Genomic DNA, 144,179 nt, shown 5'->3' with positions numbered 1-144,179 from the left:
TTAAAGAAGAGCATTTATTTCTTAGTTGTCTGAAAGCAGACCAGTCAGTGGTAGAGCCTGTTTTCCTTGCCTTGGTCCAAGTCAGGTTACGCTCATGAATAAGATCTGCCAGCTCTGGGGAGAACCAGGGGTTTTCTCGGCCTTTCACCCTGTACCTCTTTAATGGAGCATGCTTATTTACAATTTGCATGAAACTGTTCCTAAAAAATGTCCAAGCCAACTCTACATCAGGGATAAGTCCTATTTTCATCCAATCAATATTGGAAAAATCGTGAGGAAAGGCTTGTTCATTAAAGTATTTAAGATTCCTCTTATAAATAATACGAGGTTTAGATTTAGGCACCTTCGTGTTTCTAATAGCAGCTACAACACAATGGTCACTTAAGTCATTGCAGAAGACACCCAGAGATGAAAATTTATGAGGAACATTTGTCAAAATTAAATCAATCAAGGTGGCCTTCTCAGGGCTTTTATGGTTTGGCCGGGTGGGTAAATTGACCAACTGGGTAAGATTAATAGAATCACAAAAAGATTTTAAATCATCAGATACTGATTTAAGCCAGTCCCAGTTCAGATCACCAGCTAGAACAAGTTCACTATAATTAAGTCTGGATAAAAGATTCTTTAAAGATAGTAATGTGTCCTTGGAGGTAGATGGAAGCCTGTAGCATCCAACAATAGTTATGCAAAGGCCTTTAACAATTTCCACATTCAATGCCAAAAATTCCAATTGTTTGCAAATGGACTCAGACAGAACTATTGAGGCTTCAAATCTTGATTTAACATAAATAGCAACACCTCCACCTTTCTTAGGCCTGTCGGACCGATAAACATTGTATCCATTTATGTTAATATCTTTATCGGTAATAGCTTGGTAAGCCAAGTTTCAGAAATTACAACAATATCTGCATCTGTTGACCATGTCCATCTTAGATAACAAGCTGCGCACATTAAGATGAACTATTTTAAGACCAGACAAGGATTTAAAATCAGATGGTGTCTGGATACCCTGCAACTCCGGACCAGGGTTAGGCTGCACATTACCACATAACAGTAATAATAAGACAATCAACAATCTCTGCCTTGTAACATTACAAAATGATTCAGACATTGGATATGTTGAAACCATGCAAGATCTATCACGGGATGTGATGTAATTATACAAAGCTAGAAGGCTTTGAAGTTGAGGTAAGTCTCTGGGTAGGTCAGATGATAAGTTTATGTCCTGTGCCAAATGGATTGGTGGTTGCATAGGTTGTAAGGCAGCGATGGCACAGGTGCATCCATGAGCGACGTCCCACAGGTTGAACACATTATTAGATGTACTCACCCAGGAGCAGCCATTGCCCCCCCAAGTCCCAAACAATAATAAACTGAATAAAGTCACAAGAAATGCCATTTTCCAAAACTCTTAGCACTTATCAGTGTAGAATGAAAAGATATCAGCAAGTTGCTCAAGCTCAAGCTCCAGAGTAGTGGAAAAGGCTTCAGCAGACAGCACGGGCCCCAGAACATTGAAGAAGGCTTCAGCAACCAGTACAGGCCTCAGTGTAGCATGGAAGATGTCAGCAAACTGCAGGTGTCAGAAGGGTGAAGAAATCCTCAGTATGATACCACAGGCTTCAGCATAGGGTGGATGGTTTCAGTACACAACACAGCCAAAATAGCCTGTATAGCTGAATAGGTGCTGAGTTTCCAAGCTAGAAGCAAACCATACTGCAGTTGGAGATGGGTCTCTGTGTTGCTGACTTTCTGTATATCCTGTTCCGGTGACGTTGTCACAGTTCTAGGCTGAGGATGAGCCACTCTGCAGCTGAATCCCTGGGTCTCCAGTTAGCTCCAACAAGAGGACAGGCTTCAGAGCACATGGAGCAGTTCAGAATCCTCAGTGCAGCTCACAACATGTAACAGGAAATACTGTCCTTCTACATAAGAATCAAAAATGATCAACAAGGTTCTGGCCAGCTCCTGCAGAACCAGAAACCAAATCAGCCGGAGAGATACTGCTAGTACCCAGCTGCGGAGGCTACTGAATGAAAAACACAGACCACTCCGTCCACCCGTGTGAGCATGTCAACCGCTAACTCATTTATCAGCCTGAGAAGCTGATGGTGGTCGCCTAGAAGCATCCCCTGGCTGGCTTAAGCCTGGTAAATTTGTGTGTGTGTGTGTGTGTGTGTGTGTGTGGGGGGGGGGGGGGGGGGGGGCGGCGTGTACTGTCTATGTTCTTTGGGTTCATGGTGGTCAGATCCTTCTGTCATGGTATGGGGGGTCTGAACCCAAAATGAGAGCGCACAGAGAGGCTGGAGGCAGATCTCGCTTGTGTGAACCTTTTGCTCCAGTCTCCGAGGAGGTCGACACTGCCTCACCAGTTTCCAAGGGGGTCAACGCAGCCTCACCTGTCCTGGAGGAGCTCAGAGCGGAGTCCTCACCTGTCCTGGAGGAGGTCAGAGCGGAATCCTCACCTGTCCTGGAGGAGCTCAGAGCGGAGTCCTCACCTGTCCTGGAGGAGCTCAGAGCGGAGTCCTCACCTGTTGTTTTTGGACTTGTTAGCTTGACATGCGTTGGAGCCGCCCCCTGACCATTTGGGACACCTTCAGTTCTGTTTTTTGACACAGCCTGCCTTTCCTTCCCAGGAATTCCTCCAGATAGAGGGCTTGGACCCCACCATCCTCCAGACAGAGGACGTGGACCCCCGAACTGCTCCGCTCACCCCAGCCGCTTACCAGGCATCTGGCCCCCCACTCCCCAAACAGGACCCGGCTTTATTCCTCTCTGCTGCCGTCGCTCTCCACCAATTGCTCTCAGCGTCGGCATTCAGTGCGCATTCACCAATACAAACATCTCTGATTGCTGCCACCTTACCTCGCAAGGTGTCGGGAGACTTCCCTGCCTCAAGCTGGAACTGCAAGAATAGCAGGATGTCCTGAGCTGTAGTCAAGTAAGGGTCCACCTTGCAAGCTCCACATCAAGCAGTGAAAACCCCTCAGTATTATGAATAGGCAGCCATGGGGGATGGTGCTCAGGCTTCCTGCACAATCCTTACCACAGGTTCTGATGAGCCTAAGTCTCCCCTCTCAGTGACTAGGCCACCAATTTGAGTCCTGCAGGGAAGGGGTGAAACAGGGTTCCACCGGCAGGTCCCTCCAAAATGGGAGCTCCCATCGTGTTCCATCCAAGAGAAGTGGAATCGGCGAGAACCATAGCATGTGGGGCCAATGGGGAGCCACCAAAAGCAGCCTTCCTCCTTCCACCTGGATCCTTTGAGGAAGAGGTGGGAGAAGGGTGAAAGGGGGAAAAGGTGTAGAGGAGATCCTGGGGCCACTGGTGCACCAGGGTATCAAATCCCAGAGGTGGATCATTGTTCCTGAGGGAAAAGAAGATTCAACAATGTGTCAACATTGGGTTTTGACCCCCCCCTTTCCTGCTGTCTGCCCCTCTGCTGCGGGTGTGCATCTCTCCACTTGCTACATCCGCGCTGCTGGAGATCAGTTCAGATGCAGAGCAGCTGTGGGAGCTGCACACCTGCAGCTCTTCCTCCAGTGGCAATAAAGAGCAGCTCTGCACTGCACTCAGTGTCAGAGCCTACTGACTGTCTGCCTATCCAGCCACTGCATTGTTCCGACCACGGTGCGAGCCCCCCGTACCGTGACATCAACTACCTGAGGATGAAGTCAACTATCTCCCAAATGAGGACCCCTTCTCAACATGATGTCTGCTGCTCTGTTCAATGGCCCCTACACCACTGAGTGAGCAAAAGAGGGGACGAGCCCACTGCCACAGTTTGGCTGCCGGCTTGTAAAGAACAGGGGAACCTAGGCCCCCCTGTCTGTTGATGTAAGCGCACAGTACTGTCTGTCCTGACGATGACCTAGTGACCTCTCAACCTCAGCAGGAACTGCCGAAGTGCAAGGAAGACAGCTCTCATCTCCTGAACATTTATGTGCTGGGTTACCCAGAGCCCATTGACCCCACAGCCTTCGTGGACAGCATCCCAGCCTACTGGGGATTCATTGGTATAGACTAGCTGGTGATAGACTACGGCTCCTAGAGTGCTCCCCCTTGCTATATTGGCTGGGTCTCTCCACCAGTGAAGGACCCTGTAAAGTTCCAGAGAAACCACCACTGGGGTGGTGTGAGACCTCTGTGGGCAAAGGCCCAAGCTCAATAGCCACCTTTGGACAGGCCGCATATACAGGAGAGCAAGAGGGACTACCTATATCAACGGTAGCCATCTGACCCATAAGGTGGAGACAGAGACCCTTGTTGACCAGGAGTGTAGCCGGAAATGGTTGAGACAAGCTAAGAAGGTCTGCTGCCTTTCTGAAGTCAGCACAATGGTCCCCCTCCTGCTGTCAGGTCAGTTTCGCTCTCATGAGCCTAGACTGGAGAAGCTGTCAAATGATGATGACGTCAAACATTTTTTGATTATCTGTGAATATCTTGCCAACTTTACTGAACCGTGGCCCCAAGGAGCCGTGGTGGGCATCCTTTATTTTCATTTCTGAAAGGTGGCAACCTTACTTGTGACAGTGTTTCAACTGGGCTGCAACAACATGGATACACAGAGTCAGACTCATATATGGGACACTCATCACTTTTACACTCATGACACAGTTCTGAAACACATTTCAATTGTTCAAAGCAATACAACTTAAGTTCTTGGACAATTTTGTTTCACTGACGGAGACACTGACATGGACACATGACATTACAAAACCAATCAGAGACCCAGGCACAGTGCAATGGAGACTTGACAGGCAGGCATTGGAGTGTACAAGTATAATTTTATTTACAACACACAAAAGAACTACAATAGGAAGTGACATAAACTCTGACCCAAAACAGGAAGTGCTTTACTAAGCTCAGGTAGCAACAGACCCCCTCAAATGGTGTGGAGGAACACTATACCGCAAAATTTGGCTTTTTGGAACAAACTCCCTTTGAGTCAAAAACACTTCAATTTTAGTGTACATACGTGACCATCACATAGACTCCAGAGCGGAGTAAAAATAGCTTTTTTTCCAGTTGATCTTGAACCCCTTTTTCTGAGTTAAAATTTTACTCCTCAGGTATTAAAGTTCTAATCTGATATAGAGTATATGCAACACTAAAACTGAATTGATTTAAATATTAATTCATTACCAGTGTTAGGAACACTTTCATTGTTTAATTCAACCCTTTTTAAGAGTTAACAATTTTATGTTATTCATATATTTTATATAAAAATGACTGTGCAATGTACTGTTTACAACACATTTATTCAAAAATAGTATTGTTTACATATAAACCACCCTCAAGGTCTTAATAGTGCAGCTTAAGTTGTATAAAACAGTCTAACATCCACACTGCATTAGATTTAGTCGTCACAATAAAAACATAACAGCACTGTCTGTTTAGTGCAATGTTGTGCAACATGTGGCAAACTGTTGAATTTACTCCTCTTGAAATGCATAAAAACAAGGGAAAGGAACATCACATAGATCCCATTCAGATAAGTCAGATAATAAAATTTTCTGATAAAAACATAAAATTACAAATCACGTCCATATGCAAAGAACCCAAGAATGGTAAACATACCTACGTTATCTTCTGTAATCTGTGCAAACGTACTACATATAGGTTATTTAGCTAATGGAAAAGGAACCCCATCAGTTTCAAGTACTGTTAAGTCCCATATTAAAGGTTTCAGTAGTTAATCAATACCATATTTCTTAATATTTTTTGCATCAAACAATGATACCAAATGGATGTTCTTCAGGGCAGAATTCAGAGGACGGTTTCTGAGAATGAAGTAAAGGTAGCCAACTTTATGTATATCTTTTTTTGATCCAAGAGGATTTGCACATTTAAATTCATTGTAACATAATTGTATTTGGAGAGAAAATCTATGAACTGAAAACATAATGACTTTTAAAGTAGCTTCAGTCACAGAAGTTCTCTTTCCATTTCTGAACTTGAATGTTTTTAGAATGTGAACAGATGAATTTATCATTGACAGGAACTTGTCCCAGTTGTATTGTTTCATCTGGTATCATACCATATAACACCAAGGTGCAGTTCAACTTGATACACAACATCACACTTGTCCTTGAAATACTTCTTCCATTTAGTGTCAGAGTTCTTCTGTGTCACAGTTGGCAATGGGTTTATGAGGGACACATATGCTATCAGTTAAAGCATGTGTCTTAAGAGGTCTAAATCCAGAAGAACTGCAAACAAACTGTCTGACTGCATTTTAGTCTTAAAGTTTTTGCTGGCTACATTCCTTGAATTAGTTTTAGGTGCCTGAACAAGGCAAAACTGTACCAAAACATGAAGGGCAGAGGAAACAGCATTTTGGCTGAATAAAATAGTTACTGCTTGTTCAACAGCTAGCTCTGAGCTCGTTGAATCTTGGAGTTTCTTCAGTTCTACCCATGTCAATATCATACACAGTTGTCTGTAAAAATGCGTACAGGCTGGACACAGAATCATACTTCACACTGAACACAAAATGAGACGTAAATAGTTCATCAAAAGCCCCCAAGGACATACATGACTGACATGGTACAAGCTTTTTATCTAAGACAACATGAAGGTGGAAACCTCTGCTTTTGAAGTCCCTGTCAACAAGATACAGCTGAGAGCCTCTTTTGGTGGTCATCAGATGATCCTCAAGGCTTTGACATGACTGAAGCACAATGAAAACATCCCTTATAAACAATTTGCTTAAAAAGATGTTAAGTTCACTGCAGTATTTTGAATGAAATACGAAGTGTTATTCACAAACCTTCTGAAATCTCACCAGATGATCTGTTGCCTCTTCAATGCTGATTTTCTTGGGCCATTTTCTTCCAGTTGGTTGTGGTGTGAGAAGATGCAGCAGAACAAGAGATGACATCACTGTCCCACTCTGGAAATAGAGTAAATAACACTAATTATTTTTAAATTGCCCATTTTGTGAATCTGTAGATTCTGTTATTCCTTGCATTTGTTTAAGATAATCTTTTAAAATAAGAAATTAAAAGTGTGCTACTTAAAACAAATGTTTGTTAGACTAGAACATCATTGATGTTAAATATTCAATAAACTTATGTAAATAGGTTTCAGTTATTTAACAATACAGTTTGTTCTTCTGGGACGTAATTAATTAAATCCTTCAGCATCCTGAAGATTTTATTTGATGATGTACCCGATTCATCAGTGGTGTCAGATGTCATTTTAGAAGTGAGGAGAGAAGTGAGAAGTGAGAAGTAAGTTCTTGGTTTCATGGATAACTTTGTCTTTAAAACTGGTGTTTGATTTTTAAAGGAACCTTGATGCGACCTCTTCTCCAAACAGTCACAAGTCTTGCAAAATGTCATTAAAAAGGAAAGGAGAGATACTTCTACCACCTAATGTCAGCCTACTATTTTAATACAACTTTAAAAATTCATTTTAATATCTACTAGTCCTTTAGTGTCCACAAAGTGAGGAAACATTTGTAGTACATCAGCTGAGTGCTGTGGATCATGCAGAATTTGCTGACGGTACTGGAAGGTTTCTTGCAGCTTCTGGAAGACCTATTCACAGTCTGTTGTGTGGTGAAGAAGAGAGAACTTCCATATAGTCATCTCCCATTTGTTGGTCACCTGTGGTAACTACGGTGATTCTTGAGGATGTGGGACCTCCTTTAAGCACTACTTTAGGGATTGAGAGGCTGTTCTAAACTGAAGTTGCAAAGCCTGTGTTGCTCTGACTGCTGTAAAAGTGTTCTGAGGGAAAGAAAAAAAAAAAACACTGTGTTGGAAACAATGTTACGCAATTTATGATTCTTTAAATGCCTATACACAAAAACTAGAATCAGCAGCTGTCATTTTCCAGATGGACTGCAGTGCAAACTTGCATATCCCTTGTTTGATTATAGGTCCTTCAAAGCTGGAAATTGTGACACAATCCCCAGGGCATGGACCTCCTTTGCACCAAATTCAAAACAAGCTCATTTTGCTTAGTGTACGAACTTCAACAAAAACGCTATACAAGCTGTACCTAATGAAAACTTTATAACAGTTAAGTTAAAGGGGAAAAAAAAAAAAAAAACAGGCGCAATCTTACCTCATTACGAAGTTCAGTGTCAGCTTGCTGTGCAGGGTCATGGAGGTTAAACATGAACTCCAGGAGGGTGAATCAATTAGACTCCAGAACACCCACTGAATGAACTCCAAAATATTACTGACTATTACTCAGCACAAGCTGGAGTTGGAGTTAAAGAATAAACTGTACAAATTTAACACTTTCCCTCTTTTTTGTTTAACTACCAGATTTTTCACTCCAGAAATTTCCTGTATAGAACTACAAAACTATAGTATAACAAAACTAGGATACAAAACTGAACTAACCCATACATGGTGCTACCAAGTCAGGAAAATTAAACAGAAACAGTAATTAACTCAGGACTACTGAGGAATCGGAGTACTAGGACTGAATAGACTCGGAAAGCGAGCGGGAAACATAGCTGAACATGGACAGAGAAAGGGGAGACGGAGACGTGAGGTGGGCAGAGGTGGCTTGTGGCAGGGCTGTAGCCAGTGTCATTGGAAAGGTGCTGCAGTAGATGGAGGAAAGCCAGGAATCTTGACAGTGCAGCAGCAGTGAGGAGGGAATCCGGTGATTCAAGCTTAACAGATGAGGCAGGGTTGACCAGGGTAGCAGATGGGAGTCCAGTATGAAGTATCATTACGATCCAGCAACAAGTAGCGGCAGTGTCTGGCTCTTTATGGGATGGTAGTGTGGTGATCACTCCCACCTGCTCGTGCACCAGCTCCACTGATTGCAATTGGCAGCATCTGTCCATACACCACATGCTATGCACACACCCACCTAGGAGAGAGGGAGAGAGAAGGAGGGAAGGGAGGAGAATCTGCCACTTCCAGGTGTCAGATGGAGGGCGTGACACATGGTACATGTACAAGACACAATGTATGTGCGTGCATGCACGCACGCACATACAACTCACACTACAAACGCATACTACAAACTCACAGGCCCAGAACAGCGCTTGAATATCGTGAAAAGTGATGACCTTTCACAAACCCTCTCACAGGGCATGAGCAAGAACCAGAAAGAAAGAGTAAGAGCATGAAATCAAAGAGGAACAAAACTACATTATTTTTCCAAATGATTTTAAATTCTACTCTCATTTGCTTAAAGTAGCTCAAAAAAACATCCAGAAACATTTATATGTTTCTTTCCTGAACTTCTGACAACCAGCTGTACACTAACTAAATCATAGATTCTGGGCGTACCTCTTTTTGATGTCCTGCTCTTCCCTTAGAGAGCCCCACTAACATTGCTTTAAGTGGGATAGAAACTGCACAACTCATCCAGCTCAACAGAGTCACAGTCATTATTTTAATATATTTATCCAAACAGAGTGAGATTTGTTGCTGAGTAACAGAGGATTGTAACCCTGGGACTTTTGTTCATTGGGCGTCCATTTTAACCTGTTTCAAAACAGCTTGTTTTATTAGGCCATCTGCATTCAATAAGACCAGCTGGAAAAACGCAGCAGCAGAATGTAGTCTTCATAACAGTGAGCCTACTGAGCCTCTCAGTTGGCTCATACCACAGCATACTGACACAGTCCTTGTCTTCTCTATTTTTGTTTTTTTACACAATCACATTTTTTTCAGTTGTTGTACCTATATCTTGACAACAGTCAGTATTTACTGTAATTCATGTTTTAAAAGACAAAGCACTCAGTGCTTCCTCCCAGACAAAATAGCATTATTCAGCTCTGGTGCAGGCTCTGACCCAACTTTAGATACTCTAGAAGTGTTCTAGCCAGCCCTCACTGCAGTCAGCTGTCATGGTACGCCCTGCTTTTATGCACTGTCCTCTATACTATTTTAACATGTAGCAGGTGTAACACAAGCCACAAAATGTTACTGAAAGAGCACATTATGTATCCTGGTATGCAAACTTTAAAAAAGTTCACTTTTCATTCAATATAATCTTGTTTGATTGACTCAAATGTGTCACAGAAACAACCCTTTGACGCATGAAAGTTAATTTTTGATGATTTCAGATAACACAAATTTATACAATGAAATGTTTAATTAAAACATCATATGAACTATCAAAAAAGGTCTACTATTGCATGTTAAATGTAAGAACTCAACTCCAGGTCCAGTCTAAGGCCTCCTCCCTACTGTCAGTGCTATCCTGCTGCTCTGTTTTACGTGACAACACCTGAATGAGGGCAGACGATAAAGAGCCAACACCCACAGCTGGAATTAAACATCTCATCTTTCACAGAAAACAAGCATGTGGTTTGTTTTAGATATTGCTCTAGAAGGCAGAAGGCAGATCAGAGCATAGTCTGTCTGCACAGCTGTGCCTATACATTTACAGTCATCATATGTTTAATTGATATCTCATCACCCCAGATAATTTTCAGTGATTAGTATGCTAGTAAATCAGTAACACATATAGTTCTTGTTCTCCTGAAAGTCTTCATAAAGACTGTAACTGTGAAAAAGACCACAAAGTCCTGCTTACTGTAGATCACTTGTACTTTTTAAAATAAAAATTCAGTCCTCCGACCCTTATCGGAAAGGTTCATAAACAGACAATGTGCGGATTTTTGGTCCTTTCTCAGGTCTACTAAAACCAGTTTCTTGTCACAACCTGTCATCTAGATCAAATGTAGGTTGAGGAGACAGTAAACAGTGGACAAATATTTTCAGGCCATTATCCACAAAGAGTAGTGTTTACAAACACATCTGCAGATTATTGATTTGAGGAGTACTCCATTTAAGAGCAAACTATGAGAAACTGAAGCAACAGTTGGATTGTGCCAATAATGAATCATGTTAACACCTCAACCCAATTACTATTTGTTTTTACTATATCTAAGCAACTTTTCCATAAAGTCATTGGTGTCTACAAAAATATATGGGTACCACTTTCTAATTCTAATTCACCCTTTATAAAGCATTTGTAATTAGTGATTTTTTTGTGGTTAATAAATCATTTACTAATGTTTCAGTTGGAAGTCACTCATAATGAAAAGTTTGGGGATGCCAGGTTGTTAAAATACGTTTGGCTGGTAGTGACCTCTTTCATGCAATTTTCTTATGAGGCACCTTTTATACAAGGTGCCTAAGCTGTTATTAATGGCTTTATTAATTGCCACTTAATCATTTGCTAATGCTTTATACAGTAACTAATTAGAAAGTGGGATCCCATTAAGCAGTCAATAATGAATATTTAGAAGAGCATTATTACCAATCTGCCAAATGGACTTGTTTGACAAGCTAGTAAACCACTACTGGTAATTAATAGCTTCCAAATGATCTAAAAAGGATTAGATTTAGAATCAGGAATTCAACCATTTTATGAAGCCACCAGTTACAACTTTTACTTCTTTTATTTTTTTAAGTTTACTCATTAAATTAAATTATTGGGTGCCTCAAGTGCTACAAACCTTTGTAATTAGAATATGAATGTGCTTGTAAAACACTCCTCTGTCACTGGGAACTGTCAGAATAATATGAGATAATGTTTTATATATGTAAATACACCTGTAAGTGCAGCTGTTCCAGGAAGTTGACAAGCTCAGATCACAACTGATCTCAGTTGTGATCTGAGGATAAGAGAGTAGCAAATCAGCATTGCATATTTCATGGAATGATACCCAAAATATTAAGACCTGAAATATTAGAAAACTAGCTGGTTTAAACATTCCTAAACCTTGTGTCTACCTACATTTTAGGTGTAGAAATTTCTACAGCAGTTCCTCTCATGGATAGAAACACAACATCAGGAAGGTAGGAAGGTAGCACACACGTAAAACATAAAAGTCAATTGTTTCCTTGATAACAATGCATCAAGTAGAGAAATATATCAGCCTCTTCTGAACCACAAGTCAATTCCACATTTAGGCCAGAATGACAGCAGAGCATCCAGTCATACAAAATGCAATATATTCCACAAACACAGATGTGCAACAAAAATATAATTCCTGCACTTCTTTTGTTACTTGTACTGAAGAACTGACTTTGGTCTTGACCTGGTCTTTAAATGAGCAGCTGTTAGTACACAAATGTAATGAGCAAGTCCTGTAGAGGTTCTACAGTTTGCTCACTGGGTTCCACAGGATCAGAAGCAGCAGAGTATAACAGAGTGCAGGGCAAGGCCAAGTGGGGGAAGTGCTGGGAGAAGGCAGAGGCAAGTGATCCTTCCACACTGTAAGCCTTCAGGGCAGAGAGCCCATTGAGCACTGCTACATCTAGAAAGGTCATGTGAAAGGATGAGGAGAAGTCAAAGGAGTGGGCCTCGAGATCTGCTACAACCCCTGCTGGGGGAGAGACAATAATTTCCTGATTGGGGTAGGAAGCCTCTGGTGCTGTGCTGTGTATCCTGAGAGTCTGTAGACCCAGCAGAGCCAAAAACTGACTATTTACTGGTTTTACTCCACAAAAAGATAACCATAAATGACCAACCATGCTGCTGTTCAGCAGCTCTTCTAGGACCCAGAGTTCCTTTACCCAGACAGTGAGTTGTCCAGGTTCTCTGAGCTGAGCAGGGGACAGGGAGGAGCGTAGAACCGTGTGGCATCTGCACATCGAGTTGGCCAGAGCCTCGTCACAGTCCCGGACCAGTGTAGAGCAGCTACAATTACGAAGGTTGCCACTATCGAACAACAATGTGGTATTAACTGGCAGAGAGGTGACATATGTTGGGACAGAGCTTGTCACCTGACTGGAGGGGGTCTGGAAGAACAGCAAGCACAGTGACCATGGCAGCAAGGCAGAGGAGATGGTGTTCAGAGACATCTCCATAGAAATTAAAGAGACTACATCTTCACCAAGTGGAGTGAGCTGAATGTAGATGGTGGATGGACTAACCTGTAAACACAAAAATTACAGAAGTAAAGTTAGTGAATATGTGAATACAAGAGTTACTGGCATATAGACAGACAGCTGTGCGAACAGAGAATTTACCCTGCAAAAACTCAAAATCTTACCAAGTCTGTTTGTCTTATTTTTAGTCAAAACGTCTCATCCCACTTGATTTAAGATAAATTCACTTAACAAGTGACATTTCAGCAAGATGGAGGGACTTGTTTTAAGACAACACATTTTAAATATCTTGTTAAGTCAAACAATCTTGAAATTATCTTGTTTTGAGTTGTATTTTACAAGAAAACTCAAAATAAGTTTAACCCTTGTGTCATCCTGCGGGTCAAATTAACCTGTTTTAAAGTTTGAAAATGTGTGTGTGTATGTGTGCGTGTGTGTGTGTGTGTGTGGGGGGGGGGTGTGTACTGTCAAAATTTTGGGGGATTTTTTTAAAAATAAAAACATTTCAAGGGAAACTTTTAAGGAATTATTGGAATTTTCTTCCTTAAGGTTTTGCAAATTTTCACAAATTTGGGGAATTTTTTTGCTGATTTTTTAGGTTTTTTTCAGACAAGGAAACAATATTTTTTGGTGCCCATAAATGAAGACAACAGGAGGGTTAATACATTTCAAATTAGGATGTTACATGAAAGTGAAAATCTATTTTTGAGTGAAAAACTGCTCTTTTTTTATAGCATACCTGGCTTATTTTAATACACCCAAGCATGACAATCCTGGTAAAATATAGCTTAAAATACATTTTCCCAGCTAATTTTGAGATCTCAATATTCTAAATAACATATCTTATTTCAAGAAATCTTACCAAGCCATTTTTCACTTGTTCTATTGGCAGATTTTTTCACTTATTTCAAAGTAAAAGTTCCTTGAAATAAGTTTTTTTTCTTGTTTTGAGAGGGGCCTTTTTTCCAGTGTACATTTTGAGACAAATTCTAAGTAAAGACCACAGAAGAGCAGCATCAGAAAGCTCACCCCTTATGACTCACTCCAGCACATATATACTCAAAGGAACTCTCTTATTTACTCAGCGCCCTTTGATCGCTGCTTTACATCTGCATTTTCACAATATGTAGCAGCCAACTTTAGACCAACAGCCATCGCAATCCAGCTTTTTTTTTCAGCCCAACCCAAGCTCTCATTCTCTCTCTCACATGCATAATCCATCCATCCATTATCTATACACCGCTTAATCCTCACTAGGGTCGCGGGGGGTGCTGGAGCCTATCCCAGCTGACTCGGGCGAAGGCAGGGGACACCCTAGACAGGTCGCCAGTCTGTCGCAGGGCTACATATATAGACAAACAAGCACTCTCACATTCACACCTACGGGCAATTTAGAATAATCAATTAACCTCAGCATATTTTTGGACTGTGGGAGGAAGCCGGAGTACCCGGAGAAAACCCACGCATGCACAGGGAGAACATGCAAACTCCATGCAGAAAGATCCCGGGAAAGCCGGGACGCGAACCAGGGACCTTCTTGCTGCAAGGCGAAAGTGCTAACCACTACGCCACTGTGCAGCCCTTTACATGCATAATTGAGCCATTTATGTCTTGCTTTCCAATGTCACAGGGGAGAGGTCTTTCTAGGCCCCAGGCTACTGTGAATGCTGTAGGACTGCTAATAAAAGTTCCTGTGCCTGTCACACTCTCCACCTCTGATGCCAGGTAGTGGCAGAGTCTCTCCATTCCCCCTCCCTTTCTCTCTCCCTAGGTAGGCGTGAGCATGGTGCAGTTGAAAGTGTTGGCTGCAACACACTTAATGATAGAAACTACACTTTATGATTAAAATTGCACTCGTTAATTTAGGGGCACCACCTCAGCTCAGTTTACTGAGAAAATGATCATTTTAGACTACATCTCAAAGAAACTTTCATTGAAATAAAGTTGTTCAGTTTGCTATTCTAATTCATTGACCTCCAGTTCCCTAAACAAAGAAATGCACGGTATAACCAATGATAATTACATACAAACATTTATTAACGAATACTGTGAACAAACAATAAACAACAACAGAAAGTGAATAAATGAATGAATATAAAGAAACTAATTACCTGCAATTGTCACTGGAAGCAGTTGGTAGAAAGTTAATGAATTTAGAATCACTTTCAAATTGGAAAACCAATTGTAATTTGAAAATTAATCTGTTTAGCAGAAGGAAAATGATACTTGCGTAGCCTTTGTAGGATGGAGAGGGAGGCCACTGCACAATGTGAAGCTGTGATGAGCTGCTGGATGAGTTGGTTCAGGACCGCAGAGACAAAGAGGAACTTTGGCAAGTTTGCATTGCAAAAGTGTGCCGAAGTAAAAACACTATGAGTCGAAGCTCATACTTGTACAGACAGTATTGGTGCTGTTGTATTATTGAAGTTGACTTAAGTCCAAGTTTAAGTAAAATATAGAAAACAAAGCCCTAGTTTAAAGTCAAGTTATTTGTTTCTTTAAGCCATCACTAAAGAACATAGTTTTAAGCCTTTGTTTTAGTTTGCTGTTGTAGTTGTTTTAAGTTTTCATGAAAAAGCCCGTTTCCAACATTAATTTTTTTCTGTAGCCCAATCCTCTCTTCCCTTTGTTCTTATGTTATCAAGCCAGTTGCATTCCAGTGACTTTCCTCTATATAGAAAGTTTTGGAGCCAAATTCAAACCAGCATCTAACCAATCATGGATGTGTTCTTCCCAAGGGGTGGTGTTGAGCTTCACTGTCCAGGAGAGGCCAGAGGCCAAATACCTTCAGAACTTAATTTGAATTCATTTCCTAAATGTACAAATCCAATGGTTAAATATCTATGATGATCACAGATCTAAAATACCACTGAATAGTGGATTAGACAGGCACCAAATATAATATGTTTATCTCATATGGTTCCTGAGATAATAATAAAAGGTGTACACATAAGAATAAACTGACAAATTGTAGACCTTAGGCTACATGACAGTAAATTTATAACATAGCTAAAAATACAAGCATATACATTCAATAATAAGAAAAACTTGACCTAAGAAGTATATATACTTAGAGTAAAAGTCTCTCTCTGCCTTTATGGATGTGGTCTTAGACAGAGAGAAGGGGGTTGTTGGTGTCTTGTGTGATACTTCAGATTTGATGTGTTCTTCCATACTGGCCCTGATCAACCTGGTATCAGAGACTGAGTCCAGATCATCACTCCGTTGATGCTGCATTTCCTAAATGTTCTGATTTAAGCTGTTCAATTCATTCCTGCGTAGCAAGTTCTGTGTGTTAGGTAGGGTGATCAGAAGGTCACCATGAAGAATGCAAATCCTCTTCTCCAGAGGTGTGGTTTTCCTCACAGTTGTCACTTTATGACCCTTATCAGATTGTGGTGGAGGTAGGAGGCACCCTGTTGTCTCCAAGAGAACCGTGGGTAGTCCTTTATTAGTAAACATCCGATCAGCAGATGTTTCATTTGGATATGAATTTTGGGTTAGCTGTCTTCTGAAATGGTGTCTTAACAAATTTATAGCTTTGGGAAAGGGTCTCTGGATTCTCTGTGTGTTGTTCTGGAATGTTCTGCTCCTCAATCCGCTGCAGTGGTGTGTGGAATGCGGGCAGGTGCTGCCAATGCACAATCACTTGAGTTGGCGCATGAGCAGGTGGGAGTGATCAACACTACTATTCTCTATTCTCATCTTCCATAAAAGCCAGACGCGGATCACAACCTAAAGCCGGACTGTCAAACAGCCTCAAGTAGTCCTGATCCTTGTGCTTTCTAGCTCCCTCATGTTGATAAATTATGCTGACAATTGTCTCTTGCATTTTAGTCCTGGACCTCCCGTCTGCTCTCAAAACAGCGAGGTATGAAGAACTGATGGAGATGATTCTGATGGACACTCGGTTGAACCGCGACTTTCCAGATGCTGTGAAGCTAGCCGGCTGCACACTACACTGAGCAGACAGGACATCCGAGGCTAGCAAAAAACGGGTGGAGTTCCGTGGCTATGGGTTTAGAACACTTGTGGTAGGAACTCAATCCGTCACAGAGAGATTCTGCACACCTGATTTGGAATATATTCTGGCTCGATGCAGGCCCTTGCACGCCGGGGGGTTCTCTGTTGTGTTTGTGGTGGGACGGCATGCCGCCGCATGCTAACGCTTGGCTACAGCTGGAGCTGCTGCATTCTGCTATAAGGAAGCAACAGAACTCTCACCCAGAAAGAGCCTTCGTTTTTGCTGGTGATTTCAATCAGGCTAATCTGAGGTCAGTCCTCCCCAGGTTCCGCCGGAGTGTTGGGAGCCCCGCTGGCGGGGGTGGGATGTGGGCTCGTGTTTACACTAATGTAGACAATGCATACAAGGTAGGTCAATCAGGCCATATCTCCCTGCAAACCACTCATGAGCACAGTCAAACCAACCAGCAGAGAAATCTGAATCTGACCTAAGGCACCTGTGTCCCAACTGCGGGGCTGCTTCGTGGGTGCTGGCTGTGGTGTCTTTGCTGGTGGAGGCCCCACCACTAACACCACAACCCTTTACTACAACCATACCACAGGCCTAGAACAATACACCTCGTCAGTCCAAGCCTACATAGCCCTTTGTACGAACAATGTTACAACAGTTGGGAAACACACAGATTTGCTTAACTATGAATATATCCATGTCAGGTAGCTGCTAAAACTCCATGGTAATCTACCAGGTTTAAAGACAGCCACCCTCATGATATTGAACACTCTGACTTTAAGCTCAACATACCTCACTAACCTACAAATCTGGCTTGATGTTACAGAAAACAAACTAGCAAAGAACATGAGGGGTGACTATACAGTGGTGGAAAAAAGTTTTCAGACACCCTTAAAATCTCACACAATCTCAAATATTATCTTGAAATATCTGTGGAAAAATCTTTTTTGCGTTTTAGAAGGTGTGGCTGCATTAGACAGACACAAAGACAATGATTTTTTTGTTTATTGTTTACAAGAAAAACTAACAAAACTAAATTCTTGACAGTTTTAATATGTCAGTTCTCAACATTGTCGGTATCAAAATCAACAAATAACAGAGAATGTTTTCAAAACTGAACAAAAAACAAACCATCACATCATCAAATTAATATTTAGTCGTCCTTCCATTACCATGCAGTAGAGCTCTAATCCTGGCTGGCATGTTCCCCACGAGCCTTTCACACTGTTGAGGGGTAATCTGGTCCCATTTTTCTTGAATTACTGCTTTTAATTCTTCGGCTTACGATTTGAAACAGGCCTTTTGATAATCCACCACTGATTTTCAATGGGGCTCATGTCCGGGGATGGAGCTGGCCACTCTAAGACCTGGATACTGTGCTCTTGCAGCCAAGTTCTACTGGCCCTCGATGTGTGGCAAGGGGCATTATCTTGTTGAAACATCCAGTTTTGACCTCGACAGAACAATGCATGTGCAGAAGGGAGCATGTGGGTTTCAAGAATGGCACAATACTTGGCAGAGTTCAATGTGCCATCACAGAGAGTGAGATGACCAACACCAGCAGCACTCATGCATCCCCAAACCATGATACTGCCTCCACCATGCTTGAAAGTAGGTACCGTACATGTTGGAGATAATGCTTCTCCAGGCCTTGTGTGTACCCTCACATTAGCAGGTGGACGATATAGCTGGAAATAGGACTAATCTGACCGCAAAATCTTCTTCCAATTCGTAGCTGTCCACTTCTTGTGTGCTTGGGCCCAACAGCACTGGGCTAACCTCTGTCTCTAAATGATCAGGGGCTTCTTGACAGCCTTGTAGGACCTTAAGTCATGATCTAAAAATCGGTACAGTGTGAGTGCAACCCTGGACACCAGTTTGGTTTGACCACTGCTGCTGAAGCTCCTGTGATGTTGTTTGGCGGTTTTCCCTGCACATGCGGAGCAGGATGCAGTCATTTCTTGCTGAGAAAACCCTTGGACACCCAGATCTTAGTTTGTCTTCCAAGCTGTTGGTTCGTCTGTATTTCTGCAGAGTGTATACAACTGCTGAAGGACTGCATCTACACTTCCTGGCTATCTTGCGGCAGCTGTACCCTTCCTGGCTTATAATCTGTATCTTGAGGAGTGTTTCCTGTGTTAGGTTCCTTGTTTTAGCCATTTTTGTCTCTGAAGAACTTTCAAATGTGCTGGCTTTATAAAGACACGAAGCACGGCAACAAAAATGGAGTTTTTTTAATAAAAAGCACAACCTTCATTAGTAGATCACTGGTACCAAAATGTCCCAATACTCAAAATTTCTCATGTATTTTTTATGGAACCAATCAATTTTACGTTTTTAATGGCTTTTTTAGGATTTGTTTAGTTTTATGGCTGTGATTGTACTTAAAGAAATTGCACTTGAAGACCAAAGAGTGATACTTAATGCATTATTTCACAAATGCATGGGGTGTCTGTAAATTTTATTCCACCACTGTACATACATACTGCAGCAGAGAAGACAATCACATGCAGGTGGAACACATTAGGGCAGGGCAAGTAATCACCACAGGCTGGAAAGCAAAGACCAGGAGGTGTAAAGACACCTGAGACAGAGGGTGAGTACAAACACATAACAGGAAATGCCAAAATAAAACAAGAACTAAATTAACTGACAACAGGAGCTGGATGTGACTAAATCATGTGGAAATGCATTTAAATGCTTATTTAATTGAATAATATGAGGTCACAGGCCACAGTTTTCTCACTTACATCTCAAGCTTGCAAGGTGCAAAATGTCACATGGTAAAAAAAAACAAAAAAAAAAACGATCTTTTGTATTTTACTTCATTTCAGTGGTTGATTTGTCTTTTATTTTTGGCCTCATGAAAGCTTCAGTAAAGTTCTAGAACAGGCAGATACAGACATACAGTGTGAAATAAGATTATTTTAACAACTTTAAAGGTATTCAAGTGGAAACAAAATGAGAAAAAATTATTGTTAAGAGGTTAAACCGCCACACCCCCATCTCCACCCAGTTAGCTGCCTTCCCTCTCCCTCTTTGCCTCACATGGGTGTGAGTGAAGTGTGTCTGAGTGGATGTGTGGCTGTTGATTGGATAATCATGTCTAGACGCTCGTCCCTGGACCCACAGTCTGGCACTTAAGCCCGAACCTCTACTGTCTACAGAACCCCTGAACGCTCTCCCTACCTCTGCCTGCCAGCTAAGTAGAGTACGCCTTATTCTCTCGTTAATGGTAGCATTAGCTAAACCCTGTATCTCGCGCTCAATTTGTATCAAGTTTGTGTAGTTTGTCTAGGGATGCCTCCGGCATGAGTATTTCTGGGTCATCATCTAGTATTGCCCCATTTATTATATCATCCCTCCTGTTAACTCCAGAGGTTGCTATAATTCTCAGTGTTGCATTTGATTCCTTAGTCCTAGTCTCAGCCCGCTATCCACTCAGCCCTTTACTAATGAAGATCTCTTCTCTCACTCATTGTTCCCCATACTCTATTTCCTGCACATTTGTTCTGTGCTTATTCTTTGTGAAATATACTTATTTTTTACTTAAATCTGGTCTGCTGTGGTTCCTGTCTGTGCTTGAGTCTCTGATTCCTTGTAACATAAATTCAACCACAATTTGCCATTCAAGTCACATTTCATCATGATTATGCTACTATAAATAAATGTGACTTGAGTGTAGTTGGTTTACAGCAGCAACTGCCCTCTGTACACACAGCATGCCCTCTCCATTCTCTAAAATCTTACCTCATTGCTATTACCTGCTGTTACCACTGTCTGGCTGTCCCACACATTAGGTCAGTCATTTTCCTTCTATTTCCATCTGTCTGCCCTTGCTCTCTTTACCACTGCTTTTTCCCCTTCTCCTTTACTCTGTCTTTTGCTTCCCTTTCCTACATCTCCTTCTCTGTAATAGCTGCAACAAGCTGCAGCTGCAGGACCGGATGCTGGGAGGGAGGGTTAAACAAAGCTGAAAATCGACCAATAAAAACACATTCCACAGTCCTTAAATAACGATGTTACTGATTTTTTTTAATGCATTTGTCTGTTTTTTAAGTGAAACATTTTTGTACCGTAATATCACCGAAATGTATCATGCTTATGTGAATTGAATAAAAGTGGTTATTCATTTTATTTAGTGTCACACTGTCAAAACCTTTCTGACTCTGATCTTATGTGTTTATGGAAGCCAACGACTGTGTGCAGCCAAGTGAGTGAGACGAGAGACAGAAGTTGAGAGAGGAAGTGACACAGAGTTAAATGGGGTGAAAGTGTTGGTTTGTGTGTGGGAAAGAATGCAAGGACGCCTCTGCTAAACAGTTTCAGCTTTTTAAAAGAGAGATTCAATGCATTCTTCTGACATCATGCTCCACTGCAGGCACCCACCCTAATCCTAAATCCCCACTCCCCCCCTCACCCACCACCACCCCACCCCACCCCTTTCTCAGCTACAGTTTATCTCTTCCTCCTGTCATTCATCTCTTTTTAATGTCTCCCGCCTTGCTCCCACTCTTCAGCAACTGCACTTCCACACACGACTGCCCAGACAACAGTGAAGGATTTCACTCCAAATAACTGAATGTTAATTGAAAACAATTTCTTCCTCTGTCCCAAGGGTTATAAAATGTAAATATTATAACAATATTATTTACCCTTAAATGTCTTACATTGTACTTGCAACCAAGTGGGCTACATCATATATATTTATAAAATATGTACTGATGCAATTATGAAGAAGTACACAGCAGGCAATATAGTTCTGTCATACAGAAATTCTTTGGTTGAGTGTAAAAACTTAACTGCCACAGATCTTGCTAAGTATAACGTTTGAGTTGAAAACCCACCTTTTTAAGCTATTTTGAGTACACATCAATCAGCCACAACACTAAAACTGACTGCCTAATATTGTGTAGGTTCCCCTTGTGCTACCAAAACAGCTCTGGTTCTGGACCTCAAAAGGTGTCCAGCAGAATCGGGCCCATTACTGCTACGACAGCAGATGAGAATGAGATTCTGGGGAATTTGGAGACAAAGTCATGCCTTAAATTCTTTTGCTTGTTGGTCAAACCATTCCTGAACTGTGTTTGTAGTGTGGGTGCATGTGTTATCCTGCTGAAGGAGGTCACTGCTATCAGAGCTTATCATTGACATCGAGGGGTGTATGTGATCTGCAACACTATTATGTTCGATACTATGTGTCAGCATAACATCGACATGAATGTGGGACTCCAAATTTTCCAGCAGAACATTGTCCAGAGCATCACACTGCTTCCAATGGCTTTCTTTTTTCCTGTAGACCATCCAGCTGCCATGTTCTCCCAGGTAAATAGCACACACAATCACACAATTCTTGTAGATCACGTGGTCAACACAATCTACAAGAAAACAAAATTAATCAGCCAGACCCCCTACCTCCATTGCTCTGTGGTTCAGTTCTGATGTCATGTGTTCTGTCACTGTTAAGCAGGGGTCAGCATGGACACAGACTGGTTTCCAGCAACGCAGCCCACATACAACAAGCTGAAACGCATTGTGTCTTCTGACACAGTCATCTGACTTCTTTCTCTAATAGCAGCATTAAGATTGCAGTAGTTCTTCTGTGGGATTGAACAACACAGGCCAACCTTTTCTCCTTATGTGCATCAGGGAGCTTTGGGATCCCTTTACTCTGTCAGTGCTTCAACGCTTATTCTTCGTTGAACCACTTTTGAAAGTTACTAATCACTGCATATTGGGAGCACCCCAAAAGACCTGGTGAGATCTTCTCACCCACTGTTCTATCCATCACGTTTGGTCCTTGTCAAAGTCTCATTTTTCCTGCTTGCAAAACATAAACTTCAAAAGCTGAATGCACTTACTGATTAATATACACCAACCCTTAACAGATGACATCGTAATGAAAAGATCAAAGTTAATCACTTCTTTTGGTTGTGGTTTTAATGTTGTGGCTGGTCAGTATTTATTTTCCCCTTAAAGATTTTTAGCTCCTTGAAAAATTTGCAAGTAAAATCTGTTAGGACCTGCTAAATACTATAAGTGCATGACCTTGCCAGCTTCCTCAAGTCACAATAGTGGACTTCTCTCCACTATTTCATCTCCTCTTCCTATCTCTCTCACTCAGTCTCTCTCTCCTTCTTCATCCTTCTCAGCGGACATTTAGCCATTCCCTAAGCTGCAAACTTGGCTGCTTTTTAAGTCTCATTTCAAACCGCATCTCTCTCCCTCTGGTGCTTAGTCTATTTGCCAATTCAACCGTTTATTGTGGGGAACTGTTAATAGTCATTGTAGATATAAAAAATAGTGGGAAGATTAGATTACAATATTCCTTCATGAACTGTCTGATATTCAGTGTCCTAATTTGCTCAGACTTGTGTATGGTCTGGAACATATTAGTGATCTAAATGTTTAAGTTTGGTTAAATGTTTTCTGAAGGTGCTTATGAATGTTAGTGACCATACAAAAACAGTAGTTTAAGAGAAAGAAGAAGATACTGGCATCTGATGTCAAACCAGAAACCTTCAGGTCTGAAATATATTTGTCTAACCTGTGGGTTACCTATCACCCAAATTGCCCATCTATTATTTCTACCAGCCCACCCTAATATACAATAGCAGGATAGAATTGGTCCTGGGAGAGTTGGGGTTCTACTGATTGGTGCAAAACTAAGCTACATGCGTCACTAGACTAGCTCTGTAGTTAATGCACAAACATTAAAGAGAATTTCTCAACTAACTCTTATTAAAAAAAAAAAAAACAACAACAATTGAGTGTATTTCTTTCAAGCTAATATCTTTTTTTCAGCCACTTTGAAGCAGCAGGAACAAGTTACACTTGGCATTATCATTCATTTGGAGCTGAGCAGTGAGAATGAATTAGAACAGTAAAATTGTAGCAGAGACAACTAAATAATGAACTAAAACTCATCAGAAAGCTGCATGAATCTTGCAGGAGCTTCATACTGATAATTCTTTTCATTCATTAACAAGAGCAATCCCTTTGTTCATTGTCAAAATGTTTTCGTATACATAAACAGTAAAAAGGTGGGCACTGTTGTCCTAGGCAAATGCTACTCAAACAGGAAGAAATGGTGCATTTGTAGGGGGCTGTTTTACGTGGCAGATTGATCAACATCTTGTGCTCTAATGACTATTGCCAGCAGCAGGACTATGTAAGGCATGTATCAATAACCCTCTCTCAGGCTTTAACTTAAAATGTATACAAATCGTTTTTATTTAATCATTTTTATTTACAGAGGCAGCTGTTGAAGACACCCCACACACATATTTTCCTGGTATTAGAAATGCAAGCAATTTATTTTTATTCATTCTTGAGCAGTCCAAAGACAGTAGTGCGATATAAAACAAAATACCAGGTTCTTATAAATGGCTCTAGACCACTCTTTTGGGTTGGATAGAATGAGAGCAAAACATGATTTTCCCAAACTCTTTCTCTCAGGTCTGATCAGTATTTCAATAAAGAACAGGATTTTTGAAAGCCTGCATCTTTCTAGGTCAAAACACAGCAAGTGTCATGGTCTCACAGATACTGTAATATAGTTTAGATTTGATTAGGATAATATTCTTAAATCATATTAGGTACCAGCATAAAACATACAGTATATAACAGCTGTTATATACCCCAAGGCAAAATCATTTAAATGTTAAAATAATACTAAATTGTGTTATTTCTCAATAAATGCATTGCTTCTACGTAAACAGAGAAATTTCCTATGACCAATCAAAAACATATTCTTTTAAAAGACTATTTGGAAAATACAGACCTGAAATTAGAAAACCAATGCAACAAAGGTGAACAAACCTGCTATCACTGACACACAAGCTCGACAACCTGAGATCAGAGCTTCAGTGGCTGTCCTTTTAAAATGGTGCCACAGACAGTGCACTACTGGCACAGTCTAGCTTAGAAAAACAGACAGGCAGATGCTACAGACTTGTGAAAACGGTCAACACCAGAATATCTGGGGCCTGTATTTCTAATAAAGCAAACAATTGCTGTGAGGTGATGCAATTTTTAAATATTTTACATTAAATTATATTGCATAAGGGTGCACTCGCTCCCTTTGAAAACTCTGTACAGTAATTCATAGCAACAACATAATACAAAACACGTGTATCATGTGCACAGTGTAATTTCTAGTGGCAAATATGATGAAATGTGGTCTCAGTATTTATATTTCTTCTCTTTGTGGTCACTCCAGGGCTCTGTATATGATAGTGCTTTGATTTATTACAAATGTATTTCCTCTTTTGTTTGAGATAAAGGGAAAAAAATGACTACACAGGTTAAATGCTATCTGTAAATATATTAAAGGCCTTTTTTCTTTTATTGTGCAGCAACAGATATATTTATATGGACACTGTGGTGTCAAGTAGTTATATAGATTTTTTCCACCAGTGGTCAGAAAAAAAACTAATTTGTGCAAACAGAATAAAAGTAAGTGTATATATGTATATATTAGAGAGAGAGAGAGAGAGAGAGAGAGAGAGAGAGAGAGAGAGAGAGAGCATGCATTTGATAAACATGTAAAGAAATGTAGTTAAAGTGGTGCACTGTGGTTCCAGGCAGCGGGACAACAACACTGTTTATATTCCTATCTTGCAGCAAAAGCCATCATGTGGCTTTGGCTGATAGATTACATCATGACTCAGCTATTCGTTGGTTTTTCCGTTATTACAGCTTTCTCACTGTAGACTGATTACCTCAATAATTTCCCACACCAGATCTCTAGCTGTCACCGAACATTAAAATCAGCTTGGTGCCACCACTTAAGAAATGAATATCAAACTGCTAAAATCTTCATTTACAGTTTGTTTACAGAGTAAGAGATATCAATAGCACACATGGGTTTGGTATATATTGAAGAGAAATTATTTGAAGCAAGCGTTTCAGCACATATCTGAAGAGATTACTTACATGGATGATTTAGTGCTTGTATAGGTGGCATGCAGCTGCAGGTTGGCTCCAGGCTGATCTATCTGGATTCCTTATGTGGTGAAAGAAGTAGCAGTTTCCAAATCTGTCTGCAGGTTTGCTCAAAAACCTCATCTCTCTAACTGAAAACATACAGAGAGAAAGAGAAGGAGAGGTGGTGAGAGATGGAAAGAGTGAGAAGAAAGATTACAGAAGAGCAGTAACAAGTCTTACTTTCTGAACACTGGATAGAAGTATTTTTTTCAGATGCAACAGCATAGCGAAGCCAAACATAATGTCCCTTCTCTCTGCTCTTTTCTAATTCTGTCCTCCCAGTCCCTCTCTCCACAGCCTCACTCTCCTCTCATTTTGGGACCACCTTCTATTCTTAAACACTGTGATTTTCTTCTACATTGAAAGTTTATTTATGCTGCCATCTCGTGGCTCAAAAAATTGAGGCCATGCAATATTCCTGAAAAACAACGCAAAGAAATGTAGGAGGTTAAGTTTAAAACACCCTGCAGTCAATTTTTGCCAGGCAATTGAATCCAGGCTGAAGATCCAGATGGCTGATCCTGATGTGTTCTGTCTGTCTATGAGAAAAGGCAAGAGTTGCCAAGAGTGTGCACATATTTGGCAATAATCACTCATCCATTCACCTGTTTGGAGAAGTGTCTGTTCTGAAAAATAGTTACCAATAAATCAGTTCAAGCCAAATTACCCAGGACTGCAGTTCATGAGTATTTCACCTTAGAATTTTAGGAGAACTCTCCAAGGGAGTTTATAGAAAAGGGACTAGAGCCCATCTTGACTGTTCTGTCTGTGAGTTTCATAAGAAGTATCGAAGAAAGGTGTGTGTGGAGGGTTTCATTTAGTGTCTGTAGATGAAGTCTGACAAAGAGCCCATTTGATTAGCAAGTCTGCTTCCTGTGTACTTGTGTAAAACAACCTCCTTGCTACAAGTATCCAGCTCCACAAAGTTCCACTGTTACATATAGACAGACCTCAGTACTATCCACACAAAGAAAACCGTAGGAAGATTTAACAATAAACGAGATGACTGACCAGGCGCTATGGGGTTAATTTAGTGGATATGCATCATGGCTGGGTGAGACATGATGTTAACTAGCACAGGTCTTTGTCCTGATGGTTTACTATTTAAGCGAAAATACAGCTTACTAAAAAGAAGAAATAAAAACTAAACCAAAATAAAACATAAAATGATATTTGAAAATGTTTTTTTAAAAAACTTTGAAATGATACAAATATTGGAAAAGGGAATGGTTATCAATGCATTTGTATTTGAATACATATGAATTACAAGACAAGGAGAGAAGATATCGACCAATGGGTAAGTAACAAGGAGAGGAGATGAATAGGTATGATCTTTGGTGCTCAACTGACAGTATTTTACTGTTTTGGAAAATGGAGGTTAGATTAGGGGACTGACACCATACCCCAAAGGAGTACCACATATGGAGTAATAAAATCAAAAATAAAGACACAGAATGAGTGTGGTATTATGTGCAGTGTCCAATGTGGCAGTTTTATTGTGGGAGAAGGTCTAAAATCTAAACAAATGGGGTGTTTGTTACCTGGCTTGACTTATCCCTTAGCATTACAAAGAAAGCCAAGCTGTGTCCACGACAATAGCATGTTGTGAGCTGAAAAGGCCGCTTTTCCCACGTGATGTGTACTTTGAATTGGCTCACACAAAGTGACTTGAATCCGCTTTTGCCTTCATATTTAACATATCTGAACACACAGTGAAGCCAAAACATGTTTGTAAACATTGTTTTTTGAAAACTGTAGTGGTGCCATTTATCATACTCTGAAACAGAGTTCTGCAGGCTAAAATGGCAACTTTTGCCACATATTGTGTCCTGTGAATTTCTTCACACAAAATGAATTGAGACAGCTGTTGTTACAGAGCAGGTCAGAGGCTCAAATGCAGGATGACAAAACACAATACTTTGAAAACAACAATAATTTATTTAAAATTCTAGTATTTACATCAATACACAAGGGAATGGTAAAAGGTTGACAGGAGGTGACAATCACCAAAGAGTAGCAACTAGACAGACTACTGACTGAAGGCTGGATAACAGGAAAACTGGAATAATACTGGAATATGCACAGTTCTTCACACAATCAGACAGACTAGATCTTATAAGCAAGATTTACTAGATCAAGCGACTAACCGTGACTTGGTACAACTAAGCTAGGAAAGCTGAGCAGACTGAACAAACGTGCCCAGGGGATACACTGTGGAGGCGGAACAATTACAGAGAATACCCTGACTGATAGGTACACAGAATGATCAAAGCAAGGACCAATTACGAGAGAGAGGCTACTTAGCTGGCAACCAGGTGAGGAGAGGAGCCGAGGGATTGTGGAAGAAGCATGGTGTGTGGCGTGGCAGATGGGGCGTCACAGCTGGGCTGGCTTCGGAAATCAGTACAGGCCCGGTGTGGGAATAGCATGGCGAACCAAGGTAGGTGGTGATGGTATGAATCCTGGGGTACTGGCAGGCAGAGCGGGCAGCCAGGACTGGCAAGTGGATGAGCAGGGCTGGTCACGGACTGCACAGATGAAAATCACGGTTCAACTGATGAAGGCACAGTCAAGAAGAAGATGACTTTGACGTTTGCCTATTGTCGCAAAATGGTCCTTGAGCCCCAGTAGGCAAACAACATACTATCAAACTTTCTAGCTTCAAAGATGTTAAAGGCTTGGTAAATATCTGGCAGTGGCAGTATTTAGGATATTAGTGGCATCTTGATGCTGATTTAATTGTTTTACAGTTGCTAACATTGTTTGGCATTATAAAATCCTTAATTTGTCCTGTCCCATATTTTCAGGTTGAGCAGGATTTAATTTTAATGTTTGGAGAGGACATATTTGGGAAGCTTCTGGAGAGGTGGCCAACAACATTCGAGAGAAGGATCATTCAACAATATAGAAAGCTTCCTTCTGTCAATGAGCTGGAAGAACTCCTGCTGGCAGTTGATTGTACTGAAGAAGTAACTGAATTAGATGACAAGTTTGGTGAGCTGCTCAGTTGTAATACGTATATAGCTTTAGATTCATTCAATGTTTGCTGTCTTAATTTGCTCTGTATTTTGGGCACACTTTGTAAAAAATTGTCAGTCAGTGAAGATACAATGAATTTTGTTGAAGGTCCACATAATTCAAGTTTATCAATATCAGACTTGTGTTACAGGTTGGGACAGTCAGCCTTTCATCGATTTTATTGCTTCTGCATCTGATTCCCATGCCCGGTCAGGGTCAGAAGAGACCAGGAAAGGTGTCAGCATCTCAAGCAGAGAAGCATCTTGTGGCCTTTAAGAAGGTTAGTTTTTTTTCAATATTTCCAATCACAGAGTCAATTAAAGCTGCAAGGAGCATTGAGCACGCCTTCGCATCCTGATGCACATCAACCAATTCCAGTAGGGTCTTTGCACTTCCAGCGCTAGGACCCTAATTAGTAGTATTGCAATCTTGGATGTAATTGTTTCTCTCTCTCTGTGTGTGTGTGTGTGTGTGTGTGTGTGTGTGTGTGTGTGTGTGTGTGTGTGTGTGTGTGTGTGTGTGTGTGTGTGTGTGTGTGTGTGTGTGTTTATCTTCATCTTCTCAGATGGGAATGTTATGATCCCTGCTCCGACTCCTGCCCTTCTTCCTCCTTCTCCCGTTTTTCTCTTTCTCCCTCCTATATATCTCTCTCACTCATCCTGTCTCTCTCTCTCTCTCCTGTGTGTCTCTGTCTCTACCTGTCCTTCTGGCACCCTCTGTTTGCATCTGTCTGCCTCTGCGTCTGTCTGCCTGTCTCTCTCATTCACCATCTTGCTCTCCCTGCTTCACTGCCTCCACTACTGATTACTGGATGAATTTCAGCTGCAGCAATCAGCTCACTCAACTCACCTGTTCCCAATCACACCTCCAGTTATATAAGCTCAGTTCATTCACTCAATCCTTGCCGGCAGGGACGGATCTAGAGAAAAATTGATAGGGTGGCAAAGGGGTGGCAGATACAATTTCAGGTTTGGCATATATGTAGATATATATATATATATATATATATATATATATATATATATATATATATATATATATATATATATATATATATATACACATATATATATACACACACACACATATATACTCTGTGAAGGAGACGGAGCCTTGGTAGAGTCATGTGATGATTGGCATTGGTTTGTCTGTCTGTCTGTCTGTTAGCAATATTACTCAAAAATGAAACGACGGATTTAGATGAAACCAACCAGCAGGCGTTATCAAATTGATGCAAATACTGCTGAAATAAGTATGCTAAATAAGTAAATATCATTTGTATTTGTCAGCCAATCCTAAACATGAGTTGTTCTTATTAGCTGCATATCACAATATGTGATTTGATATGTCTAGCAGAAAGGGGAAAAGATTTAAACTGAAATAAAGTCAACCTTATACACTTTGAAGAAACCAAATGCTAGATATGTTAAAAATGTTTCTTAAATTTAGCAACAAATTAGATTAAGACTAGACAATGTCTCTCTTATGCACTGTTTTGGGAAATCTGCATTTGTGTGATCTATGCTTATGTTAGGCCTGCCACAATGATTACATTATCAATTCATCTAGAACAGAGTCAGAGTCCAGATAATTTTATTTATTGTCTTCAATTTGTGGTTTTATTTTTTGATGCTCTTTATTTGAGACATTTCTGACAATAATTCTATAAGTCCAATATTTGGATATTCTTAAGAATTAAGGATCTACTTATCTTAAAATTAAAAGACTAACTACATCAGATAATAATTTGTACAAAAAGGTAATTATTGGGACAGGTGTACCTCTTACTCAGATATATTATACTAAACCAATATTCACAGCATGTGGACCAGCTGGACCAGAGATAGTCTCTGATTTACCTTTCGCTGTCTGAGCTCTGCATGCCTTCATTTCTTTCTCTCTCTCTGAACTCTTCCTCCTCCATCTCCTCTCTGGGACGCTCTTCCTCCTCTCGTCTTTTAGGCTGGGAAAAGCTGCTGGTGGTTCCCTTCCTCTTCATTCTTTACTGTCTCCGATAAGAATCACACTGACTGAACTATGTTTTTTTCCTTTGATAATTTTCATTATTAACTATGATACAATCTGATGTGTACAATTTAAACCTTTAAAGAGATACTTAACATGTAAACGTTTTTCAGCTGCAAACTAAATGATATGACTGTACTATGATGAAACACATCAATTTTGGTGTTATTATGACCTTGACACCAAAACTATAAAAACAGCATTAAACAAGTAGGATGTAGTTTTCAAACAGTGCATGAAAACCTGGTGTGACTGGGGGTTTGGTTACACTTTAATGTTATGTAAAGTCTTAGTGAATGTGTGATTTCTTTTGACTTACAGTATGTTGTCAGAACCATAGGTTGTAATTATCACAAAAAAAGAGAGAAAAACTTCCACAGACAATCCCCCGCCATCCTTCTGTGGCTGTTCTCTAACATTAGCTACATAAGTAAAAACTAGCAAGGCCCAGGCTCACTGGAAACCGTGGCTCGTCTCGCAAGCAAACACTTTATGTGAATTTAGACACTATTAGCGTTTAATACATTGTGAACAGTTATATTACCATGTAGTCTAACCCAGTCTAACTAGTGTCTTACTGTCATGTTTTGCCGGCCACACCGAAGTCCAGCTGTCATCCACATGAGTGAGGTCTAAGATCAGCCCCCTCAGGGGGGTCGTGTCACCTCGCATCTGTAGCAGCATAGACTGTACGGTACGTTACGTCTACATGGTGCATTCGAAAGCACTCAGACATCAGAGTTTCACTCGTTATTCGTCTTTCCTGGACTTTCGCTCTTTACGGCCGGCCACAACCTTTCATATACATATTTTTGAATTAGATCGTTCAGAACTGGGGTGGCAGCCGGGGTGGCAAGGCATCTTCTAGGGGTGGCAGTTGCCACTCTATGCCACCCCAGTAGATCCGCCCCTGCCTGCCGGATCATAGACTCAGATTCCTCATATGGATTCAGCTTCTCCCTCTTGGATCCTCTTCAGTACCTGCATCACCTCTGGACTGCAATACCCACCTATGGACCCAGGTTTCAGCCCGGATTCCTGCCAGTAAGTTCTTCAGCTGTCTAGTCTCTTGTCTGTTTTTGTTTTTGTTTTTCATATTTTGTATTTAGTTAGATTTTGTTTCCCCTTCAATCCGATTTCCCTTTTTGTATTGTCTTAGCTCTTGTTCTGTTAAATAAAGCCCTTTCCTATTTTCCTCCTGCCTCCCTGTTTCTGTGTCTGCGCCTGGGTTCCCTGGACGCTTTCCACAGTGGCCCTGTGGAAAGCGTCCTGACTGGCTGTTTCACCACGTGGTTTTGAAACTGTACAGAAGTGGATCGCAGATCTCTGCAACGTGTGGTCAAGACAGCGGAGAGGATCATCGGTGCCTCCCGCCTGGCTCTCCAGGACATTTACCAAGAACGCTGTATACGCAGGGCCACCTCCATCATGAAGGACCCCTCCCACCCCTCACATGGACTGTTTGTTGCCCTTCCATCATCAAAGAGATTGCGCAGCATCAGAACACACACATGAAGGTTCTGCAGCAGCTTCTTCCCACAGGCCGTCAGACTGAACACTGGCGGCTACAACACACGTTGACCTGCACCCATCACTGCCATACCCAAAACTGCAGTCACATTAATCTCATTCATTATCACCCCAGTAGTGAGTATGATTGTGTCTGATGTATGCTTCTGCTTTTATTTTGTTTTTTTAATTTAGTTTAGTCTTTTTAATTTATCTTACATTTATTTTTACCTTATATTTATTCTTACCTTTTTAAAGTATTACCCTTATTTCTGCACTGTGAATGGATGTGAGAAACATCATTTCGTTTAACTGTGTACTATGTACATTGCTGAATGACAATAAAGCTGAAGTAGAGTTGAGTTGATTTACCCTTCATCTCCAAAATCCTGGAGAAACTGTTGCTTCCCAACTCCCCTCTCACGTATTCCACAATAACCTGCATGGACAGTTCCAGTCTGGCTTCCACCCACTCCACAGCACAGAAACAGCACTCATCAAAATCACCAACAACCTCCTTATGGCAGTTGATTCTGGACTCCTCACCATCCTCATCCTCCTCTGCCTTTGATACCATCTGTCACACCATTCTGCTGAACACACTATTTTTAATTGGCATCTCCTACACTCCGTTAGACTGTTACACTTTCTACCTCTCCTGCTGCACTCAGTTTAAATCATTTTAATCCATCCCTTCCCCCACCACCACAGGTGTGCCCCAGGGCTCTGTCCTGGGGCCCCTCCACTTCATCATTTATCTCCTTCCCCTTGGCAATATCTACCGCAAATTTGACATTCATTTCGACTGCTACACGGGTGACACCCAGCTCTACCTCACGTCAACCCTCCTCCACTCTCCCGCCCACCTCCCTCACTGATTGCATTACCGAAATAAAAACCTGTTTCACTTGAAACTTCATTAAATTAAACAGTAATAAAACTGAGGTTCTCCACAAAGACTATTGCTATGAAAGATGACATCGTGTTGCTCTGTGGAAAACTGATGGACACCATGATTTTTGATCACCATCACCATGCAGTTAATGTCTGGTTGCTTCTAGATAGAATTGTGAAGGTTTTGAACATAAATGAGCTGTGTTACTTCAAACTGTTTGATGTTCAAATTACGTATGGCACAACATATTCTTCCTTGTATATTGTCCCATTGAGCCATTTTATGCCAAGGTAAGGTCTGTTTAAGTGCTTATGTTTTCCATAAAATGTTTTTGATATTTTGACAAGCTGTAAATTAAGTTGTTAAAAGCAATATTTTGATGTTAGTAATGATTTTTGTTGTTTACTTGAAAATAAATTTTAAGTGATAATTTGACACCGCTAAAAAGTATATTAAGTGTAAAATTAACACCACTGAGAACTATATTTAGAAGTAGTGTTAAGTTTTGTGGCACTATGCAGTGTAAATGGCTCTTTCACTCTTCTTTAAAGCAACAGAACCTCTGTTGGGTCCAATGTTGTGTTTTTTTAATAATAGAAAAGAAACATGTTGGACATTAGCCTATGATGTTTGCTGATACACTGTGACAGTGTATGTTATGTATGTGGGTACGAAAAACTAAAGATAAAACCTTTCCTTACAGGATTTTCAAACTTAGTTTTCAAAATTAGTTTTGAATTTTTTAAAAAATAGTTGGCTTTATTATTATTATTAATAATAATAATAATAATAATAATAATAATAATAATAATAATAATAATAATAATAATAATAATAATAATAATAATAATAATAATGATGAAAATCCCGTGTTAAAGAGAAATATTTTCAATCAAGTCTTCAAATGCTTTAAATGGTGGCTCGACCTTGCTATTATTTTGAAAGTGCAGCCGGATTAGTATATCCAGATCGCTATTACAGATGCAGTCCATTTGAGCCGACTCCAAATCCGGCCGAAGAGTTCCTTCGCGATCATCACACGATTAACTCGTTGGAAACATTAACTGTCAGGACCTGCCAAAATACCAACCATGTCCGCTGCTCTTTACCTCTGCCTTCTGTCTTGGTACCTCCACAACAGCGCTGGTAAGTTTTTCAGGTAACAAAGTTAGCATGCTAACGTTCATCGGGTTTGTATCTCCGACTGCTGTGAAGCTGTTCAGTCCATTTTATCCTCAGAAGCTACAAACTGTCACTACACCTAGCAAAGAAGTAGGCCAAAAATATACTATTAGCTTCTCCTTTAGTGTAATGTAGGCTCATGGAAGGTATGAAGGAAAATACCGTAAGTCTTCGGTAAGTCGCTAGCACACTAGTCATCTGTTACTTTCGATATCACACATTCATTGATATTAGCTAACTTTACAGTATTATACGTATGACTACTACATTTGAATAAACAGAAAATGTCTCTTGTCTAAACATTTAGCCTAGGAGGTCTTTATAAGTCAATACAAGCTCATAATTCACTTCGTGGTTAGGCTTGCTAATATTCGGGCTCAAATACAGTGTCTCATAACAACAATCTTTCCGCATATCCCAGCTTGTTAGAAAGCTGTGGGCAGAGCGCTGGGTCATCCAGCCCCTGGAGCAGACACAACAGTGGCAGCCTGGCGGTGCTAAAGGCTTAAACCCCCGACTTCCCGATCAGTGACACCATTTAGCCACCACTACTCCACCAAGAAAAGCAGTAATTGTACTTTGCAACATTCTGTTTGTACATTTAATCAGACAAGGTGGATCATGTTTGAAAACAGACTAGCTTAAAATTGCTTGACAATATGAGAGGTGGTGAAAGATTCGAGCTACATGCTTTTTTTCAGGGCCGATGAAAACAGTGGCTGCACAATGGAAATGAACTGATGTTGCGGTATTTTGTTTATCTGTAGTATATACCTTGACAGTAAATGCACTATGGATGTAACTTACCGATTTTAAGATGCAATCTGTGGCCTGTCTGTAGCTGTCACCATGTTTACCACATTGCCTATTGTTAGACAGACTTGATGTAGCTAATCAAGGCCCCAAGCAGCGAACCCTTTTCTCATCCCAATTGCAGTGCATCTAAGAAGAATACTGTTTGCAGTGGGTGACTTTTCATTTTAAAGCCTTGATTAGGAAGTGGACAGGGAGACTTAGGTAGGACTCTGTTGTCCGACCAGATCACAAGTCTGTGGTAGCTAAATAATATTTACTGTAATAGTTCTGTTTCAGCTTGTGCCTTGTTTTTTTCCCATTGGTTTCACAAAGGTAGCTGGCATTCTCAGCTGGAGAAAAAGTGTGTAGTGGTATTGCCTATAGATTGTCAAGCGACTGGGTTTTAAAACTCTCTGGGGGTAATTGGCAATTGGTAATATGTGTTTTGTAAGGTGAAAAGTTATCACATATTCTCTCTGCTGTTTGGAATCTTTCTCATATGGTGCAACACTGGTAATAGCTACAGTAATAGTTTTTTTGCTTTGTACAACATTCAGATCTAGCATTGCTCTCATCATACAGAGCTTTTGTTGTGCTGATTCACATGGTCAAACAAATTTATGTATTGCTTTGTGTAGTGGCAACAATTACAAAACGCTGCCGACAGAGTATCTTTTTTTTGTGACTTTCCTGCTTCTCACTCAATTTGCTGTGCACATCTGAAGCCTGCAAAATAGTTGGAAAAGAATGAAATAGCGCATTCTACTATTAGATTTTGCCAACTTGAAGGGATTTTATCTACATAGGCTGCTTTCTGTGAGTGGACTTTCATACAAGCAGTCTGCATTTTAAACGGCAGTACTGCAGTCGATGATGTTCACTTATTTTCATCCATCCATTATCTATACGCTCTATCCTCTAGGGTCATGGGGGTGCTACAGCCTATCCTAGCTGACTCAGGGTGAAGGCAGGGAATACCCTGGACACGTCACCAGTCGATTGTGCATAGGGACAGACTACCAAACACACTCACATTCACACCTACAGACAGTTTAGAATCACCAATTAACCTCAGCATGTCTTTGGACTGTGGGAGGAAGCCGTAGAACCCGGTGGGAACCCATGCTGCACAGTAGAACATGCAAACTCCGCACAGACAGATCCTAGGCCCAGGCCAGGACGTGGACCTGGGATCTTCTAGCTGTGGGGCCAGTGTGCAGCAAAATTGTGGTCGCTGTTAGTAGTATTTAGACTTTTTAGCCCTAGCACTGTGTTAGCGAACGGGTTTGAGTGTAGTAAGCTCCTTTTTCTGTTTTGCTGACTCATGAAAAGTCTCCCTGACTGCACCTGCACTCTGATCATCAGGTATGTCTGAGTTGGAATTCTCACACATCAGGTAGGGAGAAACTGACTGAGCCAATAAAGAACAAAAAGTACTACTTTCAACGACAGTAAGTCACAGTAGCTGCTCGTGATAGAATAGAATAGAATAGAATAGAAATACTTTATCAATCCCCAATGGGGAAATTTGTTGTTGATAGCTGGAGTGTATCCAGTTCAGCCTGATGATCATCACACACTTGTACAAATGCGACCATGACAAATTTTAACTTGCCTACTCTTCAAAAATGCTTGCATGTTAGACCATTTCACTCACAGTCTGGAACCCTGTTGCCACCAGCAAATATATTTTTGTGTCAGTGTACCAAATATCCTGCTCAGTACATATCTTAGTTCTCATTCTTAAATATCCAAATTTCCACACTCCTTATCAACAGTACTTGCAGATGTAATGTGTTCACATTTAAAACCAAGTATGGACAAATATTGCTTATTTAAAAATATTCTAAGGAGAAATAGGATGCAGGACTCAAAAAAAATTTAATTGGTTGGTCTCTGATCTTAAGTCCTACAACTCAGGGTATCTGTCAAATTTTACTTCACGTTCAATTCAATTCAATTCAATTTAGTTTATTTGAAAGGGGACAGTACAATTTCATAAAACACATGATCACGCGTGGTTAAAAAGCCAGAATTAGCCGGAAGGCTAGTTTTCATCTGTAGTCGCCTGGCCAGGATGTAAAAAAGCAGTAAAATACATCTACAAGAGAAAAACATAAATAGACACTTGATAGGATGCTAAATATAACAAATAACATATACAACAAACTGTTAAGAGAGCACAGGGCACACAATACCTATAAAATACAATACAAGATACATGTTCAAACACTACTGTACAATTAAGAGAGACTGAGACAACACATCACACATAACATTTGATCACATCAAAACATCACAAATAGGCTTGTCTTTTAGTGTTGGCAGCTATAGGTGTCAATAAGCCACATTTTCAATTTTTTTGTGATGACTTTATAAGTTGTAAGCAGTTTAAGCTCCTCTGGTACTGAGTTCCATTCACTAGCGCTCCTCACTGACCAGGCCGACTTACTGAAAGTGCTCCTGCGCAGAGGAATGAAACAATCACCTCTGACAGAGCCTCGAGTGACATGCACAGAGCGGTTTCTTTGGCTGATGAACTCTGCCAGAGGATCTGGAGCCAAATCATGCAGTACTTTATAAATCAGATTTAAATCTGCAAATGTATGAAGACTGTCCCAGTGTAAAAAACTGTTTTTTTTTTTTTTTAATTACACAGTAATGATAGTGCCTAGGTTTTTTATCCATAACTTTAATTGCTTGTTTGTACAAAATTTCCAAACGTTTTTTTGCACTCTGACCAGCCTTGGACCAACTGGTTAGGCAATAGTTGAAGTGACTGAAAATCATTGAATGCAAGTATATTTTTGCGGCTTCAGTTGACATTTCATTTCGAATTCCGCGAAAATTTGCGAGATTTAACTTGATTTTTTTTTACACAATTTGTTAATATGGGCTTTAAAGGAAAGCTGTGAATCTATTATTAACCCAAGATATTCATATTGGCTGACAATTTGTATTTTTTCTCCATTAACATGTATGTCGGGGTCAGGTGATACTCACTATGTATTTTGGTGAAATACATGCCAACAGTTTTAGAAACATTTAGCTGTAGACAGCACTCCTGCAACCAAGTTGTGACACAGGACATTGTTTTAATGAGTTTAGCAGCAACCGTGTCTTTGGAGTGACCATGGACAAAGACGACCGTGTCGTCTGCATACATTAAGCATTCAGCGTAGGGACAAACAGTGGGCAAATCATTAATATAAAGACTAAATAAAAGGGGACCCAATATAGATCCCTGAGGGACTCTGGAGGTTAGCTTAAGAGAACCAGAGCTGCAGTTGTTAACTGATACAGATTGTGTTCGATCATGCAGATATGATTCAATCCAGCTCACAGCATTGTGAGAGAAGTTAAATTTTGAGAGCTTGGTAAGAAGAACAGAGTGATTTACTCTATCGAATGCTTTCCTGAGGTCCAAAAACACTGCCCCTACAACTCCACCCTTATCGAGAAAAGATTTTATTTTCTCAATGAAGAGGCATGTAGCCATTTCAGTAGAATGCTTGCATCTGAAGCCAAACTGCATGGCGTGGAGAGAGGGGCAACTGCTGTTTAAGTGATTGACTATCTGCTCTGCCACCCATTTTTCTGCAATTTTGGAAATGGCTGGAAGAATGCTTATTGGTCGGTAGTTATGCAGAGAGGTTGACTCGCTGGATTTAAAAACAGGGGTAACAATAGCAGATTTCCAGGCCTTAGGAAAATAACCAGATGAAATTGAAAGATTAATGATTGAAGCAATAGGGGTGGCAAGAGCTGAACCTAGATCTTTAAGCATGTTCATGTCCATTCCAAAAACATCCTTTGCTTTAGATGGTTTGAATGATTGAATTAAATCGATAACTTTGGTCTCAGTAATATTTGTAATGGTAAAGGACTGCATTGCAGACAATGCAGAATATTCCTTCCTTTGTTTTACTGTAAAGTTGTCAGAGATTTCTGACACAGATTCGATGAAGTAGTGATTAAAAGCATCAGCCATCACTTGAGGTTCCATCAGGATGTTTCCATTTAATTGAATTTGCATTAGTTTTGTTTTGTTGGGAATCACCCAATAGTTTTTTTAATATAATTCCAGGTTGTTTTAGAATTTCCTCTTGCACTACTCAAAGCAGTAATAAAAAAATTAGCTTTAGATTTTCTTATTTCTTTCACTACCCTATTTCTCAATGAAAGAAATTGGTGTCTATTATGTCCTGATTTGACTGATAACTTCAAAGAGAGATCTCGTTCTTTCATCAGTTTCAGAATAGATTTGTTTAACCAAGGAAGGCCATTCTTTCTAGCTTTTAGTTTAAATATCCGTGTAAATTGTGTAATAATTTGTTGTATTTTGTTAGTAAATTTAGAACAATCCTTATCTAAATTGTTGCCAGCAAGTAATTCATCCCAGTTTACTTCTTGGATTGAATCTTGGAAATTTTGTTGTTCCTGTTTTGGTATCCTGTAGAATTCGGTGGCAGCCAAGGATTTAAAGCGTTTTTTATTTAATTTTCTTGTAACCATTATAAGATTGTGGTCAGACAATCCTGCGAGCATATTGTATGACTTCAAGATCCTTTCTGGCCTATTAGTAAAAGCTAGATCAATCTGAGTGCTGGTGGAGTTTGTTATTCTCGTAGGGCCATTAATTACCTGAGTCATATCCGTATTATCCATAACCTTTTTCAATTTTTTCCAAACTTTGTTAACTTCCCAATTAACATTTAGGTCACCCATTATTATCGCCTCTTTTGCAAGATTGAGTTGTTTCAATAAAATTTCCAACTTTTCATAAAAATCTACATTTGACGAAGGAAGCCTATAAATAACTACAAAAGTAAAAGCCATTTGCTTTCCCCTGTTCTAAACTCACAAGTTGCATTGGATTGCTTGAGTTTACGAAGTTCTTGCAACACAGACAATGACATTTTTCCTAGCATGCAGATGTCTTAGCCTCTGAACAGCCAACAGTGATTTGGTTTTGCTTTTGATTTGTTCCTCTTTTTGTTTCTCGTTCTAGAGTAGTCAAAGACAAAATTAGCACACTTCCTCTCTACTTTGGTCACCTTTTAATTTTCCTTATCGAATAATTAATAATAATAACGTTCATATAGTCTGTTTATCTGTTTATTTTGGTTATTGAGTGCATCTACTAGATGCATACTTTTAGAAACAGCAGGGTTTTTTTTCTCAGGCTGCAGGAAGTTACTGTCTTACTTCTGGTGCTGTCTGGTTTTGTCGTTGTCGTTCCTCTTTCACACTGACACAAATGTAATCCTTGCATGTTGTGCACTTCTAAACAAACAAAGCTGTTAAGAAATGGGTCTGATGACATGCTACATTTTTGATAGTTGTTTTTAAAAATACTTTCTGTAATTTAGTAGGTTATAGCCCGATCTACGTGCAGAGCCAAATGACCACTGAATATATCTTACTAATTTTTTTTATTTACCTTTATTTAACCAGGAAGTCCCATTGAGATTAGAAATCTCTTTTACCAGAGAGATCTGGCCATTGTAGCAGCCATACAAAATGTAAAAGTTATGTAAAACAGATACATGATACACAAATAAACAATAAAACAGATTGACAGCTGTTCAGTATGTGCTGTATACGTCTTACTGATACAGTATATAACAGAAGTAGGAACAACCCTGCAAAATATCACTTAAATGTCAAAAGATTCTATATTGTGTCAACTCAATAACTTTATTACTTTATGTCTACATTAAATCAAACTATTTAGATTACTATATTAAAAAATACTGGCTCCAAAATAGCAACTCAAGTCAATACACCTTTCAATACTTAGATTCAAATCTTTTATTCTTTCAATATTTATGTCCTTACATTGCATACCTTTATTTTTGATGACATAGTCCTTGTCAACATGTAGTTGTTGATTTGCACCACAAATGCAGTGTTACACAAAGTTTTAGAGAGATGTGTCACTTTTCAGAGACTCGTTTTAGCTGCTATTTGCTTGAGGAGTTATGTTGCTTCACTTTCTCTTTAAAATACCTCAAATGTGTTCAGTTGGATTTAAGTCTGTCCAGATTATAGTTTTCACTTTGTTCTTCTTTAGTCAGCCAGTGTTTTCGTATATCCAAAGGCATTCGTGGTGCCCATTATATTATATTATATTATATTATCCATCCATCCATTATCTATACACCGCCTAATCCTCACTAGGGTCACGGGGGGGGCTGGAGCCTATCCCAGCTGACTCGGGCGAAGGCAGGGGACACCCTAGACAGGTCGCCAGTCTGTCGCAGGGCTACATACAAAGACAAACAAGCACTCTCACATTCACACCTACGGGCAATTTAGAGTAATCAATTAACCTCAGCATATTTTTGGACTGTGGGAGGAAGCCGGAGTACCCGGAGAGAACCCACGCATGCACAGGGAGAACATGCAAACTCCATGCAGAAAGATCCCGGGAAAGCCGGGACGCGAACTAGGGATCTTCTTGCTGCAAGGCGAAAGTGCTAACCACTACGCCACTGTGCAGCCCGTATATTATATTATATTATATTATATTATATTATATTATATTATATTATATTATATTATATTATATTATATTATATTATATTATATTATATTATATTATATTATATTATTTAGGCCACATACATTGTACTGAGGCCAGAAATACTCACTACAGTGGCAAATTTTTTTCAGTCCAACACTGAAAATAGTCACCAGCAAGTGCACTCATTACTTCTGTTTCAATGATTTATAAAGTAGCCAGATTTTCTGATTATATCATTGCTTGTTACAATTCATTTTTTATTATTGTGACATCTGCAGCAGTTGGCATAGGCTATGTCATTATGTGGGTTTTCTCTTTTGTTCTTTCAGCTGAAGCAGAGCTGGCCCCACCATGGGACGTGACCATGAGCACCATGAACACCCATTACATACTGAGCTGGGACTGGGATCAGAGTGCTGCAGGCTCTCACAATGTCACCTTCACCACACAATATGTTGCGTAAGTCTCACTCATTCACAAATACATAATAATGAGAGAGAGAAACCAGCAATACTGGGATTTAAGTAGTAAGTTGGTTTGTGACAAGGTAAAGTGAATTTGTGATTAAGTGATTTACCTCCAAAGCTCCAGTTAATTCATTTACCTCTAATTTTATTCCTAGGTAAACAGGGTGTTTATTGTCATTAGTCCACTGCCTTTCTCTAATGTGAAATGTGTTTTCACATACATTAACAAGCTTTGCTTGGAATCCTGCGAAATTTGGTACAAACATTTGTTTCCTACAGGAGGAGCTGTAATCATTCCCCCCCCCCCCATGACTGCTAATTACCTCAGCTTCTATTCATGTTATCATCAGCTTTTCTTTACTTTGAGCATCACATCCTCACAGACTCAATTGCATAGCTGTAAACTGTCAGTTTTGTTTTACTTCAGTCATGTTTGTTAAACTGAGTCCTGCACTATATGGTAAGAAGTAAAGCATCTCCTGTCGTCTGGTGACATCAGTTAATGCATTGAGAGTTTCAGCATTTCCCCCACAGGAGTGTGATGCATTTTTTGGGTAATCCAAACCAAATACAGGAAACAACCTCAGCAACACAAAGGAGACAGAAACTGAGTTACAGTCAGTAGTTCCTCATACTGGAAAAGCTGAGCATAAAAAAAAAAAGATGTTTGTAAGAGTGCTGTGCATCGTTATTTAACAGAAACATTGGGGCTGAAAGCTTATAAGAGGCAACGTACCCCATGACTCACCAAACTGCAAAAGGAAAGAGACTGGCTTTTGCAAAGAAGTACATAACTCTGACTTCAAAAGACTGGGAGAACTGAATTTTCTCTGATGAATGTCCTCTTTACTTATTTCCGACACCCAACAGCCAAAACGACCATATCTATACAGGTGACAGTGAAAAAGTACCGTCTTATGAGCAAGTGAAATTCATTGCACATAGTATGGTTTGGGGGGCTATGTCCGCGTGCATTTTGGTCAAGCTAGAAATTTAGATAGTGGGACCTGGCAGTTTGACCAGACACACAACCAACCAGTACCTTATTGACCCGGTGCAACCCATTTTGGTGACAATCAAACATGTTGTCCAGTGGGGAGAACAAACTTTTGGGACATGGTGTAGAAGAGGTAAAAACAGTGAACCGCATGGGAAACCGCTTGCGTGCTACAGCAACCTAGCTTAAAGTAGACTGGCTTGGACTAGCTGGTTAACATCAGCTGAACCTTGAAAGAAAATTGCTTTGAAATAGCACCTTTAGTGACAGCCTGTATAGTTCCTTTGAAAATCAGATCATATGCCAAATTAAGATCATCCACAATACAAGGTTTGTCAGATCACGACTGCCTGGAGGAGGAAGTGGAGCGTATTGGTTCCCCATAAAGTTTAACTTTTGCAGTCACACATGTTCTGGGACTCTCCTAATTTGTCAAACTAGAGGAGAAACATTTTTCGAACCAAATTTCTGTGGGAAGCACGCCTCATTTTAAGTGGTCATGTGACATGTTATAGCTTACGCCATGTGTTGATTTCATGACTTCATTGTTTGTTTTTTGATAAACAGTTCCTGTTACAATTTACAACTGTTGACAACGAACATCAAAATACCTTTTTAAGTTGTTTTTTTTTCTCAGTGATTTTGATTACATTTTCAAACACTTTAAAATCTAGATGTCATGGAAAATGAATTTACCTGGACATTTTACCCACCATCTCCATTCTAATCCTAGGAGCCTCAATGAAAAGTGCCTGGACTTCTCTTTTAGTTCTTGAAGACACTTCACCTCTCATCCAAAATGGTGAAATGTGAACATCTGAAAGAGAAGTCCAGTGGCAGTGGTATTGCTACTGACTACCAAATTTCTGGGTTTAAGACATCCCTGCTGAGAATACTGAATTTCTAAATATGATAGCTCGGCAATGCAAGTGTAATAAAATTTTCACGAATCCAGGTTGAGAGCATTTTTTTCCAAGAAGAAAGTTGTTATAACAGTCCTTACTTCTTTAAATTTAAAGATGTCTGCTTCAGTATGATTCAAGTTACCATGATTAATGGTCTTGCATTTTCTTTTTTATCATCTTCCCAGGAAGTACAAGCTGAAGTCCAAGAAGAAGAGTCTGAACTGGTCTACGTCATGTGAGGAGACGTCAGAGAGGTCATGTGATCTTACAGCATGCAACCTGCACTACCTCGGCATTTACATGCTTCGTGTACGAGCCAACGTGAACGGGCGTCACTCCACCTGGGTGCAGAAGGAATTCTGTCCTGATAAAGATGGTAAGAGGGAGGGATGAGATGGAGACAGCTGAGAGAGGTTGTATTAATCTGTTAGCAGATATTTGAAATTTACAGGAACAACATTGCATACATACACTATGGGTGTGTGGACGCCTGCCATATTGTGCACATTTAGGTGTTGTGACAAGTACGCACGAAGAAGAAGAGTTTAATTGGTGATGGCACCAGATTCATTCCCTTTGCCTTCATTCACATGAAAGATAATCAAAAGCATGCAAAGATGTATTGTCATTTTAAAAGACAGTGACTGTGATTTGCAAACTGTCTGCAGCACTCATGACCTTAGATTTCATCCCTCTCACTCCCCCTTGTATGCTGGCTTTGTGGTTCCTCAAGCGAGGATCAGTCTTTGAATTTTTTTTGTTGGGTTGAAGAATTATTTCAAATTGAAATTGCAATTTTAAAACAATACAATTAGTTAAAGGCTGAAACTTAGTCTGCTATAACTTGTATGATTCTCTGATATCATTATTCCTATTTGTTTTGTACATATTCCATTGTTTCAGTTGCCAGAGCAAGTTAGATATTGTGAATAGATGTATGTTGCTAGACACCGAAATGTCTCTTTTCATAGTATTTGTACGATTAATTATTGCAGCCAAACCTGCACTCGTAATGAAAGAAGCAGATCATATCAAATCCGACTGGAAAAAAAACAAGTACACGCAATACAACACTGATGTTCTCGTCAATAATCAAGGATGCATATTTCTTAACATGAATACACTTACTGCTTTCAGATGGCTGTAGAGATTTAATGAACTGAGAAGCTTTATCACATTATGGAGCAGAGACTAGCAAAATATATTATTTTTAAGTCAATGAAAACTGCTTCGTTGTCTTTCCAGCTATAATCACATTAAAGGCTTTCATCTCAAATGAAATTGAAATTATTTACATTTCAAGCATTGTTTCATTATTCCAAAAAAACAATTCTCTTTGAAGAGGTAATTTCCTGTAAAATATCACATCACTTTTGCAATAGTTTATTTGAATGGAACTTTAATTGCATGTAATATTAGAAAATATTTTAAAAAGCAAGTTCCATAATCTAACCATTTTGAAAAGCTCCTGGGGAAGATGCATATAATAGGTAAGGTCAGGGTTTGGGTCCCAGTCCACACTTTTTAAGCACACCCAAACAAGCAGGCCACTCCATTCAGTCGAATGGCTGCTCAGCACCCTCTCTGATGGCAATCTCAGAAATGTCAGCGTACATTGTAGTTATATTGAAAAAAGACTGTTGGTTCTTTGATCTAAATAGCTGAATTAATATTATTATCTTTCCTGTTCAGGATCGGCAACATACTGTTGTTTTCAATATCAATGAATATCAGTTGTTTTCTTGAGTATTCGTTTTGTCTCTGAAATGCCAATAAAATCACAACTCCTCAATCCCTAACTAATGTCTTTCGATGTCTTGTTATGTCTGACCAAACAACCATATCCCAAAGATGGCTAACTATTAATTAAGTTGACATGATTAATCTTTCTTTTTTACGTTATGGTCTTGATTATTTGATTTGATGCTGTCAATCTTCATTTGTGTAGTTACGTGTGTAATAACTGCCATGCTTTTATATAAATATCTTTTTAAATATTAAGAACTTGGTTTGTAACACTGATGTTTTGGAGAAAGTTAAAGATCATAAACTTCATGTCAGCACTAACACAACCCCTAATCTAGCCATTCCTGGATGTTGTATCTCACCTCTCTCTCTCCTGCTAGCTGCTGTGGGAGCTCCAACCAAAGTTAACCTTGTTCCTGCTGGAAGTGACCTGGACGTTTTCATCTCTGACCCTCTGACTAGCACCAACAGCTCAATGAAGGAGCATCTTCCCAAGCTGTACTACCATATTCTTTACTGGGAACGCTCTGTAGACAGACAGGTAGGAAACTCTTCCTTATGACTATCATTAGGCCCATGTTTCCAGTATGACCCTAAACTAACTTTTATACTGTATGCAGAATCTAAGTTCAAGTTTTCTCTGACTGTCTTTGTACAACTGTGTATGTACAGCAGCTCTTTGTAGCATAAATACCCATGCTGCTGTTTGTATTTTACTCTCTATTTTCCCCTCACTCCATAAAGATACCTGGTGAAGCCCAGAGACTGCACCAGTCACTTGAGTAACTCACTGAGACACATCAGCCCTTTTTTTTTTTTTTAATAAAAGGAGTAGGTCGGTCAGAAAACTGGTTTGAGGCAGGAGAGGATAGCGAATATAGTATGTCTTGAAATACCCCAGGGCTGATGTAAAACTGAACAAATGTGAAATGATTTGTATGAGCACCCAAACAACTTTAAAACTGCACACACTGCAGAGAGATTAATCAGGCACCTGTAAAGCACCTGTCATTCAGGTTAGTGTAAATCAAGGTGCTTGACAGATGACTGAGAAGCTAACAATAACCCATCTCATATGTAAAGAGTGACTATTGAAAATTAATTCATACAAGACAAATAAAATGAGTCATTGTTAAAAATAGATACAAATAAATCAGATAAAAAGCAGTGACAAAAAACCAAGGATGTAAGGGGGTTTATTCATGGTCCTGAACTTACATTGGTCTGCTAAACAGATTATATTTTGGTCTGCTTAGGGCAGGCGACATATTCTTTACCTATACTGATGTAGTCATTTGAAGAATATGTGAATTATCAGGATATAAGACCAATATAAACAAAACTCAAATGCTTATGTAACCATCCTCAGTCACACACTGTCACTGGCTGATTCAAAACCCCTCGACTTTGAATTGTGTTTATTTATATAGAAGTTGGAAGGTGAAAATGTAGTTTCAAACTTTATTGACTTTTGATGTTTGGTACATAAGTGAAGTAGTTTCCCGAAAGTTTAAGTTGCCTCTTCTTTCAGACCTCAACAACCCAGCAGGTAAGCAGCAGTGCCAATGTGGTGACTTTGCCAAACCTGAAGCCCTGGACTTGGTACTGTGTGAGCGTGCAGACACGCTATGACTTCTACAACAAGAGCAGCAGCTTCACCTCACCGCATTGCGTGCAGACTGAAGGTAACACAATTTATAACATGCTTACATTTGACTGGAAGGGATTCAGAAATCTACCTGTTATTGCTCTCTTGGAAAATTTACGATATTTAGGAAAAATTCCACTCTGACAACTTTTTAAAATTTACATTACTAAATATTTAGGAAGGCTGTTGACTGTCTAGAGAAATACATTAGTTTACTGTAAATGTCTATCCAATCATGTATTTTCTATACATCACTTTATCCTTTGTAGGGTTGCTAGGGGGCTCAAGTCTATCCCAGCAGACTTAAGATGAAGGCAGGGTACACCCTGGACAGGTCACCAGTCTATCACAGTGCCACACAGAGAGACAGACAACCAAACACACTCACATACGCACCTATGGACAATTTAGAATTTACCTCACTATGTCTTTGGACTGTGGGAGGAAACTGGATCACCCAAAGTTTTTTGTTTAAAAATGCCATTTTAAAATGAAAACATGTTAGTGTGGACATAGCCTTATTTCAGTTACCTATTTGTTACTTTATTTAACATCCCTGTTGTGCTTAATAACACTAGTGTAACATGCTTGAGGATGGCGCAGGTTATATTTAGTACTTGTTCCAGTAAATTCTTTGTATTGCCTCTCTTACTGACAGATTTTGTTGCATATTTAGATAAGGAGCATTCTTGTCATTAAGCTGAGTAAACCGTGAAGTCTGATTCATTCTCTCAGCTGTGAACTCTCTACTGTTTGAGGAGAGACTAAAATCAACCCTCAGATCTTGGCTCTGCGTAGCAACCCTTGTCCACAGCATGCTCTTATCAGATTAGGTTAGCACCTTAATAGCCGCCATAGAAACAGTAATATAGTGTGATGTACAGCTATTTGAACTATCAAACATCATCATGTTTATGGGTGTATTTGTAAGTTTGGAATGTCCAAAGTGCCGTAATTCACCTCTATTTGCATGCGATCCAAATCAAAATGCCACTTTTTACACCATCAAAAGCCGAAAAAGCACCACATTTTATGGACTCTTATTAAGACCAGCTTTTTTCACTGCCAAAAGCTGAAAAGGCACCATGTAACAGTACAATTAACAATCATTCTATATAAAATAAAGCCATAGATTCAGCTGTCTATTGTACAAATACCCAACCAATGTAGCTATATTTAGACAACAGTGATTAAAAGAGGTTTTTACATAGGACAATGAGGGCACGCACAGTGATTATTTCTCTAGAATATTTACCGGTACTCTTCTGAATCTGGTACAGTTGTACAGCTCACAAAGACAACAGATCTACACCTTAACAGCCGGTATTGCTGCATAGCTTTTAGGCTGGCTTTGCACTTCTCTAATTGATTACAGAACACACAAGCTGATCAATCATGCGAAACAGATGGAAGGGCTCATTGCCCAGTTAGAAACACTAAAAAAACGACATAACGAAAGAGTCTTAATTCTGTCCTAATACAAGTGCATCTCATGAAATTAGAATATAGTGGAAAATATTGAATATTTTTCATCAGACGTTGCTCTAAGTGAAAATTGTATATATTCTAGACTCATTACATGTATACTGAAATACACTGATCAGGCAAAACATTATGATCACCTGCCTACTATTGTGTCGGTCCCCCTTTTGCTGCCAAAACAGCCCTGACCCGTTGACGTGTGGACTCCACTAGACCCCTGAAAGTGTGCTATGGCACCAAGATGGCAGCAGCAGATCTTTTAAGTCCTTTAAGTTGCGAGATGGGGCCTCCATGGATTGGACTTGTTTGTCCAGCACATCCCACAGATACTCAATTGGATTGAGATCTGGGTAATTTGGAGGCCAAGACAACACTTCAAACTCGTTGTTGTTCTCCTCAAACCATTCCTTAACCATTTTTGCTTTGTGGCACAGCACATTATCTGGCCACAGCCATCAGGGAATACTGTTTCTGTGAAAGGGTGTACATGGTCTGCAACAATGCTTAGGTAGGTGGTACGTGTCAAAGTAACATCCACATGGATGGCAGACCCCAAGGTTTCCCAGTAGAACATTTCCCAAAGCATCACACTGCCACTGCCGGCTTGCCCTCTTCCCATAGTGCGTCCTGGTGCCATGTGTTCCCCAGGAAAGCACACATGCGCCCAGCCATCCACGTGATGTGAAAGATAATGTGAATCATCAGACCAGGCCATCTTCTTCCATTGCTCCATAGTTCAGTTCTGATGCTCACATGTCCATTGTTGGCACTTTCGGTGGTGCACAGGGGTCATTATGGACACCCTGACTGGTCTATGGCTGTATGAGCTGCAAGCTATGATTAAAGTGAAGACAAATAAAGGCTGAAAATAAAAGTTCATGTGTACTGTGTCTAGAATATATATTTTTGACTTTGAGAAACATTTGATGAAAAATATTGAACCCACCATATTCTAATTATTTGAGATACATTTGTAAGAGCACTATAAAAAGCAGCATTTTTTTTCAGCTTCTGACAACATCAAAAGCCACGTTTTGATTTTAATTGCATGCAAAGTAAGAGGCAAATTATGGCCATTTCAGCATTCCATACATCTATGGAGACAAAATTGGACCTTACAAAATCAGTTTTCTGTGGCTTGTTAGACTCCAAGTAGGAACCTTGCAAGGCAGTGTGGACTACTGTTGATCCTAGGTTCAGCACCAGGAGAGGATATTACTGAAGTGTGAAAACTGTGCACTGGCTCTCTCATCTTATTAGCAGTGATTTGTTCCAACAGCAGTTAGTTAAGTTTGATTCTGGTTATATTGCCCTTTGTAATGATTGCTGTGGACTAAAGTGGCTGACATGAGAAGTGTATGAATCATCTGGTTGCATTAGCATTTGAAATGGCAAATTTTAATACAAGTTTTAAAAATCCTGATGGAATTTTTGCAATATGATGTGAGTTGAGTACAACATGGAGTTAATATAGGTGTCTTCAGGCTTCAGGTATGAGACAGGACCTATAGTGCACAGACAGGGGTCCATGTTACAAATACGTCTTTTGCATAAACTATGTAATTTTAATGTCCTGTTCGTGACTGAGCAAAGCTAACAGGTTTGCTAGCTGACCATTAGCAAGCTTGTTAACTCTTTTTGCCTGAAACCTTATGTTTCTGCTGACTCTGGGTTTAATAACTAAGGTATCTATATCTTTGGTTTTCCAAAACAATAAATCTTAGACCCAAAGTCAAACAGTTCTGATTTCTTTCAACTAGGGTTGCCACCTTTCAGAAATGAAAATTAAGGACGCCCACCACAGCTCCTGAGGGCCACAGTTCAATGTAACGATATTCACAGATTCAGACTTAGCATCAATAACTCATTAGATATACTTTGCCAAAATATAAACGACGCCTCTTTCCCATCGTTGTAAGGTAGACAATATACTACAAGCCCAGTTTTATCAAAAGTAGCTGTCTTTCAAGTTGCAGAAATAACATTGATGTCAACAGGAGCCAGTTGAAGACTGCAGTAAATTTGGTGACACTACAGACTATAAGAGTGAAGTTATTGAATATTTGTGTCTCTCTTCACTGTTGCAGCGGTTTTGCAATTTGCAGACGGTCCCTGTTCACGCGTCGAACAGCCGGCGGCTCATAGACACCAATATTATTTGTGCAGCCTGAAAGATAGCTACTTTTGATAAAACTGGGCTTGTAGCACATTGTCTACTTTACAACGATGGGAAAGAGGCATTGTTTATGTTTTGACAACGTATATCTAATGAGTTATTGATGCCAGAAGTCCGAATCTATGACTATCTTTACAACTTTGCTGAACTCGGGGCCACTACCACCCAAGGAGTGGTATATTTAATTCTGAAAAAAGCACTTAGCCATACTTAAAGCTTTAAGTGCTTTATTAACACAAAACTAAGAATTTTGTATTGTTTTATGATCACAGGTTCTGCCTGAAAAGAAGTGGCATCATTTTAAACAGTGAAACTTTACTAATAAAATGTAATGAGCAACCAGTGTGCAATACTGGATTCTGAAAAAACATAAACAACTGAATGCAGAATACTGTACAAAGAATTTCTCTTTTTTTAATCTAAATCTTATCTTAACACAACTAATGTATTGACTTATTTATGTGTGTGTGCATATATTTATTGATTTATTTATTTAGTACTGTTAACATAGAGTTCTGAGTGAGTCTTTAGATAGGCAAAGTACATTTATTGATTACATATAGGTTATTAAATAAATGTTTATTAAAAACTATAAAAGCATTAAAAAATAATAAACACTCTAGGCACTAGGCATTTATTGAGTCACTAAAATACTGTTGAGTCTACGGCTACATCGACATGATTATAAGCATCCTCCACCAAATACTGATGTCCGTTACCATGTCTACTTCAGGAGATGATTGGGGGATGAAAACCTGTGACCTGCTGGTTGGGTTCTCTGTGTTCTCATGTTTCTTACATGTTGGTCTCCTGATGCTGCCTTACTTCAGCCAGTCCATGAGCAACAGAAAACACAGTTTGCCTTGTACCCATTGCCAGGGGTTCGAGTCTTCCCACTCCTGTTTGTACATTTGCAAATGTTTTTGCTGCTTAGGATGTGGTAGAGTTTAGTGTGTAGACATTTTTAAACACATAGGTGCAGCAGCATCTGTAACCTGGCAACCCGCGACAGGACCGGGCATGACCGGGCACGCAGAGGTCTAGCCGCTGGACCTGGCATCGGGTCCTCACTACATAGGTCCTACGAAGTTGAAATTGGCTGCCCTAAAGATTTCCTGTGTTTTATTTTGTTCATTATATAGTTTTGATGAGTGTGTGACAGACGTGTATGGGATATTTATGAAAATACGGACCAATTTGCATCCCGTATTGATACAATATGGGACGCAGCAATTAATTGTCAAATAAAGGACGATTCTGTATTTTAAGGAATGGGTGGCAACCCTGCTTTCAACTTACTTGGTTGTCATGTTCACAAAAATCACTAGGTTGAGTAAGGAGACTGGCAGTAGCACTCAACAGTAGAGCAAAGAAACCACACAAGAAACAATTGAATATACAGAGAATACTGTGTATACTTTTTTTGTTTTACCCTTTTGCTTGAGTTATCAGTCCTTTTAATAGTCTTTATTTCAAGCATCCTCATGTTGTAGTCAGCAGTTAGAAATAGTCTTTTAGTCAGTTTTAATTTTTTGGACCCAACAAAAAACTAGTCTGAGATCTCACAGAAAAGTAGAAAAAATTGTAATCCTCTCTTTTAACTTGGTTCCTGCTGTTTCCTTAAGCAGACTGATTCCCTTCACATTTTGTCTTCTAAACATTAATTCACTTTTCAGTTTCTCTTCTCAACATATGAAATCACTTTTTTATAGTTCAACCCTGACAGAGCTAGTATCCCACCCGCTACCTGACTGAGCTACGTGTTCTCCCACAACTGTATGGGAAGGGGAACAAAAGCTTCTGCTACAGGCATGTAGCATAGCCTGCTCGAGGTGCGTTCAGGGAACCTCCGTAAAATTCTGTGCATGTAAAGCAGCACATTGGGGATGCATTTAAGGAACCTCTGTAATTTGGGGTGTTACAGAACACCCTGGGCTACACTTGCTTGCTTGGAGAGATTTGCTATGAAGTAAAAGTAGTAAAATTATTTATATGTAATTTGTAAGATATACAAATGTTTCTCAGGTTTTGTGCAGTGTAAAAAAAATTAGATTTGCAACTTTGTATATATAAATTCACACTATCACACAGATTTGGTGTTGCAGATACATACCATAAGTTAAGCATTTGTGGATCTTTATGGAAAGCCATTGGAGCATTAATTACGTATCCTAAATACCAGATGTCTGTTTCCTCCAGTAGTTTGTTCTTTGTCAGCACTTGTTGGACAGTTGATTGAACTACTTCAGCATTTTGTTTTCCTAGGTAAGCAAAAACTCTTACTGGCCACCTTTTAATTACTTCAGTCACTTTTTATGCCCTGGTGACAATTGAAATTGCAGTTTTGACCGTCTCCCCATTCATTTCCATCTTGGTAAACCAAAATAACTGCCTGGAGGCATTAGCAACTTGGTCGGAGAGTGGTGAGACTTGCCTGTAAAGACTTTGGATGTTTCTCAATGTCAAGAACGCAAAGTATGGACTTGTGTACTTGGTCGTACAGATTCAGAAGTACAAACACCAGAGGATAGGAGAATGCACTGCAGTCAATGTGCAATTGGAACAACAGCATACTTGATGATGTCACTACTTCTGCTCATCTACTCCAGTTGTCTTCACAGTAAAGAACAACAAAACAGAATAAGACATAAAAAACAGCCTTGCCTCTTCATGTTTTAATTTTTAAAAAATTAATATGCATATATTTTCTGGTTTCCAAGATCCTTATACAATCGTTATTTAATGTTTTTGAGGTGTGGATTTTTTTTGACAGCTGTAACTTGTGATGCAGTTGAACTGTACTATCTTATTCTCAGTTATATCAGTGGATCGACAAAAAGTCCTCTACTAAATAATCCTAAACCTTGCCAATGATAACGTGTCATTCTGGTCTATTTTGTAGGACTACATAAGATTTATCTGAATCTACTTCATAAACTGGGATGGATGGGGCTTGCACTTTAAATATTAACACTATTAAAATAAAGCATACTTACCTGCCATTTGTCCTTAAACATCCATAGGTTCATAGTCTGACAGGTGCACAAACATCACTAGACATTATCGTAATTACCTGTACCTCACGTGTGCATGGGCCACACACTGTAGATCGTCACTAACCGATGATGTTTAAGTCCACACAAGTGTGGTTCTGATGCATCTTTGGTCATGTGGGTGGAGCAAAACATCCAGGCATTGCATCTGTACCTGGCTGGATGCATACTTTGAGCTGGAACAGTACTTAGGTTGCAACTAATAACGTTTAACAAATCTGCAAGAACACAAGTATTGACAAGTATGCCGATTGAGAAACGGCCTTTGATACATGGGTGGATTATTTGTTCCTACTTACAGGAAATCAAATGGTCACCTATAGTTTACAAACCAATTTTCAGTCTCACTAAAATGCCACAAGTGTTTTGGATTAGAACAGCACAGTCTACATATCACAGGAAAGATAAAAACCCTACAGGGGACCTATAAGCTACTTAGTCCATCCACATTGCTTGTCTGATGGACGGATAGCTCACTTTTTAAGAGTACACCTAAGTGCAACACTTCAGACGTCTTCAGAAGAGACTGAACATGTCTGTCTTTATCTTTGTATTTGAATAGCAGCACATCTCACCCCTTGATGATGGTTCTGCAATTCTACAATTTCATTTAGCAGACGCTTTTATCCAAAGCGACGTACATCTGAGAGTAGATACAACACAAGCAAGGATCTATTCAGGAGAAACAACCTGGATAAGTGCCATATAACAAGTTCAAATGTAATATAATAGGACTGTGATGTGTACAGGTCCTGCAGACGTAATAGGATTTTTTTTTTTTTTTTTTTTGCAGTTTGTCAAATGCAAAGATGATCAGTGAAGAGATGGTTTTTAGTCTTTTCTTAAAGACTGAGCGAGACTCTGCAGATCGAACAGCATTTGGTAACTCGTTCCACCTCCGGGGAAGCATAGAAGAGAAGGGTCTATCTCTCGACTGGCCCTGTTGTGGTGGTTTTATCAAGCGCCTTTTCTTGGTTGAGCGTAGTGAGCGGGAGGGAGTGTAGACCTGAATGAGAGAGTTCAGGTATGAGGGAGCTGTTTTCATTCTAGTTTTGTATGCAGGTGTCAAAGTTTTGAATTTTATGCAGGCAGCAACTGGAAGCCAGTGAAGCAGTCTGCACAGCAGGGCAACATTCTGTTTTTTTGGTATCATCTGCAGAGGTTAGACCGTGCATGTGGGGAGACCTGTCAGTAAGGCGTTGCAATAGTCGATGCGTGATATTACGAGAGCCTGTACCAGGAGTTCTGCTGAATGTTCAGACAGGAATAGTCTGATCTTCCTGATGTTGTACAGGGCCAATCGACACGACCGAGCAACAGAGGCTACATGAGCCTTGTTCAGCTCTAAACTTTTTTTTATCCCTCAATGATCAGACAGTGGGTCTTGCAATCTACTACTGACAGACAGTCAACCAACCCTTTAAAACCCTTCATTCTTGTCTCTGTGTTTGGATATAACTGGTCAAGTGCACATAAACAGTAGCATATAGACCATGAAACTGTACTAAAATATTACCCAATTTATGTGCGTATTTTCTCTCTCTGTATGTTTGTGTACACTGTAACAGGTGCTACTCCATGGTGGCAGATCTTTGTGTACTTCCTGGGCTCTCTTGTTATCTGCTTTCTCGTCATGCTGCTCTCACTCTATGGCTCTTTTTGGTGCTGCAAGACCTTCAAGACAACATTGTACCCTCCCAACCAGCTGCCCACACACTTTAAAGAGGTATGCTGTCAAGCTTGCAACAGTATTACTTGTGTAATCGTAGTTTTGACTATGTGCTGGAAGAAGTCAAATATAGCTTATGTTTTTTAGTAACTTGGACTTATTAATGTAGTTTTGGCTAATATAATTAACAATTAATGAAAGAGCTCATAGTAGTTGAATACTCACATGACTGTTTACAGTTTGCTTGCATATTCAGTTTCACCTGAGCATGTCTTTCCTCCCTTCAGTACCTGTGTGACTCTCCGGCTTCTGACGTTCCACGCCTCCTCACACCAGAGTCGGAATCAGAACTGCTGTGCGATAACGTGACTGTCTGCCCAGAGCCAGCTGTCCTGGAAATCCATAACCCTCCACCTGAAGACTTTCCGATACCATCAGGCTTGGAGCCAGAGAGCAGGTCACTTTTAATCTCTAACCCCTTTCAGACATGCACTCTTTTCTGTTAATCTGAGGCCTCTGAATGTTTCAACTTCATGTCTAAGTGAGAATCCTGCTCACTTTTCTGTAAAAACAACAATGGCAGTCTTACGAGGTTGAACCTAGTAGCAATCATGTATCTCTTTCACCACACACAAGTCTGAACTGCACCATCTCAATAATGGAAATTTTATCCACATTTCAGGTCCAATATTGGTCCAAAAACATCACAGAGAGTTAAAGATACAGTTTGCTGCCAAAACCACCAAACACCTTTGTCTTTTCTTCTGCTCTACGATTCTATTACAAACTAAAATGCAAACTGAAAAGAAAACTTTGCTGTGATCAAGAGAGTGTGTAAAAGATCAGATTAATACTGAATGTAATAGAGGTTTTGACAAAACATTAACAGGAGCTGTTTGTTGTTCCAAGTACTTGTCTCAGTCTTTCCTCCGAGTTTATTCAATACCTGCAGCATCAAACAGCAGCAGGATCCATGTGAGTATCGCCAAAGAAAGAGTGCTGCATACATTTATCTCCATGAAACAACAGCAGTTACTTCATTACGTATTTGTAATTTATATCGGCTGTTCCACCTCAGTTCACCAAATTTTACCAAAGTTCACACCTGACCATCTTCAATTTTACAGATTTTTTTAAAGCAGTGACTATTGATTGAGTTGACCATGTGTAAAATCTGGGGTCATAGGTAACATTAGTTTTTGAGTTAAAAATACTTAAAGAAAGTGGGATCATTTTTGCATTGTTTTCTTTATGCCCATCTGTGGAGCAATGTTTGAAGTTCCATAACTTGAGAAATAATGTAGTTAGAGTCCTGTATTTTGCAGGCTCATTGATATGTACATATGGTCTTCAATGGTGCAACCCTGCTTTGATAGAATAACACAAAGCAATTATGTGATGGTGCAAATGTGGTCATTTTTTTCTGTTCTGATATTCCATCAACCATAAAACATTTAACAGGCTGATTTTTTTCCCCTGGCATTTGAATCAATAGGACCTTTAAAAATGTAGAGTATGGTGCCAGTCAGAGGCACCATAAGAGAAAAGTATGAAATTTCTTTAATTGCATTTATGGCAAATATTTGAACATCCATAGAGATGGTGTGATAGGTGAAACTACTCCCAAAGTGGACTGAACTAAAAGAGTTATATAATATTGTTACTGGGCAAAAATAAAAATCATAGTTTTCCTACTCATAGTGATTCAAATAATTTTATCAGAAGTGGTACCATAAGCAATCACGTGTATATGTGGGACATATCTATTTTTACATGTTTTTGATTTCTTTATCAAGATGTGTTTTAATTCATTATAACCTTGTTAGTAAAGAGTTAGTCACTTAGAAACATTCTGTTGGGAGAGTTGGCAGCAATACTACATGGTGTACTGTTGTCAGCATTAAATCCCTAGTAGTTCATGTCCAATGATTTGTGAAAAATGGGTTTCCCAGTTCACTGTCTCTTTATGTACTGTAATTTCCAGACTGTTGTGCACACCTGAATCTAAGCCACACCCACTAAATTTAAAAAGGAAAAAAATTTTGTACATATATAAGCCGCACCTGTCTATATGCTGCAGGTGTCCACGTGAGATATTTACACAGAAATATTTTTTTTTAACTTTTAATTAAATAAATGTTTTTTTCCGAACAGTGCCTGTAACATGGCACTGAAACGCATTGAGTCAGTTCACGCTGCTGACTCTGTCTCACCATCGATTCATTGATGCCAAGCTTACGTGCAGCAGCTCTATTTCCTTCTTCGACTGGCAGATCAATTGCCTTTAACTTAAAAGGTGCATCATATGCATTTCTTCGTGTGTTTTCCATGATGAGGTTGTGTGCATGAAGCACAAAAAGACTGATTTGAAGGATTTAGTGTAAGCACGTTTGATTTAATTCGAACAGTTTCTTTGGTCCACTGTAACCTGTTTGGTCATTTCATTGGTCTCGGACGAGGCTAAATGAATTGACGGCATGAAGCTCGCCCATAAAAATCTATACATTAGTCGCATTGTTGTATAAGCCGCAGTGTTCAAAGCGTGAGAAAAAAGTTATAGTCCGGAAAGTACGGTATATTGTTGCCCATTTAGTTAACCATGTGGATAGATTTTCCTGGACATTCCAAAAGATACTGATGTCATACAGTTTGGGGTATGTTTTGTGAATATCTGTCATTAGGCAAAATAATTTCAGCAGAAGAAGTTGTTGGTAATATACTTAGTTGTGGTGAATCTAGTCACAACCTCGATTGCACCAAAAAATTAAAATGGTGAGTGTCAACTGTGTATAACAAAGATACACCTTGAACATTGTTTATTATACATGTGTACAGTGTGATTTAAATTGTTAACCACTATTTCACTCATGCTGGGTGTATCAAAGAATGTTTCATTTGATATTACATGTATAAAATAAGTCTAAATGAACATGTTCACAGGGATGAGAATTTTCCGCGGATCCGCGGAATTCCGAGTTTTTTTCCATTTGTCATTCTCATCCCTGTGTTCAAGTGAGCATTGAAAACTGATTGCTTATGGTACCACTTATCATAAAATAGTTTGAAGGACTATGAGTTGGAAAACCATGATTTTTTTTTTTTTTTTTTTGCCCAGTAACGGCATTAGACAACTCTTCCAATTAAGACCACGGTCTGAGTGGTTTCACTTGTCATACCTGTTAATTTATTGTCCTAATATTGACCATAAATGGGAAAAAACATAATTTCAATTTTTTTATCACAAAGTAAGCCTCTGACTGGCACCATACTCTACATTTTTAAAACTCTTACTGATGCCAATCACAGGAAAATAATCAGCCTCATCGGGGGAAAAATAAAGGTTTTATGATTAGTGAGACATTGAAGTAAACAAAGGGGTTCAAAGGGTTGTACCGTTGAAGATCACATGTACATATCTGTGAGCCTGCCAAATTTCAGGATTCCAGTCGCATTATTTCTCAAGGTATGGCACACAAACATTGTTCCACAGATTGGCTCAAAGAAAACATAAAAATCTACATGACCCCACCTATCTTTAGGAATTTTTAACTGAAAAACCAATGTTACCTGTCACCCCAGATTTTACATCGGTCAGCTCAATTGATATTTCCCACTTTAAAAAAATCTGTCAAAATTAAAGATGGTCAGACAGCCATAAAATGAATTGAGGAGGAATGACCCATATATTATGTTTGACATGGAGAGAGTGAATGACAAGGATTGGGCATGCCATGTCTTCTTTCCATCACTGTTGTGGGTATGTCTGAGGTTATGAGGAACAGTAACATAAATATGAATTGTGTCTGATAGACAAAATATCGTCACTTTAATAAACTGATGATGTGCGCATAGGTCGGTTCAAGAGTACTGAAAACCACTTGACACATAACTTCGGTCCTGGCAAAATTACAGTGGATCCCCATTTGTTACAGAGTTCAATTTGAGATTCCGCCAATCACTGCACAATCTTGTAACCCAAGTTTTGAAATATGCTATAATTATAAGAGCAATAAGAAGAAAAATAAATATTATTATTCATCAATGTTGCATATTGGGCTGCACAGTGGCGTAGTGGTTAGCACTTTCGCCTTGCAGCGAGAAGGTCCCTGGTTCGCGTCCCGGCTTTCCCGGGATCTTTCTGCATGGAGTTTGCATGTTCTCCCTGTGCATGCGTGGGTTTTCTCCGGGTACTCCGGCTTCCTCCCACAGTCCAAAAATATGCTGAGGTTAATTGATTACTCTAAATTGCCCGTAGGTGTGAATGTGTGAGTGCTTGTTTGTCTATATATGTAGCCCTGCGACAGACTGGCGACCTGTCTAGGGTGCCCCCTGCCTTCGCCCGAGTCAGCTGGGATAGGCTCCAGCCCCCCCCCCGCGACCCTAGTGAGGATTAAGCGGTGTATAGATAATGGATGGATGGATGTTGCATATTGCATCTCTGAAAAGACTTTGTGATGATATATGCGTTGTGTTGTTTACCAAAGACAATACTTACTTAGAAATCTTCATTTACAATTTAAAAGATAGTACATCACTGTAGAAAACTAAAAGACTAAATGTTCCCTCCTTTCAATTTTTCCAGTGGAAGACACAGTCGCCAGGGCAGCAGCAGCAGCAGTGGAGACTCTGGAGTTTACTCCACAGGAGGCAGCTCCAACTTGCGGCAGTCCAACATCACCAAGTCCTTTGCAGATGCTCAAGACTGCTGGAAGGGTATATTTGACTCAGAGCTAGTGAAGATGCAGGAGATGGCTCCAGATGTTAAGAGTCAACCTCTGATCACAGATGAGAGCACTGTAGACATTTCTGTCTGAAGCCATGCACGGGAAAAGACATTTATTGAGAAGAGCATGATGCTAAGAGGATGTCACAGAAGGTGCAGATGTGGGGAGTGTGCAGTGTTCCCTTTTTGCACCTTTCACTGTGAAACAAGTAGAGGTATGTGTGGTGTCTGTTATATATAATATATGGAAGAAAGACACAAGCTGATGAGTGACAAACTCACAAGAAAAAAAATGTTGTTGCATCGGTGTTGCCAGCCTCCATGTAGTGCTGAAGACATGCCACCATACTGCTGACTTGAGCTTTCTAAAAATTATATGAAAAATTCAGGTCCTTATTTGGAGAACATCATATTTACACCAACCAGGAGGTGCTGTTGATGCTGTTTTAAATATATTCTACATTCCCTTCTCCTTGTCTCCAACCGCCACTGTCTTAACCCTGCATTCATGTTGTGAGTGGTCAATGTGGGGCTTGAATTTGACTGAGCTTAACAAAGAGGGATGTATCTCGATAGCAATCTGCATTAGTCCTGGTTTCAATCTTTGGCCGCCACATTGCTTTCACACTCAAATGAGAACATTTTTGTGATGTTAAATTTTGGTAATTTTGGCTGTGTTAATGCATGTGGCATAACATTTGGTAAATGTGTATACTTTGGGGGAAATTTAATTCTAAACTCAGCTCCCATAATGTATACATGTATTATAGTGTGTAATATTTACACTCCAGACCTTAAAGACCAAAATGTCCCCATGGAAACCCATTAAAACTGCTATTTTTGATGTCCCTACCATTACATCATGAAAAATGAAAGTAAATTGTGAAATTTTTAAAAATATTTCGCCTATGAAATAAATTGAGTTTTGGGGTGTTGGTAGGGATGTCACAGTGTGCTAAAAATGTATATGTATGTGCATATATATATATATATATATATATATATATATATATATATATATACATACATACATACATACATACATACATACATACATACATACATACATACATACATACATACATATATATATACATACATACATACGGTCATGGAAAAAATGATTAGCCCACCCGTGTTTTCTTCAATGTCTTGTTCATATTAATGCCTGGTATAACTAAAGGTACATTTGTTTGGACAAATACAATGATAACAACAAAAATAGCTCAAAAGAGTTTGATTTAAGAGCTGATATCTAGCCATTTTCCATGGTTTTCTTGATAATAACCAAAATCACTTAAGTTCTTACATCAATAGCTATGGCATTGTACTGCTAAAAAACAGTGCTTTTAGGCATTCCATGTTGTCTTTTCTGCCTGTTTTAGTCATATGATGCACACAGGAGTTAGTACTGGATTGCATAATCATTGTTTTTGATGACTGCAGCCATGCGTCTTGGCATGCTCTCGTTCACATTCTGACATTGTTCTGCTGTCACAGCAGCCCATTCCTGTTGCACAAAGTCAAACAAATTTGCTTTGTTTTGGGGCTTGTGGTTCTCTATTTTGCGTTTGATGATTTTCCACAGGTTTTCAATTGGATTTAGATCTGGTGATTGAGCATTCCAAGGCACGGTTCGAATGTTCTGGTTCTCCATCCAGGCTTTAACTGACCTGGTTTTGTAGGCTTCTCCAGGCTTCCTCCTAACTGCTAAGTTGGCTGGAGTGGGCATCAACTGAAAATTGGATTCATCACTGAAGAGAACCTTAACCCAATTATCAACAGTCCAAACCTTGTGTATCCAGCAAAGAGTAACCAGGCTTTCCTCTGATTTCATTGATGAAGGGCTTCTTCTGTGCCCTGTGTGACTTAAGACCAGCTTCACAAAGTCGGTTTCGGACTGTCTTTGCCGAATAAGTCATATTTCTCAACAGTGTCCGCTCATTTTTATGGTCCCTGGACGTCTGACAACAATTCCTGACACAGGAACAGATGAGTGCACGGTCATTTCATGGGATAGAAAGATGTTTCTTGCCACGACCAGCTAGCAATTTGGTAGTACCATGTTCGGCTTGTTTTTCCTTGGCGTAATGAACGGCTGTCTTGGACATGTTCAGTTTTTTCGCTACCTGTCTTTCACTCGTGCCAATTTCCAGCAGTGCCAAGATGGCTGCCTTTGTGGCTTTACATAATTGTTTTGTTTTTGGCATTATGTGAGAGCTGACAACTTCTGAGTTGTGCTACAACTTGAATGTAAGCAGGAAACCACTTTAGGCCTTTCCATGTGCAGTGCTGCTTATTATGTAATGAGATGCATTTTTTGTCATGTTCATTGTATTCTTCAGGTAATGTACCTTTAGTGGTACCAGGCATGAAAATGAACAAGAAATTGAAGAAAACAAGGGTGCTCTAATGAAGCAAGATATATGGAATTATGTAGAAAACAATTGTGAAATAATTTTTTAAAAATTTTATATTTTAGATTCCTCAAAATAGCCACCCTTTGCTTTGATTACTGCTTTCCAAACCCTTGGCATTCTCTTGATGAACTTCATGAGGTAGTCACATGGCATAGTTTTCACTTCACAAGTGTGCCTTGTCAAGGTTAATTTGTTGAATTTCTTGCCTTAATGGAGTTGGAACCATCAGTTGTGTTGTGCAGAAGTCAGGCTGGTACACAGTTGACAGCCCTATTTGACAACTGTTAGAATCCATATTGTGGCAAGAACTAATCAGCTAAGAGAAATAACAGTCCATCATTATTTTAAGAACTGAAGGTCAGTCAGTCTGGAAAATTTCAAAAACTTTGAATGTATCCATCAAGCACTACGACGAAACTGGCTCTCATGAGAACCGTCCCAGGAAAGGAAGAGTCACCTTTGCTGCTGAAGATAAGTTCATTAGAGTCACGAACAACAATAATAATAATAATAATGCCTTTAATTTGTAATGCACTTTACATACAGAATCTCAAAGTGCTACAATAGGAAAAGTACAAAATACATTTATAAAACATTTCAGCCAGTCTCAGAATCGCAAGTTAACAGCACCGCAGATTCGAGCCCAGATAAATGCCACACAGCGTTCCAGTAGCAGACACATATCTACATCAACTCTTCAGAGGAGACTACGCCAATCAGGCATTTATGGTCAAATAGCTGCTAAGAAACCAGTACTAAGGAAAGCAACAAGCAGGAGAGATTTGTTTGGACCAGGAAACACAAGGAATGAACATTAGACCAGTGGAAATCTGTGCTTTGATGAGTCTAAATTTGAGATCTTTGGTTCTACCCACCGTGTCTTTGTGTGAAGCAGAAAAGTTGAACAGATGGTCTCTGCATGCATGGTTCCCACTGTTAAGCAGTTGGACCATCATTTGTTTTTCAACAGAACAATGACCCCAAACACGCCTCCAGGCTGTGTAAGGGCTACTTGACCAAGAAGGAGAGTGATAGAGTGCTGTGTCAGGTGACCTGGTCTCCACAGTCATCTGACCTAGACCCAGTTGAGATGGTTTGGAATGAGATGGACCGCAGAGTGAAGGTAAAATGGCCAACAAGTGTTCAGCATTTCTAGGAACTCCTTCAGGACTGTTGGAAAACCATTTCAGGTGACTATCTCATGAAGCTCATCGATAGAATGCCCAGAGCAGTAATCAAAGTAAAGGATGGCTATTTTGAAGAATCTAAAATATAAAACATGTTTTGACTTATTTCACACTTTTTGTTCACTATATAATTCCATATGTGTTCATTCATAGTTTTGATGCCTTCAGTGAGAATCTACAATGTAAATAGTCATGAAAAAAAAAGAAAAACCATTAAATGAGAAGGTGTGTCCAAACTTTTGACTTGTAGTGTACCTGCACATTATGCAATAAATAGTTGAAAATCCAATGATTCTTTCTGTTTTTCAATTTTCTGGTGACATTTGGGTGATTTATTTTAACAATGACCGTCAAACCCACAAATGAGTTTTGGGGGTTCAGAGGGATATTAAGCAGATGCAGTGAAGAAATCCTAGCAATTGAGAAACTAAAACCAGCAAATATTTGAAGAACTGAATTGACAATTTAAAATGTATTTATGCAGTTACATTTGACAAATGTAGTGATCAGGTGCTTTCCAACACCAGGGAATGTGAGACATTTTCCTTTGTAAAAGAGCTGTCAGGATTTGTCAGCCATTATTCTACGGACTAAAGACTAAAAGCCAAAAGCAGTGAGAGGTCACAGTGACAAGCTTGTTGACCGCCAGCAGGTCCTTTGATCTACAGGAAACGTGATCTTGTTCTGACCTGTTGATGACATTGCTCATTGCTTGAATGTGTCAAGCTCAGTAGTGTGTTGTACAGACAACATAAAGGTAGACAGTGCTTTTTAGCCTTGATTTTCTATAGACAAATTTAGCTTTATCATCAATGTGTATGTCGTGCTGGGCCAAAAAGGTAAACCCCAACCAATTATGATTTGAAAGTAGTTAGAACTATACACCTTTCCCAGCACCCTGGCTATATGTATGTGACCAACAAGGAAAAATCACCTCTAGGCTGTAGTCCTTCAGAGACTGTGCAACATAGAAACAGTGCAACAACCTCTGCTAAATAACCTCTAAATGAGCACCTAATGTTACTGGGTTTGTTTGTTTTTAGATTTAGATTTGATTTTAGATTTGGATGGACCACACAGTAGTGCCTGGGGTCTTTCTGTGTGGAGTTTGCATGTTCTCCCTGTGCCTGCCTCAGTTCTCACCAGGTGCTCCAGTTTCCTCCCACAGTCCAAAAATATGCTGAGGTTAATTGGTGATTCTAAAATCTAAAATGCAATAGCTTCTGCGTATTTTCTGTATCCTACTAGATGTGACTACATGTGACACGTGTCTACTGGCATGTCATATACTCCAAAGGGTGGACGCAGCTTAGGTTTGGGTTAGAATAAATTGGTTTTATTCACACAAGAGATGAATATTGTTAAGATTTTAACAGTACCATTACTGGCACTGGTTATCAATTCAGTACTTTAACGGTACTCTTATTGGTACTTTTTGATTTTTTTTTTTTTAAAAGAACATTATTTACTTCTCTGTCAGCAGTCTCTGCGTGTTAAACCGTGCTGCAGGTGTGTGACAGAACTGCTCCATGTCCTCACATACAAGCTCCTAAAGAGAGAGCTTTTATTTTGAATTTGGAAAATGAAAATATATTTATACATAACTGTCTTATTGTGGTGAGTTAGAATGTGCAAGATAAAGTTGTTAATTTCTGATGTACCGATAGCAGGATTGGTAATGTCAAAGCTCATTGATTCTCTGGTAGAATTTAGTCCTGGATACAGGGGTTCTGTAACTATCCCTAACTGGTCGGAGCAGTTTTCTTGCAGTTTCCACAGCGGCATTTTGTTCTTTTTCCTTTCCTTCTGCACTCATTTTCTCACTCTGTATTGGTTCTTGGTTACTTGGTAGTCTTGGTTCTTTGTTTTGTTTGTTCTTAATCTATTTTATATGTTTTACTTCACTTCTACAGCACTTATTATACAACCTCACGCTTGTAAAGACATTAAGAAACTTAGCATTCTTATTTTGTCACAAGGAATGACGAGAAGGGAGGGTTTTGTCTGCAATGTATACTTTTTTAGTTGATTAAAAACTTCTTCTGTATGACATCAGATTTATGAATACAAAAGCATCTGTCCTGTTCCTGAAACTGCAACCAGTATGTATAGTATGGGTAACATTTTGAGGTAGCAAGTGGTAAGAAATACACAAAATGGTAACAAATTAAACTGGTCTTTATGTCGATTGTAATACAGTTTTTCTCAATTGATAAGACGGTGTTCCTGAATAATAGCACACATTTCCCAACACACTGCACACTATTTTCTTTATTTGAACACAATTCACAAAGCACTGCACACTTGTGTCAAAAGCGCACTTTATTGTCAAAATTTGAACTTTGTTTTCAAAATTAAGACACAAGAAGCAAAACTAGGACACTGCACTGCTAAATACAAAACACTCTTCTCTCACTGTGTTTTCATATGAAGTGTAAAAATATGATACAGTCCTCAAAAATGACAACTTAAACACAAATGCATCCGATAAATAAATCAGACGGGGTCATTGCAGTGCCTGACTGTACATTATAAAATAAAAATAATGCTAGACAAAAAATACAGCACTGTATTGTACACAGTACAGTATGCAAATATTTACACCACATCTGCATCAATTCTTTCAGCCTGGTCAGACCACAGGACCTCATCAACATCACAAGCTATGTTTTCTCTGGCCAGGGAACGTGGAAAGAAAGACCTAGTGTGTCTGATCCAGCCCTGACATGCATCAACAGAAACATCACCACATGTCAAGACCACTGATTGCAAGAGATTTTCCCAAAGTATGGCTGCTGCTCATATACCTTCCACCTCCATGTAGAGAAGAATTCTTCTATAGGATTCAGAAAGGGAGAATATGACGGCAGAAAAACCACAATACCGTGAGGGTTCATATTGAACCATTACTAAATTAATAGTCGTCTATGAAAACTAACATTGTCCCAGATGTATTCATGTGCATCATCAGAATCCAATTGAAAAACTCTCTGGAAAAAAACGCACACAATACAGAGAAAAACTCAGTCATGTACACTTTCTGTAATTTTACCAGCACCTGTGAACCAGAATTATGCAGTAGATTTTTTACAGTATTCTCAGAACATTTCTGACTGCTTGTATTGTTACAGTATAGATATGTCACTGAAGTGACAAACAACATTTACATACCATGTAAAGTGGTCTAGGACCAGGTGCATGGGCAGGTCCAGGTTCTGGTTCTGGCAGTGGTCTGGGTCATCCACGTCCTCTTCTTCCAACATGACCTCTTGCTCCTCTGACATCCATTCTGAACAGCTAATTCTGTTTCCAGGTAGGTTTTATAGTGTGCAGCAGCTTCTTCCCACAGGCAATCAGGCTGTTGAACCACCTCAGCAATACACTTTACTTGGCTTGTTACATTTTGCTACAGGCTGCTTTAGCTCAGGCTTATACACCCACTTCTGTGTTATCATACTCAAAACTATGGATGCCTGTTAGGCATTAACCTTAATACATTACAGTCCTCAAGAACTTAACTGTTTCTGAAAGAGGATCATTTCAACAGATGTTTGTCAAATGTGGGCGGGCAGACAGTCATGCGGCTCGCAGTCAGTCTGACCAATCACTGCTCTCTGGCTCCGCCCTCTTTCAATCTTTTTTTTCGTTTCTGGCTCCAACACTGCATGTCAATCAGAAAGTAGCATTTTAGAAACCAGCGGGTGACGACAAGGTAGCTATGTATAAGCCTAACTGCAGGTATTGGAGACAGCTGCGGGGATCGGCGCACATGTGAACAATCACCATTAAAGCCCGGGTTATTCATCCACACGCTGCCAGATCATAGACATCTGTACTCCGTATTCCTGCTGGTCCCGACCTGTCTCCAACATGCCTTCCTGGAGCCACTGCGGCCTGAACCCCCTGCATTGGTGACACACTCGCTATCTTGATTCTGCCGACCATCGACCTGTATTTTCCACCAGCCCTATTCCTGTTCTGCCTGCAGAGTTGGAGGCTGCACTGTCAGGGCTGCACACTTCTTCTACGGCCGCACGTTTATAGTGTTTTTTATAAACAGCGCCACCGACTGCAATGGATGATAACTAAAATGCACAAGTTACGGTTTTAAAGGATGATTTCACTCAAAAAATACTTAGACTTTAAAAGGTTGATTCAAGGAGTATTCCACTTTCATTTCGGCCCCAGTAAGTTTGTTTACAGAGCCGGAGGATGCACTTTCAGGACCACACTGATAGGACCACAATTCTTGGGCTGCCTGCTTCTTCTAGGTGCTTGTGTTTCCTGCTGAGTTGTAATAATTTAATAATCTAACGTTATGACACAAATAAACATTTGTTTTATAACGTTTTATTTAAGTTTATTAACATTCCTGTTGTTTACGTTTGCGCCGCAAAGCTGTTGTTAATCTGCTAAATTGAGAAACAAACTATGTTTGAACTCATCATTAAGCAGTACAAACGACCACTTTCATATACAGCTAATGCACAGTGAAACCAACTATTAGCTTGTTTGTTGATTTGTTTGAGTCCTAGCCAGATTTTGGTAGCCCAGCTCCATATGATGATAATTAACTCAAGCCATTGTATTAATTAATCCTTTGGGACAGATGGTAAAAGCATGCTGAAGTGATCTGTCGCCTACATTAAGAAAAAAAATCATCATTAAAACTGTAATTTTACAGGTTTAATGATGTTAGTAAAGTTTCAGGTATCTGAACTGGTGGCAGTTTAAATCGGAGGTGCATTAATGCTGGATTTCTCTTAGAGCTGTTGTGCTGCTGGTTATCAGTCGTAGTTTACTAAGAACCTCGTTCATCAGTTATTCCACCTGTGACAAGTCCAAATGTCTGCTGTGTACTTTCACTGTGTGTTAAACAGTGAAAGTACATTTTCTTCATAGTTAATCTTCTCATTAGCACATGTTTTTGTGATGTTGAGATCTGTTACAGTATACATTTTCCATTGTCACAAACCAGGGGTTTGAATTCCAGTAGGGGAGTTTTAAAAAACATCTTTACACAAAGAAGAAATTGCCCTCTCCAAACGCTTCTGTTGTTGCCACATACTATTCATTTAGAAGAGAAAGGACACATTTTAAACTCATAATTCTTCTTTCCACTGTGAAACTGCTTTCAGATGGACATGCCTTTGATCCAGAAGTGGTGGTGTCTTCTCCTGGAGCGTTTCCAAACAGAGTACAACAACCCTGAACAAAACATGTATATTTATTTTAGTATTAAGTTAGGGGGTTACTTCCACTTCTACAAACTTGTAACACCCTATCAGTGCCATGTCAATAGAAAATCTGGTAACTACATCAAGTTCATCAGACTGTGGATGGCAGTCTTTGTCGAGAGTATTTATGCATGTTAATTTGTCCAACAATGTATGAGCTTTTTCCCATTCAATATCGTAGATGAATCTTATTGTTTGAAGGGCATAGCCAGATGTGTGCTTTCTGGACTTATGAAGCCAGAAGCTTGCTCCAGGGAACCCTTAAACCAGTTTACAGAAAGCCAAGACAGAGTGCCATCACTCAGGAAGTTCCACTCCACATACAGGCTGTCACTGACTGGTGGATGTCATTGTACAGTCAAAGGGAGCTGAGCAGCATTTGGTGCTACTTTGAAAATGTTCCTGTTTTCTCATCATTGCAGACTGATTTAAAAGATTTACTTTGGGCCTTTGTTAGTAATATTATCAGTGGACATAACATTTTCTGGCTGTGTTTTAGAAGAATACCTGAGTTCCAAAATATAATTGCTTCTTTACCTAAATAAATAGCACCTTTCATGGCACTACTTGTGGATGCACCTGTTTAACATGGCTTGCTCTGCTGTAAAATGGTATATGTAAATTATATTGTTTAAAAATTAACCTTTTTTTTGGTAGGCCATCATATATGGTCTGTCTGTGCAGGAAAATCTGTCCCTACAGGAGGCTGAGCAGGTCTACTTCAGTGGTCCACCTTACCATTAAAGGTAAGGGTAAAGGATATATATTTTTTTTACATTTACACAATGCCCAAAGATTTTTTTAAACTATTTACAAATAGAAGTAGTTTTCACCTTAATTAAGGAATAACGGTGCTAGTGAAGGTACCCCTTTTAAGTGTTACCAGTATTTCTGTCAACCCTGCAGTGATAATTTTGTCTGTCTAGTAATTCAGTGAAGTGGAAGAATTTTTAGAGGGATAGAAAAAGAGCTGAAGAAAGAAGGACGACAGTTCATTCACAGGTGGTGCTCACTTCAGAAAGGACTATAGTGGCATGAAATGTTAAAAATCAAATACAGTTTACCAAGGTAAAAAAGTGAAATATGTGCAGTTTATGGGATATATCAGTGCTATATCTACTTATGCATATCAGTGTCTGTTTGTGTGTCTCTCTCAGGAGGTGGTGAGATCAGAGATTTCACAGCGAGAATCATAGAGCTAATTTACTCAAGTGTGTTTAGCTTTTATTTTTATTTAATGTTACTGTATAAAATGAAAATAAATATATATCTGCATCCTGAGTTGTCCTCGTGTATTACCTCTTTCCAACCTTTCAGACTGTTCTGTTTGAGATCTAGACACCACAAAGATGATTCCATTATTATTTTTACTTGATAATTACACAATTTGTCCAATGCAAGTCTTAGCAACCAAGTTATGATATTGTAATAAGTACTATTTGGGTGGATTAAACCTTTAAATTCTTAGGCAGGATATGAAGTAGTATTTTGTGTGGAATACTCGGTGTAGTCCTGAAAGTACAGCCTCTGACTCTGTAGACAAACTCACTGGGGACAAAATAAAAGTGAAATAATCCTTGAATAAACCTTTTAAATTCTAAGTGTATTTTGAGTGAAATCATCCTTTAAAACCGTAAGTTTTGCATTTCAATCGTAAATTGTGCACTTTAGTGATCATCTATTGTGGGAGTCGTCTATAAAAACTGCTCTAAATATTCGGCCTTAGAAGAAGTGTGTAGACCTGTGGGTTGCTTCCGGCTCTGCAGACATTGATTCATTTGTCCGTGTGTTCAGCTGGAGTCGGTGGCGGTAGTGCGTTTAGGCTGCTGTATGCAAGCTATCATAAAACATGAAGAAGACGACGACGACGAAGAAGAAGAAGAAGAAGAGCCAATGTTAGATTTTCAATGGAAACTGAAAGCAATTACGGCTCTTAAAAGGTGGGAGATTGCACTTTACACGGCATGCAAGCATTGCACACTGGGGAAAACTAGTCCATGTCTATTAAGTTGTAAATACTCAGTGTGTTCGTGTTTGACATTAGCCAACCGCTAGCTGGCTTATCGTTGTTAAAAAGAGAGTTGCAGTTGTAGCTGGCTGAGTAACGTTATGTTAGCTACCGCTGACACCTTAACGAAAGATAAGGTTTGCTTTGACACAGCTCAGAAAAGATTTGTGCGTTACGGTTATTGAGTCACCAATGGTACATGATTGGACAGCCGCCCGTTTTTACTAAGTAGCCCTGCTGTGGATGGACTGTAGCCCAACATTAATACCAGTTAGGTTAACGTTAAAGAGCGTCAAGCTATTAACCAGATACTGGTGTACCTCGGTTCGCTGTTGCATTGACAATAACTTAAAACAGTTCGATGAGCCGGGCTTCAGAGACTATAGCAGTATAATTATCCACGGAATAAAAGATAAATATAGTATTGGTTGAACTGAATTTGTTATTTAATTTGGTGATCCTGTGATGTCAGTAAAAGTCGTTGAGTTGGGACTTGTAAAGCAGGTTCCTCCACTCTCAGTTTCTAGCAAATAACTAGTGATGTATTTATATGACAAGCAAATCGCTTATCCCAAAATTGCACTCAGTCTGTGCATGAATTGCTCATTTCTGGTTTTGAAAAATGTCACAAAAAGGGAGATGTTAACACATATTCTATTTATCTACCTTCTGCAGACAGAAACACTGATCTCCTGAAGAACTGGTTCATTTGTCAAAACAAGGGTTTAAGTAAAAGAAGGAGACAGACCCTGCAGATGGCTGGTTTTCTGGATAACTTCCGCTGGCCAGAGTGTGAATGCATCGACTGGGGGGAGAGGAGGAACACGGTGGCTTCTGTAGTGGCTGGAGTTCTGGTTAGTGGTCTGCAGAGTGCACTACAGTGAGAATGACAGACATGGACAGACAAAACAGCAGTGAGCCTACAGAAATATTAGTGTTTGTACATAAAGGGCACACTCATGGGGTTCTTACTGATAGGAATTTTGAGTTAAAGTTTATTTGTCATCAAACTCAGCAGAAAGTAAATATTTCTGCAAGACAGAGTTATGCAAAACTGTAAGGCACCAGGCTTACTCATGTAAGTGTCTCAGTGTATGGACGCATCAACACCTTGGTGACAGAAAATTATACAAGTTATTTTCTTGAAGTAAAAGGGGTCAAACTGAGACTCCAATGATCCTCTCAGTATTCTTATGCAGAATTTATAATCTGTCTCAGCCATTGTTCGATAGCTCAGGATCCAATAAGCTATAATAATGTACAAAATTCAGATTCAGATTCTGAAAACTTTATTTGTTCCTAGGGGGCAATTAAAAAGGCACGTAGAGCAGGCAGTGCAACAATGATGTAATATTTAAGAAATAGGGATAAATATATATATATATATATATATATATATATATATATATATATATATATATATATATATGTATATATATATATATATATATATATATATATATATATATATATACAAGTCTATAGCAAGTAATATAGAAAAAATAAAAAAGAAATTAGACAAAAACACAGCTTGGTAACATATTAGTGTAAATATGTCATACATAGTGCAAATACGAATGAAAAGTAGGTGCAATATGGCAATGTGAGGTAGATACAAGAATATATCACGGTAGATATAGATTGCAAAGTGCAAAATGGCATAGTTCACAGAGGTTCATGTTAAAGTCCATGTGTGGTGGTATGTGGGAGGTGGAGGGGGGGTGTTATTCTTCATGAGTTGAGGAGATGGACTGCCCTGGGTACAAAGGTAGCCCTTCTCCTCTGTGTCCTGCATGCAGGGCAGCGAAGCCGTCGACCAGAAGGAAGCCACTCAGATGCTGAGAAGAGAGCATGTGAGGGATCACGGATGATCCGGTTTGCCAGTCTACATGTTAATTGTTCATACACTGCAGACAGAATTCTGAGAGGCAGTCCTATGATTTTTGAGCAGACAGTGACAGTCCTCTGCAGGCAGTTTCTGTTCTGGAGGCTGGTGTTGTAAAATAAGCAGGTGATGGAGAAGGTGATGGTGCTCTCGATGAAGGAGTAATAGAATATCTGGAGAATGTTCTTATTTACTCCAAAAGAGTTGAGCTTCCTTAGGAGATACTGCCCCTGGTGACATTTCCTGATAATCTCCTCTGTGTTTGAGGAGAATTTGAGCTGACTGATTATATTAGCTGTATGATATTAGTGAATTTGGTAAACTTGTTTCACAAGCTACTTAATTTGTCTACTAAAAGTCCTGATTTAAAATATTAGGTTTAAGGTTGAATTGTTGATATAACATGAATGCAACACTCAGCTTTAAAAAGGAAATGCCAGCTTAACTGCTCTTTGGTAATGAGAGTGAAGGCTTGGCGAAGTTATGTACTTCTCCAGCATCAATATAAAAAATCACTCATATTGGTAAACCCATTTATTATTTCACATTGATGCATCCTGATTTTTTACCAGTATATACAAGTAATATGTTTGCATTATATGCTGTTGTAAAGAAAATCGCCATGCACACTTTATACAGAGGGCCTGACAGTGACATAAACTGACTGTAAAAATGTACTGTCTTATATTGTTTGGTGTGACCACTGTAGATGCTTGCCATATTCAAAGATGCAAATCCAAGATGCCTGAGGTGGTTGGTTTAGTTGAACAGGTGATGGTTAATAAGTTCTGGCATAAAAAATCCATGTGCAGATACTAGCTTAGATGTCCAGAAGATGTTTGGCTTCTAATTTCTCTGGCTTTTAAATGTTGGTTCTGATTTTTGTAGGAAAAGTAGGGATATTATAAACAACTTTGAGATGTTTGACCCAACAAGTTTGAACTATGTTGCTGTTCGCATGACTTACTGCTGTCTGCATAAAACATATAAACTTGGAGTGAGAAGTGCATTTTTCACTTGGATTTTTCAACAACCCCATAAGGATTTGCACAATGTCTCTCTTGTAAACTGGTCACATGTAGTGTAGTTTGAGTCCAGCTCACTGAAGGCTGACAATTGATGTGTTGATAGAAAGCAGACTTTTCGTCACTGTGCCTTATGTCCTTAGCTGTCCTTTCCTTGAACACATATAAATTACTTCTTTTTTTTTTAAAATACATTTTTTATTCAGATTTTCATTTTTTAACCAGAAAACACAAACACAAGAAAAAAAAAACAAAAAAAACAAACAAAAAAAACTGCCAGTTCACATTTACATAAAGTGCAAGCGGTTTACATATAAGCCGTATGATGCACATTGAAGGTTCCAGCGGTCCAGAATGAGTTCACTTCAGTCTTTTGTGGATATAGGCTGAGTCCTCCTATTCTTAATGTGCTCCATAAATGGTCCCCAGATTTTGAGAAATTTATCGTGATTGTCAGACAATTTATATCGAATCTCCTCCAAATACAAACAAGATGTCATGTCGTTAAGCCACTTATAATAGCTGGGCGGCGTGGTGGCCTTCCATTCTTTCAAGATAACCCTCTTCACAATAACCATACCAAACATGATGGCCTGCTGAGCTGACTGGGTACATGCCAGAGTTTGATTTGAACAACCTAGTATTACTGTTAAAACATCAGGTGTTATGTTTTTTTTGTATATGGCAGTGTAAAAATGAAAAATCTCAGACCAGAAGTTTTTAAGCATGGGGCAGAAGAAAAATAAATGACATAGTGTACCGTTTGTTACTTTACATTTGTCACATAATGGTGAAATGGAAGGAAAAAGTCTGTTAAGCCTTGTCTTAGAAAAATGCAATTGATGCACAACTTTAAACTGTATCAATTGGAGTCTAGCATTTATTGAATACGATTTAATTACAGCCAAGGCTTGATCCCATAGATCATCTGCAATCTCTGCACTTGCATCACTCGTTCAAGCTTCCTTGAAATGGTTCGATGAGGTTGGTCGAGAGAAAAGACTGACAAATTGTGAGACCAAATGCTTGGAGGTTGGAGGTTTTCTCAATAGCTCATAAAAATCATGTTGTACTGGAAGTTTGTCAAATTGAGAAAGAGATTGTTGTACAAAATGCCTGATCTGCAGATATCTGAAGAAATGAGCGGGTGGGAGATTATACTTCGTTTGCAATTGATTAAAAGATGCAAAATTATTATCGATATAAAGGTCCTTGATTGACAGAATACCTTTATTTGACCATTGTCTAAACACGGGATCTAATGTGCCCGGTTTGAATGCTGGATTTTGGCATATAGGTGCATATACAGAAAGGTCTGGAAGATGCAGTATCTTTTTTATTTGTTTCAAAATCCTTAATGAGCTATGTAAAACAAAATCATGTTTGATTGGTTTTAAAGGGATTTCTGGCTTACTAAATAATAAAGCAGGTAAAGATGTACCTGTAAAAGATTGACAATTATGAGATTCAATTGCAGGCCAACACGGCTTCTGATCATCGTTATGGTTTTGGGACCAGAAAACCAAAGATCTGACATTGCAGGCCCAGTAGTAATGTCTCATAATAGGCAGCCCAAGACCACCCTCTGAAGAAGGTTTTTGAAGGTGTGCTTTGGCAATGCGAGGAGTTTTGTTGGCCCAAATGAATGAAGTAATTATGGAATCAACTGTTTTAAAAAATGATGTTGTAAGAAAAATGGGTATATTCTGGAACAAATATATGAATTTAGGAAGTACAACCATTTTTACAATATTTACTCGTCCGATTACAGAGATTGGGAGTAACTTCCATTTTTCAATCATGTCTCTAAGTTTATTTAATAATTGTGTAAAATTCAGTTTGAAAAGAAGTTTGGGATCCCTGGGAATGGTGAGTCCTAAATATTCAAAGTGCTCAGTAGTAATTTTAAAAGGTAAATTGTTAAGAAGTCTTTTGGCTAATCCCTCAGAAAGTGGCATCAGAACACTTTTCTCCCAGTTTATAGTAAAACCAGAAAATTGACCAAATTCCTTAATTACCTCAAGGAGAGGTGGAAGAGACCGTCTGATGTCACATACTGTCAAAATAACATCGTCAGCATACAAGCTAATAGTGCACTCCGATGCATTGTATCTGAATCCTACTATTTCAGGCTTTGCCCTGATGGCAATGGCGAGTGGCTCAAGCGCCAGTGCAAAAACCATTGGCGACAGGCAACAACCTTGCCTCGTGCCCCGATGTAGTAAAAATGGAGGGGACTTGTTATTGTTAGTAAGTACGCAAGACCTGGGACGAGCATAAAGCATTTTTGCAAGAGCCATGAACCCCTCGCCAAAACCGAATTTCTGAAGAACAATAAACATATACTCCCACTCAATTTGGTCAAAAGCCTGCTGCGCATCCAAAGAGATGACAGCAGAATATGGTATGGGCTTATTAGAATACATGATATTCAAAAGTCTACGGGTATTTGAAAATGTAAATCTTTCAGGGATAAACCCGGTTTGATCATTATGAATTAAGGTACCGATGTGTTCGCTCAACCGATTTGCCAAGACTTTAGCAATAATTTTCTGATCACTGTTTAAAAGACTAAGAGGACGATAGGAGGCCAAATTTGTTTCATCTCTACCCTTTTTTAACAAGACACAGATATTTGCATCATATAATGTTTCTGGAAATGAACCTGTTTTCACAGAACAATGCGAAGCAGCAATGGGGCAACTTTGTCAATGTGAACTTTATAAAATTCAATGCCAAAACCATCAGGACCACAAGCTTTACCATTTGGAAATGAACGGATGGCATTTTTTATCTCTTCTAATGTGAAGTCTGCGTCTAGCTGTTGTTTCGCAGTATCGCCCAATATTGGCATATCTAATTTGTTCAAAAATTCCAATATTTCTTTCCTTGATGATGATGATGATGATTTAGATGTATACAAGTCACTGTAATATTTACAAAACGCGTCATTAATCTGCAATGGGTCAGTTATTACTTCTCCGTTATATAAAATTTTATAAATTGCACGGTCAGCCAGAACCCCTTTTAGTTGCCTGGCCAATACACTGTCTGCTTTGTCTCCAAGCTCAAATTGCCTTTGTTTAAGCTTTTGTATATAATTGCAAACCTGCTCACCAAGAATATAAATTACTTCATTGCTGGTGGCTTCACGCAGTAGAGCCAGAAAATCATCCAAATTGAAAATTACATATTCACAAAAACACACAAAAATAGTATTATGTTTTATGCATTTTTTGCACGTAGTGACTCTGTTTTATGTTCCTCTCTCAGTCACAACCCCTGCATAAAATGTAGACAGATTAGAGGATGTGACCTCACTGTGTTGTTGTCAGTGCCAAAGCACTGTAGGAATGACAACCTTAGGAAGAGTCAGTTGAAAGAGCCTTTCTTTGTTCTGCTGTTTGGCTTAAAAAGCTGTGCAGATGTGGATGGATCCCACTGAGATACATCCCATCACTCTTGTTTGCCTCCACCTCTTTGACACTGTGATACAAAGTGTTTTTTCAAAGGCAGCATTGATGTGGATTTTTTTCCTGAGGCTTGCAACGCATGCCATTTATTAGTGTGTCCGTCTGACACATCAGGAAGCAGTCCATACCAGCACAAGTTGGTGAGTTTAGCAAGATGAAAACAAAATGGTATAATACATACACAAGTAATAGTACATTTCGGGAGAAAGTCATTGGAGAGAAGTTCAGTTATTTTTGGTTTTGGTCCTATAGTGCTGTCATATACTGACCAGTATAAATATCTTGGTTTGACACTGGATGAACACATGACATTTAAGGAAGCTGTTAATGTTTTAGCTCAGTCAGCAGGTAGAGCTCTGGGAACTGTACTGAACAAAATTATGCATTGCGGTAATCTAGTATTCCATACTTGTGCACAACTATGCAAATCATGTGTCCCGTGTCTGACTATGCTTCTGGGGTTTGGGGCTTCCGGGGATATACAAGTTGTAATACAGTGTATCATAGAGAGATTTGATCATTTCTGGGAGTCCATAAATTTTCTTTGCTTTTGACCATTACTGAATATATGGGATGGGAACCTCCAAACATCAGACATGAATGCCAAATGCATCGCCTTTGGACTGGATTGGTGAAGATGTACCATCAGAGAATCACAAAAAATATATATTTGATTGGGACATCTCCAATCATGACCCCTGGGTAAATGAGTTAAAATCTTTATTTCATTTGAACAGCTCATCATTCATTTTTCATAACTGGTTATTCTGTGATATTCATGAGATGAGGAGTAATATGTTTCTTAGGTTTAGAGAAAAATTATTTGTTGATATTTGGTATTATCCAAACTATTGTCTTGTAAAGGATCGATACAGTGTGGAACCGTATGTGAAGTATAATTTAAGTAAAACACAGAGATCCCTGTGTCCACAGTTATACTCAGGAACATTACCATTAACTTTAGAGACTGGGAGGTTAAATGCTACTCCAGAGAAGGGGAGATTTGGTTTGCTGTGTTATTTAGACTGAGGTTCATTTTATGTTTTGCTGTCCTGTATTTGAAGATGTAAGGAAAGTACTTTTCAGTAAGATGTCCTCTCTTTATGCTGATTTATTTTGGTTGAATGACCATGAAAAATTCAAGCTATGTTTTAGAAGGGGACCCTTTTTCATGGCAGAATTTCTTTGCCAGGTCTGGGATAAAAGGCATCATATTTTATTTGAGAACTGAGCAGCAGAATAATGTGTGTTTTGGATGTATTGCTGCAATGCTATTATATTAATGTCTTGTAAACCCATGAGGGTTGGCATGCTTGTCTGCATGATATGAGAATATAGAAATCAGTCAATCAATCAATCAGTCAATCAATCAATCAATCAATCAATCAATCAATCAATCAATCAATCAATCAATCAATCAATCAAAACTACACCCCATCATAATGACTAATGTGAAATTATCAGCAAGTCACAACAGCATCTTTGTACAACCTACTCTGTACTAGCTATCAGATAGTCTGCAGGCAAAATAATTGAGAAATAATTTTGTCATCACAATTAATGCCAGTCATTTGATAAAAACAAATTTTCTTCTGCTGATTTTTGACAGCTTGAGAGTTTGGATGTGATGTTCTTTGTACTTAATGGTAACATTACTGTGCATGAAAGCTGCTGAAAGAACAAGGAGTTGCCTAAAGCAGTCAGGGTGTTAATCATGCAACAGTGCAAGTAAAAATTTGTTACAAGTTTGCACAAATAACAAGAAGCATTTGGAAAACTTCGGATTTACAAAAGTAGAGGTTTATGATGCAAATACACAATTATGATCTTCAGTTGTTGAGGGGGGGAAATGTTGGAAAGCATGCACTTTAGCCAAGTGCATGTGTAACAGATCCTGCTCAGGGGAGTCATCTGATGGAACTGCCTCATGTATTCAAACATCAACCCTGTCTTGTCTGCTTCCAGTTTTTTACAGGCTGGTGGATCATGATTGATGCAGCAGTAACGTATCCGTCCCAGCAGATGAACCATGCCTTTCACACGTGTGGCGTCTTCTCCACGATAGCATTCTTCATGTAAGTGTTGGACACTCAGCTTGGGTCTGTAAAAATAATCAGACTAAGATCAACTGGGTAAACAGTTCCTTCAACAAAATACACTAGAATTGTTGGTGAGAAGAAAGCTGACCCTGTCCTCGCTGCCACTTAGGCTACCCTGCTAGTTAATAAGGTACAATGAGATGTGGACCTTTGGAGGGAATACCTGATACTTCCCAGGTGAAGCCCATCATTGGCAGGTGAAAGGAAGACCCTTTTAGCACCATATCTGTCAGCTATTCACAGGCCAACTGTAGAGTCAAAGATGACAGAGACTACAGAGCATTGGAAATAAACTGGCAGCACTCTTTTTGTGAGCTCTACAAAGTGCTGCACCCCTGCAACATTCCGCAGTTAGTCCTTGCATTCCGCTGTGTACTTCTTTAAAAAAACGAAACCCTGAGGTCAGCGTCCACTGTAGTGTTGGAGATCAGTGACAACTCCTACATGGGTGACAGAAGCTCCTTTCAGACATGCAACATGGACCACTGCTGGGTTATTCAATCTGTTACAGTGACTGCATTCTGTTATTCAGACCCTTTAACACAGGCCACTTGACTGTCTTGAGTGACAGTACGGCAGCTCATCTGTCTGAGGTGAACAAAAGTTCCCAGCTGCTGTTAGATACCAGTCAGTTTTGTCTACATGTCGGGATCACTTATAGTTAACCCTAAGTAATCAAGCTACTTGTGTTGCTCTGTTAGTAAATGCAGCAGCCCTCTCTCTTTCTTTGGGGACACGGATTCTACCGCTGTGTGATGCTGCAGGTTAGTAATAAACTATGAAGAAATACTCTTGAACAGCTATAAAGAAAACTGCTATTTTGTATGGGACACCACACTTTAGGGCTGGGCGATATGGCATAAAAAAAAAAAAAAATCTCAGATTTTTTCACAAAAAGTCCCGATTCACGATTCATCCGATTTTTTTTTACCCCCTACCTAATCTCCGCATGCCGGAGTCCAGACTACTTTATGCAAATGAGCTGCAGCCCTCTCCAGGTAAACACACTGGATAGCAGCTGGAAATGCGCCGCATGCGGCATGCTGGTCCGGTTGCGGTGCGTTTCCCGCTGCGATCCGGTGGGTTTACCCAGAGAGGGCTGCAGCTCATTTGCATAAAGTAGACTGACTTCTACTTTATGCAAATTGGATGCGGCATGCGGAGATTCCACGCATCGTGAAACTGTCCTCAAACTTCTAAACTAGGCGTCAGTGACCTAAAACGAGGACAGATTCAGCTGCTGCACAGATTATTTCTCGCCTCAAATGCTTTCAGAAATACTTTTCGCTGACGTGTTTTTTGAAATAAAAGGGAAAATTTGCGGCCGAGCCGCTGTGTTTATCCGACTTGTCTGCCGGACTGTCCAGCTGAAAGCTCGGTCATGTCACCACGTAGCGGCCCGCTGTTGCTCAGCGCCATGGTGTGGTCCACTAGTGACCGCCCACCATCCCTGCGATTTTCAGATGCGGTGCGTTGCCGTGCGGGAAAATAGCATCTAGTGGACACGCGCCTTTAGATCTGCAACGCTCGCTGCCATGTTGTTTGTGTATCAAGCGCGGGGGGCGCACTCTGAACTACGGGAACCCTGCAGGCAGGCATTGGTGGCAGATGTTGATGAGAAAATCGATTTTTATTAAAACAAATCGACATTAAGTACAAAGTAGAATTAATCGATAAAACCAATTTATCGCCCAGCCCTACCTCACCTGTCTAATGTGAAGAGATGTAGGCTGACGCATTGTGACTTGCCATCGGATCCTGGTCTGGACTGATCCTATCTTGATGATAATTTATCATTTTAGGAATCTATTTAAGGTAAGGGGCTGCACAGTGGCTCGGTGGTTAGCCCTGTCACCTTACAGCTAGAAGATCCCTGGTTCTTGTCCCGGCCTCGGCCTGGGATCTTTATGTGTGAAGTTTGCATTTTCTCTTTGTGCATGCGTGTACACCGGCTTCCTCCCACAGTCCAAAAACATTTTGAGGTTAATTAATAATTCTAATTGATACACTCATTAGACTCAGCCACAAACGCTACAGTCTGAGGAACTTCACCATGTTCTGAAAAAGCAAATCATTGGAAATAGGAAAAGTCACTTGTATAATTATAAAGTGCATAGTTCAGTTGTGTTGCTGCCACGATCAAGAAGAAAACATAAGCTATTACCTGTTGCAGAGAGACAGTTGGTCAGGATGGTTAAGAGTCAACCAAGCCTCACCAAAAAGAAGATCTGCAAATACTTAGAAGCTGCTGGAATGCAGGTGTTGGTGTCTACAGTGTTTTATCTTGCCATGAACTGAGAGGTTGCCATGCAAGAAGAAAGCCCTTCCTCTACAAGCAGCACTTTAAGGCTCAACTAAAGTTTGCTGTTGATCACATGGACAAAGAACAGGACTTCTGGAAGAAAGTTTGGTGGTCAAACAAAATTTGAAGTATTTGGCCACAGAAATATGTTTGGAGGAGAGAAGGCCTTGAAACCCCAATAAACCAAACCTACCATCAAGCATGGTGGTGGTAGTTTGATGCTCTGGGGCTGTTTTGGTGCCAATGGAACCGGTGCTTTACACAAAGTAAATGGAATAATGAAGAAGGATTACCTCCACATGTTTCAGGAAAACCTAAAATGACCAGCCAGAAGGTTGGATCGTGGACACAGTTGATTATCCAACAAGACAATGACCCCAAACACATCAAAAAGTGGTAGAGGTTGCTAAATCAGACTGGAATTGTCATTTTCGACAGGTCTTCCCAAAGTCCCGACTTAAACCCCATCAACAACCTGTGGATTGTGTTAAAGAAAAAATCTGTGTCAGACAGCAAATAAATTTACTTTGAAGTGGTCAAAGATACAACCAAAAGCTTGTCAGAAGCTTGTGGATGGCTACCCAGCAGATTTTCCTCATTGTTTCAGCAGACCTATATAAATCTACTATATATCTACTATGTAAGTACCAAAAAACATTGTCTGTGTTTCTTGGTTCTTGTTTGTTTTTTGCACGTGTGACAACGCTGCTGTTAAGGTTTTCTCATGGGCTCAGGCTCAGGCACAGGAACAGAGAAGAAGACGAGCGGATGCATGCACAATGATTTATTTACAGCAGGTAACAAATACAAGGACTACTACTCCCTATGGTAGCACCAACCAGGGAAAGGAAATGACTTCAAACGCAACTACTGCTGGAGGCTAAAGCGCCCCTTATGGCGAGCGGACTATGAAGAGTTACTAGAACACAAGAAGACTAACCCACGTCAGGTATGACCTGGGCAGGAAAGCTGGAGAAGTCTCAAACACACAAAAGAACCACAAGAAACTACAAATATCAGCTAACCAAGGGGAATTGAGCTAGCTAGTTAAGCTCACTAGCAAATTTTCACAAGTAGAACTTGAAACAGCAGAGCAACTATGCTCGCTAGGAAATACTAAAGTAGAACTCGAAACAGAACAGCAACTATGCTCTGTGGTATTCCACTAATTTAGAGGAAGTTTATGTAGCTTGGAAAAATAGTCTAGTAATTTATAAAAAAAAAAGCTCTTCGTAATGCCAGGACAACATATTATTCATCTTTAATAGAGGAAAACAAGAACAACCCCAGGTTTCTCTTCAGCACTGTAGCGAGGCTGACAAAGAGTCAGAGCTCTGTTGAACCTTGTATTCCTTTAGCTTTGAGCAGTAACAACTTCATGAGCTTCTTTACAAATAAAATTATTACGATTAGAGAAAAAATTAATCTGGCCCTTCCTGCAAATGTCACAGATGTATCATCGAGTACAGATACTTTAGAATTGGCTGTAAGACCAGATGGATATTTAGAATTTTTCACTCCCATACATCTCTCTGAACTAATTTCAATAGTTTCTACATCCAAACCATCGACATGTCTTTTAGATCCTATCCCAACTAGACTGTTCAAGGAAGCTTTACCTTTAATTAATTCCTAAATGTTAGATCTGATTAATCTCTCTCTAGTAACAGGCTATGTACCACAGGCTTTTAAGGTTGCTGTAATCAAACCTTTACTTAAAAAGCCCACTCTAGATCCAGATGTTTTAGCCAACTATAGACCAATTTCCAACCTCCCATTTCTCTGTAAAATTCTGGAAAGAACAGTTGCAAATCAATTATGTGAACATTTGCAAAGGAATAGCTTGTTTGAAGAGTTTCAGCCAGGCTTCAGAGTGCATCATAGCACAGAAACAGCTCTGGTGAAAGTTACTAATGACCTTCTCATAGCGTCAGATGATGGACTGGTCTCTACACTTATTTTGTTGGACCTCAGTGCGGCATTCGTTACAATCGACCACAAACTTTTATTACAGCGACTAGAACATTGTATTGGCATTAAAGGGAAAGCACTGGACTGGTTTAAATCCTACTTATCAGACAGGTTCCAGTTTGTGCATGTCAGCAATGACTCTTCTGAGCATACTAGGGTTAATCTTGGAGTTCCTCAGTGTTCTGTCTTAGGACCAATACTGTTCACATTATACATGCTTCCCTGAGGCAATATTATTAGGAAGCACTGTATTTATTTCCATTGTTATGCTGACGACACTCGATTGTATTTATCTATGAAGCCAGATGAAACTACTCAGCCAGACTGCAAGATTGTCTTAAGGACATAAAAACTTGGATGACCTATAATTTCCTACTAAATTCAGACAAGACTGAAGTCATTGTATTTGGCCCCAAACATCTTAGAGAATTGCTTTCAAAGCATATAGTTACTCTGGATGGCATTACATTGGCCTCCAGTACTACTGTGAGGAACCTCGGAGTTATCTTTGACCAGGACATGCCCTTTAACTCAAACATAAAACAAATCTGTAGGACTTCCTTTTCCACCTGAGAGATACTGTAAAAATCAGGAACATCCTGTCTCAGAGTGATGCAGAAAAAGTAGTCCATGCATTTGTTACTTCTAGGCTTGACTATTGTAATTCCTTATTATCAGGTTGTCCTGAAAGCTCTCTGAAACATCTACAGCTGATCCAAAATGCTGCAGCCAGAGTACTGACGGGAGTTAGCAAGAGAGATCATATTTCTCCTATACTGGTTTCTCTTCATTGGCTTCCTGTTAAATCTAGAATAGAATTCAAAATCCTTCTTCTGACATATAAAGCTCTTAACAACCAATCTCCATCATATCTTAAAGACCTGATAGTACCATATTATCCTAGCAGAACTCTTCACTCTCAGACTGCAGGCTTACTTGTTGTTCCTAGAATCTCTAAAAGTAGAATGGGAGGCAGAGCCTTCAGTTATCAGGCGCCTCTCCTGTGGAACCAGCTCCCAGTTTGGGTTCGGGAGGTGGACACCCTCTCTATTTTTAAGACCAGGCTTAAAGCCTTCCTTTTTGACAAAGCTTATAGTTAGGGCTGACTGGGGGACCCTGAGGGGGTCAGGTGGTGTCTTCATTTGCACAACTGACTTCCCTTCTTGACGTCCTTTAGTTTGCCCCTAGTTATGCTGCTATAGGCCTAGGCTGCTGGGGGACCTCTCTTGATGCACTGAGCCCTTCTCTAACTACCTATGTATTTACTATATATACCATTATTGCATTACACGCACTCTGTTTCTCCCTGTGTCCTTTCTCCGAGTGTCCCTGGTCCCAGAGCTGGACACTTCAGATCTGTGGTTGTTCTCCGACCAACTGGCCTAGTCTCCGTCATGTCCACTGTGGGATGCTGCTGCTGACCTTCCTCCAGCCCACTGCTTCCAGCTGCCCATTTCCACCAATCTACTCTGCATTACCCTTACTATACTTGATTTGCTCTTCTACATATTTTTGAATTTACCACCAGCTATATATGTAGTATACTTAAAGCCAGAGCCGTACACTATAGCAGTAAACTATAATCAGTTTCCATGTTAGTTGTACTTTGCATGTATCATCTGTCTTATCATGCATGTATCAAATTGTGTGTTTTATGGTCCTTGTCGCCCCCCCCACCTCTATCCCTCTACCTCTATCTCCTCCTCTAACCCCTCTACCTCTCCCTCTCTACCTCTTCTGTCCCTCTCAACCTGACCAGCCAGCAGGAAGATGGGTCCCCCCACATAAAGAGCCGGGTTCTGCTCAAAGTTTTTTTCCCTGTTAAAAGGGTGTTTTCCTTGCCACTGTCGCCTTTGGGCTTGCTCTAGGGGTTAGGCATATGGGTTCTGTAAAGCGTCTTGAGACAATTTGACTGTAATTAGCGCTATATAAATAAAATTGAATTGAATTGCTCACTAGAAAATACTGAAGTAGAACTCGAAACAGAAGAGCAACTCTGCTCACTAGGAAACACAATGAACACTAAGATACCTACCGAAACTAACGATATCTCCGAACAACCACCACCCCACCGCTACTGGGCACTAAAAGCTAAATAATAACCTACGAACTCACAGACGTAACTCTAAGACACATGGAACCTGCTCTTGCTGGGGCTGAACTGCCGGCTAGGTAGCAAAAGAACTGAGGGCCTGTAGACAGGACGGGGAAGGGGGATCCAGATGGCTGGAGACGAATGGTCGCGGCAGCGACGGCAGGTGTCGGCACAGAAGGCAGGCTGAAAGGTGGCGGAGAAAATCCAGGAGACCACTTGGGTTGAAACACGGAGATTGGATGGATCCAAACAAGCCTGAACGGTAGTTCACAGGAGCAGGTGGGTGTACGGACTAAAAGAACAAAAGGCAGAATTGACAATGGGTCCAACAACGAAGCTTGACTAGAGTGAATGAGTCGAGACTGACTGTGTGCATTCACGATCCAGCGTCGGACTAAAGACTGAAGTCAGCATATATTGCGTACGGGTAGATGACTGATTGGCACTGGCACACCTGTTCCTGCTTCTGCTGATCATCAGGAATGCCCCCACCTGCCGCCGCTGCCACAGCGCTCGGAATACCTAAAAAGGAAATAAACAACAAAGGGAGGAAGGGGCACTAGCTAGAGCCTGCAGGGGCAGGCCTGACAGCTGCATGTATTTCAAAGATTCTGTCATACAAAATACAAAGTTAAAGGATTCACTGGAAACTCAAGCCTGCTATAATACATACATGGTCTTTACAAGTGTATGTAAACCTTTGTTCACAACTGTAAATAGTTGCAGTGCCTACACAGATGCCGAGAAGATATTGCTCAGGTTTCTGCTGGTCAGCTTCTCTTTTTTCCATTTTGTTAAGTTTCATTTCGTTGTTCTATACAGATGAAAATAGAATAGTTTTTACTCCGCCAAGGAACGCGGCAGTTATGTGACAATTGGCGTACATTTGTCTATTCATCTGTGCACAACATTACTCCAAAACGGACTAACTGATTTGGATGAAATTTTCAGGGAGGGTCAGAAATGACACAAAGACCCATCTCATTAGATTTTGGCAATGATGCGGCTTGTTGTCTGGAGCCACAGATTTGTTAAAGATTTCTGTATCATTGCGAGATAGCGTGCATTTTTACTTGGTGATTGTTTAGGATGGATTTTACTCCTTTATGTAACTGTTGACTGTGTCTTTTGCAGGATTAATGCAGTCTCCAATGGTCAGGTGAGGGGGGACACATATGGCGAAGGCTGCCTTGGCAGGACAGGTGCGTCTTTGTTTGTTTGCATTTTGTCCAAGATTTTTAATATACAGATCTCACAATGGACATGCAACTATGCCATGCATGTTGTTTTCTTTTGTTTGCGTTTTAGCACAGTGAACTGAGTAGCTGGTGCATGTAGATGTCCTCTCAGACATCAATGTGCATCTTGAAGGCTGTGACTTGAAGGCATTTTAAGATGTACAAAGACAGAACAAAATGGAGATACAATTTTAAATGATTCTCTGTAATTGCTATAGCTGCTGACTTCAAAAAGGTGTTTTCATGTGTTACTTTTTGAAATAGCCATGTTCCTACTGCAGAAGGTGTAGTCTATTGCTTTGGTCCAAGCAAATAATACAGTTTTTCTCAATTGATAAGACGCTGTTCCTGAAAAATAGCACACATTTCCCAACACACTGCACACTATTTTCTTTATTTGAACACAATTCACAAAGCACTGCACACTTGTGTCAAAAGCATACTTTATTGTCAAATTTTGAACTTTGTTTTTCAAAATTAAGAGACACTAAGCACAAGTAGGACACTGCACTGCTAAATACAACACACTCTTCTCTCACTGTTTTTTCACATGAAGTGTACAAAATCATGCAGTCCTCAAAAATGACAACTTAAACACAAATGCATCCTATAAATGAATCAGGGGGTCATTGCAGTGCCTGACTGTACATTTCAAATTAAAAATAATGTTAGACCAAAAATACAGCACTTTATTGTACACAGTACAGTATGCACATATTTATACCGCATCTGCATCAATTCTTTCAGCCTGGTCAGGCCACAGGACCTCATCAACATCACAACCTATGTTTTCTCTGGTCAGGCAATGTGGGAAGACAGACCTAGTGTGTCTGATCCAGTCCTGACATGCATCAACAGAAACATCACATGCCAAGACCACTGATTGCAAGAGATTTTCTGAAAGTATGGCTGCCGCTCATATACCTTCCACCTCCATGTAGAGAAGAATTCTTCTATAGGATTCAAAAAGGGAGAATATGGTGGCAGAAAAACCACAATAACTTGAGGGTTCATATGGAACCATTCCCGAATCAATAGTCCTCTATGAAAATTAACATTGTCCCAGACAACAACAAAAACCGTGTATTCTTGCCAAACACCCTGCTGCACCTGTGTCAGTCGGCCCTCACCAAGTCCATCTAAGAAAGTCAACAAATGCTGGGTGTTGTATGGGCCCAGAACTGCATGACGGTCAATTACTCCAAGATTCCTTATTGCAGCACTGAGGGTTACGTTGCCACACGCTGGCCTGGGACATTGTCCAATGATGTTTCTCCCTCTTCTCCTCTTGGCCAGGTTGAAACCAGCCTCATCCACATCGATGTGTATCATCAGAATCCAATTGAAAAACTCTCTGGAACAAATGCACACAAAACAGAGAAAAAGTCAGTCATGTACACTTTCGGTAATTTTACTAGCACTTGTGAACCAGAATTATGCATTAGATTTTTTTTTACAGTATTTTCAGAACATTTCTGACTGTTTGTATTGTTCCAGTATAGACATGTCACTGAAGTGACAAACAGCATTTACATACCATGTAAAGTGGTCCAGGACCAGGTGCATGGGCAGGTCCAGGTTCTGGTTCTGGTTCTGGTTCTGGCCGTGGTCTGGGTCATCCAGGTCCTCTTCTTCCAACATGACCTCTTGCTCCTCTGACATCCGTTCTGAACAGCTAATTCTGCTTCCCAGCAGGTTTTCTAGTGTGCACTTCATTGGCAAAAGTGTTTTCAGTTTTGACCTGTTGTGTCTCAATTGTGACAGCAGTGTTGGAACAGTGTCCCAATTCTGCTTCCTAGTGTTCACTTTTTGAAAAATGTGTACTATGAGTGAAAAAGTGTGTTCAAATGAGCAAAAAAATGTGTTCAGTCTTTTGTAAAAATGTGCAAGAGTTTTGGAAACTGTGTGCAAACCATGTGAATAGTGTCCAAAATTTAGACAGCAGAGTCCTGTTTTTGAGAAATGTGTGCAGTCAGTTGGTGTCTGTGTGCAGTGAATGGAATTTAGTGTCTTATCAATTGAGAAAAACTGTAAAAGGATTGCCAAAAGATATGACACTTATTGTTGCAGATGATGAATCTCAATAACTTTGGTGTTCCTTTAAGTTTTCATCTACTGCCATCACCAGGTCAGAGTTTCAGTTTATCTAGTACTTCGGTTGATTTCCAAACACCTGCCCAGCTAATCCTGTTTCAGTGAGTCTCAGTTATAGTTTTTTAGTTCCTTTAGTGCATTGTAGCTAAGATGCTGATTGTGGTGTTATCCACTGAACATCTCCAGATGAAGTAGAAATGACATCATTGTGAGTGGCCGTGGCTCAGGTGGTCAAGTAGGTTGTCGACTAAATTGTTGTTTGATCTCTCCACTCCATGTGACAAAGTTTTCATGGGCAAGATACTGAACCCCAAGTTGCTCGCAATGGTAGGCAAGTATCTGGCATGGCAGCTCTGTCACTATTGGTGTGTGATTACATATGAGTGAAGGAGAAACACATTATAAGGAGGTTTCTATAACCTGGCTAAGGTTAAAAGTATAAGTGTGGATATTCACATCAGCCTAATAACTGGTCAGTGTTACTGTGCCTCCATGAGAAGTGTAATCAATATACATCCTCACTAAGCCACTAATGTTTTGGTTTTTTTTTAAGTTTGTTTAAAAAAAAAAAAAAAAAAAAAACAGCAGGAACTTAATTTTTTATTTTGGAACAGTGAACTACAAAAAATTTGCAGATTTATTTCAAAAGTGTATAGAGAGAAAATATAGCAGACCACATTAACCACAAACCACACACACACACACACACACACACACACACACACACACACACACACACACTCACTGGTTGACATTATAACAAGACCACTTACAAACCAGTCTTTGTGGTTGCCCAGATGCAGTCAGTGATCATCAAAGCATTGCACATTTTTCCAGTATTGATAAACTTCTGCTGTTATATAATACCTGTCTCTTCATTCCATCTTTCATACCCTATCAGGGTATTTGCAGGTCATAAAAAGCATTGACTTTATTTTAAAAAAAAAACTAAAATCTTAAATAACATTTACAGCAATCTTAAATTCTAGCCTGCCATAGGCTGTAACGTCAATTTTGTATGTGGCTTTACTTGCTTCTGGCATGGAAATCCTCACTACTTTTGTCCCAGACCTTTCATCTGTGTAACATTTTCCAGCTAGTTCTCATTGTTGCCTTTTATGCTTTGACTGACATGCTGACAAAAATGGTTTTAAGTTGCATTTGAGTGGTATTAAGAGAGTTCTAAATGTCACATGGTGCACACTACATAAACCCTGCCATGTTCTTTCAGATCTCCAGTTGAACTAGCAGCAACATTGTTGTTACATTGCACCATTTCTTGGTGAAATTCCATTTGGTTGTGTGCTGTTTGCTTCCTCAGTTTCTGTACATATACAGTACCAGTCAGAAGTCTGGACACACCTTCTCATTCAGTGATTTTTATTTATTTTAATTATTTTCTACATTGGTAGATTAATGCTGAAGATATCAAAACTATGAAGGAGCACATATAGAATTATGTTGAAATCAGGATGTAGTCATGGACTCAGACCTGACCTTTCAAAACCACATTAAGACCATTACAAAGTCAGTTTGTTATCACCTGAAGACTATTTCCAGGACTAAAGTACTTATATCTCATCAGGACCTTGAAGAACTGGTACATGCATTCATCTTCAGTCAATTAGATTACTGTAAAAGTGTCTCCACAGGTCTGACTAGAACTTCCATAAAACAACTTGCAGCTGATCCAGAATGCTGCTGCTAGAGTCCTCACCAACACTTCAAAAGCTAATCACATCACTCCAGTTTTGAGGTCTTTGCACTGTCTTCTGGTCTCTCAGAGGACAGACTTTAAAATATTTTTATTAGTTTATAAAGCTCTGAATGGTTTCGGGCCCAAGTATATCAGTGACCTCCGTTTACCATAAGGACCATCCAGATTGCTTAGGTCCTCTGTTACAGGTTTGCTCTCTGTCCCCAAAGTCAGAACCAAAAATGGAGAAGCAGCTTTCAGTTTCTATGGTCCACATACACTACGAGTCACAAGTCTGGACACACCTTCTCATTCAATGGTTTTTCTTTATTTTCGTGACGATTTGCATTGTAGATTCTCACTGGAGGCATCAAAACTATGAATGAACATATATGGAATTATGTAGTAAACAAAAAGACATGAAATAAGTGAAAACATTTTATATTTTAGATTTTTCAAAATAGCCACCGTTTGCTTTGATTACTGCTTTGCACACTCTTGGCATTCTCTCGATGAGCTTCATGAGGTAGTCACCTGAAATGGTTTTCCAACAGTCTTGAAAGACTTCCCAGAGATGCTTTTGCCTTCACTCTGCAGTCAGTCTCATCCCAAACCATTTCAATTGGGTTTAGGTCAGGTGACTGTGGAGACCAGGTCATGTGACGCAACACTCTATCACTCTCCTTCATGGTCAAATAGCCCTTACAAAGCTTGGAGGTGTGTTTGGGGTTATTGTCCTGTTGAAAAATAAATGATGGTCCAACTCAACACAAACCAGATGGGATGGTATGTCACTGCGGGATGTTGTGGTAGCCATGCTGGTTCAGTGTGCCTTGAATTTTGAATAAATCCCCAACTGTCACCAGCAAAGCATCCCCACACCATCACACCTCCTTCTCCATGCTTCACGGTGGGAACCATGCATGCAGAGACCATCCGTTCACCTTTTCTGCGTCGCAGAAAGACACGATGTGTGGAACCAAAGATCTCAAATTTGGACTCATCAGACCAAAGCACAGACTTTCATTGGTATAGTGTCTATTCCATGTGTTTCTTGGCCCAAACAAATCTCTTCTGCTTGTTGTTTTTCCTTAGTAGAGGTTTCTTAGCAGCTATTTGACCATAAAGGCCTGATTGGTGCAGTCTTCTATGAAGAGTTGATGTAGAAATGTGTCTGCTACTAGAACTCTGTGTGGCATTCACCTGGGCTCTAATCTGAGGTGCTGTTAACTTGCGATTTCTGAGGCAGGTGACTTGGATGAACCTTTCCTCAGCAGCAGAGCTGACTCTTGGTCTTCCTTTCCTGTGGCAGTCCTTATGTGAGCCAATTTCATCGTAGCGCTTGATGGTTTTTGTGACTGCACTTAGGGATGCATTCAAAGTTTTTTCAATTTTGCGGACTGACTGACCTTCAGTTCTTAAAGTAATGATGGACTGTCGTTTCTCTTTACTGAGCTGATTGGTTCTTGCCAATGCCAAGAGTGTACAAAGCAGTAATCAAAGCAAAGGGTGGCTATTTTGAAGAATCTAAAATATAAAACATGTTTTGACTTATTTCACACTTTTTGTTTACTACACAATTTCGTATGTGTTCATTCATAGTTTTGATGCCTTCAGTGAGAATCTACACTGTAAATAGTCATGAAAATAAAGAAAAAACATTAAATGAGAAGGTGTGTCCAAACTTTTGACTAGTAGTGTATCCGGAACAAATGTCTTAAAAATTGACTGTCTGAATACCAGCACTGCATTATCACTCTTAACACTGCACTGATTGTGATTTTATTTTATCTCTCTTTTTATGTTTTCATTTCTTTGTTTTTAATTATCATAAAATTTCATGTTGATTTTATTGCTCAAATTATGTTTTCTTTCCATAATTTTAATGGATGCTTTTAATGTCTACCTTTTAAATCGTCTTCATAATTTATTTCTAAAAGACTTTGAATTGCCCTGTGCATGAATTGTGCGATACAAATTAACTTGCCTTGCCTTGCCTTGCCTTGCCTTGCCTTGCCTTGCCTTGCCTTGCCTTGCCTTGCCTTGCCTTGCCTTGCCTTGTCTTGCCTTGCCTTGCCTCCAGCAGTTGATGTTGGATTTAAACTATATTCGTTTAGAGTAAGAGTAGTTGTGAATGATCTTCAGCTACACTATTTATTTAATGTCACCAACAACAATTTATTAATCCATGAAAATTTATCTTAGAATAAGAAACATCCCTTCCTCAAATTAGTGTTTTAATTGAGACACTATTTGTGTTTCGTCAGCCACTTAGGGAGGAATCCTGCTCATGAACTACTACTAGGCAACTAGTATGATGTATTTGTGTTTTGGTTGTCTTTATTGCACACAAAACATGGCCAATGTTTTCCTTTCATACCTTACTTTCTAAATACTGTTTGCACTGATTGCCACAGGCACTGTTTTCCAGTTAATGTTTGGTTTGCTCATTGTCCAAAAGATTATGCAGTGGGTTTATCAAGCTGACAAGTGTGAAGAGTGACTAGTGAGCGAATGAAAGTGATTACTAAATCTTCTAATTGCAGGAGCTCGTCTTTGGCTCTTTATCGGCTTTATGATGATGTTTGGTTCGCTCATCGCCTCCATCTGGATTCTGTTCGGAGGTTATGTGGTGCCAAGTGAGTTTCCCTCCACCCATTTTGTTCCTTTCATCTATCTCTGCATGCCTTTTGTTCTTTAATCAACACTTGCCTCCCATGCAAATGGACTCAGTATTTTCCAAACTACAAGGCCCCTCTGGCCTAGTATATCTTATATGTACAGTTTGTAGAAACTGTTCTCTGACTGGCAGCTCCTAGCTTCTGCCTATATGCCCTTCTTAAACAATGTTTTTCTCATCCCTCTCTTGTCATTAATCAGTCCATGTAAAGGTATTCCTGATTTATTCTATGGGCGGTTGCTGAAACATGGTCCTGCTGACCAGAGCCAAGAGGTGTGGTACACCCTGGACATGTTGCCAGTCCATCACAGGACTAATTCCTCCCGTTTGAGGAAATATTTCAGACTCTGCGTCTAGGTCAGCGTCAATGTGACCACGTTAACTCATTTGTACAAAAGTCAATTTTTCTTGAGTTGTATCCTTCTATTGAAGCAAAATTCAGAGGATATTCAGCTGGTTTTGATCGACTCATCGTAGGCTTGTTCAACCAAATCAATCAGTTCAATCAGTCATTGTTCACTTGGTACAAATATAGCTTTGCCTCAAGTTCTCAGTACAACACTGGTCACTAAGTAACATTGTGATAGTGGGAGACATAGCATCAGAACTAAGTGAAAGTGTCAGCTATCCAATTGTGCAACAAATCCAGTCGTGACGTTTCCTCGCTCCTAAATATTCCACAGTCAACTGTCAGCTGTATTATAAGAAAGTGGAAGTGTGTGGGAACGACAGCAACTCAGCCACGAAGTGGTAGGCCACGTAAACTGATGGAGTGGGATCAGCGGATGCTGAGGTGCATAGTGCGAAGAGGTCACCAACTTTCTGCAGAGTCAATCGCTACAGACGTTCAAACTTCATGTGGCCTTCAGATTAGCTCAAGAACAGTGCTTCAGCAGAGAGCTTCATGGAATGGGTTTCCATGGCCGAGCAGCTGCATCCAAGCCATACATCACCAAGTGCAATGCAAAGCGTCGGATGCAGTGGTGTAAAGCACGCTGCCACTGGACTCTAGAGCAGTGGAGACACCTTCTCTGGAGTGACGAATCGCACTTCTCCATCTGGCAATCTGATGGACGAGTCTGGGTTTGGCGGTTGCCAGGAGAACGATACTTGTCAGACTGCATTGTGCCAAGTGTAAAGTTTGGTGGAGGGGGGATTATGGTATGGGGCTGTTTTTCAGGAGCTGGGCTTGGCCCCTTAGTTCCAGTGAAAGGAACTCTGAATGCTTCAGCATACCAAGACATTTTGGACAATTCCATGCTCCCAACTTTGTGGGAACAGTTTGGAACTGGCCCCTTCCTCTTCCAACATGACTGTGCACCAGTGCACAAAGCAAGGTCCATAAAGACATGGATGACAGAGTCAGGTGTGGATGAACTTGACTGGCCTGCACAGAGTCCTGACCTCAAACCGATAGAACACCTTTGGGATGAATTAGTGTGGAGACTGAGAGCCAGGCCTTCTCGTCCAACATCAGTGTGTGATCTCACAAATGCGCTTCTGGAAGAATGGTCAAAAATTCCCATAAACACACTCCTAAACCTTGTGGACAGCCTTCCCAGAAGAGTTGAAGCTGTTATAGCTGCAAAAGGTGGACCGACGTCATATTGAACCCTGTGGATTAGGAATGGGATGTCACTTTCGTTCATATGCGAGTCAAGGCAGGTGAGTGAATACTTTTGGCAATATAGTGTATGTCCACTGACCCTGTGATGGACTGGTGACCTGTCCATAGTGTACCCTGCCTTCTGCCCTAGCTCAGTTGGGATAGGCTCGACTGCCTTGCTACTCTCAACAGCTTAGACCATTAACTGGCGGACTGTGGTCCGAGTCTGGACCCAGACACCATCCTGTACAGACCAGGACCTATAATCAATAAATGAAAAGGGAATTTTAAATTTGACAGGATGCTTGTGTTTTCCTAGTGTTTACGGCATTGGTTTAGCAGATCAGAGGGCTGAACTACGAAGCTAGTTTGATATAGCCGGTCTTTCTTTGTGTGAGTCGGCTCTACAGAAACTGAAACCTCAGTCAGAGATAGCAGATATCACAAAGGTGATTATCAACTTTCTTTGTCAACACAGGCTTTCTGTTTTAAACTCATTCACACAAAAGGGGGGGTTTAATGCATCATTCAATTTGTTTTCCGCTCAAAATGAAACAATCAGGTGCAGTTGCTTCAGTCAACAGGTTGTTATAATGGAGAACAATGACAAATATATAAATGTATGACGGTAAAAAGCTGGTAGAAAACTGTTAAACGTGCGTAATGTATTTATGTTATCAATCAATACAGCTGCTTAAGGTACGTGTCCAAAAGATCCCGCAATTTCCCATATCCAATTCATTGACTATGTGAAACACACCGCGTTGCATGCTGGTCCGGTTGCTGTGCGTTTCGAACTGCGATCAGGTGCGTTTCCCTGGATCGGGCCGCAGCTCATTTGCATAAAGCAGACTCAACTTCTACTTTATGCAGATTTGATGCATTGTGAAACTTTCGTCAAACCTCTACACTAGCCATCGGTGAACTAAAACAAGGACAGATTTAGCAACTGCACAGGTTATTTCTCGCCTCAAATGCTTTCAGAAATACTGTTCGTTGAACTGTTTTCATAATAAAAGAGAAAGTTTGCGACCGAGCTGCCATGTTGGTCCAGATTGAAATCCAGGAGCAGACAGCTCGATGCATTTGTCCAATCAGGGGCAGGCAGGATAGTTCGAGAAGATGGTTGGAGGAGTTGAACACTGGCTACTGGCCTCAAGTACATGCCCACCAAGCAGCCGATTTTCAGATGCGGCATGTTTACATGCAGGAAAAACGCATGTGGGCATGTAGTGGACACGTACCTTTATTTCTAATTGACAGCTGCACATTAGAGCTGTTAAACTGTAAACTTCATATAGTCAAACATGATATTGTATTTGAAATGCATTTAATCTGACACTGTCCCATACTGCAGGATATCACTTTATTTTGTGGCCAAATCAAAGTGAAACTAATGTTACTGATTGAATGTTCTCTGTAATAGATATTTTTAAAAAACTAAACAATTTTCTAATCTCTGTTCAATCACCTACAGTACCAGCAGAGTAAACAAACCAAACACAAAAACACATTTATGCAATTTGTGCATCACCAACCAAAGTGTCAGGTTCCCATGGTGATGTGATGAATACAGTCTGTCATACTGTAACTGAACAGCGTCATTCAGTGGTTTTAGTAATGTACAGCTCAAAATGTATGCAGATAGAACATACTCCATCAGCTCATAAATAATCATCTGGAAATGCTTAGTTGCTGATTTAAATCTGAAACTCTGAACACATCCTGATCTGGACCAGATTCCACAGCATAAGTTACCATGGAGATCTCGCAGGTTAAAACAGAGCCACTGTGACACTGAAAACTGACTTTAGCTCAACATGCAGTACCACGCAAAAGCTTGGACACACCTTCTCATTCAATGGTTTTTATTTAATTATTTTCTACATTGTATATTACCAAAACATGTGGAATATGGAAAATAACAGTGACTCGAAACACACAAGCAAGTCCACTTCTGAATGACTCACAAAGAACAAAAGTAAGGTTTCGGAGTCACAGAGTCAAAGTCCAGACTTGAATCCAATTGAGATGCTGTGGTAAAACCTTCAAAGGGCAGTTCATACTGGAAAACCATCTAATGTGGCCAGATTAAAACTATTCCGAAGAGTGGGCCAAAATTCCTCCATGGCAATGTAAAAGACTGATCACAAGCTATCACAAATGTTTAACTGTAGTTGTTGCAGCCAATGGTGGCCCAACTAGATATTAGGTTTAGGGGGACAATTCCTTTTTCAAAAGAGTGATGTAGGTTTTCGGCAACTCTTTAATAAATCATCATTTAAAAACTATTTTGTGTTGTGGGTTATCCGTGTCTAATATTAAAAAAATGTAAATATTAGTTAGATCTGGAACATTTAAGTGTGACAAATACAGAAGACAACTGCACTGTATTTCTTCAAATTCACCCTTTAATTTGCCACTTCTCTACAACTCTGTTACTCTGGCTGGGTGTTTGTGCTTGTTGTCCTGCCTCAGACTGAATTTATGACCAGCCAGATGTCTCTGATGGTATTGCATGATAGATAAGAATGTGAACATATTGTGCATAAATGTAGGCTGTGTAATTTAGTACTTATACATCTAAAGAATGCTGTTCATAGACTTTAGTTCAGCATTCAACACCATCATCCCCCAGCAGCTCATCCACAAACTAGACCGGCTTGGGCTTAACACCTCACTGTGCAACTGGCTACTGGACTTCCTGACAGGGAGACCACAGGCAGTACAGGTCGGCAGCAAGACATCGAGCACCATCATCCTGAACACGGGGGCCCCCCAAGGATGTGTGCTGAGCCCCCTACTCTTCACCCTGCTGACCCATGACTGCACTCCGGTGCACAGCTCCAATCTTTTTATAAAGTTTGCGGATGACACCACTGTGGTGGGTCTCATCAGTAACAGCGATGAGACACAATACAGGAGTGAGGTGAGCAACCTGGCCAGGTGGTGCAGCACCAACAACCTCTCTCTGAACGTGGAGAAGACAAAGAAGATGGTTGTTGACTTCAGGAAAGGACACACCCAGCATGCTCCTCTCAACATCAACGGTGCGGCTGTGGAGAGGGTGAGCAGCACCAAGTACCTGGGTGTGTACGTCTCAGAAAATCTCTCCTGGACCAGAAACACAACATCACTGGTCAGGAAGGCACAACAACGTCTCTACTTCCTGCGTAAGCTGAGAAAAGCCAGTGCACTGGCCCCCATCATGTCCACCTTCTATAGAGGCACCATGGAGAGCATCCTGTCCAGCAGCATTACAGCGTGGTACGATTCCTGCACCTCCTCCTGCTGCAGGACCCTCCAGGCCGTCGTGAAAGCAGCAGAAAGGATTGTAGGTATCTCTCTCCCCTCCCTCCAGGACATCTACAGCACCCGCCTCACTTGCAAAGCACTAAGCATTGCAGGTGACCCCACACACCCGTCCCACAACCTCTTCAGCCTGCTGCCATCAGGGAGGAGACTGAAGAGTCTGAGGACCAGGACCAGCCGACTGAGCAACAGCTTCATCCACCAGGCTGTCAGGAAGCTGAACTCTCTCCCCTCTCTGCCCTCTCTACCACCCCCTTCCCCCGCATACACAAACTCTGGTCAATAACCTCTGATCTGCACTGTAATAGCACATTCAACCGTCAAGCATATTTGCACTTCTTGGACTGTTGTTATTCATTTGCACTGTTCTGAGTATTCTGCACTAAATCCGTCACTTTATCTCATGGTCATGTTTACATTTCACTCAGTTCTGCTTTTCTTAGTTCTTAATTGTTGCTCGGCTCTAATTTTGTTTCCTTTGTTCTTTTTTGCCCTTTAATATCTTATTTTCTAAGTGTTTATTTAATGTCTACTGTTGCACGAAGAGAGAGTAACGAAATTTCGATTCTTGGTATGTCATGTACATATTGAAGAATTGACAATAAAGCTGACTTTGACTTTGACTTTGACTAAAGGTCTTGGATGAGATCTGTCCTCATTGACAAAGTAGTAATGTAGCTGAATGTTGCTTTTTAAAGGATCTCGACAAGATGCTTTCAAATGGGTCATTGTCCCTACAAGAGAGCTGAGAGACTTAACAGAAGCTAAAGTTAGCTCAGTCACTCATACAAAACAGTTGCATTGTATTTCATCTACTATGCTTCACTGTTCTCTCTGCATTAAAGGACCTAATTTGTTCACACATCTGTTTCATAATCCCTCTTACTTGTGCCTCTTCATTTTCTTTTCCTCAGAGATAGAGGTGGCACCAGGATTGGCTGTGTTCTTTCAAAATGCCTTCATCTTTTTTAGGTGAGTATAACATGATTCAAGTCAGCTTTGTAAATGTGTTCAAAGCTACACACTGGTCACCCACCCCCTGCAGTACAAAGTACTTGACTTAAGCATTAACTTAAGGCTATACTCACTCTGGTGGCATATGGGGAAACAACTCTTGACATTTAGTATATTCAAAAGCCAACCAAACACCTTCATCAACAATTATAAACACTTAGAGTTCTCGATATGTGCTGTTGTGCCGTACAGCTTTGACTATATATTACGGGGTTCTTCATCAAGAAAAATAAAACTTGTGACAAAACTATATTTCAAGCATTTTCTATAAATTCTACTTCAAATAAGAAAATGCTTTGATGTCCGTTTTTGTCAAATGGAAAGAATTTTTAAAAAAAATTGTTTTTAATATTCCAATTTTTGTTTCAGAGTAGGTATTCATTTGACATAAAGGTACATGGACTTATCAAGCTAACTTAACTCTATTTGCCTTACCGACAGTGCTACTGCACAGTTGAAAGTGGGATGCGGCAAAGCCCAGTTCACAAACCTGTCATTTTTTTCTATGGGGTGCAAATGTTTACCTTTTCCAGGCAGTGCAGCTGTTGGTATATGATTCACATCAAACCCCAATGCATGTTATTTTCTGTTCTTGCCAAAAGAATCCATACTTTCAACCAATCATTATCCAGTATTTTCAGTGGCAATGTTACAAGTAAGGGATATTACATGATAGGAATACCTGGAAAAGAAATGAATTCACATTAATTCTCATCTTATATAATTCTGAACTGCAAAAATTTAGAAATGCAAAAAATATGTGCTTTTTGATTTTTGTGATACTGTCAGTTGAAAATGTAATGACGTTGAAATAAAAACTAAACTCAGCCACCAAGGGCACAGTGCAGCAATTGCATGGAGTAGAACACACACATAATGTTTGGGTGCATTTTGGATTAATGACAACATGAAAACGTGGCGGTACATGTTTTTTCTACGGTACTAGAGGTATTGCTAGAAGCTGTAAATACTGGAGTTACTGGACCATTACAACAGCATGTGGACTGTGGCAGCAAGTCCAGGCACAGCTACTGGTTCTGCAACTTCTGGGGGGAAAAAAGACAAAGAAAAACAGAAATTGTAAAGGCTGGTGTATCAATAGCCGGCCCCTCCGTGTGCCTATGTGTCGCTAAGCAAGACACTGAACCCCTAGTTGCTTTCTTGCAAGAGTGCTCTGCTGCCATTGGTGGGAGTGTGTGCGTGAGTGGGTAAATTTCGAAACCACTGTAAAGCACTTGGAAGAAATGAGGTTAGAGACAGAAGGGCAGTATGTAAGTGCAAACCATTTACCATATCTTATGTAGAAATATGTTTGAGTTGGATGGTCAGGGACAAGTTGCCAACAACCAAATGCAGAAGTGGTCAACAGACACCTGTGACTTATCTAAGCATCTCAAAGACAGAAAAGTAGATCTGTACACAGAATTCTACGCCTAACATCTGGCAAGTTGTATGTTTCCTGATTGTAATGGCTGTGATGTGGCCAAGATCCACCAGGCATGTAGCCATCTGGAATGTTAAGTTGTATGACAGTGACTCCCTAGATCCTCATGACTCTGCTGTTGTATCCTGATGAATTCTTCCATCCTCACAGAGGATGTAGAGAGGAGATAAATGAACAAGCACTTGAAACCTCAATACTAGCCGAAAGACACAAACCATGATTAAAAGCGTTGATGTTTCAGAGTAATCTTTTTGTGTATACATTGTCAATAAAACCACCATATTGTACATATAACGTGTCAAATGTACCACAACTTCAACATGTTTAGAAAATGCTCTTTAGCACCAAGGCAGTATTGTCAGAGTTGCATCCCAGACCAGAGCATGGACTTCCAAACTGTAGCCCTAAAGATGGGGTATCATGCAGCAGCAGAGTAAAATATGCTGACTGTTTGAGGTGTTCGAGGGAGAACATTAAGCACACACAACCTTAACTGTAGCATTGTGACATGCCAGCGCTCCAATTGCACTGTGTGCCCAGCCAGGTTATATTTTGGCGACAAAAAGAGCTTCCCATTATCCACAATCCCACCAAGTACTGAATGTCCTGATTCAGAGCTACAAATTGATTGGAAATGCTGATATGATCAGTTGATGCTTTTACAAGAGTCTCAGTCCACTGTGATTGTACTGAGGTGTTACAGTCTGAGGCTTCTTTACCTCAGTCTTTGCCTAAGTAGAGACAACAGTGTTGTGTTAAAGTCTGGGCCGACTGGCTTCCAGAGACCAAATAGAAGTAATGTTTCCATTTGACAGTTTAATCAATGCCACCACGTGGGAAGCTATTACCTGAACATTTTGTACACTGAGCTTTGCTAATGATTAGAACTGGTGAGCCTGAATAATTTATCACGTTAACACACTAAATTTATATATATGTTGTTGTTAATTTGCTTGTTGTTAGCATATGTTTGTAGCATGGTTGTGTAGAGTTTGCAGGTAAAGACACCAGTTAAGCAGTTGTTACTCAGAGCCTAGTTTTACTTTGCCTGCCCATTCTGTAGAACATAATGGTGTGGCTACACTAGAATATCATTCTGCTGTGGTGAGAAAAACACACTCTTGTTTGTATTTCTTTAAATCAATCGCAATTGTTGTGGACAAGGCTAAGCAAAGGCTGTGGCTTCAGCGTTCCCTCAAACTAGTGATGGCTAGATTGTTTGTTGTGGAATATGTACTTTTTAGTGCAGTAGGTTGCAGCCAGTTGTTGGGTTTTTTTCTGTAGAGAAGGAAGCAACCTTCCGCTATCTGTAATTAGCAGATTGCAGAAGAGGGGAGAATGCTGACTGAGATTATCAGCTAATGTCAGGTTTCTACCTGCAATCTACAACCTGTGAGTCAAACTACACAGACCCTGATGCCCCTTTAGACCTCATTACTCATTAATCATTACTGTGTTTGGGAAGGCAGATTAAGGAGTACAATTCATCAGAAGTTTCTCATACCAGAGAAGTTGCTAATTAAAGGCTAACACATTTTAAAATACTCTACGTGACGAATCAATTCTCTTGAAAAATGGCATCACCGCTCTTAGAAGATCTTGTGGACTGCAGTATGCAGGTAGTGAGAGGGTAAGATAAGTAATTTCAAAGCCATTTCATGTGATTATTTATTTGTGAAAAAGTTATTTCAGCTTTCCTTCCTGACTGAGTTGTGCTGTTTTTAGCCAGTATTATATTTTAAACTGCTCATATTGGTTTAGGGTTGTAGTGTGTTCATCTTGTGAGAAATATATAAAGTTGGATAGAACTTGTAGCTTGCTGTACCATATGAGAGTCAGCCATATTCACGCTTTGAAATATGTTTTTATGAAAATTTTTACTCATTACCAATACTGTGTAACACTGCCAGGGTTGTAGCTAAAACAATTAAACCATCTTACACCCCAGAAGGATACATCTAAGCAGCACATTAATTTATCAGAATATGCAATTGAAATTATAGTGAGATCCACTCATGCCCAAATAATTTGGTAGTGATTTTGACAAGCCTGTTCACTTACGAGTCCACACAGTCTAATGTTGTTTGCAATTTTCCCTCCTGCTTTGGCCGCTGAAGCCATTACTTTAAATCTTTATTATGTGTGTAACATACTTGAATTTGTCTAATATTATTGTAAAATGTGCCACTCTGGTGCCAGTAGACCTGTCCATGTTTGCAATTGGTCATCTGTTGCCAGCTCTGCCTCTTTCACAAGACCATGCTCATATGCAGGTTCAGAAACGCTGTGTTGAATCCCTGAGTTGATAACTAGCCAATTTAGATTGCTTGTCCTGACTGCAGTTGTTAGGTTAAGTGGAGCCAGATTACGAAAAGATACCCTTGGTATATGTAACTTGCTTGGTATTGCATGCTTGTCAATAGGATCATATCCCACTTTTGAAAAACCTAATTATGCTAGCTGTAGTATTCCAAAAAATGGAATATTGTTGTATGTTTGGATCTTATCCCATTTTCTGACCACTGCAGACTTAACACAGCTTCAGCCAAGTGGCACAACAAATATACCAAAGAATAATAACATAATACTGGACTTCAACAGGAATGCTCATACTATCTGACAAAATGGCACAGGGAAAGAAACTGGAAATAAATTGGATAATATTACCGTAAAGTGAAGAATATTCTCAGTTAAGTAGATTCCTATTAATCCTTTGCTTAAGCAAGCATGGGATTGATAGAAGTATGTTTTGATTCACAGTATAATATTAGATTTTTTTGGTGACTATACCACTGCAACACTAAAGAAATTCATTGTACCCAATCTGGCCTTATTGTACATTGTTTCATTGGTGGGACTACCTTGTCTGTCTTGATGTATTACTGAATATGAGACTGTTTATTATGATTGCTGTATTTTCACTGTTAATCTATGATAGTGTAAATGACAGCACATTTGCAGTGGAGATGTCCTTTTTAAATGTATGTTTGTGGAAAAACACCAGATTATTTTGACTATTTTAAAACTTGCATGCTGCATGGCTGCGTGTTTTGAAATGCTTAATTACTACAGCAACCCGTTCTGTTGGCCACATGTGCTGATTGTTTAAAGCAGTTTCTTACAATGATATATATAATTGTTTTTTTTTTTTTCTGTAGCACTCTGATCTACAAGTTTGGACGGACTGAAGATTTATGGGGTTAGAAGATCTTTCTCTCATATATTTACGCGTCTTACCAACGATTTGCTACCAGTGGTTTTAAATTAAAAGGCTGTAGATCCTGCACCCTTAATACAGTGTTTTGGCAGTTGCAGTGATTTTAAATTGAGATCAATCAGTGCTGCTACACACACACGCATACACACATGCGCGCGTGCACACACACACACACACACACACACACACACTATTATATAGTGTTGTAGCCACTGTTACTAGTTCTGAACACGTTTAGTGACTTAATTGGTATAAAAATAGCTGTCATTTGTTTAGATGCATTTGCATACTCTTCTTTTTTGTTCATACTGTACTGTGTACTGTAGTGTGCTGTTTTTGAGAAAAACACTTCATAATGTTTGTATTTTAATTGAGGAATTCCTGTTTGTTATTAAGGACACTGGCTCATTTAGTTTTATTTTATCAGACATATTTCAAGTGTGAGTTTATGGCATCATTTGTTAAATATGTTGAGGGGTTCAGTGTAATTTCACTATAGTGAGTCAGAAAGGGAAATCATCCTTTGGATTGGCTAATCTATTGATAAAAACATATTTGAGGTGGATGTGACAACAAACACACAACAGAGGGAACAGAGCCCTTTCTGCGGTCTCTTCTGAAGCTGCTCATATTGTATGCTTGTATGTTGCAGTTCAACACATCCACTGAGTTATAACTTCTTTTGGATAAACTGTAAGCGTTTTTCTTTTCACATGTCTGAGCCATTATAGGGTCAGTTTTCTGTTGTTGTTCTGCCTCAGGATGTTTTTTGAAATCGTTCTGTCCTTTTGGACTATTTTCTTGTTTTGTTCTTGTTTGTACTAGAACATGTCCTAGAAAGTGAGATGTATGTATTGAGATGCTTGCCATTTTTCTGTAGCCATTTTTCAGTGTTTATGTATAGAACAAATCTTCTGAAGCCGTCAATCAGCCTTTGTAGAAACTGCATTAAAGGACTGCTTGCTACCATATAGAGGCATTTTATATTCAATCAAATGCCTCTCCACACTAACTCTTTTAACCACATGTAATAAAAATAAGACTGGGCTGCTTACCATCTTCACTACACTACACTTTTTCAATAATTTTCTGACTTGCCAAGAGTGAAAATAAATTGTTTTATTGGAGAATTCCTGACAGTCTGTTTCTGTTCATGTAGCTGTCCAGAGGCAGCAGCTTCTTTGTGTAGTCTTGCTAGAGTAACTGTGTTCTGCTGCCATTCAAGATGAATAGGTTTCTTTTTTTTATTAGAGACCTTGGCTTAGAAAAAGGACATGTGGCTCAGTCTGTATTGAACACATTTAAAGGACAATTCTGGTTTATTTCTACCTGTTTCCCACGAATGTGGCTACGGTGGCTCTGTTGGTCATGCTAACTGCGTTCTTGTAGAGATTCAGAATAATAAGGAGTTGCACAAACCAATATTTGTTGGCCAAAAGTGTGAGGTACCCTTCTTTTACAGTGTCATTTTTTGCTAAACAAGTATTTACAGTTACAGCTGTCCCAGTCTCACACAACACGAGGGTTAAGAATCAGGAACTACAGCAGAAAGTCTGATTATGAAGGAATCAACAAGAGAAATTAATTTTAATTGTTTTTACAAGCTTATAATTAATTTCACTATGAAACATGAACATAGAGTCTTTATTTTTCCTCCGTGACAGTGAACATAACCCACAGACTGTCAGTAGCTATTCTGTCTGTTAAGCCTCGTTGCAGCTGGCTAAAGTAACTTTACTACTGCAGCATTTTACTGTGACTGCAGAAATGTGCTGCTAATTCTTACACAAATCAGGAGAAACTTTCTTCACAACAAACTCATTAGCCTACATGACCGCCTTCCTTAAAGGGGGATGTGCAGTCAGGCTGTGGCTGTGTAACCTCACTGGTTAAAACATTGTTAAAAAGTGAATCCCTCAAGTATAATCATACGTCAGTGTAACACCTGGATTGTACTATTGTAGTACCCCTAATCACCTGCCGCTTAAAGAATCAGAATCAAGAACTTTTGAAATAAAAACAATAAACTCTTTGCAACATACTGGTTCTACGCAAGTTTTGACGTTAATCACAGCGTAGGCCCACTTTAAAACATTCCCTGCTTTATTGTCTGTTTTCCTCGAAATGAGAAATTTGGAAAGTGAACGTTATGATTTTATTCAAAAGGTTTTTAGACTATTGATTGAAACCACAAGCTCATTATGAAAATATTTACTGAGGTAACTGATCAAGTCAGAAACAGGGTGATTTTCTCATAGACTTACACGTTTGGAGCCAGATGATGGCCATCCTATTCTTCCACGTTGGCTTCCATTTCAAACACATCCATCTCTTATATTCAGTTTATGATGTAACCATCGCTCCACAGCCACAAGGAGACTAAAAGCTACTAATAGAATGGTTAAAAGATTAATATCTTTATCATGACTGAATTAGTGACATAGTCACTAACAAAAGAGAAAAAGTAAAAGTTCACAAGAACACAAAACCATAAGAGTTAAAAACCAAATGGCAGTGACTGCATTTCTGCTAGTTCCAGCTGGTGAGATAGATGTAGCTAAACTGTTTGCACACGTTTTCTGTTTCAAAGAATTAAAATTAGTTTCATTAGTTTTGTGCTCCACTGTTTGCTTTATGTACCCACATAAAATTTAAAAACAACCACATAAAGACAAAAATATTCATCAAATGTTATTGTTGAAAGAAAAATACAAAACGAGTCCTTATAAATGCTAACAGTCTAACTTAACCTTTGAAATGTGGGTTATCTTTGGTTAAATTGCCTTTAAATCACAATTCAATTTTATTTATATAGCGCCAATTACAGTCAAATTGTCTCAAGACGCTTTACAGAACCCACATCTTTTGTCTATTTAATTTAGCATTTATTTCTTAAAGTAGTCCCTGAAGTAATGTTGTGAGGATCCATGAAGAAGAAAGCTAAATTCCTGTTCCAAGCCTGTCCCAAGTTGTAGTTACCTTTTTGGAAGAGCAACTGAAAACATCATAAAGTGTTACGGGATGTGCACAGCCACGAACAGGAGGTAATTATCTGTACCATCTACTGACCATCAGTGATAATGTGATCGGAGAGAAGAGGCGTCTGCACAGAGCCTAAAAGATACGCAGCCTTTGCATGTTCAGCTTGCTGTTGTCTATAAATTGATACCGATGCTACAGTGTTAGCAGACTTGAAAGCAGTTTCTTTCCAGGAGCTGGGATATTACTGAATTCATTCTCTGCACTTAACCAACAAAATGGTTTTATCTTTGGTACTTGATTGTTTATTCTTCAAATAATTTGGGAATACGACCTCTGTAATATTGGTATACAATCTTGTGTCTCATGTTGATAATTAAACTGATTATGAATGTTTGTACTAAAGAACATCTCTGTATTTATTTTCTTAGAATGGAGCTAATTGCTCTGGTTTGCAAGATAAACATCAATTGCTGAGTTCTTTAAAATTGTCCTTCAAGTGCATTAATGATCCTAAATTTATCAGAAATTAATCTATTAAATGTTATGTTTTAGTACCAAGGTTACAGTCTTCAGTGTTTTATGTGCCCTTTGGATGGAGCAAGTAGTTGTAGTTGTGTATGTTTGAGAAGTAATTTCATCATTCATAGCAGCAGCCAGTGTGAACAGTATATCAACAAATTAAGTTACTGTCAAAATAATAATAAATTTATTTATAAAGCGCTTTCAGTCAAAGTGCTGTACATAGAGATAAAAACAATAAAAACAGATTAAAACAAAAACAACAATGAAAAAGACATCAGTAAAACAAACAATTTAAGAGTCTTATGTAACAGTAAACAAGTGGGTCTTCAGCTTTGTTTTAAATACATCAATGGAAGATACCTGCCTGATTTCAATAGGTAGACTGTTCCACAATGTTGGTGCACGGGAAGAAAAAGCCCGTTCCCCTACTGTCTTTTTATGAACTTTTGGGACACTCAGAAGCCCAGTGCCCTGGGAACGCAAAACACAAGTGGCGACATACGGCTTCACCGAATTTGACAGGTACAATTCCATTTACAACTTTGTATGTTAGTAGCAACAGCTTAAAGTCTGCTCTAACCTGAACAGGTAGCCAGTGCAGATAGGCCAGCACCGGATTGGTATGTTCATATCTACTCGCTCTGGTCAGAACACGAGCTGCTGCGTTGTGGACCATCTGCAGACTGCGAAGGCTCTTTGGCAGACCTGATAAAAGGACATTACAGTAATCTAACCGTGCTTAAACAAAAGCATGAATTAGGACCTCAGCATCCTGAAATTACAGAATCAGTCTAATCTTTGCAATGTTTCTGCAGTGAAAAAAGGCCACTCTGGTCACCTCTTTAATATGGAACTTGAACGAAAGAGTTTTGTCAAAGAGCACACCAAGATTCTTCACTCTGTCTTTACAATGAATAACATCGTCACCCAAAGACAGAGTAAAGTTGGCAAAGAAAGGATTAAGTCTTGCAGGTCCAGTAACCATCATTTCTGTCTTAGCAGAGTTCAGAAGCAGGAAATTAGTTGATAGCCAGCTCCTAACAACTGAGAGACAGGCCTGAATATCAGTGTCAGATTCACTTTGAAGGACCAACAGCATGTATAACTGTAGATCATCTGCATAACAATGAAAAGAGATCCCAAAAGAATGCAAAATTTGACCCGAAGGTGTCAGATAGAGAGAAAACAACAGTGGACCCAGTACAGACCCCTGTGATACCCAATGCCTAACAGCACAAGACTCAGAGAACACGTTGTTGAAGAAAACAATTTGAGATCTCTGACAGGTAAGACCGCAACCACTTGAGCACCTGGCCTGAGATGCCAAAATAATTCATCAGCCATATTCTGTGTACATGTGCTCAAATTTAAGTACAGTTCTAAACAGTTGCATACTTTTTTGTCTTGTCCAGGAAAAACAAATAAAGGTCATGCAACATTATGATGCTGGCTGTCCTCATCACTGCAGAGTTGGTACAGACGGTAAAGGCTAGTAAAAAGCTACAAACCAGACTAGTTTGAAGATAGTAAAGGCCCTTTCAGACATTGGACATGGAACATTGCCAGCTTTACCAGTCTGTTAAAGTGATGGCATTCTAGTCATTCAAGTAAGTAACTTTTCTGGTAATGTTCCTTATGGCCTAATGCAGAGAAACCCCCACACAGTGCCAGAGAGAGCCATGATATGCACCCAATATTTGTCATTCACACAAGACCACAGACAATAAACCAAGTGATGTATAATGCATAATAATATTATAATAAAAATAACAGACTTAATCTGCGTCAATCACAGCCGATCAATGTCTTGCAGTAAGTAAGAGCATAGCTTATTTCTGATTTCTTAAACAGTGAAACTGAAGCTGTGGATGGTCACAATGGAATGGGCTGCATGTCCTTTATGTGAATCTGACAGCAGCTGAACATCTCAGCCTCTTGGTGAACGTGCAATTTTTTTTCTTCCTTAAAAGTCGCACTGGCGGGCGCCCGTATAGCTCAACGCGTTGAGCGGGTGACCCATGTACAGGGGCTGGTCCCCGACGCAGCTGGCCCGGGTTCGATTCCCGCTCGCGGCCCTTTGCTGCATGTCTTCCCCCGACTCTTCTCCCCTGTTTCCTGTCTGTCTCTCACTACGCCTATCTAATAAAAAAAAAAAAAAAAAAAGCCGACAAAAAGGCCAAAAAAAAAAAAAAGTTGCACTGGCAATTTTACTAGGTCAGGCCTAGTACCAGTTTTGTATCACTTTCAACACAGCGCAAGTCTGAACTGAGCCAACAAATTTACAGATGCTCGCACAAGAAACGGTACTTACAGTTATGTTATGTGATTTAGGAAAGAATTTTCCCATATTTCAGCACCAATATCTATCTGATATCTTTTCTCAAAGAGAGCTTAATGCATTGTTTGTGTGTCAAAATCACGGCATTTTCCTCACTCATTTTGCTTCACAGTTTTACATCTTTTAGTCTACTAAATGAAATGTCCATAATAATGAAACTTTACTAAAAATTTTTTTTTAAAAAAGCAGACAATAACAGTTTAAATATTAGACAAACCAAAGTAAACACAAATGCTGTTTTTAAATGATGATTTAATGTTTTAAGGGAAGAAAGCCATCCAAACCTACCGTACTTTGCCTTATGTGAAAAACTAATTGCTCCCTTTGTTAAATCATGAATTAACTCTGGCTAATCACATTTTTTGGAAAGCAACTTCAATTTCACTGACCACACGCAAGCCCGATTACCTCCAGAGCTGTTCAATCAAAAAAATCACTTAAATAGAACCTGATGAGAAGTCGGCCAAAAGATCTCAAAAAATTTCAACAAAATGCCACAATCCAAAGAAATTTAAGAACAGATGAGAAATAAACTGACATCTATCAGTTCGGAAAGGGTTACAAAGCCATTTCTAAAGCTTTAGGACTCCAGTGAACCACGGTGAGAGACATCCACAAATGGAGAAAACATGGAACAGTGCTGAACCTTCCCAGGAGTGGCCAAAATTACCTCAAGAGCACAGCAACGACTCATCCAGGAAGTCAAATAGGAACCCAGAATAACATCTTAAGAACTGCAGGCTTCCCTTGCCTTAGTAAAGGTCAGCGTTCATGACTCAACAATAAGGAAGAGACTAGGCAAAAATGGCATCCATGGCAGAGTTCCAAGGCGAAAACCACTGCTGACCAAAACGAACAAAAAGGCTCATCTTACTTTTGCAAACAAACATCTGAATGATCCCCAAGATTTTTGGGAGACTGTTCTATGGACTGACAAAATGGAAGTTTTTGGAAGGTGTATGTGTTTTTATATCTGACATAAAAGTAACACAGCATTTCAGAAAAAGGACATCATACCAACAGTCAAACATGGTGGTGGTAGTGTGACAGTCTGGGGCTGCTTTGCTGCTTCAGAACCTGGATGACTTGCTGTGACTGACGAAACCATTAATTCTACTCTGCCTGAAAATCCTGAAGGAGAATGTTTGGCCATCAGTTCGTGACCTTAAGCTGAAGTACATTTGGGTTCTGCAGCAGGACAATCCAAATCACACCAGCGCACTGACTTCTGAATGACTTAAAACAAACAATGAATTGTTTGGAGTGGTCTAGTCAAAGTCCGGACTTGAATCCCATTGAAATGCTGTGGCATGACCTTAAAAAGGCCTTTTATGCCCGAAAACCCTCCAGTGTGGCTGACTGAAAACAATTCTGCAAAGAAGAGTGAGCAAGAATATCTCCACAGAGATGTGAAAGACTCATTGGCACCTGATTACAGTTGTTGCTGCTGAGGGTGGCCAAACCAGTTATTAGGTTTATGGGGCAATTACTTTTTCACACAGGGCCAGGTAGCTTTGAATATATGTATTTTTTTTTACATAATAAAATTATCATTTAAAAACTGCATTTTGTGTTTACTTGGGTTATTTACATTTGTTTGATCTTAAGCATTAAAGTGGGAAAAATATGCAAAAAAATAACAATGAGGAGGCAAATACATTTTCACAGCAATGTATTTATAACATGTAAATTCAATTCAATTTTATTTATATAGCGCCAATTATAATTCAGATTGTCTCAAGACACTTTACAGAACCCATATGCCTGAACCTTAAACATGCCATTATCATTAAACATTGTTTCACATTACACATCTAATCCAGATGTGATGAAAAATGTAATTGGTGCAGTTTTAAAATCATTTGATAGGTCTATAAAAATAGAATTATTTTTTTGGGAACCTGACACGATTATTCTAGCATATAAATAAGGCAGACAAAAACACAGTTCTCTTTACAGCCCCAATCACAAAGCTGACAGGTTTTCCATTAGTCATTTATTGTGAGTTGGTATGTCATAGTGTCAGTCATGAAGGGCTACTGCAGCTACTGCAGGAGTTCTAGGTGAAAAACACCTGCAAGACCCACATTTACACATTTAAACTCTGACACACATTTAAACTCACCACCACAGAGAGATCATTACAGTAAGTTGAAAAAGAAAATAAAGTTGTGTTGATGTCCAACAATGATAGAGATGGACAGGACAACATTGTTGAAGTCTTTCCTGGTTTGGACATGGAAAATGCACCTTTTGTACAAGCTAAAAGCTATCTGGCATGCAAAACAGTTGCACAAGATAGTCACACAAGTGTCCTGATTTTTGCCTTTTTTTAAAATCATATCACAAATACATCCTGCTGTACCAGTGTTAGGAAAAAGTAGATCTCAATGTTAGAGTTGGTCCAAAGCAGAAATACAGGGGCTACTTTGGTTCTTGCTCTTGCCCAACAGCTTGAATCTGGGCATTGAGAAACACACCAAGATAAGAGCTACGGTCCTGCTCACAGATTACAACAAGTGAATCTGTAGACGAAGCTAAACCATGGTTAGAGATTTAAGGTTAGCTGGTTCCACGTAGAGTCAGTTATTGATGTGTTATGCTGGGCTGTAAGTGATTTTACAGAATAAAAACCAAACCAAACTTAGTTAATGCTATGATTGTTCTACAATGCTGCTGACCTGGTTCAGTTCTGACTCTGAAGAACAAATTTGACTGTTGCTCAAAAAAAAATAGTGCACAGAAATAGAAATACCCTTTAAAAGATCAGTGTGCAGTTTTTAAAACAAAATCCTATTAGCAGTTCTCTTGAATGTGAAGAATCCTAAAACTAGTGTCAATTAGATGCATGCTTAAAGTGATCATTTAGTAGCACAGATACAAATAATCCTCTTATTTTGTTTTTTCACAGAAGTATGCTCATAAAAGGTACAAAAATAATGCTAAGAAAGGTCTTTCTCCAGGTATTCTAAGTTTGGCATACAGACTTTCTGGTGAAAATCTTCTGAAGTTGCGCCACAGTGTTTATTCTACGACTAACCAATAATTATTTTGAAGCCAAATGACCGTGGAGGATGGGGCTTCTTAACTTGAATGTTGCAGAGAGTGGCTCAGTCACTTTGCTTATCCAGCTCAGCAGAAAGTTTGGAGAGTCACCACAACAAAAAAGCCGGACAAGAGGAGTAGGCGGCAGTGCAGCAGCAGAGAGAGGGGAGCTGTGTGTTCATTTCCCTCGAAACTCCTCAGGAGTGATACTGGAAATGACATCGCAGTGCTCATCACTCTGGCTGCTGGGGAGGACGGAAATGTGAAGTGGCTCAAGGAACAACTGGAGGAGAGAAGGACATCAAAATGCCATAGTTACCTTAAAGATACTCTACGCATTACTACTGACGTTGCAATTTCACCATCTGTGTTAAAATTGCTAGCAGGCTGGTAGTTTATTTGCTGTGCTTGTATTGACCTCCTGCACAGCTCAGATCAGCTGGTCATGTTATTGTTAGAATAGTAAGGAGGGGTATACTACAAAGCAAGTTGGACAAAACCAGGCTTTGTTTATGCTAGCTGGCTCAAAAACACACACACACACACACACACACACACACACACACACACACACACACACACACAATCCCAGTCAGCGAGAACAGACATCACAAAGATGGATACTGGCTTTCTTTGTTTATCAGGTTTTCTTCATCAGGCTCTGTGTACATGTCCATAAGAGGAGGCATTGGACATGTCATGTACTCATCTTGCTTTCTTCAGTCAAAAGGAACAGGATGTTATAATAGACTGTGAGAAGTAAAAAGATTTATTCCATTAAAAAGTGCTGTAAATGCAAATGATGGTCAATATTTATGGTACGAAATATTATACTTCGTGACTCTCAATGCATCCACTAATATCTAACATGACAGCTTCATAATAGAGCTGTTAAACTTTTTTCTCCTCTGTGACAGCACACAGCCCACATACTGTCAGCAGCTATTCTGCCTGATGAGGCTTGTTACAGCTGACTAAAGTAACTTAACTACCCTTATAGCAGCATTTTACTGTGACTGCAGCAATTTACTGCTACTTGTCACACAAACCAGCAGAAACTCTCCTCGCAACAAACTCAGTCTACATAACCAGCTTCCTTAAAAGGGGATGTGCAGTCAGACTGTGGCTGTGTAACCTTATAGATTACAAATATAGTAATTAATACCATACTGTAAAAATTCTGCATTGAAAATATTACTTAAAGCATGTCAGTACAATGAAGAAAATGTACTATGTAATAGTACTCAATGCAAAAAATGTGTCCTGTGAGATATTAGTCTATATCACTAAATTATGACTCATGGATTAATATAAAAGCAGGATTTTACTCTTGTAGCAATTCCATACATCTGCCACTCAGAACTGAGAATTGTTAAGAACCAGAATCCATAAACAGATTAATTAAAATGCAAATGATACCAAACCCTCTTAATTACCTCATCATTCTACATAACTCCAGTAAATCAACTGTAAGCAATTCGCTATATTAGCACAACTCTTATTGAGACTCGTTACCGTATATTATTATATTTCTCTTTTTTCACATTCACAACAGTCTGTCAGTGAAACATAGACTGACCAACTCTGATCAAAGTGCAGTAAAATATTTGTGTCTTCCAGTAGTAAGCTGTATTATTTACCTAACTTACTGCCTAATATACACAGTTCATATACAGTGTACTCTAGTGAGTGTGTTGAACGGTGTTAGCCCTCACATCTGGCATCTTGTATCGGGGTTGTAGGTAGCGTTTGATTTTCTTGCGCTGAAAGATGAGGATGTATGCTACTCCAGGTATCACAGCGACCAGGACGAAGACAACCAACACAGATACTATTATCAGTGTTTGGGTTGAGTCACCTGGGAAAGACACACACGCACGCACGCACGCACGCACGCACGCACGCACGCACGCACGCACGCACGCACACACACACACAAAAGCAGTTCAGAGGATTTAGAATCTTTGAAACAAAAATGTCCCTAGAACTTTGAACAACATTTAGGATGCTGGTTTTTCATGGTGCAGCATAATAAAGGACAACAATAAAATGAACAAAAGCAGGTGAAGCTGTAGGAATGGTCTGACAGGTTTTTATGGATGTGTTGTTGTTTCTTCACCTTTCTCTTTTCAGCATGAATCTGAGCTGCTACACATTTTCAGATTGACATTTTAATCCAACAGAGTGACTATCTAATACTCCAAAAAGAGATTTTCAGGGGAGCAGTTTTATTTAGGTGTAATTCAAAATTACTGTGCAATACTGATCAAGTTTTACAGTGAATCAATTTCTAGATAAATTATGCTCCAAAGAGAAGGGTCTTTCAAGTTCTGCCAAGTGCCATAGTCTCCCATTAATCTTTATCTTTCTTTTTTATCACAATAGACATTTAGGGACTATTTAAAACCTGATGCATTTACGGAAGCTTTAATATGAGATCATTTTCAAACAGCTTACTATATGGAGTGAAATTGCCAGGTTGAGCTCAGCCATTCTCAGTTTGGCTTTCAGAAAACATTTTCAGGCACTCGGACTTTGGTTGTCAATGATTTGTTTTGTGAAAGTGTAAAAGATGGTTCATGCTTGCAGCTGTGTTGCCATGCAACACAATTATGAATGGTTAAGCAACAGTCCTAGAACCATTCAAGTGAAACCAGCGGCTGCCAGGGAAAAACTAGGCTTCAGTGTAGTGATTTGTAGCGTATGATGGACAAGTTCAGCAACAATAATTCAATTAAATTTTATTTATATAGCACCAATTACAGGTCAAATTGTCTCAAGATGCAGTAGCGGCAAACACTCTCTTACCTGACTCAGGGACGAGCTCACACTGGATACAGCTGGCCAGTCCAACGGGTTTGTTCATGATAACATACTGCACCTGTACACAGTACCTCTGGCCCTCCTCCAACTCACTGATGGTCTCTGAGGAAGCAACATCTTTATACTTCTAAACAAGAGAGGAAGATATTTGTTTGGATAACATTACCACATATTTCACACACACAGCTAATATCTACATTTCACTCAAAATCCACTTTTAGACAAACACTCCATTCCATTAATATGATGACAATTCAACGTGTTGGCTTCATGTCTGAATGCGCAACTCCGTCATGTTTTTGCAAAAATAGTGTCAGCAATTTTACTTGGTTGGATCTAGTAACATTGTCGTATAACTTTCAATATGGGACAAGTCTGAACTGAACCATCAAATTTACAGATAGACACACGCAAGCAGCGGTGCTTTGAGTTATGTGATGTAAGTTAGGGAAAGATTCTTCAACATTCACCAATATTTGTCTGAAAACATCATAGAGACACTTAATACACAGTTTGTGTGCCAAAATTACAATACACCTTTTTCTCTCACTTTGCTCTGTAATTTCAAATCTATTAGGCAATGAAATAAATGTCCATAACAATAAAACCCTACTGTGATGAAAACGACAGCTGACAGCAGCTTAAAGAACAATGATGCTCACCAGTAATGAATGTGATCCGAATGTTTTTCCCCACAAGATTTAAAGAGGAGTTGAAGTTTGTTTCTTGCCACTGTTTGGATTTACTTTGAGTATATTAAATGCATGCAGCATCAGAATCCATATGTTTGTCTCAAAAAAGACAACAGATTTGCACACAGTACAACAGTGCCAGTAACTTAATGAAATTCTTAGAATTCTAAATTATCTCCAAGAGAACATGGAGAGAGGATCAGTCAAGACCAGGATCTGATGGCAGGTCACACTGTGTAGCTCACCTGTCTTCACATCAGACAGGTGAGCTGTCACACAGAATCGTAGTTTAGTTTCCAGCTGTTTAGGATTATTTCTTCGTATTTTATTACAAGCCTGCAGCATCACACAGCAGTGGGATCCCTGAGTGTCGCCAAAGAGAGAGAGCTGCTGCATTTACGCAGAGAGAAGCAGTAGTAACATCGTTAACTAGATCATAAAATTATCCCAACACGGAGAAAGCAGTGATCTGGATTTAACAGCAGGTCACACTATGTTACCTACACTGTGTCCCAAAAGTCTGTTCTCCCCACTGGACAACATGTTTGACTGTTTGTCACCAAAACGGGTTACACCTGGTCAATCAGGTACTGTTTGGTTGTTTGTCTGGTTAAACTGTCAGGTCCCAGTATATACATTTCTTGCTTGCCCAACATGCATTACACTCACAAATTTTGGAAGTGTTGTTACCATGGCCAAGACTAAGGGTGGAAAAGCTACATTTTCAGAATCTGAGATTCGTGCACAGGCCATTGCTCTTCGAAACGCAGGACAAACTGGTCAGCAGGTCGTTAAAGCTTTCGGCAAAAGTATCTGCTGGGTGTAGAAGTGGTGGCAAAGGTACAACAAAGGAGGATCCTTCAAAGACTTGCCTCACCCAGGACATCCATCTAGCCTAACTGCAAGAGCCAAGGATCTGATGAGAACGGCCAAGGGTAAAAGATACCAGTCACGCCAGCGACTCAGGCAGATGTTGAAAAATCTTGAAGATGTTTCTAAGACCACTCTGCATTGTTAATTAACAGAAACATTGGGGTGAAAGCTTACAAGACTCAATGTATCTCGCAACTCACCAAACTGCAAAATGAGAAGAGACTGTCTTTTGCAAAGAAGTACATAACTCTGACTCCAAAAGGCTGTAAGTACTGGATTTTCTCTGATGAATGCCCTCTCTACTTATTTCTGACACCCAGCAGCCAAAGTGACCTGATCTATAGAGATGATGAAAAAGTACCATCTTCTGAGAAATCCAGTGCCCACAGTATGGTGTGGGCAGTTATGTCCGCTACAGGTCTCTCAGAGCTGCACATTGTGCCTCAAGGTACCACTAATAATGCACAATATTATACCAACAACATTCTAGAAAAGATACAACTTCCAGTTTTGACCAGGAGGAAAAAAATGGTTGCCTGTGAATGAACGGAAAATGTTTAACAGACGTTCGGAATTGGTATTTATGCAAGATGGTGCCCCTGCTCACACTGCCCGTATGACTCAGCAATGGTGTTCTGAGCATCTACCTGGCTTTCTGTGTAAGGAGGAATGACAACCAAACTCCCCTGACCTTAACCAAATTGAGAACTGTTGGGGAATCCTGAACAGTCGCATCTTTACCAATCCACCACCCGACCATCATGAAACAGCTCAACGCCAGGGCTGGGCGGGAATGGGGGAAGATAGAACCATCTTTACTCAAGAACCTTGTACATTCCATGCCTGAAAAACTGAAAGCCATGATAAGATAAGATAAGATAAGATAAAGTTCTTTATTTCTCCCCACTCCAGGGGAAATTTACATTGTTACAGCAGCTTTATTTACAATATATACAAGGGTGGCAAAATTTTTTAACAGAAAAAATAAAAATAAAAATAAAGTTTAAAAAGTGAAAGGGGGAAATACTGGTTATTAAATAAATTGATTAGATGGCATATTTAGTCTTTGAGCTTTGTTTTTCTGAGGAGAACAAACTTTTGGGACACGGTGTACATGTCTTTACCTCCGATCGATGAGCTGTCACACAAAGTCACAGTTTATCAGCTGCAGCTTAATTTTGTCAAGTTGAGTCCGGAGCTGTTAGTTTCATGGTTTGAAGAAATCAGACAAAAACTGTGATAGCTATTTCGATAACTTGATCAGCGGCTGTTAGTTTAGTCTTAGTCTGTTTTTGCATTATTATGTTTTATACATCACCTGGTGTATTGTCTTGTTTCACGAGAATGACAAATATCACATGCGATTTGTGGTGCTCTCGGACAATGTGCTAGGTGTATTAGAATGCAGCTGTGAGAAACACTAATGGAAAAGTGACGTATGTCTGCATGCCATTAGTTTAACGGATTGACATTCCATGTCCCATGTCTGAAAGGTGCTAAAAAAAAACAACTTTCCTTACCAAGCAACATTTATTATGTTGGATTAAGGGATTGTGTTAAGGGATTCTTCATACCTGCATTGATTATTGGCTTTTTGCAAATTAAAACTACATACTGCCAGACTAGGACAAGCTGAAATAACATTGAACTTAGGAGTTCTGTTAAGTTTTAGTAAAGAGGCCAGAAAAAGATATGAACCCAGAGATGGAAGCAACTTCAAATACAGGTGCAGGTATGTATACAATGTACTTATCGTCAAGTTCAAATATCGTTTGATTTAAAAAAAAAAAAAAAAAAAAAAAAAAAAGTAACCTTACAAATTCGGAAGAAAAATCCAGAGTGCATGTCAGAATATGCTTTGCCTCACAAAGAAAAAAAAAATAAAAGTGACAGCACTCTGTCCTCCCCTGCCACTATCTGTTGCCATTTTTAAAATCCCCTTCGCTACAGCAAACAAGAACAACAACCTCCATGCAGCAACTGACAAACTAAAAATATGTTTTTGCAAACATCTGGATTGTGTGATAAGACAGGCCTACTTGGTTCGTTTGACAAATTGCCGTCAAGATCTACAATGAAAATATTTACAACATTTGCTATCCAGTGTTCGTATAGGGATGACCTTGCCCATTTGACTAAGGATTATGTAAAAAGTTGAAATTTGTAAGCAAGTTCCTCTCCAAACAAGAATTTAATAAACCTGCTTTCTAGAAGGTAAGGCAGGGCATTCTGAAAATGAAATACCAGGAAATATGTCATATATCCACCCAAACAGTCTTTTCAAAATTAGTCGGTATCGTGTGGACACATACACTGTACATAAGAAATAACAACCTCATCTTGTTAAACTGATTCTCTGAAGGATTCTCACCTGCAGCTGTTCTCCTTGCTTGCCAAAGTAAATCCTATGTTTTGCATTTCCAGCATATTCCGGAGTCAGATGATGGTCACTGGTCAGATGTACAGCCAGGGAGCCAGGCCATGCAGTCAGATTAAAGTCAGGGGTACAGGAGTCACCTGCAAGAGTACAGTGAGTGTTGTCGGTCAGGACCAATCCATGCCATCTGCAGTGGGTCCATATTCTCCCATGATCAGTGACAACCTTGCAGACTTTTAAAATGATAAAAACCTCAAAAACCTACGAATTACTCTAGAATAACAATTCTGATGAAGTCAGGAAAGATTTCTGTGGGTGTTTTAAACTTTTCACAAACCATGTGGTGTACACTCTGGTTAGAATGGGTAACAGCAGCAATCACACCACATGATACGAAGGTAATATTTTGGTTCAGTTTCTGCACCAGCTGCTGACCAGTAGAGGTGAGCCCCAGACTGAAGTCAGTCATTTCTTGTGTCTGACTCATCACACCACTCACAATCATGTGTGATTTACTCAGCTACAGCAATATTAGCGCCTTACGTGTTTCTACTTGGCGCTGCATGTAGTAAGAGATAATAGCAAAAGATCTATGTATCAGCTGAACTGCTGCCAACACAAGGATTCTTACCATGTCTGCTGCAGGCTTTGACTGGTATAGAGGTCAGTCCGTGCCTCTCCGCTAGCACACGCAGCATTACGCAGCCATGCTCTCCCTTTGATTTGGTGGATGCAACATTACAGGAATTGAAAGCTATCTGGACACAGGCTGGTACAACTTTCCACTCATCAGTGTTAAAGCTGAGAACAAGGAACAGAATCAACAAAACGTTAGTCCAGAGTTTATCATGATGACAGTAACCTCTATATTATGAAAGACATTAAGGGCGCAGCTGGTAGTTGTTTCCATCATTGATTAATCTACAGACTGTACTCAATTCCCCATTTGTCCATAAAATGTCAGAAAATTGTGCTAAATGCCACAGGCCAAGGTGGTGCCCTTAAATGTCATGGTTAGTTCAATTTAGAAACCGAACTTATTCAGTTTACTACACATATTATTAAAAAAAGGGACAGAATTTTCAAATTTAAGTAACTGCAACCAGCAAATCTTGCTTTAGGTAATGACAGAAACAATTAACTAATCATTACTAATCAAAACAGTTGCATTTCCAGTTAGCGACTATCAAATCAATCAACTTATCATTGCAGCTTTAAACAGTGAATCTCACACGCCCTTAACTACATTTCTGTCCTTTTCATTTTAGATTTTTTGACAGTCTAAAAAATTTGGAAAAAGTATTTAGGGGGAATTTTGAAACTTTAACCTCAGTCCCCATAATGCATTAATAATATGCTGTGGGCACAAAACTGCTATACTTAGGACCTTAAGAACAAATAAAATGTCCCCATTGAAGCCCATTATATCTGCTATTTTTGATCCCTCAGCCCATGGCATCATGAAATCATACATTCTAAATTATCAGGTGTTCATGTCAGCCTTGACATCAAAATTGCCATTTTCCACTAGATGCTATTTTTTCATACTTGGCCAATTGAAGAAACAGAGGTTTTACTTGTTTTGTCACTTCCTGCTATATTATAGAGCACTACAGGCAAATGGAAAAGATGTTACAACTAAAATGGTTTGGGGGAGTTGGTAGGGATGTCACAGTGTGGTGTGTACGTGTGTGTATTTGTACATTGGAAGATATAGAAATTAGAGTGTACATAATGTAATGGCCACAAATACCTGCAAGTAGGTACAAAGATGCACTACCCCAACACATACACATCTTCAAAGCTCAAAGGTCTATTGTAACTCATACACACAGACACACATGACTTTTTCAATACACACATACATATCACACCGTGACATCTCTACCAACACCCCTAAAACATTTTAGTTGTAAACATTTTTTTCAATTGTCCTGCTGTGCTCTATAATACAGCCTGAAGTGACAAAAAACAATGGAGCCTGTATTTGCGCCAAAGGCCAAATATGGAAAAATGGCACAATCTGTTGTAATGCATGATTTTGATGAAATAGTAAAGGGATCAAAAAAAGCAGATATAAAATATATGTAAATACTATACTGCATAAAAAATAATAATGCATCACAATCAATGTTGGTGTTAATCATTAACACATCCCAGCCTGTAACAATTTAAAAAATTACCCTTTAGCACTCATTTTACAGAAAACAATGCATTAAAAAAAAAAAATTCCATAAAAAAAAAAACCAACAGCATAATGTAAACAAGCTGGCATTGAAAGGGTTAAAAACCTGAAAATTAACAAATATTTGGTAATTATGAACTGATGTAGATCAAAAAAGACAATTCATTGAAAATGAAAAATAATAATATACAATATTTTTTCTGGCATTGTTTTTGATGTGGACATTAGTAGGACTTCAGTGTAGTTTTCTTTTAAATTGACACCTACGGTTACTTAAAAACACAATGTGTTTTCCGAGGCAAAATGCTATTGTGAGCTTTGTCAGGACGAATGTGTTTGCAGATACTCCTCACAAAAAAATTAAAAAATAAAAAATACAAGGGAAAGGAATCAATGCATTCAGGTTTCTTATCTGTATATGGATTCATGTAACTAAAAACAGAACCATCACCTGCGGTACTGAACGGTGTACATGATGTCCCTCTCCTCTGTGGCTGGACTCCATCTTAACTGCCACTTATCAACTTGGATGTTCTTTGGAGGAAGCAGCGTTGCCTCAGACAGTACTGGGTGAGATGGAAATAAACATGGAATCATGAAAGTAGCCAAATAGAAGACTCTGGGAAGACTTTTTTGATCTATAGTATAATATTTGGACTTTGTCTCTCAATAGTCTGAAGAAGGAATTTGACATAAAGCCCTCTTCTGGAAGTGTCTTTTCTTGAAGCTCTTTTCCCAGTGCCTCAGGGTTGTCACTAAATTGAATAATTAACTAACAAATCAATTATTCAATCATTTAGATTTTAGATTTGGGAGATTTGGAATGTTTTCAATAATTGCATTATGCAGATGGTATGTGACATCATATGAAGCTGTCACCTTCTTCCTCTGAGGATTATTTTTTTGAATTCAAAAAATTGTCCTTTGTTATCACAAAAACTTTTTGGGAATACTCTTGCATCACCATGGTGTATTTCTCTCTTTCGCTACTTTAAACAACAAATTAAGCTGTATAGGGAATGTTCTACGTGATTCTCCTCAGGCACTGATAATATTTTGATCGTGATGAAATATCATGTTTTAAAATCAAGTGTGACGTATAGGCCATTTGTCTGATGAAGACCTGGTAGACTTAAATGTGGTCTTTCGGTCCAATAAATTTCTTGGCCAGCATTTCAGAGAATTCCTTCAACGAACATGGACAGATCAGCAAATACATGACACATCCAGGAGTTCAAGCAAAAATGTACTTTAATATATGTATTTTTCTGGTAAACTATTTTAAGTCTTAAAATGAGCAAAATATACACAAATTCACACATACAAACACAGATCCAGACTCCCTTTCAATCTCACACACAATCAAACTAAAAACCATTGGACTTTTCTGTGGACTACAAGCTAAATAGTAGTGACAATACAGTATTTTACATGAAAAGATAAACCAGTCTTGACAGTACAAGGTAATTCAAATGCATGTGAAAAAGATTCAGTGATATTATTTTTAAGAATATTTAACAGAAATGAGGACACGCCTACGCAAATTTAATAAAATGTCAAATGCTTTCAAATAGTATCTCCTCTCAATAACTGCATTATCTCTAAGTTGTCAAGTACAGTATTACCTCAAATCAAAATCAAATACTTTAGAAAGACTACATTAAAAATACAGGCACAAAAATAAAAATTCAATGCAACAAAAGTGAATACACCTGTGATTAACCAATCATGTCTGGCATTAACCTGGCCAGGGCAACCATAGTGAATGCATAGTCCTTACAGTGATGCACAAAGATGGCAGTATTGTGATATGGGCACCATTATTTCCTGAGGATATACCAAAATACCAGCTGACAAGATTGACTCCCAGTCTGCAAAAGCTTGGCAGAAGAAGAATTTTCTAGCATGACAACCATCCAAAGCACAATAGTGAAAATTACAATCTGGACAAGTGTGCCCTCTGACTTGAATCCAATAGAACACTGTTGGTGTAATTTATGAAAACAAAGGTAGGTCAACACACAACCCCTCCAGAAAAGAGTAGCTGAAAAAAGTGTCTCTGAAGCATGGCAGAACATCTCTCCAGAAATTTGCTGACACTGGTATCTGCCCATGTAATCAAAAATGAGGGTGGAAATTTGAAGTATTGAAAAAAATAAAAGAATCATTAATCTCCTTAATGAAAAGCGTACTGACTTTTGTTGCACTGATCTACTTTGGAAATCTAAAATGTTTGTTCATATTTCTTCATAAGTACAAATACCCTACTGTTCAACTTGGAAATAGTATAATTGCTTTCACGTAATACAATTTAGAATCATTTGACATTTCAGGGGTGTCACATACACACTGCTGTGTACTGTACATACTCTAAAAACGTGCCTTTTCCGTAGACTAAAGGCTAACTCGTGGTTCAACACCACCAACACCATGTAGTTCAGATAAGGCAGCCAGTGATATAATTTTCAGCAATTACATCTACTGTTGTTCGATGGAGGATGCTTCTGTATACATTGCTTTTATAAACGATTATACATTTCCAGTCCACTTCCTCATTTCAAATAACTCCTATAAGTGGCTCTATCAACACAATTTTTGATGTCAATTTATCCTTATTTGCTAATATGAAGCACAGCAACAACAAAAAGAAGACATTTCATGTCATTACACAAAAAAAAGTTAATTAAGTGCACCTTCTACAATTGCATTAAGTTGTCACTGTAGAGTGGCACTTCTGATAATACACCTTTATTTTGGGCCAATGCATTATTCATATATCACACAATATTCAGTTTATGAGTAACTGGCTGAATTATCAGCTTTAATTAGAATAGTAACACTTACCACAAACAATGACCCGTGTCTGTAATATTTTTGGAGAAGTTCGATCTGTGGTGACATTTTGGGGCCTATTGATAAAAGTTCTCTTTAAAATGTAATGTTGCAGTTGTCTTGCTTCCAAACTGACTTCACGGTGACATTTTAAGGAAGGCTGACATTTTTTCTTCCAAATCATCCAATAAAAGGCTATAGCCTCGGGAGAAAACTTTTAGGTCAAAAGTAGCGATCGTGGCCTTCATGATGTTTGACTCAAACAGTTCACAATTAATTAGCATTATTTGGGAGGAAGACGACATTCCGGTTTCACGACAGTACTTCATGTCAGTCGGTTAAAAACAGTCAGTTTGTAGTCCAGTCTAGCTTAAAAGGCACTTAAAAGAACGTCATAAAAGAACGTGTTTCTGCTCAGGACTGCTGGTAGAAGCGGGTGTGTGGGTTTTGGTAATGTACGCGTAGGTGAAAACAACTTTCATTTGTCAAGTAAACATGCAGACGATGTCGGCTCATTGCTAGCAGCTAGCTGGCCGCTGTTCACGGTGAACACTTTACCTTGGACGATGTTTTGCAAGCACAGGAGCACAAAGAGCATCGTGGCGGCGTCATTTCTTAGAGTGCGACGAGTTCCCGAACACATGAGTGTCCGTTATTTGTTAGACTATAATCACATAACATAACACCACACTTCCTCAAACTTGGGAATAAAATCAGGGAAGTTACGTTTAGTTACTCCATCTTGATGTTGGCAGCGTACTTCCTGAAACGCCCCTTAAAGGTATACGTCTGAAATATAATAAGTATCATTCTTCTCTGTATGGAATATGCCAGCAAATTTCTGGAGAAATGTTGTGCCAATCCAGCTGCTTTTTGCTGGAGCGGTTGTGTTGCTGTACCTTTCTCTTTAAAATACCCCAGATATGTTCTATTGGATTCCAGAGACGACACATTCGGTCAGGTCGTAGTCCGATTTTTTTCCCTGCACAAACTCTTGCGAGATTTTTGCATTGTGCTTTGGATAGTTGTCATGCTGGGACTTACCTTGTCTTCATTTAGACACTAGGAGGAAGGGGAAGGATGTGTCTGCAGAGCTGGAGGCTATGGGAAACCCTTTGAGCATTTATTCCATATCCTTGATATCGGACATTGGTTTTCTTCACTAGTTTGGTCTTTGTCAGCACTAGTTGGACATTCAGCCACACTAGTTATGCACTTTGCCGTACTAGTTGCACAAAAACTCTGACTTGTCACTCATTTTCAGCAACATGTTAACTAGTCAAACATAGATTCTCCTCACTCGTTAACCAGTGATCTATGATTTCCTTCACTAGTGAACTAGTAAGAATCAAAACACCCACTAGTTAACTTGTGAAGACCAAAATACTGACTAGTTAACTAGTGAAAGCCTCTTGAAGTCTAAATTTTTAACTAGTGAAGCTCAAAAGTTGTACTAGTTAACTAGTGATGCCTCAAATATCCACTAGTTACACTAGTGAGACATTTTGACTTAACTAGTTCAACTAGTGAGGTCCAAAATGTTCACTAGTAGAACTAGTGAATGCCAAAATGCTCACTAGTTAACTATTTAGACAAAAAACTAATGAGGAGGTGGGGAGAACGTGTGCATCCAGGATTCCTATTGGCTGTACAGTTAAAATACACCAATCAGGATTCAGATTTTGTCATTATCCCACCCAATTCATTTCCATGTTTTGCACTAGTTGACAAGTTGCCCTGAGGAATTGCAGCTAGTTAACTAGGAGCTGCCTACTATAGGCTACATGTTGACTAGTGAATGCAGAAACCCAGACTCCTTAACTACTTACAGTCTATTTTGACCTTACTAGTTAACTAGTGAGGCTCAAAATGTTTACTAGTTAACTAGTAAATGTCTAGATATCCACTTGTTACACTAGTTGGGCTCATTTTGACCCCACTAGTTAACTAGTGAAACTTATGTTTTCATACTAGTAAACTAGTTGGGTCCAGAGTGAGTCACTAGTTAGCTAGTGACACTGATATTCATCTCACTAGTTAACTAGTGGAAGACATTTTGTCTCACTTGTCAGGCTCATTACTGAACTTGTACAGATTTTGACTGAACATGTTTGATAAAATTGTTCACTAGTTGACATGCGCACGCAACTAGTTAACTAGTAAAATTATCAAATTCGACTAGTGACCATGTTTGCCAGTTAAAACACTTTACAAGTTCACTAGTTGTGTTTGCATGTCAACTAGTAAGCAATTTTGTGAAACTAGTAAGATGTAAATGTCAACTAGTATGCCAAAAACTAGCCAAAATCTTAACTAGCGCTCCAAAAATCCCTACATGTTAGAGAAATGTTGTACTAGTTGTGCACAGCCACTCACTAGTGCTGCTTAAGGCTCAGCTAGTTAAAGGAAAAGCCCAACATGTAGGAAAAATGGCAAACATGTTCAGTCTAAGTTTGTACAAGTTCATTTCTGAGCCTGACTTGTGAGGCAAACTGTCTTCCACTAGTTAACTAGTGGGGTCAAAATGAGCCCAACTAGTGCAACTAGTGGATACCTTGACATTTACCAGTTAACTAGTAAACATTTTGGGCCTCACTAGTTAGCTAGTAAGGTCGAAAAGATCCCAACTAGTTAACTAGTGGACATTTCATGCCTTATTAGTTAACTAGTGACCAATTTTTAACCTGACAAGTTAACGACTTAGGGCAGAAAAACCTTACCTAGTGTAACCACTGCACATTTGGCCCTTACTAGTTAACATGTAAACCGTAACATGACATTAATGTCTCTAGTGCAGTGGTTCCCAACCTGTTTGGCATGGAGCCCCCCCTATAAGCTGCACTCGAGCCCCAGCGCCCCCCCACCAGCGCGGTGCCTACCCACCCCACTACCCCATAAGTACTCTACAAATTATTGAATTGTATTACTAACAGAAAATTTCCTAAAATTATAAACAAAAATATTTTTTATATCAAACCAAGAGTTGTACTATGACGAGGAGGAGAGAATTTATGGCTGCAGTAAATTTGGTGACACTACAATGCATAAGAGTTAAGTTACTGATATTTTTTTTCTTACAAAAAAAATCCTTAAAATTATGAAAATTTTTTTTTATATCAAACCAAGAGTTGTAGTATGACCAGCAGGAGTCAGTTGCTGGCTGCAGTAAATTTGTTGAATATTTGTGTCTCTTCGCTGCAGCAGTTTTGCATTTTGCAGACAGTCCGTGTTCACTCGTCACACAGCTGGCTGCTCATAGACACCAGTGTCATTTCTGCAGCTCGAAAGGCAGCTACTTTTGATTAAACTGGGCTTGTAGCACATTGTCTATCTTACAACAATGGGAAAAAGGCATCGTTTATGTTTAGACCACGTATATTTAATGAGTTATTGATGCCGGAAGTCCGAATTTTTGAATATCTTTCCGACTTTACCGCACTGTGTTTTGTTTCCTGACGTTGCAGTAATTCGCTGGTTTCATGCTGTTATTTGCGAGCATTTCACCACAATTAACACAATTCTGTCTTGTCCTTTAATAAAACCAAATTTAAGGTAACTTGAGGTATAGCTGGACTTTTTAGGTACTGATGAATCTTAACCCGTTTTGCGTTTTTCAGACACCGTTTCCGTCAGTAATTTTCTAACTGGACAAAAACTAATGAATCGGGATGAACTAGCGAGCCAACCTGAAGAAAGCGGGGAGAGAAGTTGAAAGGTCAAGGAGGTGTGGCCATCGAAGTAGCAAAGGATTTTTGAAGAAAGACCAAATAAATGTGTTTTAAAAATGTTTTATAGGTAGACTTGTGATGGCACAGTGAGTCTGTTACTCTGATTTTATCCAGAATGTAAAAATCTATTTTTTATAACTTCACAGCCTCAGAGCAGACAAAGCTTCGCGCCCCCCCCTCTGATCTCTGGCGCCACCCCTGGGGGTGCGTGGACCCCAGGTTGGGAACCACTGCTCTAGTGCAACTCAAAGATCAACATGTTCACTAGTGGACTGCATGCAAATTAAGCAGGCAGGACAAGAATTTTGATTGATTAGTATTCAGATTGCATGATGTGTAGCTTTAACCCATCAGAAACCAGACGCAATATTGAACAATATTAGTATAGATAGACAGATATTTAATGTAAGCACCATTTTACAATCTTATTATAATTTAGGAATTGACCGTCTTTGTTGCTGAAATGCAGATATTTGATATATAATTGTAAAGTGAAAAGGTTAAATTGTTAACAATTATCCTGCGAGGCTTCCGTAGGCTTGTGAACGCAGCCACGAATAATAATGTTGCCGGAAGTGTTGTGTTCTGTCACAGTAAATGAGCAGGCAGCGGAGCAATACGGTAGTTTTGCCGTTATTGTTGTTATCTGTGGCCGGCCGTTTCTCAACTCTAAGTACGCAAGTCTGTACTCGCGTACTTGACGAGAACAGACTTGCGAGTCGTGGAGGCTAAAGTGCAGTTGGAACACCAGTGTCACGTCACCGCCTCGGTTCATCTGCTCCAGTTATTTTTACCGTGAAAAACAGTGAAATGGAAGATATAATTACACAGCCTTGCATGTTCACGTTTAGTATTACAGTTACTGTGTATATATATTCAGGTTTCTAAGATTGTCATAGTTTTTTTTTTTTTTTTTTTTTAATATTTTAGAGCTGCAGTTGAACTGAACCATCTCATTCTCAGTTCTATCAGTGGATCCACAAAAACTTTTCAGAAACTGATTGCTGAAAAAATATTAAACCTTCACGAGGACACCTCATAGACAGGGATGGATGGTTTACAGCTTTATTATTAACATTACTAAAATACATTAGTCTACATTCTATATACATACCTGATGTTTGTCCTCCAACATCCAGAGGTTTGATAGTCTGACAAATACACAAACATCACTACACTTTAATGTGATCACCAGGACTTCTGTATGCTGAACATCATCACTGATTAATGATAGAATATTTCATGTCAGCTACTGTACTCAGAACCTGAATACAGGTGAGATCCTACAGGTGAGCTCCTACAGGTGAGCTCTTATTCTGCCTGTCAGGTAATGAAACAGAAACCTTTTCAAACATTAGCAGCATCTGATCAAACAGGTCTGATGTTAGAGGAACATTTACTTCTGGCTTCAACAATTCAATTCATTTTTTGAACACAATTGAAAAATATTTATTATTATTATTTATATTAAATACAATTCAGCATTTTCTATCCTTCAGTTTCCATGAACAGCATCATGCTGGTCCAGATGCTGAAGATGGAGCTGCTGATGTTCTGTCTGTGGAGACTCCCAGCAGTCAAGGAGGATCTGGGTTTCTTCAAATGTCCCTGGAATAACTGGAATACCATTAGATAAACGTAAAACTACTTATATCCCTGTTTAACCGCTATAGAACCGTTAGAGCCAGCGGCAGATTTCAAAAAGTCTTGCCGAGAAAAGGCTGCTCTCGGCGGCTACAGTGAGCGCTGACCGTCTGGTCAAAGTCGTTTATCCTGGAGCCTCACATCTCCAAAACAATAGGAGTAAATTTTTCATCAGGCTTTATCTGGATAAACTGACCACATATTTGACGTTTATGAAGTTACTTTCTTGCCTGAAAAAATCTGAAAACTACATTTTGTGTCACAATAACAATAGTATTCCCAAAAATACTTGTATTACCTCTGAAAGTTTTCTCCTCGGCCTTTGCGCAAAATGCATTGTGGGTTATTTGGCCGCCCCACCTCCACACAAATCTGGTCTGCTGCATCCATGATAATGTAGGTGGAGCGAGAAAACATCTGCGTATTTCATCCGTTTTCGGCTAGATGCGTACTTTGCTAATGCTAATGCTGTCGGACTCCGACGTTGAACACCCTGAGAAGCAAGGCTCGAAAATGCGCTTCACCCCCCGGCTGACGAGCCAAATATTCGGATAATGTCCGGAGCCCAGAAATTACTATTCGGACCAGCCCTACTGTTTTTCAAGCTCACCAAAGCAAATCATTATGTGGCTTTGGGTTTCAGAATTTAAAAAGCAGCAAGGAAACAAAAAAATCAACCAGTGAATTGTTACAACAGAAAAAAATGGCTTTAATCTGCATGTATATTAAGCAAGGGGCAGTGGAAACTCAGAATCAGGCTTTACAGGGTTAAATTTTTGCTGGGTGGAACTCTTACTGGAGACCCAATAGGAGGTGTCCACTTATGGCACTTTCCTGCCTCCTGATTAGCATTTAGAGCAACTAGTGTAACTAGTGGGCAATTTGGGTTTCACTAGTTCTACAAGTAAACATTTGGGCATCACTAGTTAAGTAGTTAATTCAAAAGACCCTTTAACTAGTTAACTAGTGAGCACTTTAGTTCCACTAGTGAACATTTTGGACCTCACTAGTTAAAATAGTTAAATCAAAATGTCTCACTAGTGTAACTAGTGGATATTTGAGGCATCACTAGTTAACTAGTACAACTTTTGAGCCTCACTAGTTAAATATTTGGACTTCAAGAGGCTTTCACTAGTTAAATAGTATTTTGGCCTTCACTAGTTAACTAGTGGGTGTTTCAGCTCTCACTAGTTAACTAGTGCAGGAAATCACAGGTCAATAGTTAACTAGTGAGTTTAATCCATGTTATACTAGTTAACATGTTAAAGCTTTTGCATCTTACTAGTTAACTAGTATGACTTTGAATATTACTAGTTTGGTCCAGTGGACCACTAGGGCCTCAAAAAGCTGACTAGTTGCGAGTTTGGCACTACTAGTGTGGTTCTAGGTGTCACTAGTTAGACTTCTGTTGGCACTAGTTGGACAAAAGTGCCACTAGTTGATGAAAATGAGTGACAAGTCTGAGTTTTTGTGCAACTAGTACAGCAAAGTGCATAACTAGTGTGGCTGAATGTCCAACTAGTGCCGACAAAAACCGAACTAGTGAGGAAAACTAATGTCTGATATCAAGGATATGGAATAAATGCTCAAAGGGCTTTCTATAGGAGGCTGCGGGGCTGCCTGCTTCTTCTCGGGCACTGGTGTTTGTGTTTCCTGCTGAGTTCATGCCAAAGAAAGTAGCAGCAGTTATCTCCACAATGGAAAACAGCCACGACGTGAGTACTCGTTTGATTTGTTTAACGTTTTATTTGTTTAACCTTATAAACATTTCTACTGTTTTCATTTGCGCAGCAAATCTGTTGTTAACCTGCTAAATTGAGAAAAAAAACTGAACTCGTCATTAAGGAGTACAAACGACCACTTTAATAGAGCGACAGCTGCTGTAAAACCAGCTCTTAGCTTATTTGCTGATTCGTTTGAGTCATAGCCACATTTTGTCAACTCAGCTCCAGCATATTAATTAATCCTTCATCAGATGATAGAAGCATGAAATGATCTCTGTCAACTACATTAAGCAGCAACAACCTTCAGTGTAGGTGACAGTGAAGGTACATTTTCTTCATAGTTAATCATCTCATTATCACATTTTTTGTGATTTTTAGATCTGTTACAGTATATGCTTTACATTGTCACAAACCAGGGGTTTGAATTCCAGGAGGTTAGTTTTAAAAAAATGTTTACACAAAGAAGAAACTGCCCTCTCCAAATGCTTCTGTTGTTGCCACATTGTCACGGTGAGTGGGGGGTGAACCCAAAGTGAGAACACACAGACAGGCAGAGACAGAGCTCAATTAACCGGGTTTATTAATAAATTAAATTAAAAATTAATAAATAAAAATAGCTCAACAACCACAAGTGGGGAGCACAAAAACTAACTAAGGTGGGACTCAGAAAAACAGGAAGGGAGGGTCTGGCAGGCTCCTGGAGACCGGCAAGCGGCCGGGTTAGGTGGTGCAGGCGAGGGGGTGTCCGGGTCCTTTACAGGCAGCAGGAGTGGGTCATATTGACAGCTTCCACAGAGCAGGGCAGAACTTCAAGGTGCAGTCAGCAGCATGCAGAAGCGGAGTGTAGGATCTGGCCCTGAGTTGAGTGGAGAGCGAGGCTTTATGCTGCTGGTGATGTGTGGTGATGTACTGCAGGCGTGTTGGAACAGCAGCTGGCCTCCATCAGCGATGATCACCAGTCGGCACACACAGCAATGGGGGAGGTACCGACAGCCCAAGGAGCAGAACAGAGAACAGGGAAGACAGAGGGGCAGAGGTCACGGGAATTCAGGCAGGGGCAGGTGTAGGGACCAGGGAGGGGGCCGTGACACACATACTATTTATTTAGAAGAGAAAGGACACATTTTTAACTCATAATTCTTCTTTTCACTGTGAAACTTTCAGATGGACATGCCTTTGATCCAGAAGTGGTGGTGTCTTCTCCTGGAGCATTTTCAAAGAGAGGAGTACGACAACCTTAAACAAAATGTGTATATTTATTTTAATATTAAGTTAGGGGTTCACCTCCACTTCTACAAAGTTGTAACACCCTATCAGTACCATATCAATAGCACATCTGGTAACTACATTAAGTTCATCAGGCTGTGGATGGCAGTCTTTGTCGAGAGTATTTATGCATGTCAATTTGTTCAAAATGTATTAGCTTTTTCCCATTCCATGTCTTCGATGTTTCTTATTGTTTGAAAGGCATAGCCAGATGTGTGCTTTCTGGACTTATGAAGCCAGAAGCTTGCTCCAGGGAACCCTTAAACCAGTTTACAGAAAGCCAAGACAGAGTGCCATCACTCAGGAAGTTCCACTCCACATGCAGGCTGTCACTGACTGGTGGATGTCATTGTACAGTCAAAGGGAGCTGAGAAGCATTTGGTGGTACTTTGAAAATGTTCCTGTTTTCTCATCATTGCAGTCTGACTCAAAAGATACACTTAAGGCCTTTGTTGGTAATATGATCAGTGGACATAACATTTTGTGGCTGTGTTTTAGAAGAATACCTGAGTTCCAGAAAATAATTGTTTCTTTACCTAAATAAATAGCACCTTTCCTGGTGCTACTTCTGCATCTATCTGTCTAACATGGCTTGCTCTGCTGTAAAATGATATTTTTTAATTATGTTGTTTAAAAATGAACCATTTTCTTTTGGTAGGCCATCATATATGATCTGTCTGTGCAGGAAAATCTGTCCTTACAGGAGCTCCTCTGTCAAGTGGAGTGTGACCCTCATTCCCTGGTTAACTTCCCAGGAAATACCGGGGAGTTTTCCTGTGTAAATCTGCATCCTCCAGGCATATGAGGTTGCCACATCACAGGTGACCTATATTTTAATGCCGTACTTTGCAGGCTTGTTGGGCAAATATTGTTGAAGTCCACAACGACCTTTGAATGCAACAAGCTGCTCATCAACACACACATCAACCCCTGGATTGAACAAGAGGGGTAGGCGAGCAATCCCAGTGTAGGCTCTCATCTCCCAATTCATCCACATCCCTCCAGTCCTCACACAGAGCTGAATTATCTCCTCTGTTATAGAAACCACATAAACCACATAATTTTCCCCATTACGAGACATCCATTCAGCCGCCAGCTCCTCTATCTCTGCCATTACCTGCTCAGCCTCCACCTCCATGTCTGTATCGTCCTCACTCCCTGAGGAAGAGGGATCAGGTACTGGCTGGCACTCCTCATCATCAGTGGTGATGCTGTCATCCTCTGAGGAGGATGTGTCCTCATCTTCAGGAGAGGTGGTGTCCACATCTTGGGTAGAAGATGTCTCTTCTTCAAGCGCAGAGGATTTCTCCCAATCTTCACTCTGATTGCATCACATAATCATGTGCTTGAAGAAGTGAATATGATCTTCTTGCCATCTTGCCACAGAAAAAAGGATCTGTGAGCTGTCAGGCTTACTTACAGCATTATCACTGACTGCACCTGCATAAACTCCAGGTCAGTTTTATAAAGAATGCCAGAGTTTGTTTTTGTTTCCCCTGCAGCTGCATCTTTGACCACTGCAAGACATCCTGTGATTTTTTTGGAGAGCAGATATTTGGGTGTGTAAGGGCTATTGTGTAGTTGTGTGTGGCAATTTCCTGAAAAGAGCAAAGCTACAGATACTTTCAAAATGTGCATCAGAGTCAAGTTTGCATGGGACACTCAAAGCTCCATAGCCTACATCAGCAGAAACTCACTGCAACTTGGATGTATGATACGTCATCATTAATTTCACTCTGTTTCTCAAATACTACAATGCTACAATTCCACACACAGACACAATTTTCATTATCTGACATTAGTGTCACTGGGAACTCCTTCAAGACTGTTGGAAAACCATTTCAGGTGACTACCTCATGAAGCTTATTGAGGGAATGCCAAGAGTGTGCAAAACAGTAATCAAAGCAAAGGGTGGCTATTTTGAAGAATCTGAACATGTCTTATATTTATAAGACATGTTTTGACTTATTTCACACATTTTTGTTTACTACATAATTCCATATGTGTTCATTCATAGTTTTGATGCCTTCAGTGAGAATCTTCAATGTAAATCATCGTGAAAATAAAGAAAAACCACTAAATGAGAAGGTGTGTCCAAACTTTTGACTGGTAGTGTATGTATACAGTATATTATTGATATATTCAAAGAGCTGAAGTTGAAAATTAAAAAAATCTAAAAAAAAAATCCAGACCCTTGGGAAATTTCTTTCCATATGCATTAACACAGCTAAAATGTTCAAAAAACAGAATGTGAACTGGACACAAATGGCCAGCATAGATTCCAGAGGGTTAATGTGTTATGTAACTGATATCCGTGGGTGGCATTGCCTACTTGCTGCAGCTGCAGCTTTATTTTAGCACAGCTGGGTCACCTAGGTCAGGGGTTCCCAAAGTGGGGCGATGCCGAGGGGGCATCGCGAGATGGTTTTCAGAGTCCTGACATGATTACAACAGAGTCCTGATGTGATTGCAACAAATTAACAGCTTATCCCAGCTGACTCGGGCGAAGGCAGGGGACACCCTAGACAGGTCGCCAGTCTGTCGCAGGGCTACATACAAAGACAAACAAGCACTCTCACATTCACACCTACAGGCAATTTAGAATAATCAATTAACCTCAGCATATTTTTGGACTGTGGGAGGAAGCCAGAGTACCCGGAGAGAACCCACGCATGCACAGGGAGAACATGCAAACTCCATGCAGAAAGATCCCGGGAAAGCCGGGACGCGAACCAGGGACCTTCTTGCTGCAAGGCGAAAGTGCTAACCACTACACCACTGTGCAGCCTGATGGAAAACTTAACAAAGACATTAAGTTTTCCATCAAAACTGTTTTTTGGGATGAGTGCATCGGTGTGCGTACACAATAGGTCATTCAAAAATGATCAAACATGCTGTTTTGGCTTTAAAATTTCATTAAGTCCTTGAATTTGCCAACATCTGTTACTATGTGATGTTGCCTCCATGCCAACCATAAGCCCTTTTTGCTTTAGCACACAGGCGGGATATATCTACTTGGCTTATTTTGAATGCAAATGTGTTGTCTTCATCATCTGCTGCTTGTTTCACTTTATCTTTCTTTTTTCGACTGCAGTTTAAGTCCTTGTGTGGCTAGGACGATAACTATTAATTTAACCCTGCAAGTGAAACTAAGCAACTTACCTGAGAAAGGTCAGAGGAAAGACAGAGGGGTGCGTGGTGTGGCTGCAGGACTCCAGAAATGCATGTCTTTGGGAGTATGGCATGCACGGGGAGTGGGTTTGATTAACCAGGATCAAGACAGGTGTGGGAAGAAGTCAGCATGGAGGCAGGATCACCAACAGGGAGCAGCAGGGAGAATTGAACAGAATACACAGGTTAAATTGGAGCAAAGAAACAGAACAATGAACTGAAGTGAGCTGGCCTGGGTTTACTGACTCACACTTGTTACTGCACATAATAAACAGCACACGAACAAAAATGTGCCACACATTACTGTAGAGATATTTGGCCATATGAGTTGTCAGGAAGAGCTTTGTTAATGTAGCTGCTAAATATGGCAGTTTTCATACAAAAGCTGTTCTGCTTCACCCAACCACTGTATCAAGCCATGGAGAGAGGATCACAACAAATGCATGCCTGCAGCCTTCATGATTTTTATACAAAATGCTGTTCCTGAGCTGAAATGTACACTGTTGTAAAAAATGATGTAACCGCTTTTCCTTCAAACCAAATCAACTTAAACATCATTTGCCTTCATATTTAGCACATTTGAATTCATTCTGAAGAAGAAATTTGTGTGATCTCAAATTTGGAGCAGCTATTTGATCATAAAGGCCTCATTGGCGCAATTGCCTCTGAACCGTTGATGCAGAGATGTGTCTGCTACAAGAACTCTGTGTGGCATTTATCTGGGCTTCAATCTGAGATGCTGCTATCTTGCGATTTCTGTGGCTGGTGATTCGGATGAATTTGTCCTCAGCAGCAGAGGTGACTCTTGGTCTTCCTTTCCTCAGGCGGTCCTCTGTGAGCCACTTTCGTCGTAGCACTTGATGGTTTTTGCGAGTGCACTTGGGGATACATTCAAAGTTTTTGTAATTTTCCCGACTGACTGACCTTCAGTTCTTAAAATAATGATGGACTGTTGTCTCTCTTTACTGTCCTCTTTGGTTTCAGTTGACTACCTCGTGAAGCTCATCGAGAGAATACCAAGAGTATGCAAAGCAGTAATCAGAGCAAAGGGTGGCTATTTTGAAGAATCTAAAATCTAAAACGTGTTTTGACTCATTTATTTACTGCATAATTCCATATGTGTTCATTCGTAGTTTTGATGCCTTCGGTAAGAATCTACAATGTAAATAGTCATGAAAGTAAAGACAAAACATTAAATGAGAAGGTGTGTCCAAACTTCTACAATGTAGAAATAATTAAAATAAATGAGAGAGAGAGAGAGAGCGAGAGAGAGAGAGAGAGCGAGCGAGCGAGCGCATGGCTCCACACCAGTAGGTGGCAGTAATGAGCACTACTGAAGCTGCTTCAATAAACAGAGGTACCGCGACCACAATGGCGCATGCGCAAACTCAAGGTGATATTTTGATGTTCAGGCCTGAGGAAAGCTAGTGTTGTGCTAATGAACTCGGTTTTCATAAACAAATGTACGAAAAATAAAAATAGAAAGTACCAACAAATATAGGTCGAATGTCTTTGAGTCACTGTCTTGCTGGCACTACAAATGTACGCTGATTGCAGTCAGTACGATTGAACTTCGTGGCATTAGGTAAGTTCGTACTTTGCTCCTTTTGTTAGCCAACTATCCTCCGTAGTTTGGGGATTTCAGTTTGCTGAAATCTATGTCCATTACCTCCCACAAAGGAGAGGCTGACTAGAATGAATGAATGAACCGTAAGACTTAATGTGTTTGTGAGTTTTCGTCTTGTTTTGAGACTGTACCACCAATAGACGTTTTTGGAAACTGCTCTTAATCACATTCTCATCTACTCTTACAGAGACGTTTCTGGACACTGGAAGTAATCGGAGGCACACCATTATGACCGGTGTACGTGAAGTGTGTGAGATACAACCTTGTAATGTTCTGAGTCATCTCATTTGTAAACAGGCAGGGCACACACACATTGGTCAGTATAATGGAGTCCAAAACAGCACCACCTTTAACAATGACCTGTTGATGTATTTGAATTTACACTTTTCTGAAAATGTCTTCACCAACAGAGCCATTGGCAGAGCTGTTGCATTGAATTGCAATAGCTGTACAGTGTAGCCAACAATGAGGTCACTGCGTGAATGTTTGGGAGATGAAGTCGGTGTTCACATGACTTGTGTCAGGGAGGGTAGACTTAACAATACAAACATATATACAGCAACTTGAAGGATCAGTTTTGGTGATGTAGACAGTTGTGTTGTATGATTCAGTCATAGAAAATGAAGAGCTAAAGGAGTCATTAAAAACTCAATGTTGCCATGATACACATGGTCTTTAGCAGTATATGTGTAAACCTTTGTTCACAAAATGTATATGTCTAAGTGTGTTGTATTTCTTTTTGTGTTCAGGTGCTGTGCAGCAGAACCAGATTGGTCAGTTACCTCCCAGGACTACATGTGTTAGTGCATCGTGTGGTTGGAGCTAGAACCTTCTCTGCAGCTGGATCCTCTGGTTCTGATGAGCCCCACTTAGCCATCACTGTCTCTGACATTGGTATATCATATATCTTAGCGTTTTAATACTAGTTAGCTGGACCTGATTATAAACTGGGAAATAACATGATCACTGTTCTTGTTATACTGTATAGACATAATGGTGGCAAGTCAAGGGTTGTGTTGTGTTTAAAATGCACCATGAGAGTTAATATAACGGTATAGTCTATTCTTCTTAGTCACTGATTGTGGTGTAAACCAATATTGTAAGAACATATTTTACTTTTTTTGTGATTATATTTTCATTGATCGTGCTCTTTTCCTATCATGCTGCTGTGGTTAAGGACTACAGACAGTGTGGCCTGATGAGACCATGGGCCCTTTTGGGCCCCAGGATCAGCGCTTCCAGCTGCCTGGTAATATGGGTTTTGACTGCCACCTGGAAGGACTGGCAGAGCAGAAGAAGAGCCTTCCACACAAGATGGTCCCTGACGTGCTGTCTGCTCCATCCAGCAACGAAAGACATGAGTTCATACTGGCTCAGTTCATAGGAGAGTTCTTTGTAAGTCTAATATTTTTAACATGGGTTCTTTTTGTGAGAAAAAGGAAAACTGTTACAGATTAAAGAGGAACATGATGTCATGTTGTATAAAAATATCAACAAATGCTCATGTAGTTTGGTAAGGGCTACGATATTTTTTATATCAGGCTACAACAAGCACTGGTCCAAATGAATCAAAGTTAAAGAAATTGTATATCAAACCTTAGGTAACCATAGCAACAATACATCACTTTGTTTTAGCAGGTGCATGTGCATGTACTTACAACCACTTTGTTCATTTGTGTTAGTAACAACAAACAAATTGAGGTGGCAAAAGGAAGGAAATAATAAAAGAAAATCTGCTGGCCTTTGTATACAAGGATGAAGTGCCTTGTAATGAAATATTGTGTCAAAATATAGATGAACTCACTGTTAATTTTGTTCTTTTAGTTAGAATAGAACAGAATATGCTTTATTGTCATTATACAGTGTATAACGAGATTGGAGAGATTCTCCTTTTCAGTGCAAAGAATCTTAAAGATAGTGCAAAACGGTCTATTTACAAATATACAGTATAAATAACAGGATGAATATAAATAGCAGTTAGTTCCTGTGATTTTATAAAACAGACTGTTTTTAGTCATTCTCAATGGATAGAATTAAATATAACTGTAATGAATTCACAAGCTTGGCCATCTTATGTCCTTGGAATGTGTGATGCAAAAAGGCCACACTTAGTTAAGTAGCAGAATCTTGATTGAGAAGAATTAGAATATGGAATACTTTTGCACAGTGCAGTGTCAGTCCAGTTCAGATTCACCTCCTGCTGACAGGGTGTATGTCACCTTTAAAGTAGCTTATCACTGCCACACCAGGTTACTCTTTAGACATAACACAGGCTCCACTTGTCACTATGGCTCTGTGATAGATGATGAACCAGTGTTTACTTCTAAGTGACCTTTGGAAACTGAATTCGGAAAACAGTTTCACAAATGCTAAGTGACATATGCAGGGTGTCAGACTCTCAGTGTTGGTCCAAACTTGATGAAATTCTTTGGAATCATTTAACAGTCAGAGTAAATGAATATAGATTACCATCACAGACTTCTCTGATTTCCTCATATACTCATGCACACTGTTCAGTCAGCTCAAAGGACACTCTCTTCAAGTGTGCAAGTTCCCTTTCTTCTGATATGTATTTTCAGTATTAAGGAATGCAAATAGCTCTGTCTGCTATCCAGAGGTAAAGTTCAGAGTCAGTGGCTTTATTGCTTACACACTGACAATGGTAATATTTGCTTTTCTACCATGTTTGTGTGCATTTGTGTCTGTGTATTTGACTTAGGGAGAAGATAATCCAGCCTCTTCTCAGAATGTCAGGACAGCTGAAAAGTACTTTGACAACTCAAGTGTGGAGTGTGCCCTACAGTCCTGTCCTGAACTGTTAAAGAAAGGTACAGTACAGATTTTCCATTCCTCTCACACTGTATGCATTCAGCAAAAATATAACATTATTTTAATTTGGACCAATTTTAATGAAGAGGCGTGTGCTTTTTTCATGCCATCCTTATTAAAAATTAAAGCTGTGTAAAAGTGTCACAGTGCCTTTGTAGTTTTCAGTTCTCTTTCAACAGTAGTTATTGCCTGTTATTGCTGATGACGACATTGTTTCAGTCATAATGTCTCCTGATTCTGTGAATGACAGATTTCCAGTCCATGTTTCCTGATGCTCCATCCTCTGGTATGATGGTGGTAACAGTGACCCAAAAGACCCAGAACGATATGACATCATGGTGTGCTGAAGTGGAACAGGAGAGGGAGCAGATGCTTGATAAGGTGTTTACTCGAGTTATAACATATATACCAAAGATGAAGTTTTAAATAAATGTGAAGAGAGTCAGGAATTTTATACAGCACCTTAAAGGTTATACACATATACAGTTGCATATGACAAAATATAAATTGCAGATTTGTGAAGATTTTTGAAGTGAAAAATTGTAAATACAGCCTTTTACCCTCTTCTCAAATGTTCACAAATTTTAAAGCAGTGTTATATTTCATTTAAGGAATAGAAAAACATAACTTAAGTGTGGCATGTGCAAATATTTGGCTATTTGCTAAGGTAGTTCCTCTACTGTGTAGTTTGTTGATGGAGCAAAGGAGATCTGCTACGCTCTGCAGAGAGAAGGATTCTGGGCTGACTTCATCGACCCATCATCAGGCCTGGCGGTAAGATGCCAGTCACTCTGTGTTGTAAGAGTTTTGTAGCACTTTTACATTTTCTGTCCAGTTCCAACTACACCTATGAAATCTGATTATTTTGGCATTGCTTCATTAATCTTTTTGGTAGTTTGTTTCCATTGTAAAAATTTGTGAAATCTGTTGAATATTGTTTCCAATCAGTGATGCCTGTTTACCACTGGCATCCAATGACAGAAAAACAGTACAAGTCGTCATAGTCCACAACTAGACAGTTTTGTGTAGCAGATGCATTTTGACATCTAACTCATGGTTGACTATTAGTTTGATCAAATCTACAGTGAAAGTCTGTCTTTGTTAAATTGGCAGGTTATATGGAACATAAAAACTTTTGAGTTCAAAGTGAAGAAAAATCCAATAGACACCTTTTCTGTGTGAAGGTTTGTGTAAGATGTAATCTTGTGGGGCACACATGTTCAGTTTGTTACAGTGTTAATGTTAATTAACCGTACTTTGGAGTTCAACAGAAAGTGCCAAAATCTGAGCAGTTTACATTGCACATCTCTGTTCTTCCTATAAGAAATCAATTGTGTAATAAACACAGTGATGCTAGTGATGTGTAAGCCAAAACTGTTAAGTTTTTACCTTGGCAGTCCTTTAGCACAGATATTCAGTTAATATTTGTTTTTGGAAAAAGTTTCATACACAGCAAAATTCAAAGCTACTGATAAGCTGGATTCAGACGTGAAAATGTGTTGAAGGTAGTTGTCTGCTACACAAAAGTTATTGCTGTTTTTCAGGAGATGGATGAGGTCAGGTCAACTATATGATAAATGTGTGTTCCTCCCCAGTTCTTTGGCTCGTACACAAACAATGCACTGTTTGAGACGGATGACAGATACCGTCACCTGGGCTTTCAGATCGAGGACCTGGGCTGCTGCAGAGTGATCCGACATTCGCTGTGGGGAACGCATGTTTTTGTGGGGACAATATTCACCAACGCACCACCTAGTAACGTTATTATGCAGAAGTTGCAGGGCAGCTGAACAGAGGCTCAGGACAATGGGCTACCATTAAAACTGTAAAGTATCTGGACTGGTATGTGATGGTATTCTTGACTACATCATTTTAATGCAGTTATAAAGGAATGTCATAATCTCATTCCCCAGTGTTTTTACTGCTGCAATATGTGGGTATAAATATTGTTTCATTTGGATTTATAATGACTATAATAATAGAATATAACAATAATAATAATTTATCAATCTTTTACAGGAAATTACTTCTAACAGTGCAGACAACCCAAACATGCAGACAACCCACAAACCCAACAGAACACCAATTTGGTCAAGCTGATGACTGTCAGTTTGAGTGATAGTCAGCAGTTAGAAAATAAGTTAGAAAAAATATAGAAGTTAAAAAAATATGCACGCCATATAACTCATAAGTTAAAATATTAATGTTAATTACTGTGAATTGTGAGTCTGATTCCAGTTGGTAGAAAGGACTTCCTGCTGCGCTCAGACCTGCACTGAGTGGGGATGAGTCTGTGGCTGAAGGTACTCTGCCAAACACCTCAAGATTGTGTCGTGGGTGAGAAGCATTGATCATAACAGAGTTGAGTTTCCTGAGCATTCTCACCCAAGCCACCTGTTGTACTCATTCAAGCTCAACACCATGGAGCTCGCCCTCTTAATCAGCTAAAATAAATATTAAATAATTTAAAAATAAATAATGATACATAAAACACATACATTAAACATTTATGTGTCTTTATACACAGAAGTGTTACTTATGTCACTGTTGCATATTTTATGAGGTCAACAATCAAACTTTAATGTTATAATCCATTCCTGGTTAAGGATTATATCGCTGTACAACGGTGAATAGAGCAATGAAATGGCTTTACAATCGCTTGCAGCTCGAGAAACTCATATCCTTCACTGTCTGTTCACTGAGCTCTGCTGAAATTTTTAATGCTGATGACACTTTGCAAGGTGAACTGATTGGTCAGTAGGAGGAGGTTTTACACACACTGATCTGTTATCTGGAGCGTAAACTGCTCTGGAGCATTTTAGCCATTCAGCAAAAGTTACCATGGAGATGTACGCTGGTACCAAAACCTCAGAGTTAAATCTGAAGTTACCTCCATAACCTCAAATCCTGC

At 39.6% G+C, this 144,179-nt stretch overlaps 5 protein-coding genes and 1 long non-coding RNA gene across 7 annotated transcripts; 3 read left to right on the top strand and 3 right to left on the bottom strand.

Moving 5' to 3' along the window:
* Positions 1–9,351: 9,351 nt before the first annotated feature.
* On the bottom strand, positions 9,352–26,115 carry LOC111588470 (uncharacterized protein C21orf62 homolog). Its single transcript, XM_035943178.2, has 3 exons — positions 25,969–26,115; positions 25,738–25,877; positions 9,352–12,872 (listed from the first exon to the last, which is right to left on the bottom strand). The coding sequence occupies exon 3, from the start codon at positions 12,804–12,806 to the stop codon at positions 12,057–12,059; it is 750 nt and encodes a 249-aa protein (XP_035799071.1). The 5' UTR covers positions 12,807–12,872; positions 25,738–25,877; positions 25,969–26,115; the 3' UTR covers positions 9,352–12,056.
* An 8,089-nt stretch (positions 26,116–34,204) lies between these two features.
* il10rb (interleukin 10 receptor, beta) lies at positions 34,205–64,503 on the top strand. Its single transcript, XM_023298923.3, has 8 exons — positions 34,205–34,381; positions 42,071–42,200; positions 44,296–44,486; positions 46,237–46,397; positions 47,388–47,541; positions 55,784–55,941; positions 56,172–56,341; positions 60,467–64,503. Exons 1-8 carry the CDS (start codon positions 34,327–34,329, stop codon positions 60,696–60,698), a joined length of 1,251 nt encoding a protein of 416 aa, XP_023154691.2. The 5' UTR covers positions 34,205–34,326; the 3' UTR covers positions 60,699–64,503.
* A 2,015-nt stretch (positions 64,504–66,518) lies between these two features.
* LOC129350053 (uncharacterized) lies at positions 66,519–68,311 on the bottom strand. Its single transcript, XR_008603267.1, has 2 exons — positions 67,386–68,311; positions 66,519–67,204 (listed from the first exon to the last, which is right to left on the bottom strand). It is a non-coding gene; the product is annotated as an uncharacterized LOC129350053 (long non-coding RNA).
* Positions 68,312–71,235: 2,924 nt separating this feature from the next.
* LOC111588648 (transmembrane protein 50B) lies at positions 71,236–105,740 on the top strand. Its single transcript, XM_023299129.3, has 7 exons — positions 71,236–71,391; positions 72,135–72,313; positions 79,808–79,917; positions 87,444–87,511; positions 93,884–93,976; positions 99,850–99,907; positions 104,552–105,740. Exons 2-7 carry the CDS (start codon positions 72,215–72,217, stop codon positions 104,595–104,597), a joined length of 474 nt encoding a protein of 157 aa, XP_023154897.1. The 5' UTR covers positions 71,236–71,391; positions 72,135–72,214; the 3' UTR covers positions 104,598–105,740.
* Positions 105,741–112,107: 6,367 nt separating this feature from the next.
* On the bottom strand, positions 112,108–126,029 carry ifngr2 (interferon gamma receptor 2). Its single transcript, XM_023298820.3, has 7 exons — positions 125,838–126,029; positions 122,899–123,013; positions 120,894–121,063; positions 120,257–120,402; positions 116,306–116,447; positions 115,213–115,355; positions 112,108–113,780 (listed from the first exon to the last, which is right to left on the bottom strand). The coding sequence occupies exons 1-7, from the start codon at positions 125,920–125,922 to the stop codon at positions 113,676–113,678; spliced, it is 906 nt and encodes a 301-aa protein (XP_023154588.1). The 5' UTR covers positions 125,923–126,029; the 3' UTR covers positions 112,108–113,675.
* Positions 126,030–138,179: 12,150 nt separating this feature from the next.
* mmadhcb (metabolism of cobalamin associated Db) lies at positions 138,180–143,107 on the top strand. 2 transcript variants are annotated; one of them, XM_023298804.3, is made up of 8 exons: positions 138,180–138,397; positions 138,627–138,685; positions 139,189–139,333; positions 139,617–139,834; positions 141,159–141,267; positions 141,519–141,649; positions 141,956–142,042; positions 142,864–143,107. In XM_023298804.3, exons 2-8 carry the CDS (start codon positions 138,668–138,670, stop codon positions 143,056–143,058), a joined length of 903 nt encoding a protein of 300 aa, XP_023154572.2. In that variant the 5' UTR covers positions 138,180–138,397; positions 138,627–138,667; the 3' UTR covers positions 143,059–143,107. The 2 variants fall into 2 exon arrangements, with proteins under 2 accessions (XP_023154572.2, XP_023154578.2); XM_023298810.3 differs by having other exon boundaries at positions 138,182–138,397; positions 138,627–138,676.
* Positions 143,108–144,179: the final 1,072 nt, after the last annotated feature.

This window comes from Amphiprion ocellaris, chromosome 11, assembly GCF_022539595.1.
Source record: "Amphiprion ocellaris isolate individual 3 ecotype Okinawa chromosome 11, ASM2253959v1, whole genome shotgun sequence".
Classification (NCBI taxonomy): domain Eukaryota; kingdom Metazoa; phylum Chordata; class Actinopteri; family Pomacentridae; genus Amphiprion; species Amphiprion ocellaris.
This window is presented reverse-complemented; position numbering and strand designations above follow the sequence as displayed.

Coding starts and splice junctions, on each gene's coding strand:
- mmadhcb (XM_023298804.3), top strand. Junction 139,835..141,158: donor AGTTCATAGGAGAGTTCTTT/GTAAGTCTAATA, acceptor TATTTGACTTAG/GGAGAAGATAATCCAGCCTC. Junction 141,650..141,955: donor GGGAGCAGATGCTTGATAAG/GTGTTTACTCGA, acceptor TCTACTGTGTAG/TTTGTTGATGGAGCAAAGGA.
- LOC111588470 (XM_035943178.2), bottom strand. CDS start 12,806: ATGGAGATGTCTCTGAACACCATCTCCTCTGCCTTGCTGCCATGGTCA.
- ifngr2 (XM_023298820.3), bottom strand. CDS start 125,922: ATGTGTTCGGGAACTCGTCGCACTCTAAGAAATGACGCCGCCACGATG. Junction 120,403..120,893: donor CAAAGCCTGCAGCAGACATG/GTAAGAATCCTT, acceptor GTACTCTTGCAG/GTGACTCCTGTACCCCTGAC. Junction 116,448..120,256: donor AGCAAGGAGAACAGCTGCAG/GTGAGAATCCTT, acceptor TCTCTTGTTTAG/AAGTATAAAGATGTTGCTTC.
- LOC111588648 (XM_023299129.3), top strand. CDS start 72,215: ATGGCTGGTTTTCTGGATAACTTCCGCTGGCCAGAGTGTGAATGCATC. Junction 72,314..79,807: donor CTGTAGTGGCTGGAGTTCTG/GTTAGTGGTCTG, acceptor GTCTGCTTCCAG/TTTTTTACAGGCTGGTGGAT. Junction 87,512..93,883: donor AGGCTGCCTTGGCAGGACAG/GTGCGTCTTTGT, acceptor TTCTAATTGCAG/GAGCTCGTCTTTGGCTCTTT.
- il10rb (XM_023298923.3), top strand. CDS start 34,327: ATGTCCGCTGCTCTTTACCTCTGCCTTCTGTCTTGGTACCTCCACAAC. Junction 44,487..46,236: donor ATTCTGTCCTGATAAAGATG/GTAAGAGGGAGG, acceptor CTCTCCTGCTAG/CTGCTGTGGGAGCTCCAACC. Junction 56,342..60,466: donor GGCTTGGAGCCAGAGAGCAG/GTCACTTTTAAT, acceptor CAATTTTTCCAG/TGGAAGACACAGTCGCCAGG.